Here is a 144,179-nt window from a genome sequence, read left to right on the forward strand (position 1 = left end):
TGTAGCTCAAGATATCTTCCATTGAAGAGGACATGGTCAGGCTGCCTTGTTGGAGTTGTTGTGGATAACGCCCTTATATTCCAAGTTAGCAACGTGCTCGATGCTCTTTCCTAGCTCAAGACATTGCTTCCCACGTTGCCATTGAACACGCCCATAGAAGCTGGCGTTGGCAACGTGCTCGAGCCTTCTTCAAGGCTCTAAACATTGCTTCCCACGTTGGCAACGTGGCTGGCAAGGCTTCCTGGCGTTGGCAACGTGGTTGGCAAGGCTTCCTGACGTTGGCAACGTGGTTGGCACCAAGACTTGGCGTTGGCAACTTGATTGGCACCAAGACTTGGCTGGCAGCACATCCTGGCGTTGGCAACTTGGCTGGCAGCACATTCTGGCGTTGGCAACTTGGCTGGCAGCACATCCTGGCGTTGGCAACTTGGCTGGCAGCACATCCTGGCGTTGGCAACTTGGCTGGCACCCAAGACTTGGTGCCTAGCCAAGCAACCATTTCTGGCGTTGCCAAGGAACACGCCAATGATAGTGGCGTTGGCAACGTGCTCGAGGTTGTTTCCTATGGTGCCAAAGTTGCTTGGCGTTGCCTTGAATAACGCCTATGGTTCTTGGCGTTGGCAACGCCCTCGAGCTCCTCTTCAAAGCTTCATTCATGTGCTTGGCGTTGCCTTGAATAACGCCAGTGAAGTAGCACGTTGGCAACGTGCTCGAGCTTCCTGGCTGGGCAAAGTTCCTTGTTTGTGTGGCGTTGCCTAGGAACACGCCTATGGTTCCTGGCGTTGGCAACGCCCTCGAAGCTCCTTCATGGCCCAAGTTCCTTGCTTGTGTGCGTTGTCCATAATAACTCACTCCTTTCTCCAAGTTGGCAACGCCAACTTCTCTTCCAAGGCTGCCTGGCGTTACCTTTAACAACGCAGCCTATTCTTCAAGTTGGCAACGCCAACTTTGCTTCTCCAGGGCTGCCTGGCGTTGCCATGAACAACGCCCACTATCTCCAAGTTGGCAACGCCAACTTCTTCTTGCAAGGCTGCCTGGCGTTGTCATGAACAACGCCCACTATCTCCAAGTTGGCAACGCCAACTTCTTCTTGCCCAGCTTGCATCATTCTTGCTTCCATGCTTCCTTGTTTCATTACCTATCATCAACAAGGGAAGTAGCTTCAAAGTCTTACCAATTCATGCAATAAATTTCATGAGATTCACTCATACTCATTCATATATGCATTCCTTAAATCATTTGCATGAATTTGGCTAGAATCACATGTTCCTTGGTATTCTCATGCATGGAGACAAAACTCATAAAAGGACTTGTTTATTTAGAGAAAATGAGTGAAAGTAAGCTAAAACCAACTAAACTAACTAACTAATATAGCAAATATGCACTTGCATCAAGAGAGGGAACCAAACGTGTATTTATAAGGTGGGGAGGGGAGTTTTTCGAAAAATTGAAAGGAGATTTGAGAAGATATGGAGTGAAATTGAGAAAAGGGTGATTTTTTTTTGAACAAAATTTGGGAATGATTTGAAAGATTTGAAGAGTGATTTTAGATATTTGAAAATTTGAAAGTGAATGATGAGAGATTGAAATGTATTTTTGTAGAGAAATATGGGTGAAAAGAGGAAAGTTTGAAAAAATCTGATTTGAAAACAAAACTGTGGTCCCCCCACCTTTCTGGCGTTAAACGCCCAGAATGGCACCCATTCTGGCGTTTAACGCCCACTTGGTGCCCTTTTTGGGCGTTTAACGCCCAGCCAGGTGCCCTGGCTGGTGTTAAACGCCAGAAATCCTTTATTACTGGGCGTTTTTCCAAAACGCCCAGGATGCTGCACACCTGGCGTTAAACACCCAGAATGGTGCCCATTCTGGCGTTTAACGCCCAAAATGGTACCATTACTGGCGTTAAACGCCCAGAATGGTACCCATTCTGGCGTTTAACGCCCAAAATGCCCTTTACTGGCGTTTTTTCGCCAGTAAGCTCATTTTCTCTGCTTTTTGAGCTGAATCCTTCTGTAACTCTGTGAATTCCTTCGTTTTTGATACTTGCCTCTGTAAGAACAATTCATACAACCTCCTAATGACTGGGTTGCCTCCCAGCAAGCGCTTCTTTACTGTCTTTAGCTGGACTTTCACTGAGAATCACTCAAGTCTCAGTTTTGAGCATTCCTGCTCAAAATTTCCTTCAAGATAGTGCTTGATTCTCTGTCCATTTACAATGAACTTTTTGTCAGAACCAGTATCCTGAAGCTCAACATATCCATATGGTGACACTCCTGTTATCACATACAGACCCCTCCACCGGGATTTGAGTTTTCCTGGAAACAGTCTCAGCCTAGAGTTGAAGAGCAGAACTTTTTGTCCTGGCTCAAAGACTCTGGTTGACAACTTCTTGTCATGCCATTTCTTTGCCTTTTCCTTATAAATTTTTGCATTTTCAAAGGCATTGAGTCTAAACTCCTCTAGCTCATTTAGCTGGAGTAATCTCTTTTCACCAGCTAACTGTGCATCCATGTTTAGGAACCTGGTTGCCCAATAGGCTTTATGTTCCAGTTCCACGGGCAGATGACAGGCCTTCCCATACACCAATTGGTATGGAGAGGTTCCTATAGGAGTCTTGAATGCTGTTCTGTATGCCCACAGAGCATCATCCAAGCTCTTTGCCCAATCCTTTCTCCGGGCTATCACAGTTCGTTCTAGGATTCTTTTTAGCTCTCTGTTGGAGACTTCAGCTTGCCCATTTGTCTGTGGATGATACGGAGTTGCCACTTTATGGCTGATTCCATATCTAACCATAGCAGAGTATAGCTGTTTATTGCAGAAATGAGTGCCCCCATCACTGATTAGCACTCTGGGGACGCCAAACCTGCTGAAAATGTTTTTCTGGAGGAATTTCAGTACAGTCTTGGTATCATTAGTGGGTGTAGCAATTGCTTCCACCCACTTAGATACATAGTCCACTGCCACCAGAATGTAAGTGTTTGAGTATGATGGTGGGAGTGGCCCCATGAAATCAATTCCCCATACATCAAACAATTCTATCTCTAATATCCCTTGTTGAGGCATGGCATATCCATGAGGCAGGTTACCAGCTCTTTGGCAACTGTCACAGTTACGCACAAACTCTCGGGAATCTTTATAGAGAGTAGGCCAGTAGAAGCCACATTGGAGGACTTTAGTGGCTGTTCGCTCACTTCCAAAATGTCCTCCATACTGTGATCCATGGCAGTGCCATAGGATCATTTGTGCTTCTTCTCTGGGTACACATCTGCGGATCACTCCGTCAGCACATCTCTTAAAGAGATATGGTTCATCCCAGAGGTAGTACTTGGCATCTGAAATTAATTTCTTTCTTTGCACACTACTGTACTCCTTGGGTATGAACCTCACAGCTTTAAAATTTGCAATATCTGCAAACCATGGGGCTTCCTGAATGGCAAAGAGTTGCTCATCTGGGAAAGTCTCAGAGATCTCAGTAGAAGGGAGGGACGCCCCAGCTACTGGTTCTATCCGGGACAGATGATCAGCTACTTGGTTCTCTGTCCCTTTTCTGTCTCTTATTTCTATATCAAACTCTTGCAGCAGCAACACCCATCTTATAAGCCTGGGTTTTGAATCCTGCTTTGTGAGTAAGTATTTAAGAGCAGCATGGTCAGTGTACACAATCACCTTTGATCCCACTAGGTAGGATCTAAACTTGTCAATGGCATAGACCACTGCAAGTAATTCTTTTTCTGTGGTTGTGTAGTTCTTCTGTGCATCATTTAGAACACGGCTAGCATAATAAATGACATGCAGAAGTTTGTTATGCCTCTGTCCCAACACTGCACCAATGGCATGATCACTGGCATCACACATTAATTCAAATGGTAATGCCCAATCTGGTGCAGAGATGACTGGTGCTGTGACCAGCTTAGCTTTCAGGGTCTCAAATGCCTGCAGACACTGTGTGTCAAACACAAATGGTGTGTCAGCAGCTAGCAGGTTACTTAAAGATTTTGCAATTTTCGAAAAATCCTTTATAAACCTTCTGTAGAATCCTGCATGCCCCAGAAAGCTTCTGATTGCCTTAACATTGGCAGGTGGTGGTAATTTTTCAATTACCTCTACCTTTGCCTTATCCACCTCTATTCCTTTGCTTGAAATTTTGTGCCCAAGGACAATTCCTTCAGTCACCATAAAGTGACATTTCTCCCAGTTTAAAACCAGGTTAGTCTCTTGGCACCTTTTCAAGACAAGTGCTAGGTGATTAAGACAGGAGCTAAATGAGTCTCCATATACTGAGAAGTCATCCATGAAGACTTCCAGAAATTTCTCTACCATATCTGAGAAGATAGAGAGTATGCACCTCTGAAAGGTTGCAGGTGCATTGCACAGACCAAAAGGCATCCTCTTGTAGGCAAACACGCCAGATGGGCAAGTGAATGCTGTTTTCTCTTGGTCCTGAGGATCTACTACAATTTGGTTGTAGCCTGAATAGCCATCCAAAAAGCAGTAATAATCATGGCCAGCTAGTCTTTCTAGCATTTGGTCTATGAATGGTAAAGGAAAATGATCCTTTCTGGTGGCTGTGTTGAGCCTTCTGTAATCAATACACATGCGCCACCCTGTGACTGTCCTTGTAGGAACCAGTTCATTTTTTTCATTATGAACCACTGTCATGCCTCCCTTTTTGGGAACAACTTGGACAGGGCTCACCCAGGGGCTATCAGAAATAGGATAAATAATCCCAGCCTCTAGTAATTTAGTGACCTCTTTCTGCACTACTTCCTTCATGGCAGGATTTAGCCTCCTCTGTGGTTGGACCACTGGTTTGGCATTATCCTCCAACAGGATCTTGTGCATGCATCTAGTTGGGCTAATACCCTTGAGATCACTTATGGACCACCCAAGAGCTGTCTTGTGTGTCCTTAGCACTTTAATCAGTGCTTCCTCTTCCTGTGGATTTAAAGCAGAGCTTATAATCACTGGAAAAGCGTCACCCTCTCCCAAAAATGCGTATTTCAGGGATGATGGTAGTGGTTTGAGTTCAGGTTTGGGAGGTTTATCCTCCTCCTGAGGAATTTTCGAAAATTCCTTTGCTTCCTCTGGTTCTTCCTGATCAGTTTGAGCATCTTTGAAGATGTCCTCAAGCTCTGATTCTAGGCTTTCAGCCATATTGATCTCTTCTACCAGAGAGTCAATAATGTCAGCGCCCATGCAGTCATTTGGTGTGTCTGGATGCTGCATAGCTTTTACAGCATTCAATTTGAACTCATCCTCATTGACTCTCAAGGTTACTTCCCCCTTTTGTACATCAATGAGAGTTCGTCCAGTTGCTAGGAAAGGTCTTCCTAGAATGAGAGTTGCACTCTTGTGCTCCTCCATTTCCAGCACCACAAAGTCAGTTGGAAAGGCAAATGGCCCAACCTTGACAATCATATCCTCTATTATGCCTGATGGATGCTTAATGGACCCATCAGCAAGTTGGAGGCATATCCTGGTTGGTTTGACTTCTCCAGTCAACCCAAGCTTTCTGATAGTGGATGCAGGTATTAAATTGATGCTTGCTCCAAGATCACATAGGGCTGTCTTGGTGCAAGTGTCTTCTAATGTGCATGGTATCAGAAAGCTTCCAGGATCTTGAAACTTTTCTGGTAAGCTTTTTAGAATGACTGCACTGTATTCTTCAGTGAGAAACACTTTTTCAGTTTCTCTCCAATCCTTCTTATGACTTAAGATTTCCTTCATGAACTTAGCATGAGAAGGTATTTGCTCAAGTGCCTCTGCAAACGGAATCTTTATTTCAAGAGTCCTTAAATAGTCTGCAAAGCGGGCAAATTGCTTATCCTGTTCCGCTTTGCGGAGTTTCTGAGGATAAGGCATCTTGGCTTGATATTCTTCAACCTTAGATGCTGCAGGTTTATTCCTTACAGAAGTGGTTGAAGAAGCCTTTTTAGAGGGATTACTGTCAGCACTCTCAGGTGTCTGATCTTCCCTTGGCGTTTGAACGCCAGGATTGGGTGGAAATTGGGCGTTTAACGCCAACTTTTCCCCCTTTTCTGGCGTTTGAACTCCAGAACTGGGCAAGGAATGGGCGTTTAACGCCAGCTTTCCTTCCCTTTCTGGCGTTTGAACGCCAATGACATTCCTCTCTGGGCTCTTACTGTCCTCAGAGGGATTTTAAACAGTAGTTTGTTTGTCCTCTGTCAATTGTTCCTTGTTTGGCATTTTACTCTTTTGAGCAGTGTTATTCTAGGTCTTCCCACTCCTCAATTGAACTGCTTGACACTCCTCTGTTATCTGTTTAGATATTTGCTGTTTTGCCTGATTCAACTGTAGTTCTATGCTCTTGTTAGCAACTTTAGTTTCATAGAGCATCTCTTTAAATTCTGCTAACTGTTCTGTCATCAGGAGTAATTGTTGATTAAGCTCAATTATCTGTTCTTGAGGATTAGAGTCAGTGACTACTGTCATGACTTCCTCTTCTGGAGAGGACTCATTGCTAGAATACAAATATTGGTTTCTAGCAACAGTGTCTATAAGCTCTTGAGCTTCTTCAATTGTCTTCCTCATGTGTATAGATCCACCAGCTGAGTGGTCTAAAGACATCTGAGCTTTTTCTGTAAGCCCATAGTAGAAGATATCTAACTGTACCCACTCTGAAAACATTTCAGAGGGGCATTTTCTTAGCATACCTCTATACCTCTCCCAGGCATTGTAAAGGGATTCATTATCCTCTTGTTTAAAGCCTTGGATGTCCAGCCTTAGCTGTGTCATCCTCTTTGGAGGGTAAAAATGATTCAGGAATTTGTCTGATAACTGTTTCCATGTCTTTATGCTTGCTGTAGGTTGGTTATTCAACCACCTTTTAGCTTGATCTTTTACAGCAAATGGAAATAGTAATAATCTGTAGACATCCTGATCCACCTCTTTATCATGCACTGTGTTAGCAATTTGTAAAAACTGTGCCAGAAACTCAGTAGGTTCTTCCTGTGGAAGACCGGAATACTGGCAATTTTGCTGCACTATGATAATGAGTTGAGGATTTAGCTCAAAGCTGCTTGCTTTGATGGGAGGTGTACAGATGCTACTCCCATATGCAGCTGTAATGGGGTTAGCATATGACCCCAGAGTCCTTTTGGACTGATCAATCCCACTTATGTCCATAATGGACAAAAGGGAAATGATAATGATTGCAAACAGATAAATTTTGTTTTTTTTTTTTGAGTTAAACGAAAAAAATAAAATAAAACAAAAGAAAATTAAAATAAAAATTCGAAAATCAAAAAGAAAATAAGATCAAAGCAAATTGAGAACTGAATCAATTAAGTAATTAAAAGGATTTTGAAAATAGCAACTAAAAAGATATGATTGAAAAAATTTTTATGAAAAAGATTTGATTTTTGAAAAGAGGAAAGAGAAAAACACAAAAAGACACCAAACTTAAAATTTTTAGAAAATCAAACACTAATTTTCGAAAATTTTAAGAGAAAAACACAAAGAGGACACCAAACTTAGAATTTTTGCGGATCAAAAAGGGACTAAGAACATGCAAAAACGAAAATTTAAAAGAAAAGTAAAAGCATGCAATTGACACCAAACTTAAAATATGAAACTAGACTCAACTAAAAGACTCTAAACCAATAAAAACAAAACAGTCCTAATCTAAGCAACAAGATAAGCCGTCAGTTGTCCAAACTCGAACAATCCCCGGCAACGGCGCCAAAAACTTGGTGCACAAAATTGCAATCACACTTTTTGCAATCCCGCACAACTAACCAGCAAGTGCACTGGGTCGTCCAAGTAATACCTTGCGTGAGCAAGGGTCGATCCCACGGAGATTGTCGGCTTGAAGCAAGCTATGGTTATCTTGTAAATCTTAGTCAGGATATCAGAAATTATCAGGATTGATTGTAAAAAGCAAAAGAACATGAAATGGTTACTTGTATTGCAGTAATGGAGAATAGGTTGAGGTTTGGAGATGCTCCATCTTCTGAATCTCTGCTTTCCTACTGTCTCCTTCTTCAAGCACGCAAGGCTCCTTCCATGGCAAGCTGTATGTAGGGTTTCACCGTTGTCAGTGGCTACCTCCCATCCTCTCAGTAAAAATGTTCCTATGCTCTGTCACAGCATGGCTAATCATCTGTCGGTTCTCGGTCAGGCCGGAATAGAATCCATTGATTCTTTTGCGTCTGTCACTAACGCCCCACCTGCTAGGAGTTTGAAGCACGTCACAGTCATTCAGTCATTGAATCCTACTCAGAATACCACAGACAAGGTTTAGACCTTCCGGATTCTCTTGAATGCCGCCATCAGTTCTAGCTTATACCACGAAGATTCCGATTAAAGAATCCAAGAGATAACTACTCAATCTAAGGTAGAACGGAGGTGGTTGTCAGGCACACGTTCATAGTTGAGAATGATGATGATTGTCACGGATCATCACATTCATCCAGATTAAGAACAAGTATTATCTTAGAATGGAAGCAAGCATGATTGAATGAGAAACAGTAGTAATTGCATTAATCCATCAAGACACAGCAGAGCTCCTCACCCCAACCATGGGGTTTAGAGACTCATACTGTGGAAGGTACACAAAGAAACGTGTAAAGTGTCATGAGGTACTGATACAATGTCAAAAGATCCTATTAATAGTAAACTAGTAACCTAAGGTATTATAGAAATGAGTAAATGACAGAAAAATCCACTTCCGGGCCCACTTGGTGTGTGCTTGGGCTGAGCAATGAATCATTTTCGTGTAGAGACCTTTTCTGGAGTTAAACGCCAGCTTTCATGCCAGTTTGGGCGTTTAACTCCAAGTTTTATGCCAGTTCCAGCGTTTAACGCTGGAATTTCTGAGGCCGAATTGCTACGCCGGTTTGGGCCATCAAATCTTGGACAAAGTATGGACTATCATATATTGCTGGAAAGCCCAGGATGTCTACTTTCCAATGCCGTTGAGAGCGCGCCAATTGGGCTTCTGTAGCTCCAGAAAATCCACTTCGAGTGCAGGGAGGTCAGAATCCAACAGCATCTGCAGTCCTTTTTGGTCTCTGGATCAGATTTTTGCTCAGGACCCTCAATTTCAGTCAGAAAATACCTGAAATCACAGAAAAACACACAAACTCATAGTAAAGTCCAGAAAAGTGAATTTTAGCTAAAAACTAATAAAAATATACTAAAAACTAACTAAAAGATACTAAAAACATACTAAAAACAATGCCAAAAAGCATACAAATTATCCGCTCATCACATGCATTGTTTATTTGATCTTGGTTCTACTTTCAAGTCAATAGTACAGGGAACTGAAGATTCAGAACATGCAGCAAAGGAATTACACAGAAAAAGCTGGGCGTTCAAAACGCCCAGTGAAGAAGGACAGACTGGCATTTAAACGCCAGCCAGGGTGCCTGGTTGGGCGTTTAACGCCCAAAAAGGTAGTGCATTGGGCGTTAAACACCAGAATGTGCACCATTCTGGGCGTTTAACGCCAGGATGGCACAAGGGGGAGGATTTTGTTTTCAAATCAATTTTTTTCAAGTTTTCAAAGTTTTTCAAAATCAAATCTTTTTCAAATCATATCTTTTCAATCAAATGTTTTCAAAATCAATTTCTTTCCTTTTTCAAAGATACTTGCTAACAATTAATGATTTGATTGAACATTTCAAGTGTGTTGCCTTTTCTGTTGAGAAAGGTTTAATGTTTGAATCATATCTTTTCTTGTTAGGCAAGTCATTAATTTTTAAAATCAAATCTTTTTAAAATTGTTTTCAAATCATATCATTTCAATCATATCTTTTTTTTTAAAAAAACCATAACTTTTCAATCATATCTTTTAAATCACATCTTTTTCAAAGAAGTTTTCAATCATATCTTTTTAAACTCTAATTTCAAAATCTTTTTCAAAAATCACTTGATTTCTTTCCCACTCTTGGTTTTCGAAAATCAAATTAAAGTTTTTCAAAATGTTTTTAAAATCTTTTTAATTAATTTTCGAAAATTTCTTCCTCTCTTCTCACATCCTTCTATTTATGGACTAACATTATTCCTCAATGCACAATGCGAACTCCATCTTTCTTGATAAGTTCGAATTTTCTACCTCTGTCTTCTATTTTTCTTTTCTTCTGACACCTCAAGGAATCTCTATACTGTGACATAGAGGATTCCATATTTTCTTGTTCTCTTCTCTTTCATATGAGCAGGAACAAAGACAAAGGCATTCTTGTTGAAGCTGACCCTGAACCTGAAAGGACCTTGAAGCGAAAGCTAAGAGAAGCTAAGGCACAACTCTCTGTAGAGGAGCTAACAGAAATCTTCAAAGAAGAAGACATGGCAGCCGAAAACAACAACAATGCAAACAATACAAGGAAGGTGCTGGGTGACTTTACTGCACCTACTCCCGACTTCTATGGGAGAAGCATCTCTATCCCTGCCATTGGAGCAAACAACTTTGAGCTTAAGCCTCAATTAGTTTCTCTAATGCAACAGAATTGCAAGTTCCTTGGACTTCCATTGGAAGATCCTCATCAGTTCTTAGCTGAATTCTTGCAAATCTGTGACACTGTCAAGACTAATGGGGTTGATCCTGAGGTCTACAGACTTATGCTATTCCTTTTTGCTGTAAGAGACAGAGCTAGGACATGGTTGGACTCACAACCTAAAGAAAGCCTGGACTCATGGGAAAAGCTAGTCAATGCCTTCTTGGCAAAGTTCTTTCCACCTCAAAAATTGAGTAAGCTTAGAGTGGAAGTCCAAACCTTCAGACAGAAGGATGGAGAATCCCTCTATGAAGCTTGGGAAAGATACAAACAATTGATCATAAAATGTCCTTCTGACATGCTTTCTGAATGGAGCATCATAGGTATTTTCTATGATGGTCTCTCTGAACTATCCAAGATGTCTTTGGATAGCTCTGCTAGAGGATCTCTTCATCTGAAGAAGACGCCTGCAGAAGCTCAAGAGCTAATTGAAATGGTTGCAAATAACCAATTCATGTACACTTCTGAAAGGAATCCTGTGAACAATGGGACAAATCAGAAGAAAGGAGTTCTTGAGATTGATACTCTGAATGCCATATTGGCTCAGAATAAAATATTGACTCAACAAGTCAATTTGATTTCTCAAAGTCTGTCTGGAATGCAAAATGCACCAAGCAGTACTAAGGATGCTTCATCTGAAGAAGAAGCGTATGATCCTGAGAACCCTTCAATGGAAGAGGTGAATTACCTAGGAGAACCCTATGGAAACACCTATAATTCTTCATGGAGGAATCATCCAAATTTCTCATGGAAGGATCAACAGAGACCTCAACAAGGTTTCAATAACAATAATGGTGGAAGAAATAGGTTTAGCAATAGCAAGCCTTTTCCATCATCTTCTCAGCAACAGACAGAGAGTTCTAAGCAGAACACCTCTGACTTAGCAACCGTGGTCTCTGATCTAATCAAAACCACTCAAAGTTTCATGACTGAAACAAGGTCCTCCATTAGAAACTTGGAGGCACAAGTGGGACAGCTGAGCAAGAAAATTACTGAACTCCCTCCTAGTACTCTTCCATGCAATACAGAAGAAAATCCAAAAGGAGAGTGCAAGGCCATCAACATGGCCGAATTTGGAGAGGAAGAAGAGGAAGTGAACGCCACTGAGGAAGACCTCAATGGGCGTGCACTGACCTCCACTGAGTTCCCCAATGAGGAACCATGGGAATCTGAGGCTCAAAATGAGACCATAGAGATTCCATTGGACTTACTTCTGCCATTCATGAGCTCTGATGAGTATTCCTTGATGAGCGGATAATTTATACACTTTTTGGCATTGTTTTTAGTATGTTTTTAGTATGATTTAGTTAGTTTTTAGTATATTTTTATTAGTTTTTAATTAAAATTCACTTTTCTGGACTTTACTATGAGTTTGTGTGTTTTTCTGTGATTTCAGGTATTTTCTGACTGAAATTGAGGGTCCTGAGCAAAAACCTGATCCAGAGACCAAAAAGGACTGCTGATGCTGTTGGATTCTGACCTCCCTGCACTCGAAGTGGATTTTCTGGAGCTACAGAAGCCCAATTGGCGCGCTCTCAACGGCATTGGAAATTAGACATCCTGGGCTTTCCAGCAATATATGATAGTCCATACTTTGCCCAAGATTTGATGGCCCAAACCGGCGTAGCAATTCGGCCTCAGGAATTCCAGCGTTAAACGCCGGAACTGGCATAAAACTTGGAGTTAAACGCCCAAACTGGCATAAAAGCTGGCGTTTAACTCCAGAAAAGGTCTCTACACGAAAATACTTCATTGCTCAGCCCAAGCACACACCAAGTGGGCCCGGAAGTGGATTTTTCTGTCATTTACTCATTTCTGTAATACCTTAGGTTACTAGTTTACTATTAATAGGATCTTTTGACATTGTATCAGTACCTCATGACACTTTACACGTTTTCTTTGTGTACCTTCCACAGCATGAGTCTCTAAACCCCATGGTTGGGGGTGAGGAGCTCTGCTGTGTCTTGATGGATTAATGCAATTACTACTGTTTCTCATCAATCATGCTTGCTTCCATTCTAAGATAATACTTGTTCTTAATCCGGATGAATGTGATGATCCGTGACAATCATCATCATTCTCAACCATGAACGTGTGCCTGACAACCACCTCTGTTCTACCTTAGATTGAGTAATTATCTCTTGGATTCTTTAATCGGAATCTTCGTGGTATAAGCTAGAACTGATGGCGGCATTCAAGAGAATCCGGAAGGTCTAAACCTTGTCTGTGGTATTCTGAGTAGGATTCAATGACTGAATGACTGTGACGTGCTTCAAACTCCTAGCAGGCGGGGCGTTAGTGACAGACGCAAAAGTATCGATGGATATTATTCCAGCCTGACCGAGAACCGACAGCTGAATTCCGCTATGCTGTGACAGAGCATATGCAATCGCTTTCACTGAGAGGATGGGAGGTAGCCATTGACAACGGTGAAACCCTACATACAGCTTGCCATGGAAGGAGCCTTGCGTGCTTGAAGAAGGAGACAGTAGGAAAGCAGAGATCAGAGGATGGAGCATCTCCAAACCCAACCTATTCTCCATTACTGCAATACAAGTAACCATTTCATGTTCTTTTGCTTTTTACAATCAATCCTGATAATTTCTGATATCCTGACTAAGATTTACAAGATAACCATAGCTTGCTTCAAGCCGACAATCTCCGTGGGATCGACCCTTGCTCACGCAAGGTATTACTTGGACGACCCAGTGCACTTGCTGGTTAGTTGTGCGGGATTGCAAAAGTGTGATTGCAATTTCGTGCACCAAGTTTTTGGCGCCGTTGCCGGGGATTGTTCGAGTTTGGACAACTGACGGCTTATCTTGTTGCTTAGATTAGGACTGTTTTATTTTTGTTGGTTTAGAGTCTTTTAGTTGAGTCTAGTCTCATATTTTAAGTTTGGTGTCAATTGCATGCTTTTGTTTTTCTTTTAATTTTCGTTTTTGCATGTTCTTAGTCCCTTTTTGATTCATAAAAATTCTAAGTTTGGTGTCCTCTTTGTGTTTTCCTTTAAAATTTTCGAAAATTAGTGCTTGATTTTCTAAAAATTTTAAGTTTGGTGTCTTTTTGTGTTTTTCTCTTTCCTCTTTTCAAAAATCAAATCTTTTTCATAAACATTTTTCAATCATATCTTTTTAATTGCTATTTTCAAAATCTTTCCAATTAACTAATTGATTCAGTTCTCAATATGCTTTGATCTTATTTTCTTTTTTATTTTCGAATTTTTATTATTTTCTTTTGTTTTATTTTAATTTTTTTCGTTAATTCAAAAAAAAAAAACAAAATTTATCTCTTTGCAATCATTATCATTTCCCTTTTGTCCATTATGGACTTAAGTGGGATTAATCAGTCCAAAAGGACTCTGGGGTCATATGCTAACCCCATTACAGCTGCATATGGGAGTAGCATCTGCACACCTCCCATCAAAGCAAGCAGCTTTGAGCTAAATCCTCAACTCATTATCATAGTGCAGCAAAATTGCCAGTATTCCGGTCTTCCACAGGAAGAACCTACTGAGTTTCTGGCACAGTTCTTACAAATTGCTGACACAGTACATGATAAAAAGGTAGATCAGGATGTCTACAGACTATTACTGTTTCCATTTACTGTAAAAGATCAAGCAAAAAGGTGGTTAAATAACCAACCTACAGCAAGCATAAAGACATGGAAACAGTTGTCAGACAAATTCCTGAATCATTTTTACCCTCCAAAGAGGATGACACAGTTAAGGCTGGACATCCAAGGCTTTAAACAAGAGGATAATGAATCCCTTTATAATGCCTGGGAGAGGTATAGAGGTATGCTTAGAAAATGCCCCTCTGAAATGTTTTCAGAGTGGGTACAGTTAGACATCTTTTACTATGGGCTCACAGAAAAAGCTCAGATGTCTTTAGACCACTCAGCTGGTGGATCTATACACATGAGGAAGACAATTGAAGAAGCTCAAGAGCTTATAGACACTGTTGCTAGAAACCAATATTTGTATTCTAGCAATGAGCTCTCTTCAGAAGAGGAAGTCATGACAGTAGTCACTGATCCTAATCCTCAAGAACAGATGATTGAGCTTACTCAACAATTGCTCCTAATGACAGAACAGTTAGCAGAATTTAAAGAAATGCTCCATGATACTAAGGTTGCTAACAAGAACATAGAAATGCAGTTGAATCAAGCAAAACAACAAATATCTAAACAGATAACAGAGGAGTGTCAAGCAGTTCAACTAAGGAGTGGGAAGACACTGAATACCACTGCTCAAAAGAATAAAAAGCCAAACAGGGAACAATTGACAGAGGATAACCAAACCACTGTTCAAAATCCCTCTGAGGACAGTAAGAGCCCAGAGAGGAATGTTATTGGCGTTCAAACGCCAGAAAGGGAAGGAAAGCTGGCGTTAAACGCCCATTCCCTGCCCAGTTCTGGCGTTCAAACGCCAGAAAAGAGGGAAAAGCTGGCGTTTAACGCCCTTTCTCCACCCAATCCTGGCGTTCAAACGCCAAGGGAGAATCAGACACCTGAGAGTGCTGATAATAATCCCTCTAAAAAGGCTTCTTCAACCACTTCTGTAAGGAATAAACCTGCAGCATCTAAGGTTGAAGAATATCAAGCCAAGATGCCTTATCCTCAGAAACTCCGCAAAGCGGAACAGGATAAGCAATTTGCCCGTTTTGCAGACTATCTAAGGACTCTTGAAATAAAGATTCCGTTTGCAGAGGCACTTGAGCAAATACCCTCTTATGCTAAGTTCATGAAAGAGATCTTAAGTCATAAGAAGGATTGGAGAGAAACTGAAAAAGTGTTTCTCACTGAAGAATGCAGTGCAGTCATTCTAAAAAGTTTACCAGAAAAGCTTCAAGATCCTGGAAGCTTTCTGATACCATGCACATTAGAAGGCACTTGCACCAAGACAGCTCTATGTGATCTTGGAGCAAGCATCAATTTAATACCTGCATCCACTATCAGAAAGCTTGGGTTGACTGGAGAAGTCAAACCAACCAGGATATGCCTCCAACTTGCTGATGGCTCCATTAAACATCCATCAGGCATAATAGAGGACATAATTGTCAAGGTTGGGCCATTTGCCTTTCCAACTGACTTTGTGGTGCTGGAAATGGAGGAGCACAAGAGTGCAACTCTCATTCTAGGAAGACCATTCCTAGCAACTGGACGAACTCTCATTGATGTACAAAAAGGGGAAGTAACCTTGAGAGTCAATGAGGATGAGTTCAAGTTAAATGCTGTAAAAGCTATGCAGCATCCAGACACACCACATGACTGCATGGGCGCTGACATCATTGACTCTCTGGTAGAAGAGATTAATATGGCTGAAAGCCTAGAATCAGAGCTTGAGGACATCTTCAAAGATGCTCAACCTGATAAAGAAGAACCAGAGGAGGCAAAGGAATTTTCGAAAATTCCTCAGGAGGAGGATAAGCCTCCTAAGCCTGAACTCAAACCACTACCACCATCCCTGAAATATGCATTTCTGGGAGAGGGTGACACTTTTCCAGTGATTATAAGCTCTGCTTTAAATTCACAGGAAGAGGAAGCACTGATTAAAGTGCTAAGGACACATAAGACAGCTCTTGGGTGGTCCATAAGTGATCTCAAGGGCATAAGCCCAGCTAGATGCATGCACAAGATCCTATTGGAGGATAATGCCAAACCAGTGGTCCAACCACAGAGGAGGCTAAATCCTACCATGAAGGAGGTGGTGCAGAAAGAGGTCACTAAATTACTAGAGGCTGGGATTATTTATCCTATTTCTGATAGCCCCTGGGTAAGCCCTGTCCAAGTTGTTCCCAAAAAGGGAGGCATGACAGTGGTTCATAATGAAAAAAATGAACTGGTTCCTACAAGAACAGTCACAGGGTGGCGTATGTGTATTGACTACAGAAGACTCAATACAGCCACCAGAAAGGATCATTTTCCTTTACCATTCATAGACCAAATGCTAGAAAGACTAGCTGGTCATGACTATTACTGCTTTTTGGATGGCTATTCAGGTTACAACCAAATTGCAGTAGATCCTCAGGACCAAGAGAAAACAGCATTCACTTGCCCTTCTGGCGTGTTTGCCTACAGAAGGATGCCTTTTGGTCTGTGCAATGCACCTGCAACCTTTCAGAGGTGCATGCTCTCTATCTTCTCAGATATGGTAGAGAAATTTCTGGAAGTCTTCATGGATGACTTTTCAGTATATGGAGACTCATTTAGCTCCTGTCTTAATCACCTAGCACTTGTCTTGAAAAGGTGCCAAGAGACTAACCTGGTTTTAAACTGGGAGAAATGTCACTTTATGGTGACTGAAGGAATTGTCCTTGGGCACAAAATTTCAAGCAGGGGGATAGAGGTGGATAAGGTGGATAAGGCAAAGGTAGAGGTAATTGAGAAATTACCACCACCTGCCAATGTTAAGGCAATCAGAAGCTTTCTGGGGCATGCAGGATTCTACAGAAGGTTCATAAAGGATTTTTTGAAAATTGCAAAACCTTTAAGTAACCTGCTAGCTGCTGATACACCATTTGTGTTTGACACACAGTGTCTGCAGGCATTTGAGACCCTGAAAGCTAAGTTGGTCACAGCACCAGTTATCTCTGCACCAGATTAGACATTGCCATTTGAACTAATGTGTGATGCCAGTGACCATGCCATTGGTGCAGTGTTGGGACAGAGGCATAACAAGCTTCTGCACGTCATTTACTATGCCAGCCGTGTTCTGAATGACGCACAGAAGAACTACACAACCACAGAAAAAGAGTTACTTGCAGTGGTCTATGCCATTGACAAGTTTAGATCCTATCTAGTGGGATCCAAAGTGGTTGTGTACACTGACCATGCTGCTCTTAAATACTTACTCACAAAGCAGGATTCAAAACCCAAGCTTATAAGATGGGTGTTGCTTCTGCAAGAGTTTGATATAGAAATAAGAGACAGAAAAGGGACAGAGAACCAAGTGGCTGATCATCTGTCCCGAATAGAACCAGTAGTAGGGGCGTCCCTCCCTTCTACTGAGATTTCTGAGACTTTCCCAGATGAGCAACTCTTTGCCATTCAGGAAGCTCCATGGTTTGCAGATATTGCAAATTTTAAAGCTGTAAGGTTCATTCCCAAAGAGTACAGCTACGTGCAGAGAAAGAAACTAATTTCAGATGCCAAGTACTACCTCTGGGATGAACCATATCTCTTTAAGAGATGTGCTGACGGAGTGATCCGCAGATGTGTACCCAGAGAAGAAGCACAAAGGATCCTATGGCACTGCCATGGATCACAGTATGGAGGGCATTTTGGAAGTGAGCGAACAGCCACTAAAGTCCTCCAATGTGGCTTCTACTAGCCTACTCTCTATAAAGATTCCCGAGAGTTTGTGCGTAACTGACAGTTGCCAAAGAGCTGGTAACCTGCCTCACGGATATGCCATGCCTCAACAAGGGATATTAGAGATTGAATTGTTTGATGTATGGGGAATTGACTTCATGGGGCCATTCCCACCATCATACTCAAACACTTACATTCTGGTGGCAGTGGACTACGTATCTAAGTGGGTAGAAGCAATTGCTACACCCACTAATGATACCAAGACTGTACTGAAATTCCTCCAGAAAAACATCTTCAGCAGGTTTGGTGTTCCCAGAGTACTAATCAGTGATGGGGGCACTCATTTCTGCAATAAACAGCTATACTCTGCTATGGTTAGATATGGAATCAGCCATAAAGTGGCGACTCCGTATCATCCACAGACAAATGGGCAAGCTGAAGTCTCTAACAGAGAGCTAAAAAGAATCCTAGAACGGACTGTGATAGCCCGGAGAAAGGATTGGGCAAAGAGCTTGGATGATGCTCTGTGGGCATACAGAACAGCATTCAAGACTCCTATAGGAACCTCTCCATACCAACTGGTGTATGGGAAGGCCTGTCATTTACCTGTGGAACTGGAACATAAAGCCTACTGGGCAACCAGATTCCTAAACATGGATGCACAGTTAGCTGGTGAAAAAAGATTGCTCCAGTTAAATGAGCTAGAGGAGTTCAGACTCAATGCCTTTGAAAATGCAAAAATTTATAAGGAAAAGGCAAAGAAATGGCATGACAAGAAGTTGTCAACCAGAGTCTTTGAGCCAGGACAAAAGGTTCTGCTCTTTAACTCTAGGCTTAAACTGTTTCCAGGAAAACTCAAATCCCGGTGGAGGGGTCCGTATGTGATTACAGGAGTCTCACCATATGGGTATGTTGAGCTTCAGGATATTGATTCTGACAAAAAGTTCATTGTTAATGGACAGAGAATCAAGCATTATCTTGAAGGAAATTTTGAGCAGGAATGCTCAAAACTGAGACTTGAGTGATTTTCAGTGAAGGTCCAGCTAAAGACAGTAAAGAAGCGCTTGCTGGGAGGCAACCCAGTCATTAAGAGGTTGTATGAATTGTTCTTACAGAGGCAAGTATCAAAAATGAAGGAATTCACAGTGTTACAGAAGGATTCAGCTCAAAAAGCAGAGAAAATGAGCTTACAGGCGAAAAAACGCCAGTAAGGGGCATTTTGGGCGTTAAACGCCAGAATGGGCACCATTCTGGGCGTTTAACGCCAGTAATGGTACCATTTTGGGCGTTAAACGCCAGAATGGGCACCATTCTGGGCGTTTAACGCCAGGTGTGCAGCATCCTGGGTGTTTTGGAAAAACGCCCAGTGATAAAGGATTTCTGGCGTTTAACGCCAGCCAGGGCACCTGGCTGGGCGTTAAACGCCCAAAAGGGGCACCAAGTGGGCGTTAAACGCCAGAATGGGTGCCATTCTGGGCGTTTAACGCCAGAAAGGTGGGGGGACCACAATTTTGTTTTCAAATCAGATTTTTTCAAACTTTCCTTTTCTCACCCATATTTTTCTACAAAAATACATTTCAATCTCCCATCATTCACTTTCAAAATTTCAAATATTCAAAATCACTCTTCAAATCTCTCAAATCAATTCCAAATTTTGTTTAAAAAAATTCACCCTTTTCTCAATTTCTTTCCATATCTTCTCAAATCTCCTATCAATTTTTCGAAAAACTCCCCTCCCCACCTTATAAATTCACGTTTGGTTCCCTCATTCCATCACACCATTCGAATTTCCTCTTCCTCCCCCTCTCTTCTCTCTTCTCTTTTGCTTGAGGACAAGCAAACCTCTAAGTTTGGTGTGCTTTTCCGTGATCACTAAGCCAAGATTTATCAAGATCATGGCTCCTAAGGGAAAACAAACCAATTTAAGAGGCAAGAAAGAGAATAATCCAAATAATCTTTGGAATCAAGAGAAGTTCTTAACTAAAGAACATGAAGACCATTATCACAAAATAATGGGTCTGAGGTCAGTGATCCCGGAAGTTAAATTTGATCTGAAAGAAGATGAATATCCGGGGATCCAAGAGCAAATTCGAAACAGAGGATGGGAAGTTCTAACCAATCCTGAGACAAAGGTTGGAAGGAACATGGTTCAGGAATTCTACTCAAATCTGTGGCTGACAGATAAGCAGAGAATGACTGGAACCGCTTACCATACCTACAGAACCATGGTCAGAGGGAAAGTTATGTACTTTCATCTGGACAAAATAAGAGAAATCTTCAAGTTGCCCCAACTACAAGATGATCCTGACTCCTTCAATAGGAGGATGGTGAGAGTAGATAAGGGGTTGGATCAAGTTCTAGAGGACATATGCCTCCCTGGAACTAAGTGGATAACCAATTCTAAGGGTGTCCCAAACCAACTCAAGAGGGGAGACCTCAAACCAATTGCAAGAGGTTGGCTAGACTTTATTGGGCGTTCCATATTGCCCACTAGCAACCGTTCTAAGGTCACCATCAAGAGGGCAGTGATGATTCATTGCATTATGCTTGGAAAAGAAGTGGAGGTTCATCATGTGATTGTCTGTGAGATCTACACAATAGCAAATAGGAATTCTACTGTAACCAAATTGGCTTACCCAAGCTTGATCTCCTTGCTCTGTAAAGAGGCTGGAGTGAAGATGGAAGCAGATGAATTCATACCCATTGAACATCCAATCACCAAGAAGTCAATGGAAGGAGCAAGAGGAGCAGAGGCGTGAAATCCAAGAGATGAAACGCCAAAAGCTCTCCTCTCAAGCTGAGAGAGCATCCACTTCTCAAAATCAAGGTTGTTGAGTCCTAACTCTGTGAAAACCTCTATCATTAGGAGCCTATTTTTTTTTTCGTTTTTGTTTTGTTTTTCTATTTTTAGTTTCATCTTATATTTATTTTCTGAGTCTTTGTCTTAATTCATAATTAATAAAATTTAAAGTTTATGCCTTAAAGCTATGAATGTCCTATGAATCCATCACCTCTCTTAAGTGAAAAATGCTTTAATCACAAAAGAACAAGAAGTACAGGATTTCGAAATTTATCTCTGAAACTAGTTGAATTAGTTTGATGTGGTGACAATACTTTTTGTTTTCTGAATGAATGCTTGAACAGTGCATATGTCTTTTGAATTTGTTGTTTTAAGAATGTTAAAATTGTTGGCTCTTGAAAGAATGATGGAAAAGGAGAACTGTTATTGAGGATCTGAAAAATCATCAAAGTGATTCTTGAAGCAAGAAAAAGCAGTGAATACAAAAAAATATATATATATTTTCGAAAAAAAAAAGAGAAGAAAAAGAAAAAGAAAGAAATAAAGTTGTGAACCAAAGCAAAAAGAGTGTGCTTAAGAACCCTGGACACCTCTAATTGGGGACTTTAGCAAAGCTGAGTCACAATCTAAAAAGGTTCACCCAATTATGTGTCTGTGGCATGTATGTATCCGGTGGTAATACTGGAAGACAGAGTGCTTTGGGCCACAGCCAAGACTCATACACTAGCTATGTTCAAGAATCATTATACTTAACTAAGAGAATCAATAACACTATCTGAGTTCTGAGTTCTCATAGATGCCAATCATTCTGAACTTCAAAGGATAGAGTGAGATGCCAAAACTGTTTGGAGGCAAAAAGTTACTAGTCCTGCTCATCTAATTTAAAACTATGTTTCTTTGATATTTTGGAGTCTATAGTATATTCTCTTCTTTTTATCCTATTTTGATTTTCAGTTGCTTGGGGACAAGCAACAATTTAAGTTTGGTGTTGTGATGAGCGGATAATTTATACACTTTTTGGCATTGTTTTTAGTATGTTTTTAGTATGATTTAGTTAGTTTTTAGTATATTTTTATTAGTTTTTAATTAAAATTCACTTTTCTGGACTTTACTATGAGTTTGTGTGTTTTTCTGTGATTTCAGGTATTTTCTGACTGAAATTGAGGGTCCTGAGCAAAAACCTGATCCAGAGACCAAAAAGGACTGCTGATGCTGTTGGATTCTGACCTCCCTGCACTCGAAGTAGATTTTCTGGAGCTACAGAAGCCCAATTGGCGCGCTCTCAACGGCATTGGAAAGTAGACATCCTGGGCTTTCCAGCAATATATGATAGTCCATATTTTGCCCAAGATTTGATGGCCCAAACCGGCGTAGCAATTCGGCCTCAGGAATTCCAGCGTTAAACGCCGGAACTAGCATAAAACTTGGAGTTAAACGCCCAAACTGGCATAAAAGCTGGCGTTTAACTCCAGAAAAGGTCTCTACACGAAAATACTTCATTGCTCAGCCCAAGCACACACCAAGTGGGCCCGGAAGTGGATTTTTCTGTCATTTACTCATTTCTGTAATACCTTAGGTTACTAGTTTACTATTAATAGGATCTTTTGACATTGTATCAGTACCTCATGACACTTTACACGTTTTCTTTGTGTACCTTCCACAGCATGAGTCTCTAAACCCCATGGTTGGGGGTGAGGAGCTCTGCTGTGTCTTGATGGATTAATGCAATTACTACTGTTTCTCATTCAATCATGCTTGCTTCCATTCTAAGATAATACTTGTTCTTAATCCGGATGAATGTGATGATCCGTGACAATCATCATCATTCTCAACCATGAACGTGTGCCTGACAACCACCTCCGTTCTACCTTAGATTGAGTAGTTATCTCTTGGATTCTTTAATCGGAATCTTCGTGGTATAAGCTAGAACTGATGGCAGCATTCAAGAGAATCCGGAAGGTCTAAACCTTGTCTGTGGTATTCTGAGTAGGATTCAATGACTGAATGACTGTGACGTGCTTCAAACTCCTAGCAGGCGGGGCGTTAGTGACAGACGCAAAAGTATCGATGGATATTATTCCGGCCTGACCGAGAACCGACAGCTGAATTCCGCTATGCTGTGACAGAGCATATGCAATCGCTTTCACTGAGAGGATGGGAGGTAGCCATTGACAACGGTGAAACCCTACATACAGCTTGCCATGGAAGGAGCCTTGCGTGCTTGAAGAAGGAGACAGTAGGAAAGCAGAGATTCAGAGGATGGAGCATCTCCAAACCCCAACCTATTCTCCATTACTGCAATACAAGTAACCATTTCATGTTCTTTTGCTTTTTACAATCAATCCTGATAATTTCTGATATCCTGACTAAGATTTACAAGATAACCATAGCTTGCTTCAAGCCGACAATCTCCGTGGGATCGACCCTTGCTCACGCAAGGTATTACTTGGACGACCCAGTACACTTGCTGGTTAGTTGTGCGGGATTGCAAAAGTGTGATTGCAATTTCGTGCACCATTCCTCCTCTGAAGAGGATGAGGATGTCACTGAAGAGCAAGTTGCTAAATACCTTGGAGCAATCATGAAGCTAAATGACAAGTTATTTGGAAATGAGACTTGGGAGGATGAACCCCCTTTGCTCACCAAAGAATTGGATGACTTGTCTAGGCAGAAATTACCTCAAAAGAGGCAGGACCCTGGGAAGTTCTCCATACCTTGTACCATAGGCACCATGACCTTCAACAAGGCTCTGTGTGACTTAGGGTCAAGTGTAAACCTCATGCCTCTCTCTGTAATGGAGGAACTAGGGATCTTTGAGGTGCAAGCTGCAAGAATCTCACTGGAGATGGCAGACAACTCAAGAAAACAAGCTCATGGACTTGTAGAGGATGTTTTGGTGAAGATTGAAGACCATTACATCCCTGCTGATTTCATAGTCCTAGAGACTGGGAAGTGCATGGATGAATCCATCATCCTTGGCAGACCCTTCCTAGCCACAGCAAAGGCTGTGATTGATGTTGATAGAGGTGAACTGATCATTCAAGTGAATGAAGAATCCTTTGTGTTTAAGGCTCAAGGATATCCCTCTGTCACCATGGAGAGGAAGCATGAAGAGCTTCTCTCAAATCAGAGTCAAGCAGAGTCCCCACAGTCAAACTCTAAGTTTGGTGTTGGGAGGCCACAACCAAACTCTAAGTTTGGTGTTGAACCCCCACATTCAAACTCTAAGTTTGGTGTTGGGAGGTTCCAACATTGCTCTGAGAAAATGTGAGGCTCCATGAGAGCCATCTGTCAAGCTAATGACACTAAAGAAGCGCTTGTTGGGAGGCAACCCAATGTTATATTTTATATATTTTTCTTTGTTATTCTATTTTATTTTGTAGGTTTATGATCATGAGAAGTCACAAAATCAATTGAAGAAGCAAAAACAGAATGAAAAACAGGAAGAAAAACAGCACACCCTGGAGGAAGAACCTACTGGCGTTTAAACGCCAGTAAGGTTAGCAGATGGGCGTTTAACCTACTGGCTTACTATGGTTCGGGGAAAATACTTGGATTTTAGTTCGGAAAATGTAAGGTTGGCATTCAACTTGCCTATGATGCAAGGAGATGAACATCCTTACACTAGAAGGGTCAACTTTGATCAAAGGTTGGACCAAGTCCTCACTGACATTTTTGAAGAGGGCGCCCAATGAAAGAGAGATTCAAGAGGAAAGCCAGTTCAATTGAGAAGGCATGACCTCAAGCCCGTGGCTAGAGGATGGTTGGAGTTTATCCAACGCTCAATCATTCCCACTAGCAACCGGTCCGAAGTTACTCTAGACCGAGCCATCATGATCCATAGCATCATGGTTGGAGAAGAAGTGGAAGTTCATGAGGTTATAGCCCAAGAACTCTATAAGGTGGCGGACAAGTCCTCTACCTTGGCAAGGTTAGCCTTTTCTCATCTCATTTGTCACCTCTGTTATTCAGTTGGAGTTGACATAGAGGGAGACACCCCCATTGATGAGGATAAGCCCATCACTAAGAAAAGGATGGAGCAAACAAGAGACCCCTCTCATCATGAGATCCCTGAGATGCCTCAAGGGATGCACTTTCCTCCACAAAACTATTGGGAGCAACTAAACACCTCCCTAGGAGAATTGAGTTCCAACATGGGACAACTAAGGGTGGAGCACCAAGAACATTCCATTCTCCTCCATGAAATTAGAAAAGATCAAAGAATCATGAGAGAGGAGCAACAAAGACAAGGAAGAGACATTGAGGAGCTCAAGCACTCCATAAGATCTTCAAGAGAAAGAACAAGCCGCCATCACTAAGGTGGACCCGTTCTTTAATCTCCTTGTTCTTTATTTTCTTGTTTTTCGAATTTTCATGCTTATGTTTATCTATGTTTGTGTCTTGTGATCATTAGTGTCTTAGTGTCTATGCCTTAAAGTTATGAATTTCCTATGAATCCATCACCTTTCTTAAATAAACAATGTTCTTAATTGAAAAAAAAAAGAAAGAATTGCATGAATTTTGAATTTTATAACTGTTTAATTATTTTGATGTGGTGGCAATATTTTTGTTTTCTGAATGTATGCTTAAACAGTGCATATGTCTTTTGAATTTGTGGTTCATGAATATTGGCTCTTGAAAGAATGATGAAAAAGGAGACATGTTACTGAGGATCTGAAAAATCACCAAAATGATTCTTGAAGCAAGAAAAAGCAGTGAATACAAAAAAAAACGAAAAAAAAGAAAGAAAAGAGACGAAAAAAAAAAAGAGAAATAAAGTTGTGATCCAAGGCAAAAAGAGTGTGCTTAAGAACCCTGGACACCTCTAATTGGGGACTCTAGCAAAGCTGAGTCACAATCTGAAAAGGTTCACCCAATTATGTGTCTGTGGCATGTATGTATCCGGTGGTAATACTGGAAGACAGAATGCTTTGGGCCACGGCCAAGACTCAATAAGTAGCTGTGTTCAAGAATCATCATACTTAACTAGGAGAATCAATAACACTATCTGGATTCTGAGTTCCTAAAGAAGCCAATCATTCCGAATTTCAAAGGATAAAGTGAGATGGCAAAACTGTTCAGAGGCAAAAAGCTAAAAGCCCCGCTCATCTAATTAATACTGATCTTCATAGATGTTTTTGGAGTTCATTGCATATTCTCTTCTTTTTATCTTATTTGATTTTCAGTTGCTTGGGGACAAGCAACAATTTAAGTTTGGTGTTGTGATGAGCGGATAATTTGTACGCTTTTTGGTATTGTTTTTAGTATGTTTTTAGTATATTTGGTTTAGTTTTTAGTATATTTTTATTAGTTTTTAGTTAAAATTCACTTTTCTGGACTTTACTATGAGTTTGCGTGTTTTTCTGTGATTTCAGGTATTTTCTGGCTGAAATTGAGGGACCTGAGCAAAAATCTGATTCAGAGACTGAAAAGGACTGCAGATGCTGTTGGATTCTGACCTCCCTGCACTCAAAGTGGATTTTCTGGAGATACAGAAGCCCAATTGGCGCGCTCTCAACGGCGTTGGAAAGTAGACATCCTGGGCTTTCCAGCAATATATGATAGTCCATACTTTGCCCAAGATTTGATGGCCCAAACCGGCATTCAAAGTCACCTTTAGATTTCCCAGCGTTAAACGCCGGAACTGGCACCAAAATGGGAGTTAAACACCCAAACTGGCATAAAAGCTGGCGTTTAACTCCAAGAAGAGTCTCTACACGAAAATGCTTCATTGCTCAGCCCAAGCACACACCAAGTGGGCCCGGAAGTGGATTTTTATGTCATTTACTCATCTCTGTACACCCTAGGCTACTAGTTCTCTATATATAGGACCTTTTTCTATTGTATTTTCATCTTCTGATCTTTGGAATCTCTTGTTCTTTAGATCTTTTGATCACTTTGGGAGGCTGGCCTCACGGCCATGCCTAGACCTTGTTCTTATGTATTTTCAATGGTAGAGTTTCTACACACCATAGATTAAGGTGTGGAGCTCTGCTGTACCTCGAGTATTAATGCAATTACTATTGTTCTTCTATTCAATTCCGCTTGTTCTTTGTCCAAGATATCACTTGTTCTTCAACTTGATGAATGTGATGATCCGTGACACTCATCATCATTCTCACCTATGAACGTGTGACTGACAACCACCTCCGTTCTACCTTAGATTGGGTGAATATCTCTTGGATTCCTGATACACGATGCATGGTTGATCGCCTGACAACCGAGTGCTCGCCTGACAAACGAGCCAGCCATTCCGTGAGATCAGAGTCTTCGTGGTATAGGCAAGAACTGATGGCGGCATTCAAGAGAATCCGGAAGGTCTAACCTTGTCTGTGGTATTCTGAGTAGGATTCAATGATTGAATGACTGTGACGTGCTTCAAACTCCTGAAGGCGGGGCGTTAGTGACAGACGCAAAAGAATCACTGGATTCTATTCCGGCCTGATCGAGAACCGACAGATGGATAGCCGTGCCGTGACAGGGTGCGTTGAACATTTCCACTGAGAGGATGGGAGGTAGCCACTGACAACGGTGAAACCCTTGCATAAGCTTGCCATGGAAAGGAGTAAGAAGGATTGGATGAAGACAGTAGGAAAGCAGAGAGACGGAAGGGACCAAGCATCTTCATACGCTTATCTGAAATTCCTACCAATGAATTACATAAGTACCTCTATCTTTATCTTTATGTTTTATTCGTATATCACTATACCCATTTGAGTCTGCCTGACTAAGATTTACAAGGTGACCATAGCTTGCTTCATACCAACAATCTCCGTGGGATCGACCCTTACTCGCGTAAGGTTTATTACTTGGACGACCCAGTGCACTTGCTGGTTAGTTGTGCGAAGTTGTGTTTATGCCATGGTATTGAACACCAAGTTTTTGGATTCATTACCGGGGATTATTTGAGTTGTGAAAAGTATTGATCACAATTTCGTGCACCACCGATGCTCGCATGATAACTATTATTGTATGCAAACTCCACCAATGGCATATACCGATCCCAACTCGCCGGTTGGTCCAAAACACAAGCTCTCAACATATCCTCTAGTGTTTGGATCGTCCTCTCAGATTGACCATCTGTTTGAGGATGGTAAGCCGTGCTCAAGCTTAATCGGGTTCCAAAAGCCTTCTGAAATGCACCCCAAAACCTTGAAGTGAAACGAGGATCTCTATCAGAGATTATAGTAGCAGGTACACCATGAAGTCTCACAATCTCCTTTATGTATAACCGTGCTAGCTCCTCAAGGGTGTAAGTCATACGAATGGGCAAAAAGTGAGCTGACTTCGTCAGTCGGTCCACAATCACCCAAACAGCATCAAAACCAGCCCTAGTCCTTGGCAATCCTGACACAAAGTCCATTGCAATACTTTCCCACTTCCATTATGGAATCTCTAAAGGTTGCAACATACCGGCAGGCTTTTGATGTTCAATCTTTACCTTTTGACAAGTTAAGCACTTTGAAACATATTCCGCCACATCGTTCTTCATACCCGGCCACCAAAACATCGCCTTCAAATCATGGTACATCTTAGTACTTCCCGGGTGAATGGAGAATCCGCTTTTGTGTGCCTCCTTTAAGATATCTTGCCTCAAAGTGCCAACATCCGACACAATGATCCTACCCTTGAATCTCCATAACCCATCTTTTTCTTCCGACACTCTCCACTGTTTTCCTTGCTCAATGGCCGGTAACACTTTCCATAACGCTTCATCATTTTGATGAGCCTTTAGGAGTTCGGACTTAAAGTCACTTGAGATTTCTAATCGGCTCAAACATAAAGTTCCGGATACTTCTCGAGCACCAATTTTAAGACTCTCGAATCCCTTGAGCAACTTCTCCTCTTGAAGCATCATCCAAGCCGCATATAATGACTTCCGACTCAACGCATCCGCCACTACGTTTGCCTTTCCCGGATGGTAATGCAACTCGAAGTCGTAGTCCTTCAACAATTCCATCCACCTTCTCTGCCTCATATTAAGCTCTTTCTGATCAAAGAGGTACTTCAAGCTCTTATGATCAGAGAAAACTTGGAACTTAACCCCATAGAGATAATGCCTCCACACCTTCAAGGCAAACATAATCGCAGCGAGTTCCAAATCGTGCGTAGGGTAACTAACTTCATGAGGTCTCAACTGTCGTGAGGCATACGCCACCACATTACGATGCTGCATCAGCACGCACCCTAAACCCTTTAATGAGGCATCACAATACACCTCAAAAGGCTCGTTCGGCTCGGGTAACACTAACACAGGTGCAGTGGTCAACTTTTTCTTCAATGTTTGAAAGCTCTCCTCGCACTCAGGAGTCCAAACAAACGGAGTGTCTTTGCGGGTTAACTTTGTCATTGGCAAAGCTATCTGTGAAAAGCCCTTGATAAACCTTCGATAATAGCCAGCTAAACCCAGAAAACTCTTTATCTCTATTACGGTGGTTGGTTGTTTCCAATCCATCACAGCCTCCACCTTAGTTGGATCTACGGCTATTCCCTTCTTACTCACCACATGCCCCAAAAACTTCACCTCACTCTTCCAAAATTCACACTTAGACAGTTTTGCATAAAGTTTCTTCTCCTTTAAAATCTGCAACACGGTCCTCAAGTGTTCCGCATGCTCTTCTTCAGTCTTGGAATAAATTAGTATGTCATCAATGAAGACAACAACGAATTTATCCAGAAACGAACGGAAAACTCTATTCATGTAATCCATGAATACCGCAGGAGCGTTCGTCAACCCAAAGGACATCACAGTGTACTCGTAATGACCATAACGAGTTCTGAAAGCGGACTTAGGGATATCCTCACCCCTCACCCTTATCTGGTGATAACCGGATCGCAAATCAATCTTGGAGAAAACTTCAGCTCCTTGTAACTGATCCATGAGATCATCAATTCTTGGCAGTGGGTACTTATTCTTTATTGTAACCTTGTTCAACTGCCTGTAATCCACACAGAGCCGCATACTCCCATCTTTCTTCTTTACTAGTAGCACTGGAGCACCCCACGGAGAGACACTTGGCCGTATAAAATTCTTTCCCAACAAATCCTCTAACTGAGACTTTAGCTCGTTCATCTCTAACGGTGACATCCTATAAGGAGCACTTGAGATTGGTCCCGCCCCGGGCACCAATTCAATAGCAAACTCAACCTCTCGGTTAGGTGGAAACTCATCAATATCATCGGGAAACACTTCCAGAAACTCACACACAACCGGGATCTGCTCCAACCTTTGATCATCACCTGAAACGCCCGCGGTTAACAACATGATACCCTGACATTCGATTCCAGAACAGTTCACCATCATCGAATTCAAGTAATAATTATTCACCACGACCGGCCCTTCTGTATCTTCCGGCATAAAGTACACCGACTTTGTAGAACAATCAAGCAGGACATGGTTCTTAGATAACCAATCCAATCCCAAGATAAGATCAAGACCGATTATCGGCAAGTAGACTAAATTATGAACAAAATCACGCTGCTTGAACCTAAAGGAAACTTCCGGGCATCCTAGCCTAGTTACCGTGGCTTCATGGGTAGCATTGTACACTCTTAGATCATAACCTAAGGTTACAATCTTCAATCCTAACTCATGGGCTTTCTCAAATGCAATGAATGAATGCGATGCTCCCGAATCAAATAAAGCATTTAAAGTTTGACCAGCCATTTCACAGTTACCTCTAATAAGTGTCTCGGATCCCTCAGCTCCTACAGCTGAAGTGGTGAACACCCGACCAGTCTGTTGTGCTTTCCCAGCACCTTGTTTTTGCCTCTCAGGACAACTTGCGGCTTTATGCCCCGCCTTTCCACAATTGTAGCACAAACCCCATCCGGCCTTGCATGGTACTCCCGGATGGTGACTTCCACACCTAGCACAAGCTTGTTCATTCTGAGGTTGCTTCCCAAACTTCTTCCCTTGGAAATTGTTGTTGTTGTTGGGCCTCCTGAAAGAGCTTCCCCTCTTGAAAGACGGACCTCTAGGTGCAAAGCTCTTCCCTCGGTTCTGTGGGAATGAACCTTTGTGACTCCCTTTCTCAGCGGCTGCCCTTTTTACACACTCCTCAGCAACCCTACACTTGTTTACCAACTCGGAGAAAGTCCTAATCTCCATTGGCCCTACTGAACTGAGGATATCACTCCGGAGTCCTCCTTCATACTTAACACACTTCCATTCCTCATATTCCACCGGAGTCCCTTGGCACATACGAGAGAACCTGAACAGCTCCTCAAACTTGTCAGTATACTCTGATATGGACATAGTACCCTGCTTCAGCTGTAACAATTCAAGTTCCTTAGCCGTCCTAGCAGAAGTCGGAAAGTACTTCTTATAGAACTCTTCTTGAAAGACATTCCAAGTGATATAGTCATCACCCTGCTGCAGAAGACGTCGGATGCCTTGCCACCAATGCGACGCTTCACCTGTGAGCATATAGGTAGCAAACTCGACACGCTGCCCTTCAGGTACCACTTGTGCTTGCAGTGCTCGCTCTATAGCCTGAAACCATGTATCAGCCTCAGTCGGGCTAGTAGTTTCCTTGAACTTAGGCGGATTAACCTTCAAAAAGTTTTTGCCAGTGTCATTGGGCCCTGAACTCCACCTCCATCATTACCATGGTTGTTCATCTGTTGACCAAGAGCCTCAGCAGTGGCTTGCATAGCAGCAGCCATGTTCTCCAATGCAGCCATAAAGTTCACCGGGTCATTAGGGTTATTCTCCGGTGCACGAGCATTCGTACGACCTCTCACACTACTTCTACCGCGTCCACGAGGCGCCATCTGGTTCCTATACATACCAAACAATCGATATTAAGTTGATCAGTCTCAATATCGGAAGTCTAGTACTTCAAAGTCCCAAATGCATGCTCATGAACTTTTATGCCAATTATATCAAGCAGATATACTAATAGCACATAACACACACACAGAGAATGCACAGAAGCATAGTCAGTCCATCCCTCAGGCTCTACAGGAACGAACTGCTCTGATACCATAATGTAACACCCTACCATACAGAGTCTTATGCTTAAGTCATAATTCAGAGATGGCAAGGTATTACGACCTCTAAAATAAAAATTTAGTACGTATAGTAATATGAATGATTGATTATAACTAGGAGCCTTTGTAGAAAAAGGGGTAAACAAAAACCGCAACTCAAAAGCGCAACACTCCGATCGTTAACGTAACGAACAGGGATAACCCAACGCGAGATTATGTATATACAAAGGAGTGTCAAAAACAGGAATATCAAGACTCAAGATCCGGCTGCGAAGATAACCGGTCCGAGCATAGCAATATATACATATAATAAAATAATGGAAACCCCAAAGGAAACCCAAAGGGACACAAATACATAAAACCTATTCTCCAAAATCTCCCATAAGAGGAGTCATCACAGTTTGTATTATTTAATGGAGATAAAAGTATCTAGGCAAAACATGTAAACCAAAACATAGTCCCGAGAATAAAGGATCTTCGCAAATCTAGAAGTCTCCAGCATGCCTCAGCGGGAAACCTCACGTCCTGCATCTGAAAACCACAAAATCCGCATGGGTGAGAACCAGAGGTCCCCAGCATGGTAACAGCTTCCACATATATAATACATAATAATAGAGGAAAGCCAAAGGCAATCCTAGAACTTCCTCCAGATAATTTCAAAGCTTATAAACAAGCTAACCATATAAGGGCATCTGACTAAAGATTCTTCAGTCTAACTAATACTTCCCTTTCCAATTCCTTCAAACCTCCCAACCACCAGCAGGAGTATAATGTAGCAAACACAATTATATCAGACAAAGAATATACAAATAGGAGCAGTTAAGACATTTAGACAATTAGCAAGTAATATGCAATCAAATAGGCAATCTCAAATAATTCACATAATATGCATATGATGAATGCCTGTCCCTAGTGGCTGATGATATCATCTTGTCGGTTATAGAGCCAACCCGACAAGTCCTGGTCGCTAACCATTGGACTGTCCCTCTGTCGCGCATCCCCAACTCGAGTTATACTCGTTATAAACTTGATCATAAACATGATCCATATCCATCACCCTCACTGGTGAATATTTCGGGGGCGAGCTCATCCGGGTCTTTCACAGTGCCCGGCCACACTTATGACATAGGGTCAACAGAGTCTCGAGCCTCCACCTGGAGCACGTGGTGGCTAGCCACTGCTTCCTCCCAGGGATCTCGTGCCCCTGATAGTGGAAGTGCAAATCTCAATTATCAATAATTCAGCATAAACATGCATGAATTCTCATTCATGGATCAACATCCATATCAGCCATCTGGCTCACGGTTCAGTCCAGAACCAGCCAATATTCATATCATACACAGCCTTTTCGGCTCACGGTTAAATCCATAACCAGCCATCCGGCTCACGGTTAAATCCATAACCAGCCGTTTCATTAACAATTATAGCCTTTCGGCCCATGGCACAACAAGCACTTCCACCACCATCATCCGCATCTCACATAATCATCTTTGATCCTCATTAATCATTCATTTTTCCCTTGCTTCACTCGCAAGTTACCTCATTCACTAGCCCCTTTTTAATAGCTAGGCATGTCATAATGATTTAAGACATAAATGGTGAGATCGGAGGCTTAGAAGTATGAGATTTGGCTTTTAAAACTCAAAAATCAACTTTGGGATGAAAACAGGGCCACGCATACGCGCACTCCACGCGCACGCGTGGATGGCCTCAAAAACTCATCGACGCGCAAGCATCATGCACGCTAACACGTGGACTACAAATTTGCCAATCGACGCGCACGCGTCAACCACGCGTACGCGCGGGTGTTCTCGTGCCCCAGGCACAACACTGGCACAATTCTGGCATAACTCTCTGGAAAATGGCGGGGCATTGGGTGCAGCACCATCGGCGCGCCCGCGCACACCACGCGCACGCGTGGATGGCGTTTTCTGGAAGATCGGCGCGTACGCGCCAAGTGCGCCCACGCGCAAGGGGTCATTCTGCTAAAAATTTTCTAAGTTAAAAGCTGCAGAATTCACAGATTTAAACCCCAATCTTCCAACGGACATAACTTCCTCATTTTAAATCGTTTTTCACCCGTTCTTCGAACGGCATGGACATTCCGGATCCAATTTCATTTCTAAACAGATTTGGTACAAAACGGAGATCCGTAGTCCAAGTTATGTCCCGCCAAAGTGTGCCCAAAAACCATATTTTCATACAAAACCACAAAGTGCCATTTTCAAAACAAGCCATTTCCAACTCTTTTCAAAACCAATCAAAACATGCCAAGTTCATCCCTTTTCTTTGAAATCAATCAAAATATATCAAATTCAACATTAAGCCTCCTCAACTCACACATTGACACATTACCACAATTTACCAAAATCACTATCTCATCATTTTACTCCACTTCAACCAAGTGGCTCAAACTCAAACACATTGACATATCATATACTATCCCTCATGCCAATTCTCAACAACACCAATTCCAATAAATCATTATTGTACACAATCAACATCATACTCACCATCAACATGGTTCAACCCACAATTCAACCATAACCAATCATCAAGCACATATCACAACATGCATATTTCTCATACATCATACCACCAAGGCATCAATAATCATCATCACATATATGACCACATCATATATCTCAATCATTCAACAACGTCAACAATTCCATGCCTATCTTAGGGCCTCTAGCCTAAGTATTTCCTACCACATTACATATTAGATACGGGAAACCGAAACCATACCTTAGCCGATTTTCCCAAGCTCCCCTGGAGCACTTCCAAACCACTTATCCACAAGCTCTCAAGGCCTCAACACCTCCAAGAACAGATTTTTCACCACCAAACCCTCTCCAAGCTTTTCAAAATCACCAATCAAGCTCCAATATCCACACATATACAACCTAAGCCACAACCATCATACCCATACACAATATCTCAAAACCCAAACATCATAGAACAACAAAATTACACTAGAGTTGAGAATCTTACCACACCCAAGGTCTAATGAGACAAGATTAACCTTCTCCTTCAAGAGAGTTGGGTCCTATAACATCAAAGAACCCAAAATCTCAACATTTTACCCATGAAACTCAAAAATAAGGGCTGGAATTTCGAATAGAAACACGTGGCTTACCTCAAGATTAATTGTATGGGTTTTGTAGAGCTCTCCGCGGTGAACGCGTGGCCGCAAACGGAGCGGCAATCGGAGCTCTAGATCAAAAGTTATGGTGGTTTGAAGATCAAGTGAGAGAAAGAACTTGAGAGAGAGTTCTTTCCTCCATGGCCTCCATTTTCAGCATGTGAGTGTGTTTAGTGAGGAGAGAGAATACTGAAAACTAGGGTTTTGGTCTAGTTATGTTGGGCCAAGGGCCCACTTTGGGTCCAATTGGCCCGGTTTGGCCCGTTCGGTCCAATCTTGGTCCGAATTCTATAAAATTGGTACCGAAATTCTCGTCTCAGTCTCCTCTATCATATTTAGCCATAAAAATCACATTTTAGGCTTTCTAGAATAAATTCTCATTTATGGGTTAATTAGCCGTTAATTAATCGGGTTTTACATCTTGTCAAAATTAATTTTTTTTTTCAAAAATATCATTTCTTTCATTATGATTTTCTTATAAATAACGACAAAAATAATAATTATTCATAGGCCTATTATAGTGATCTAAGAGGAAAAATGAGAGAAAAATAAGAAGAAAAGCGCTAAAAATAGTGGTGAAAAGGATATTCTTGGAACAAAAAAATTTTAATTTTGACCAGAAGATTAAAATAAGACGAAATAAAACGTTTGGGGATAAAAATAGAACGTTACATTAGAAAGTAAAATAATATTTTACTCTTGTTTGGATTATATTTTATTTTAAAGTTAAATACATTTATTTTTAGAGAGTTTGATTTTGTATTTTAAATATAAGAGAGAGAAAATATGAGACATTAAATTTAAAGATATATTTCTTATATTTATTTAAATAGATTTTAAATTTTGTTGGTTGAATAAAGATTGAATTTTATTACTTACCCAATTGTATTGTTTCCGTCTTGCAAAGAAATTTTACTTTCTCTTATGTTCTTGATAAAATAAAAAATAAAAAAATAACTAATCAAATATACTCTTTTTTAGAGTGGATTCTCTCAATTTTTTTTAATTTTTTAGTAAAATGTTATTTATTTTTTATCATTTAATATTTTTTTCGTATTTTTGCTTTATTTTATTTAAAAAGTATAATGATAATTTATACTTTGTTAAATAATTAAAACAAAAAAGTTGAGATAATCTATTTTTTTTCCTCTATATAAGAGGAAGATTGAAGATATAAAAATGCTAATATATTTTCTAAAAAGAATATTTCTCACTTAAATTTTGTATTATAGAATTTTTAACCTCTGATTTTATCATCATATATTAGTATATGATATTTTGTACGTAGATCTTATTAAAAAGTCAAAGATCAAACGATAATAAATTATCTAAGAGAAACAAATAATAAAAAAATGAAAAATACTTATTTGATAATTTAGTATATTTTAGTTATACAAATATTTATATGATAATTTATTTTTGTTTGTATGAAAAATTCTAAAATTTACTCATCTTATTATCTTTTATGAATTTAATTCTTTATGATTTAATGTTTAGTGTTTAGAGTTTAGAATTTAAAATTTGTTATTTTATTCAAATTGTGTTTTGTTTTTAATTTAAATATTTCGATTGTTAACGTTTAGGATTTAATATTTATATTTTGGAATTTATAGTTTGTTATTTTTGTTTAAAGAGTAAAGTATTGTTTTAGTCTTTAACGTTTGTGTTAAGTCTTAATTTTGTCTTTATGTTTGAAGCGTTCTATTTTTATATCTCAACAGTTTTATTTCGTCTTCTTTTAATCCTCTGGTCAAAATTAAATTTTTTTCTTTAAAAAATATCCATTCTTTCATTATGATTTTCTTCTAAATAACGACAAAAATCATAATTGTTCATTGTAGTTGTCATGGTGATCTAAGAGCAAAAATGACAGAATTACAAAAAAAATGAGAGCTAAAACTAGAGGTGAAAAGGGTATACTTGGAAGAAAAATTTTAATTTTCCCTAGAAGATTAACATAAGACGAAATAAAACGTTTGAGGATAAAAATAGAACTTTATATTAAAAAATAAAACAGTATTTTACTCCTGTTTGGATTATATTTTATTTTAAATTTAAATACATTTATTTTTAGAGAATTCGGTTTTGTATTTTAAATGTAAGAGAGAGAAAATATGAGACACTAAATTTAAAGATATATTTCATACATTTATTTAAATGGATTTTAAATTTTATTGGTTGAATAAAGATTGAATTTTATTACTTACCTAATTGTATTGTTTCTGTCTTGCAAAGAAATTTCAATTTCTCTTATATTCTTGTCAAAATAAAAAATAAAAAATAACTAATCAAATATACTTTTTTTATAGAGTGAATTTTCTCAAATTTTTCCTTAATTATTTAGTAAAATGTCATTAAATTTTTATCATATAGTGTTTTTTCTCATATAGTTTTTCTTGATTTTATTTAAAAAGTATAAGATAATAATTTACACATTATTTAACAAATAAAAAAAATAATTGAGAGAATCTATTTTTTTTCCTCTAGAGGAAGATTGATGATATAAAAATATTAATATATTTTCTAAAAGAATATTTTTCACTTAACTTTTGTATTATAAAATTTTTAACATTTGATTTTATCACCATATTTTTGTCTCTGATATATGTGTACGAAGTTCTTATTAGAAAGTCAAAGATCAAACAATAATAAATTATTTGAGAGAAATAAATAATGAAAAAAATGAGAAATATTTATTTGATAATTTAGTATATTTCAGTTATTCAAATACTTATTTGATAATTTATTTTTGTCCGTATGAAAAATTATAGAATTTACTCATCTTATTATCTTTTATGAATTTAATTTTTTATGATTTAATGTTTAGTGTTTAGAGTTTAGAATTTGTTATTTTATTCAAATTGTGTTTTGTTTTTAATTTAAATATTTTGATTGTTAAGTTTTAGTATTTAATATTTATATTTTAGAATTTAGAGTTTGTTATTTTTGTTGAGAGAGTAAAGTATTGTTTTAGTCGCTAAAGTTTGTGTTAAGTCTTAATTTTGTCTTTATATTTGAAACGTTTTATTTTTTATCTCAATAGTTTTATTTCATCTTCTTTTAATCGTTTGGTCAAAATTAAAATTTTTTCTTTCAAAATATCATTTCTTTCATTATGATTTTCTTATAAATAACGACAAAAATAATAATTAGGGCAATTCACCTAAATAAATTGTTTCACCTTCAAAATTACGTAAATGCATTGTTTCCAAAATGAAGACACAAATACATTGTTTCACATATCTATGGAAACCGCTACTGGCAGTAGCGGTTTACACAAACACAGAATCCGCTGCTGCCAGTCGCGGATTACGTTGAGTTGTGGTAGCACGGAAACTGCTGTTGCCTGCCGCGATTTCTGCATGATTATGATTGGTCATAAACCGCTACTACCAGTAGCGGTTTATGTGCATTGGTTTACGTATGTAAACCGCTAGAGTCAGCAGCGGTTTACGTTGAGTATGAAAATAAATAGTAAAACTAATTTTTATCTAAAAAATAATTACAAAACAAATAATTAATGGTATATACTATTTAAATAATATCATAAAAAAATTTAATTTGTCATTTTCTTTTATTTATATCAACCATACAAAGGAGATTCGAACAGTTTGAAATATGGGTTGTGTTCTTTGCTGCTGATTTGCATTTAAGGTTCTAGATAGCTAAACGAATTTTTTTTATTTGTGCAACTTTATTGTTTTATGCCAAAAAATAAAAACTATTTGTATTTTATAGTTGATTGATTGGATAAATAATAGTGATAACATCATAATTTTGATGAATAAAATAAAAAATATAAATATGCATGTAATAATTTTTTATTTGTATTTCTTATTAAAATAAGACTAAATAGCAAATCAAAGAGTGAGTATTGACAGAGTACTAAAATATATAAACTAAGACTAATTTTTTTATATTCATCCCTTCTAAAACTTATGAATGATAAAATAATTTATTTTTAGTAAAAAATAGTGAATTTTTTTCACTAAAAATAGTAAATCAAATAAAAAAATTCACTATTTTTTTACTAAAAAAATCATTTTATCATTCATGAATTCTAGAAGGGATGAAGATAAAAAAAATTAGTCTTAGTTTATATATTTTAGTACTCTGTGAATACTCCCTCTTTGATTTGCTATTTAGTCTCATTTTAATAATAAATACAAATAAAAAATTATTACATGTATATTTATATTTTTTATTTTATTCATCAAAATTATGATGCTATCACTATTATTTATCCAATCAATCAACTATAAAATACAAATAGTTTTTATTTTTTGGCATACAACAACAAAGTTGCACAAATAAAAAAAATTCATTTAGCTAGAATCTCAAATGCAAATCAACAGTAAAGAACACAACCCATGTTTCAAACTCTCCTAGTCTCTCTTATATGGTTGATATAAATAAAAGAGAATGAAGTGATTTTTAAAGAGAAAAATATATGATTTAGTGAACTTTTGGCTAAAAATAAATTATTTTATTATTTATAAATTTCAAAAGAGATGAGAATAAAAAAATAGTCTTGATTTATATAATTTAATACTTTGAGTATTGTATTTTTTTAATACTATCATCCCCATCCATTTGTGAATAAAACTCTACCTCTCTACATTTGGCCTAAATGTAAACCGCTATAGGCACCAGCGGTTTACGCACGCACACCAACCTACATAAACCGCTGCTGGCAGCAGCGGTTTATGACCAACCCAGCATACATGTAAATCGCGACTGGTACTAGCGATTTCTGTTCTCTTGTAAACCGCTACTGCCAATAACGGTTTATATAGATATGTGAATCAATGTATTTATGTATCTGTTTTTGAAACAATGTATTTGCGTAATATTGAGAGTGGAACAAAGCTATTATAGTGATCTAAGAGAAAAAAGAACAGAAAAATAAGAAAAAAAAGAGCTAAAAATAGTGGTGAAAAGGGTATTCTTGGAACAAAAAATTTTTAATTTTTACTAGAAGATTAAAATAAGACGAAATAAAACTTTTGGAGATAAAAATAAGACGTTACATTAGAAAGTAAAACAATATTTTACTCTAGTTTGGATTATATTTTGTTTTAAATTTAAATACATTTATTTTTAGAGAGTTTGGTTTTGTATTTTAAATATAAGAGAGAAAATATGAGACATTAAATTTAAAGATATATTTTTTATATTTATTTAAACAGATTTTAAATGTTGTTGGTTGAATAAAGATTGAATTTTATTACTTATCTAATTGTATTATTTCCGCCTTATAAAGAAATTTTACTTTCTCTTATGTTCTTGTCAAAACAAAAAATAAAAAATAACTAATCAAATATGCTCTTTTTTTAGAGTGGATTCTATCAAATTTTTTTCTTAATTATCTAGTAAAATATTATTTAATTTTTATCATTTAATATTTTTTCTCATATTTTTTTTTGATTCTTAATTTACACTTTATTAAATAATTAAAAAATAATTGAGAGAATCTATTTTTTTTCTTTAGATAAAAGGAAGATTGAAGATATAGAAATGCTAATATATTTTTTAAAATAATATTTCTCACTTAAATTTTGTATTTTAGAATTTTTAACCTCTAATTTTATCACCATGTATTAGTATATGATACTTGTGTACGTAAATATTATTAAAAAGTCAAAGATCAAACGATAATAAATTATCTAAGAAAAACAAATAATGAAAAAATGAGAAATACTTATTTGATAATTTATTTTTGTTCGTATGAAAATTTTTAAAATTTTCTCATCTTATTATCTTTTATGAATTTAGTTCTTTATGATTTAATATTTAGTGTGTAGAGTTTAGAATTTAAAATTTGTTATTTTATTCAAATTGTGTTTTGTTTTTAATTTAAATATTTCGATTGTTAATGTTTAGGATTTAATATTTATATTTTGGAATTTAGAGTTTGTTATTTTTGTTTAAAGAGTAAAGTATTGTTTTAGTTGCTCACGTTTGTGTTAAGTCTTAATTTTGTATTTATGTTTGAAACGTTCTATTTTTTTTTTATCTCAACAGTTTTATTTCGTCTTCTTTTAAACCTCTGGTCAAAATTAAAATTTTTTCTTTTAAAAATATCCATTCTTTCATTATGATTTTTTTCTAAATAATGACAAAATCATAATTGTTCATAGTAGCTGTTATAGTGATCTAAGAGCAAAAATAACAGAACAATAAATAAAGAAAGAGAGCTAAAAATAGAGGTGAAAATGGTACACTTGGAAGAAAACAATTTTAATTTTGACCAAAAAATTAACATAAGACGAAATAAAACGTTTGGGGATAAAAATAGAAAGTTACATTAGAAAGTAAAAAGTATTTTACTCTTGTTTGAATTATATTTTATTTTAAATTTAAATACGTTTATTTTTAGAGAGTTTGATTTGTATTTTAAATGTAAGAGTGAGAAAATATGAGACACTAATTTTAAAGATATATTTCTTACATTTATTTAAATGGATTTTAAATTTTGTTGGTTGAATAAATATTGAATTTTATTACTTACCTAATTGTAATGTTTCTATCTTGCAAAGAAATTTTCCTTTCTCTTATGTTCTTGTCAAAATAAAAAAATAACTAATCAAATACACTCTTCTTTTAGTGTAGATTCTCTCAAATTTTTTTTAATTGTTTAGTAAAATGTTATTTAATTTTTATTATTTAATATTTTTTCATATGTTTTTTTATTCTATTTAAAAAGTATAAGATGATAATTTACACTTTATTAAACAATTAAAAAACATTGAGAGAATCTATTTTTTTCTCTATATAAGAGGAAGATTGAAGATATAGAAATGTTAATATATTTTCTAAAAGAATATTTCTCACTTAAATTTTGTATTGTAGAATTTTCAACCTATGATTTTATCACGATATTTTAGTATCTGATATTTGTGTACATAGTTGTTATTAGAAAGTCAAAGATCAAACGATAATAAATTATCTGTAATACCCTACCACACAGAGCTTTACACTTATGATGTAAAACAGAGGTGGCGAGGGACAATGACCTCTAAAATAAAAATGTATATATATAATATTGAAAAGGATACAATATACAAAGATCCTGGAAGAATAGGTAAAACAAAAATCTCAAAAATAAAAGCGCAACGCTCAGGAAACGTGATTTCTTGCGTGTGAAGAAACTAAGGTTCAAAGGCATAAATAAACAGAAAGTAGGAATAGAGGATCAAGAATACAAAATAACAAGCTCCTAACTCAGTCTGCAAAGTTAAGGCTAGCCGGGGAATATTTATATACACAATATACAGCCCATAGCCCAAAATACATGTTTAAAAGCCTTAGTTCTCCATAAAACCTCTGAGAGGTACATACATGTTTAAAAGCCCTAGTTCTCCATAAAACCTCTGAGAGGTACCAAAGATAAAGTGTTCATAGACATATAAGGGGAGTCTAACACACACACACATACACACACACACACACATCAAAATAACGAAAGTAGGGCCTCAAAATGAACCACTTCGCCGTAGAACTCCAGACGCCTAGTGAGGTGCCGCTCGACCTGCATCTGAAAAATAACAACAGAGTATAGGGTGAGAACTGAAGGTTCTCAGCATGGTAAAGGTGCCACGCACATAAGATATAAGGTCTTGGAAATGCCAGAGGCAATCCTAGAATGCCGACACTCAGATTACAAGGCTTAAATTACTAAACAGAAACCATAAAAAGGTGGTCTTCTAAGGATATCTAAGCCTAATTTAAACTTAACCTTAACACTAAGTCTTTCCACCTTTCCTTTGTTCCTCCATCACCGGTGAGTTTGCAAAGACAAACAAACAGATAATTATAAGCACAAGTAGGAGACAAGTAGTGCAATTAGCAAATATAACAATTAACATAATATAATCAATTAGGCATTCCCAAATAATGCATAGCAAGCAAAACAAACAATATGCACATGATGTATGCCTTTTCTACTGGCCGTGAGCTCACGCGTCAATTAACTTCCAAAATCCGACACACCCGGTAGCTAATTCGGATACCGTCTCTCAACTGCGCATCTCCAGGAGGCACAAGATTGGGATTAGTGCCCTACCACCTTCTCCTAGAGGCATACACTAGGGGAAAATAAATCGGAAGATTAGTGCCCTACCGCCTTCTCCTAGTAAGGTCGTGCCATACCGATCGGGGGATTAGTGCCCTACTACCTTGCAGACAGAGAGAGACAAAATGTGAGGGAATATGTCGGGGATTAATGCCCTACCACCTTCCTCACATCCCACAAAACAATATCATCATCATGCTCATTCATTCGCAAGTTCAACGTTATAACCTCTTTACATTATTCATAATCATCGCATAATCATATCATTAAAGTCATGGTCCCATATACACTTCAAGTATACACGTTTCCATATATAATTCATCACTTTCTCAGCTTACTTCGCCCCCAAGATACCTCCATTTCCTAGCTTCATCTAATTACTAGGCTTACTACTATGATTTATGACTGCACGCTGAAAAATAGAGGTTTAGAAGTTTGAAATTAGGTTTAAAAGTCAAAAACCAGATTTGTTGAAACAGGGGCCACGCGTACGCGTGGGTGTGAAAAATCCTTACTCGCGTAGTCACGTACGCGTGAATCCTAACCCGAAAAGGTTGGTCGTGTTGCGAGAAAGTGGTCGTGTACGCAAATCTCAGATCACGCGTACGCGTGGGTCACGCATACGCGTGAGCGTACGTTTTTTCAAAAATTTTACTGAGTCTGAAAAAAGCAGCAGAATTTCAAATTTCAAACCCAAACTTTCGACGCGCTACCTTTTTTGTTTTAAATCATTTTCTTTCCGTTCTTCGAACGGCATAAACTATTTCACAAACCCAATTTTCATATAAAACAAGTTTAAAATCATTCAAGGGTTCAGAAAGCCAAGTTATGGCTCGCTGAAGTTCGTCCAAAAACTAATTTTTCACAAAAGACTTCAAATCTCAATTTTCTTGGAACCTAAACTCATATCCATAATTTTATACCTAGATTCGGCACAATATGATATCATAGCACTTCAACACAACACTACATTCTTTACATCACACCACCTTCAACCAAACTTCATATTTACACAATTTCAAATCCCAATTCCTCATTTTGCATCAACAATATTATCAATAACTCACTCAATACATATATAATCATATCATCACATCATCCATCACCAATTCATCAATTAGCACACTATCATTAGCATAAGCAGCAACCATCCAACATACACTCAATTCATATCATCATATTTATCACAGGAGCTAAGTATTGAACATTTTCTTACCTTCCAACATATCCTAAGGTTATCTAACCTAAGGTTTCATACAACATTATATATTAAATACGCAAAACCTAAACCATACCTTGGCCGATTTCCACGTATTGACCAAGGCAAATCACCAAAGCCACACAAGTCCGAAAAATCACCAAAGCATTGACGCTAATCCTCCACAAGCTTTCCAATGCCCAAAATCAAGTTCCAAAATGTGTATATACACCTAAATTCATATGACCACACATACATATATCTAAAACTCAATACCCGATAACAAAATTCAAGGAATTAACTTAGGTTAGTGATCCTTACCGTATCCATGGACCAAGTGAACCAAATCCAACAAGTTCTGCAAGCTAATTCGAACCTAGAGAACCAAAATCAACAAATTCTCAACTTGAATTCTCCTAAATTTCGAAAATTAAGGGATAGAGAGGCTGGGGTAATAGAGTGGCTTACCTATGAAATTGTTCTGGTAGATTCGTAGAGCTCGACGCGGTGGTCACGTGACCGTAAATGGTGCGGCGATTAGAACTCGAAAGTTACGGCAACTTGAATGGAGGACAAGGGTTTTGTTTTGTTTCCCCTTTCCTTGAATTACTTCAGCTCATTCCTGCTGAATGAGGAGCAAGAAGGGATCTTCCTTAAGTGTGGGTGGTTTCGTGGGTTGGGCCATGGGCCCAATACGGGCCTACTTCAACCGATTCGGTCTGTTGTCCAATCTTGGGCCAAATTCTTTAAAATTAGTGTCAAGATTCTCGTTTTAATGAGCTTTTTCCTATTTTAATATAAAATTCATATTTCTAATTTCTTTTATTAAAAATTAATTTATTAGTTAATTATTCACTAATTTTGCGGGGTTTACATCCTACCCACTTAAATAAGAATTTTGTCCTCAAAATTCAGATTCAGTTACCTGAAAAGAGGTGTGAGTAGTGGTCTCATTTCGGATTCAATACTTCTCAATGTTAATCACTTGGTCTCAACTGCTCACCGTTCCTAATCTTATCGAGATAATTTCCAAGAAAGCGCAACTTCCCCTTTCCAACTATCTAGGTCTTCACTTCCAACAAAAGGGATCGCGCAGTTATAATCTTAGTTTGAATTTCACTAACCTATTCTCTATTGTTTCAGTCATCAATTTGGAACTTAGGATATCAAATCTTTCGGGGTTAGATCGATACCAGAGTGACTAACGTACCGCACTGCCTTATAATTTTCAAATGTATAGTCTTGTCATTCATTTTTTTATGGTTAGTTTTTCTCTGATAGGCGAAAATATGAGACATTAAATTTAAACATATATTTCTTATATTTATTTAAATAGATTTTAATTTTTTTTGTTGAATAAAGATTGAATTTTATTACCTATCTAATTGTATTATTTCTGTCTTGCAAAGAAATTTTACTTTCTCTTATGTTCTTGTCAAAATAAAAAAATTAAAAAAACTAATTAAATATACTCTTTTTTTAGAGCGGGTTCTCTCAATTTTTTTCTTAATTGTTTAGCAAAATGTCATTTAATTTTTATCATTTAATATTTTTCTCATATTTTTTTTCTTGATTCCATTTAAAAAGTATAAGATGATAATTTACTCTTTATTAAACAATTAAAAAAAGTTGAGAGAATCTATTTTTTTCCCTCTATATAAGAGGAAGATAATGTTAATATATTTTCTAAAAGAAAATTTCTCACTTAAATTTTCTATTATAGAATTTTTAACACAACTAGAAAATGAATAAATACAGACAGATTTACAGACAGATTTAGTCTTTATTACAGATGAATTTTTGGTTACCGACGAAATTACCGACGGATTTTGTCCCTCTGTAACAGCCCCGTCGGATATTATTTACCGACGGATTTTTTTCCGTCGGAAAATTACCGATAGATTTTTACTATTTACCGACGGATTTTTCCTCTGTAAATTCTCCCTACATTTCCTGAAGGCGACAAACTTACAGACAAATTTTCCGTCTGTAATTATAGACAGATTTTCAGACAGATTTTCGGTCTGTAATTACAGACGGATTTTTCGTCTATAATTACAGACAAATTTTCAGACGGATTTTCTGTCTGTAATTACAGACGGATTTTTCGACAGATTTTTTGTCTATAATTTAAACTTTGGAAAATCATGATTACAGACAGAAAATTCGTCTGTAAGGTAAAATAATTTTTTTTACTTTTTCTAATTACAAAATAAACTTATTTTTATATAAAATAAATATAAATTTAATACAAATTTTTATCTAATTTATATTCGAATATTTATAATATTTCAAAAAATAAACAAATCCATGGTATTATCAAACTAAAAGAAAAGTACTATAAACAAACAAGTCAATATAATTCAAAATATAAACAAAATGTATTGATCATCAACTATAATTCCTAGTATATTGTTCAACCATGCTAAAACTATCAGCTATAGTCTTCAGTGTCATCTTCATCTTCATCATCATCATAGTCCTCATCCGAAGACATTGAGGGTGGCGATGGTGGCAGTGGTAGTGGAACTACACTAGAACTATTTGACGCTCTAACCTTCTCATAATAGCTAACATAAGTCTCATTCCATATCTTTTGTTTCAGCTTTTCCTTCTTGGCCTTTCCAATTACCCGTTCCAACTTTTCTAACTTCTTTTGAGTCTTTTCCAAAGGAGCCAAGCGTGTATCTAATAACTTACTAATACGCTCATCTGTTTGTTGAGTAACACACCGAAAAAACTCTTCATTGAGATTATGAATCTGTTCTCACAAATCAGGAACAGAATTTTAATTTCTTGGTGCTCTTCCAGATACAGAATTGGCAGAAGTGGTTCCAGACTTGATAGAACTAGAAAAAAATGACCCTTTTATGTAAACTCGATTCTTCTTTTGCCCACCACACACTTTCTCCCAAATCAAATCTTCATCAATTGGTTGTAGCTCCATTCCTTGTGCTTGAGCCTCGGCATGTTGGGCCTGAACTTCTGCTAATTTTTTTATAAACTTCTCCTGTTGCACAATGGTTATATCAATTATATTATTATTATTAAGACAAATAATCATGCGTATCACAGTGCAACAAATATATATATAAGAGATACCAAAATAGAGTTGGTGAGTTGATCAACAAATCAAGCCTAACCAACATAACAGATTAGATCCTAACTGCACTAACCCTTTTCTTTAATACAATCTTGATTTTTCAGATGGGTCCAAAACACAAAAATTATTATATTCTCTGACACACTATCTACTACTAATTAACACATTACTTTCCTTTTCCTCTCTATAAGTTAGAACTGAAAACGAGTGTGTTAGTTAGTTTCCTATCAGTTTCACCGAACCATGCACTATCACTGTCATATTCTTGATTATTCCCTCAAAAGCTGATGGATGAATCACGCATACATTACTTGTTCACATTGAATGATGACAACAAAAACCAAAAACCGCATAGCAGCGATTATTATTACCCAATATACTACTAATTAATTAACTAGTACATTGTTAGTACTTACCATATACACATGACTAATAATTCATATTTATTATTAAATAAACAGAAAGAGCAAAATGAAACAAGAAAGGAAAGAAGATAAAGACACTATAAAAAGAAAGGAAAACATGACCAGGTAAATATAAATCAGGTAATTAGCTTCTCCTTTGTAACCTAATTAAATTAAGCAATTGTGAGAGAAAAGTATAAACCTCTGATTTTATCACCATAAATTAGTATCTGATATTTATTTACGTAGATCTTATTAAAAAGTCAAAGATCAAATGATAATAAATTATCAGAGAGAAACAAAGAATGCAAAAATGAGAATTACTTATTTGATCATTTATTTTTGTTCGTATAAAAAATTCTAAAATTTACTCATCTTATTATCTGTTATGAATTTAATTCTTTATGATTTATTTTTTATTTTTTAGAGTTCAGAATTTAAAATTTGTTATTTTATTCAAATTGTGTTTTGTTTTTAATTTAAATATTTCGATTGTTAAGTTTTAGGATTTAATATTTATGTTTCGGAATTTAGAGTTTGTTATTTTTTGTTTAAAGAGTAAAGTATTGTTTTAGTCGCTAACATTTGTGTTAAGTCTTAATTTTGTCTTTATGATTGAAACATTCTATTTTTTTTATCCCAATGGTTTTATTTCATCTTCTTTTAAACCTCTGGTCAAAATAAAAATTCTTCCTTTCAAAAATATCATTTCTTTCATTGTGATTTTTTTCTAAAAAATGATAAAAATCATAATTATTCATAGTAGCTGTTATAGTGATATAAGAGCAAAAATGACAGAACTATAACAAAAAGCTAAGAGAGAGCTAAAAATAGAGGTGAAAAGAGTATTTTTAGAAGAAAAAATTTTAATTTTGACCAGAAAATTAAAATAAGAGAAAATAAAATATTTGGGGATAAAATAGAACGTTACGTTAAAAAGTAAAACAGTATTTTACGCTTGTTTGGATTATATTTTGTTTTAAATTTAAATACATTTAGTTTTAGAGAGTTTGATTTTGCATTTTAAATGTAAGAGAGAAAAAATATTAGACACTAATTTTAAAAATATGTTTCTTACATTTACTTAAATGGATTTTAAATTTTGTTGGTTGAATAAAGATTGAATTTCATTACTTACATAATTGTAATGTTTTCGTCTTGCAAAAAAATTTCACTTTCTCTTATGTTCTTGTCAAAATAAAAAATAAAAAAATAACTAATCAAATATACTTTTTTTTAGAGTGGATTCTCTCAAATTTTTTTCTTAATTGTTAGGAAAATGTCCTTTACTTTTTATCATTTAATATTTTTTGTCAAATGTTTTTTTCCTGATTCCATTTAAAAAGTATAAGATGATAATTTACACTTTATTAAACAATTAAAAAAATTAAGAGAATCTTTTTTTTGTCTATATAAGAAGAAGCTTGAAGATATAGAAATGTTAATATATTTTCTAAAAGAATATTTCTCACTTAAATTTTGTATTGTAAAATTTTTAATATTTGATTTTATCACCATATTTTAGTATTTAATATTTGTGTACGTAGTTCTTATTAGAAAGTCAAAGATCAAAAGATAACAAATTATCTGAGAGAAACAAATAATGCAAAAAATGAGAAATACTTATTTGATAATTTAGTATGTTTTAGTTATACAAATACTTATGTGATAATTTATTTTTGTTCTTATGAAAAATTTTAAATTTACTCATCTTATTATCTTTTATGAATTTAATTCTTTATGATTTAATGTTTAGTGTTTAGAGTTTAACTAGAATTTGAAATTTATGATTTTATTCAAATTGTGTTTTGTTTTTAATTTAAATATTTCGATTGTTAAGTTTTAGGAATTAATATTTATATTTTGGAATTTAGAGTTTGTTATTTTTGTTTATAGAGTAAAGTATTGTTTTAGTCACTAACATTTGTGTTAAGTCTTAATTTTGTCTTTATGTTTGAAACGTTCTATTTTTTTATCTCAACAGTTTTATTTCGAATTCTTTTAATCCGTTGGTCAAAATTAAAATTTTTCCTTTCAAAAAGATCATTTCTTTTATTATGATTTTCTTCTAAATAACAATAAAAATCATAATTATTCATAGTTGCTGTTATAGTTATCTAAGAACAAAAATGACAGAACTATAAGAAAAAAAGAGAGCAAAAAATAGAGGTGAAAAGGGTAATCTTAGAAGAAAAGAATTTTAATATTGACCAGAATATTAAAATAAGACGAAATAAAATATTGGAAAATAAAAATAGAACGTTATATTAAAAAGTAAAATAGTATTTTACTCTTGTTTGAATTATATTTTTTTAATTTAAATATATTTATTTTTAGAGAGTTTGGTTTTGTATTTTAAATGTAAGAGAGAAAAAATATGAGACACTAATTTTTAAAGATATGTTTCTTACATTTATTTAGATGAATTTTAAAGATATGTTTCTTACATTTATTTAGATGAATTTTAAATTTTATTGGTTGAATAAAGATTGCATTTTATTACTTACCTAATTGTATTATTTTTTTCTTGCAAAAAAATTTTACTTTCTCTTATATTTTTGTCAAAATAAAAAATAAAAAATAACTAATCAAATATATTTTTCTTTTAGAGTGGATTCTCTCAAATTTTTTCCTTAATTGTTTAGTAAAATGTCATTTAATTTTTATCATTTAATATTTTTTCTCATATATTTTTTTATTCCATTTAAAATGTATAAAATGATAATTTACACTTTATGAAACAATTAAAAAAAAGTTTGAGAGAATCTATTTTTTTCCTCTATATAAGAGGAAGATTGAAGATATAGAAATGTTAATATATTTTCTAAAAGAATATTTTCACTTAAATTTTGTATTGTAGAACTTTTAACCTATGGTTTTATCACCATATTTTAGTATCTGATATTTGTGTACGCAGTTTGTACTAGAAAGTCAAAGATCAAATGATAATAAATTATCTGAGAGAAACAAATAATGCAAAAAATGGAAAATACTAATTTGATAATTTAGTATATTTTAGTTATTCAAATACTTATTTGATAATTTATTTTTGTTTGTATGAAAAATTATAAAATTTACTCATTTTATTATCTTTTATGAATTTAATTTTTTATGATTTAGTGTTTACAATTTAGAATTTAAGATTTGTTATTTTATTCAAATTGTGTTTTGTTTTCAATTTGAATATTTCGATTGTTAAGTTTTAGGATTTAATATTTATATTTTAAAATTTAGAGTTTGTTATTTTTGTTGAAAGAGTAAAGTATTGTTTTAGCCACTAATATTTGTGTTAAGTCTTAATTTTGTCTTTATGTTTGAAATGTTCTATTTTTTATCTCAACAGTTTTATTTCATCTTCTTTTAATCGTCTGGTCAAAATTAAAATTTTTTCTTTCAAAAATATCATTTCTTTCGTTATGATTTTCTTCTAAATAACAACAAAAATAATAATTGTTCATAGTAGCTGTTATAGTGATCTAAGAAAAAAAATAACAGAACAATAAAAAAAAAAGAGAGTTAAAAATAATGGTGAAAATGGTATTCTTGAAAGAAAAATATTTTAATTTTTATCAGAAGATTAAAATAAGACGAAATAAAATGTTTGGGGATAAAAATAGAACGTTGTATTAGAAAGTAAAATAATATTTTACACTTGTTTTAAATTTAAACACATTTTTTTAGAGAGTTTGGTTTTGTATTTTAAATGTAAGATGTAACAGTCTACCACATAGAACCTTACGCTCGAGTCGTAAAGCAGAGGTGGCGTGGTATTACAACCTCTAAAAATAAAATATATACATAATATAGTTGAAAAAATTTTATATCTAGGAGTCTTTGAAGGAAAGTTTAAAACAAAAGTCGTTACGCTCCCATGGACGATAAACTTAAATCGGATAGGGTAAGAGTAAAACGGCAAGGATATATATACATACTAGAAGATTTTCAAGGATATAGATAACAAAGTTCTTGACTCGGCTCACGAAGTTTAAACCGGCCAGAGCATATATATACATATATACAAATAAACCCGAAAGTAAGCCAAAATAGTAAACTAACAACATGTTTTTTCGAGCCAACCTCTAAAAAGGACAAATATAAAATATAAGGTGGAGAATCTAAATACATATATAAATATAAGTAAAAATACAACCCTGAACCCCAAGAGTTCTTCGCTTCATCAGAGTCTCCAGAATACAAAGTGGTGCTTCTCAACCTGTATCTGAAAAAACAACAATATTGTATGGGATGAGAATCGGGGGTTCTCAGTATGGTTAAGGTGCCCACATATATAATAAATAAGGTCCCGGAAAAGTCAGAGGCAATCCTAGAACGCCGACACTCAAATTATAAAACCTAAAAGAATAAACTGAACTATAAATTTGGTAAAACTCTCTAAGGTACCCAAATAACGATATATCTCTAACTCTGTAGTTTACTTCTTGTCTCATTTAACTCTAACCCTTACCACTGACCCAACCAGTCATGGCCTATGGCCCAAATCAATCCAGTTCAGCCTCTGACCCAATTAAACTCAACTCGACCTCTGGCCCATTTTAAATCAAATAAGCATTATCACCTGTCCATCACCAAAGTACTCAAAATAAAAAGACAATCACAAACACAAACAAATGTAAGGCAAAGACATTTAAAGAACAGTTACAGTAAGTATCACAGTTATCAGTTAAACAGAATGTATCACAGTTATCAGTTAAACAGAATTTATCAGATAGACAAACCAAAATAATTATGCACACCCAGACAAAGCAAACAAATGCAACATGATACATGTTTGGCTTACTGGTGATAAACCCCATTTTTAGGGTTTATCTTGCATTAAATTTAGAGTATTTTGATGACCTTTTCTCGCATTTGGCCTATGAATTAGCATGGTTTTGTAATCTCTCCCGTATTTGTGCTTAAGTGTAAAAACATGCTTTTTAAGCCTTTAATTTGATAATTTTAATTCATCCTTGATTCCATAAGATGCCTTGATGTGTTTGCTAGTAATCTCAGGTTGAAATAGGCTAGGCATGGATCAAAGGAGCAAGGAAGGAAGCATGCAAGTGGAGAGAAGCACAAAAAAGCCAAAGAATTGATCTCGGCCATGCACGCGCACGCGCACAAGGCGCTCGCGCGCACATTGTGGAATAAGCCAGGGATGCGCACGCATACCGTGCGCGCACGCGTCATAGTCCGTAAATGATTCTGTTATTGCAACATGTGCCTGGCGATTTTGGAATGTTTCAGCAACCAACTTTGGCGCCAAATTGCATATAAGAACCAAGGATTGAAGGGGATTGAGATACATTCACATCCAGAGACTCATTTTACAAGTTTTTTTAGATATTTTTAGTTAGTTACATTTGTAGAGAGAGACTCCAACCTCTCTCTAGGATTCATCTTTATTTTCTCCATTCTCAACCATTCCTTGGTGAGATATATTACAACACTCAATTTACTTTGTTCATGTTGTAGATCCTCTTCTCTAATCTCAATTAGTGTTTGTAATTGTTCAATTCTTATAGATCTTAGGTTTAACTTTGTTGTTTTAGATTCTATTAATTCATTGAGGATCTCATTTTCATTGTTGTTCATTGTTGATTGTTGTTAATCTCTTGTGTTGAATCACTTTGATTCTAAACCTCTTCTCAATTTTACTATGTCTTTCATTCTTGCTCTCCAAATATTTGAGAAAATGCCAACTTTAGATATGGAGTAGCATTCCCTCACTTGGCCTAGTGGTTGAGTCATTGGAGACACTTGAATAATGGATGTCAATTGTTGATTGAGAATTGAGAATTGCTAATTGACTTAGAGTGCACTAAAGCTAGACTTCCCTAGGGTAAGACTAGGACTTGTGACTTGAGTTAATTACTTTTACTTGACTTTCCTCTATGATTAGGGGTTAACTAAGTGAAGCAACACTCCTTTGTTATCACAATTGAAGGAAGCTATAGTGATGGAACTTCCAATGTTCAACCTTGGCCAAGGCTTTCAATATTGATTGATTGTTGTTTTCTTTTATTAGCACTTTTATGCCACACTCTTCAAGCCCCAAAAGACCACTTAACCAATAGCATGCATCCTTGTAGCATTCCTAGGTAAGAACGACTCGGGAGATTAATACTCTCGGTTATAGATTGTAGAATTGTTTGATGATGGATTTTGCGTCGGTTTAGACTATACTACGATTGATTACTTGATAATTTCTATACCGGCAAAAAAAAATTCACTCATCAACTGGTCGTGAACCCATGGCAATTACTAAACCCTCACACCTTCCGGAACCTTCTCAAAATATGCATATCAGAAAGAAACCTTTTAGCAGGGAAAGCCCTTCACGCACTCTTCTTCAAATCCCACAGCAACAACAATGATAACATTACCATATACCTCTCTAACCATTTCACTATTCTCTATTCCAAATGCGGCACTCTCCGCAATGCCCGAAGTGCCTTTGACCTCACTGAGCACCCTAATGTGTTCTCCTACAATGCCATCATCAATGCCTATGGCAAACACTTCCTTCCCCACATTTCCCGCCAGCTGTTCGACCAAATTCCCCAACCAAACCTTGTTTCCTACAACACCCTTATTAGTGCTTACGCTGAGTGTGGCGACTGTGAGGAGGCACTGAGCTTGCTCAGGGAGGTCAGAGAGAAGTGTCTTGCTATCGACGGGTTCACGCTCTCCAGCATCATAGATGCCTGCTGCGGCCATGGTGTGGGGTTGATCAGGCAGCTTCATTGCTTCGTGGTGATGGGTGGGTTTGATTTTTATGCTTCTGTTAACAATGCCATGCTCACGAGTTATAGCAAGGAGGGATTCTTGTGTGAGGCGAAAAGGCTGTTTCATGAGATGGGACTTGGTGGGAGGGATGAGGTTTCTTGGAACTCGATGATTGTGGTGTGCGGCCATGCGGGCAACACCGCAAGGGATCAGAAGCACTGGCACTGTTCTGTGAGATGGTTAGGATGGGATTGGAGGTTGACATGTTCACTATGGCTAGTGTTTTGACTGCCTTTACTTCCCTCAAGGATTTGACAGGGGGGATGCAGTTTTATGCTAAGATGATTAAGAGTGGGTTCCATAGGAATTCTCATGTAGGAAGTGGTTTGATTGACTTCTACTCGAAGTGTGCAGGGGGCATGTTAGAGTGCAGGAAGGTGTTTGAAGAGATTACTGCACCAAATTGGGTTGTATGGAACACAATGATTTTTGGATATTCCTAGAATGAGGACTTATCTGAGGATGCTGATGAGCGGATAATTTATACGCTTTTTGGCATTGTTTTTAGTATGTTTTTAGTATGTTTTAGTTAGTTTTTAGTATATTTTTATTAGTTTTTAGTTAAAATTCACTTTTCTGGACTTTACTATGAGTTTGTGTGTTTTTCTGGGATTTCAGGTATTTTCTGGCTGAAATTGAGGGACCTGAGCAAAAATCTGATTCAGAGGCTGAAAAGGACTGCAGATGCTGTTGGATTCTGACCTCCCTGCACTCAAAGTGGATTTTCTGGAGCTACAGAAGCCCAATTGGTGCGCTCTCAACGGCGTTGGAAAGTAGACATCCTGGGCTTTCCAGCAATGTATAATAGTCCATACTTTGCCCGAGATTTGATGGCCCAAACCGGCGTTCCAAATCAGCTCAAAACTGCCCGGCGTTAAACGCCGGAACTGGCACAAGAATGGGAGTTAAAGGCCCAAACTGGCACAAAAGCTGGCATTTAACTCCAGGAGAAGTCTCTACACGAAAATGCTTCAATGCTCAGCCCAAGCACACACCAAGTGGGTACGAAAGTGGATTTTTATGTCATTTACTCATTTCTGTAAATCCTAGGCTACTAGTTCTCTACATATAGGACCTTTTGCTATTGTATTTTCATCTTTTGATCACTTTGAATCTTTTGATCACTTTAGATCTTTTGATCACTTTAGATCTTTTGATCACGTTTTGGGAGGCTGGCCATTCGGCCATGCCTAGACCTTGTTCTTATGTATTTTCAACGGTGGAGTTTCTACACACCATAGATTAAAGTGTGGAGCTCTGCTGTACCTTGAGTATTAATGCAATTACTATTGTTCTTCTATTCAATTCAGCTTGTTCTTATTCCAAGATATTCATTCGCACTCAAGAACTTGATGAATGTGATGATTATGTGACGTTCATCATCATTCTCACTTATGAACGCGTGCCTGACAACCACCTCCGTTCTACAAGCAAACAAGGCTTGAATGTTTATCTCTTGGATTCCTTAATCGGAATCTTCGTGGTATAAGCTAGAATTGATGGCGGCATTCAAGAGAATCCGGAAGGTCTAAACCTTGTCTGTGGTATTCTGAGTAGGATTCAATGATTGAATGACTGTGACGAGCTTCAAACTCCTGAAGGCTGGGCGTTAGTGACAGACGCAAAAGAATCAATGGATTCTATTCCAACCTGATTGAGAACCGATAGATGATTAGCCGTGCCGTGACAGGGTGCGTTGAACATTTTCACTGAGAGGACGGGACTGTAGCCATTGACAACGGTGATGCCCAACATACAGCTTGCCATGGAAAGGAGTAAGAAGGATTGGATGAAGACAGTAGGAAAGCAGAGAGACGGAAGGGACAAAGCATCTCCATTCGCTTATCTGAAGTTCTCACCAATGAATTACATAAGTATCTCTATCTTTATGCTTTATTCATATATCATTCATAACCATTTGAATCTGCCTGACTAAGATTTACAAGATGACCATAGCTTGCTTCATACCAACAATCTCCGTGGGATCGACCCTTACTCGCGTAAGGTTTATTACTTGGACGACCCAGTGCACTTGCTGGTTAGTTGTGCAAAGTTGTGATAAAGAGTTGAGATTTCAATTGAGCGTACCATGTTGATGGCGCCATTGATGATCACAATTTCGTGCACCAAGTTTTTGGCGCCGTTGCCGGGGATTGTTTCGAGTATGGACAACTGACGGTTCATCTTGTTGCTTAGATTAGGTATTTTTCAGAGTTCTTAAGAATGAATTCTAGTGTTTCAAGGTGATGTTCTTATCATCACCAAAGCTGATTGATTCTCATAAATTTAGCTCTTGAATGTAATGTCCTGCTGAAGCTTGGCTAGCCATGCCTAATTTCTTTATACTGAAGCTTTAGACTAACATTGCATGATTCCTGGAATTCTCATTAAGAATTTTGATACCTTTATTTTCTTTTCCACTTAGTTTTCGAAAAAATCCAAAAAAATTTACAAAATCATAAAAACCAAAAATATTGTATGTTTCTTGTTGAGTCTAGAGTCTCATTTTAAGTTTGGTGTCAATTGCATGTTTCTGTTCTTCTTGCATTCATTCATGTGTCTTCATTAATCTTCAAGTTGTTCTTGATGATTTCATTGCTCTGATCTTTAAATTCTCTTGACTTGAGTGTTTTGTTGTTTCTCATATGCATTCTCATTTTGTTAGTGTCAGTAGTATACAAACTGCTAAGTTTGGTGTCTTGCATGCATTGTTATTTGATTTTAGTTGCATTTTGATTATTCCTCATTATTAAAAATCCAAAAATATTTTTAATTTGTGTCTTTTCAAGTCAATAATACAGAGAATTGAAGATTCAGAACATACAGCAGAGGAATTACACAGAAAAAACTGGGCGTTCAAAACGCCCAGTGAAGAAGAAAAACTGGCGTTTAAACGCCAGCCAGGGTGCCTGGTTGGGCGTTTAACGCCCAAAAGGGTAGTGCTTTGGGCATTAAACGCCAGAATGTGCACCATTCTGGGCATTTAACGCCAGGATGGCACAAGAGGGAAGATTCTGTTTTCAATTCAAACTTTTTTTTCAAGTTTTCAAAATTTTTCAAAATCAAATCTTTTTCAAATCATATCTTTTCAATCAAATCTTTTTCAAAATCAATTTCTTCCCATTTTCAAAAATACTTGCTATCAATTAATGATTTGATTCAACATTTCAAGTATGTTGCCTTTTCTGTTGAGAAAGGTTTAATGTTTGAATCATATCTTTTCTTGTTAGCCAAGTCATTAATTTTTAAAATCAAATCTTTTTAAATTGTTTTTCAAATCATATCTTCTCAATCACATCTTTTTAAAACCATAACTTTTCAATCATATCTTCTTAATCATATCTTTTTCAAAATAGTTTTCAATCATATCTTTTTTATTTCTAATTTCAAAATCTTTTTCAAAAATCACTTAATTTCTTTTCCACTCTTAGTTTTCGAAAATCAATTAAAGTTTTTCAAAATATTTTTAAAATCTTTTACATCATTTTCGAAAATTTCTTCCCATCTTCTCACATCCTTCTATTTATTGACTAACACTATTCCTCAATGAACAATTCGAACTCCATCTCTTTTGATAAGTTCGAATTCTTCTACTTCTTCCTTCTATTTTTCTTTTTCCTCTGACACCTCAAGGAATCTCTATACTGTGACATAGAGGATTTCATATTTTCTTGTTCTCTTCTCTTTCATATGAGCAGGAGCAAAGACAAAAGCATTCTTGTTGAGGCTGACCCTGAACCTAAAAGGACCTTGAAGCGAAAGCTAAGAGAAGCTAAGGCACAACTCTCTGTAGAGGACCTAACAGAAATTTTCAAAGAAGAAGAACCCATGGCAGCCGAAAACAACAACAATGCCAACAATGCAAGGAAGGTGCTGGGAGACTTTACTGCACCTACTCCCGACTTCTATGGAGAAGTATCTCTATCCCTGCCATTGGAGCAAACAACTTTGAGCTTAAGCCTCAATTAGTTTCTCTAATGCAACAGAATTGCAAGTTCCATGGACTTCCATTGGAAGATCCTCATCAGTTTTTAGCTGAATTCTTACAAATCTGTGACACTGTCAAGACTAATGGGGTTGACCCTGAGGTCTACAGACTTATGCTATTCCCTTTTGCTGTAAGAGACAGAGCTAGGATATGGTTGGACTCACAACCTAAAGAAAGCCTGAACTCTTGGGAAAAGCTAGTCAATGCCTTCTTGGCAAAGTTCTTTCCACCTCAAAAATTGAGTAAGCTTAGAGTGGAAGTCCAAACCTTCAGACAGAAGGAAGGAGAATTCCTCTATGAAGCTTGGGAAAGATACAAACAATTAACCAGAAAGTGTCCCTCTGATATGCTTTCTGAATGGAGCATTATAGGTATTTTCTATGATGGTCTGTCTGAACTGTTCAAGATGTCATTGGATAGCTCTGCTGGAAGATCTCTTCATCTAAAGAAGACACCTACAGAAGCTCAAGAACTAATTGAAATGGTTGCAAATAACCAATTCATGTACACTTCTGAAAGGAATCCTGTGAACAGTGGGACAAATCAGAAGAAAGGAGTTCTTGAGATTGATACTCTGAATGCCATATTGGCTCAGAATAAAATATTGACTCAGCAAGTCAATTTGATTTCTCAAAGTCTGTCTGGAATGCAAGATGCACCTGGCAGTACTAAGGATGCTTCATCTGAAGAAGAAGCTTATGATCCTGAGAACCCTTCAATGGAAGAGGTGAATTACATGGGAGAACTCTATGGAAACACCTATAATTCTTCATGGAGAAATCATCCAAATCTCTCATGGAAGGATCAACAGAGACCTCAACAAGGTTTCAACAATAATAATGGCGGAAGAAACAGGTTTAGCAATGGCAAGCCTTTTCCATCATCTTCTCAGCAACAGATAGAGAATTCTAAGCAGAGCCACTCTAACTTAGCAACCATGGTCTCTGATCTAATCAAAACCACTCAAAGTTTTATGACTGAAACAAGGTCCTCCATTAGAAACTTTGAGGCACAAGTGGGTCAGCTAGTAAGAAAGTTACTGAACTCCCTCCTAGTACTCTTCCAAGCAATACAGAAGAGAATCCAAAAGGAGAATGCAAGGCCATTAACATGACCCACATGACCGAATTTGGAGAGGAGAAAGAGGCAGTGAACACCACTGAGGAAGACCTCAATGGACGTCCACTGACCTCCAATGAGTTCCCTAATGAGGAACCCTGGGAATCTGAGGCTCACACTGAGACCATAGAGATTCCATTGGATTTACTTCTGCCATTCATGAGCTCTGATGAGTATTCTTCCTCTGAAGAGGATGAGTATGTCACTGAAGAGCAAGTTGCTAAATACCTTGGAGCAATCATGAAGCTAAATGACAAGTTATTTGGTAATGAGACTTGGGAGAACGAAACTCCTTTGCTCACCAAAGAACTGGATGACTTGTCTAGGCAGAAATTACCTCAAAAGAGACAAGATCCTGGGAAGTTTTCAATACCTTGTACCATAGGCACCATGACCTTTCAGAAGGCTCTGTGTGACTTAGGGTCAAGTGTAAACCTCATGCCTCTCTCTGTAATGGAGAAGCTAGGGATCTTTGAGGTGCAAGCTGCAAGAATCTCACTAGAGATGGCAGACAATTCAAGAAAACAAGCTTATGGACTTGTAGAGGATGTTTTGGTAAAGATTGAAGACCATTACATCCCTGCTGATTTCATAGTCCTAGAGACTGGGAAGTGCATGGATGAATCCATCATCCTTGGCAGACCCTTCCTAGCCACAGCAAAGGCTGTGATTGATGTTGACATAGGTGAACTAATCATTCAAGTGAATAAAGAGTCCTTTGTGTTTAAGGATCAAGGATATCTCTCTGTCACTATGGAGAGGAAGCATGAAGAGCTTCTCTCAAAACAGAGTCAAACAGAGCCCCCACAGTCAAACTCTAAGTTTGGTGTTGGGAGGCCACAACCAACTTCTAAGTTTGGTGTTGAACCCCCACATTCAAACTCTAAGTTTAGAGTTGGGAGGTTCCAACATTGCTCTGAGTATCTGTGAGGCTCCATGAGAGCCCACTGTCAAGCTACTGACATTAAAGAAGCGCTTGTTGGGAGGCAACCCAATGTTATATTTAATCTATTTCCCTTTGTTATTTTATGTTTTCTGTAGGTTGATGATCATGAGAAGTCACAAAATCAATTGAAAAAGCAAAAATAGAATGAAAAATTGAAAGAAAAATAGCACACCCTGGAGAAAGACCTTGCTGGCGTTTAAACGCCAGTAAGGGCAGCAAATGGGCGTTTAACGCCCAGTCTGGCACCATTCTGGGCGTTTAACGCCAAAAAGGGGCACCAGACTGGCGTTAAACGCCAGGAAAGGGTAAGAAGTTGGCGTTAAACGCCAGAAATGGGCACCAGCCCGGTGTTTAACGCCAGAATTGGCACAGAGAGCAATTTTGCTCGCCACTTGGTGCAGGGATGACTTTTTCTTGACACCTCAGGATCTGTGGACCCCACAAGATCCCCACCTACCCCACCACTCTCTCTCTTCTTCACCCATTCACCAATCACCTCAACACCTCTTCCCCAAAAACCTTTCACCTATCAAATCCCATCTTTCTCTTCACCACTCACATCCATCCTTCATAAAACCTCACCTACCTCACCATTCAAATTTAAACCACTTTCCCTCCCAAACCCACCCTCCCATAACCGAACCCTACCCCTCTCTCCACCCCTATATAAACCCATCTTCACTCCCTCATTTTCACACACCCTAAACACTACTTCTCCCCCTTTGGCCGAACCACAAAGCCACCTCCATCTCCTCTATTTCTTCTTCTTCTACTCTCTTCTTTCTTCTTTTGCTCGAGGACGAGCAAACCTTTTAAGTTTGGTGTGGTAAAAGCATTGCTTTTTGTTTTTCCATAACCATTTATGGCATCCAAGGCCGGAGAAACCTCTAGAAAGAGGAAAGGGAAGGCAAAAGCTTTCACCTCCGAGTCATGGGAGATGGAGAGATTCATCTCAAGGGTGCATCAAGACCACTTCTATGAAGTTGTGGCCTTGAAGAAGGTGATCCTCGAGGTCCCTTTCAAACTCAAAAAGAGTGAATATCCGGAGATCCGACATGAGATTCGAAGAAGAGGTTGGGAAGTTCTTACCAACCCTATTCAACAAGTTGGAATCTTAATGGTTCAAGAGTTCTATGCCAATGCATGGATCACCAAGAACCATGATCAAAGTGTGAACCCGGACCCAAAGAATTGGCTTACAATGGTTCGGGGGAAATACTTAGATTTTAGTCCGGAAAATGTAAGGTTGGCATTCAACTTGCCCATGATGCAAGGAGATGAACACCCTTACACTAGAAGGGTCAACTTTGATCAAAGGTTGGACCAAGTCCTCACAGTCATTTGTGAAGAGGGCGCCCAATGGAAGAGAGATTCAAGAGGGAAGCCAGTTCAATTGAGAAGGCATGACCTCAAGCCCGTAGCTAGGGGATGGTTGGAATTTATCCAACGCTCAATCATTCCCACTAGCAACCGGTCCGAAGTTACTATAGACCGGGCCATCATGATTCATAGCATTATGATTGGAGAGGAAGTAGAAGTTCATGAGGTTATAGCCCAAGAACTTTATAAGGTGGCAGACAAGTCCTCTACCTTGGCAAGGTTAGCCTTTCCTCATCTCATTTGTCACCTCTGTTATTCAGTTGGAATTGACATAGAGAGAGACATCCCCATTGATGAGGACAAGTCCATTACTAAGAAAAGGATGGAGCAAACAAGAGATCCCACTCATCATGAAATCCCTGAGATGCCTCAAGGGATGCACTTTCCTCTACAAAACTATTGGGATCAAATCAACACCTCCATAGGAGAATTGAGTTCCAACATGGGACAACTAAGGGTGGAGCACCAAGAACATTCCATCCTCCTCCATGAAATTAGAGAAGATCAAAGAATCATGAGAGAGGAGCAACAAAGACAAGGAAGAGACATTGAGGAGCTCAAACACTCCATAAGATCTTCAAGAGGAAGAACAAGCCGCCATCACTAAGGTGGACCCGTTCTTTAATTTTCTTGTTCTTTATTTTTCTGTTTTTCGAAAAAAAATCATGCTTATGTTTATCTATGTTTGTGTCTTGTGATCATTAGTGTCTTAGTGTCTATGCCTTAAAGTTATGAATGTCCTATGAATCCATCACCTTTCTTAAATGAAAAATGTTCTTAATTGAAAAAGAGAAGAATTGCATGAATTTTGCATTTTATAGCGGATTAATTATTTTGATGTGGTGGCAACACTTTTGTTTTCTGAATGTATGCTTAAACAGTGCATATGTCTTTTGAATTTGTGGTTCATGAATGTTGGCTCTTGAAAGAATGATGAAAAAGGAGACATGTCATTGAGGATCTGAAAAATCATAAAAATAATTCTTGAAGCAAGAAAAGCAATGAATACAAAAAAAAGAGAGAAAAACGAAAAAAATAAAAGAAAAAGAAAAAGAAAAAGAAAAAAAATAATAAAGTTGTGATCCAAGGCAAAAAGAGTGTGCTTAAGAACCCTGGACACCTCTAATTGGGGACTCTAGCAAAGCTGAGTCACAATCTGAAAAGGTTCACCCAATTATGTGTTTGTGGCATGTATGTATCCGGTGGTAATACTGGAAGACAGAGTGCTTTGGGCCACGGCCAAGACTCATAAAGTAGCTGTGTTCAAGAATCATCATACTTAACTAGGAGAATCAATAACACTATCTGGATTCTGAGTTCCTATAGAAGCCAATCATTCTGAATTTCAAAGGATAGAGTGAGATGCCAAAACTATTCAGAGGCAAAAAGCTAAAAGCCCCGCTCATCTAATTAATACTGATCTTCATAGATATTTTTGGAATTCATTGCATATTCTCTTCTTTTTATCTTATTTGATTTTCAGTTGCTTGAGGACAAGCAACAATTTAAGTTTGGTGTTGTGATGAGCGGATAATTTATATGCTTTTTGGCATTATTTTTAGTATGTTTTAGTTAGTTTTTAGTATATTTTTATTAGTTTTTAGTTAAAATTCACTTTTCTGGACTTTACTATGAGTTTGTGTATTTTTCTGTGATTTCAGGTATTTTCTGGCTGAAATTGAGGGACCTGAGCAAAAATCTGATTCAGAGGCTGAAAAGAACTGCAGATGCTGTTGGATTCTGACCTCCCTGCACTCGAAGTGGATTTTCTGGAGCTACAGAAGCCCAATTGGCGCGCTCTCAACGGTGTTGGAAAGTAGACATCCTGGGCTTTCCAGCAATGTATAATAGTTCATACTTTGCCCGAGATTTGATGGCCCAAATTGGCGTTCCAAATCAGCTCAAAACTGCCCGGCGTTAAACGCCGGAACTGGCACAAGAATGGGAGTTAAAGGCCCAAACTGGCACAAAAGCTGGCGTTTAACTCCAAGAGAAGTCTCTACACGAAAATGCTTCAATGCTCAGCCCAAGCACACACCAAGTGGGTCCGGAAGTGGATTTTTATGTCATTTACTCATTTCTGTAAATCCTAGGCTACTAGTTCTCTACATATAGGACCTTTTGCTATTGTATTTTCATCTTTTGATCACTTTGAATCTTTTGATCACTTTAGATCTTTTGATCACTTTAGATCTTTTGATCACGTTTTGGGAGGCTGGCCATTCGGCCATGCCTAGACCTTGTTCTTATGTATTTTCAACGGTGGAGTTTCTACACACCATAGATTAAAGTGTGGAGCTCTGCTGTACCTCGAGTATTAATGCAATTACTATTGTTCTTCTATTCAATTCAGCTTGTTCTTATTCCAAGATATTCATTCGCACTCAAGAACTTGATGAATGTGATGATTATGTGACGTTCATCATCATTCTCACTTATGAACGCGTGCCTGACAACCACCTCCGTTCTACAAGCAAACAAGGCTTGAATGTTTATCTCTTGGATTCCTTAATCGGAATCTTCGTGGTATAAGCTAGAATTGATGGCGGCATTCAAGAGAATCCGGAAGGTCTAAACCTTGTCTGTGGTATTCTGAGTAGGATTCAATGATTGAATGACTGTGACGAGCTTCAAACTCCTGAAGGCTGGGCGTTAGTGACAGTCGCAAAAGAATCAATGGATTCTATTCCAACCTAATTGAGAACCGACAGATGATTAGCCGTGCCGTGACAGGGTGCGTTGAACATTTTCACTGAGAGGACGGGACTGTAGCCACTGACAATGGTGATGCCCAACATACAGCTTGCCATGGAAAGGAGTAAGAAGGATTGGATGAAGACAGTAGGAAAGCAGAGAGATGGAAGGGACAAAGCATCTCCATTCGCTTATCTGAAGTTCTCACCAATGAATTACATAAGTATCTCTATCTTTATGCTTTATTCATATATCATTCATAACCATTTGAATCTGCCTGACTAAGATTTACAAGATGACCATAGCTTGCTTCATACCAACAATCTCCGTGGGATCGACCCTTACTCGCGTAAGGTTTATTACTTGGACGACCCAGTGCACTTGCTGGTTAGTTGTGCGAAGTTGTGATAAAGAGTTGAGATTTCAATTGAGCGTACCATGTTGATGGTGTCATTGATGATCACAATTTCGTGCACCAGATGCCCTCTGTTGTTTTCGCAAGATGCAATGTGGTGGCTTTCGTCCAGATGATTGTAGTTTCGTGTGTGTCGTTAGTGCTTGCTCTAATTTATCTTCCTCCTTGGGAAATCAAGTTTGATGAGTTTGGAAAACTCTAAATTAATATTTGTGATGACTAAACATTATTAATTATATTAATTACAAAATTATTAATTTGATTTTCATTTAACATATGTTAATTAATAATTTTGTGATGCAAGTTTATTATTGGGCCGAAAAATAAAACAAATATTGCAAGCCCAAATCAAAATTTACATTCAGCCTTGTTGAATGTTTCTATATTATATGGCTGAATTGATTATTATGTTACTTGGGCCAAATTGATCCATTATTGCTACAAGCCCAAGTTAAACATATTTTGCTATACACTCCAATGCATGATCCGAAAATAATCCAGCAGGAAAGCAAATGTTGTTATTTGCCTTATGCCTTCCAACGGATCTCAACTTTTGCCATATGATGGATTTCAAATTCACTCAATTTTCATTAATTGTATGGGAACTATGAGAGAGAAACTGTCATTGATTAGATGGCTTGACTTGATGAGACATGCTACCTAAAAGCTAAGTGAAGTAAAAGCAAATCACTTTTCTTAATCAATGTATCAATATCCATTGTTTGCTTTTCTTTTCTTCTCTCTCTCTCTCACTTTCTTCATCTTGTTTCGGTCATTACCAGCAACCATGGAAGCTACACCTACCTACCGAAAAGAAGATGGAGCAAGCAACAAGACCATCTCAATGATGGCAAGAAAAAAAACATAAAGTATGTTGTGGCTAAGATTCTCATTCACTTGTGGTAAGATATTGTGATGAGATCTTGGCTCTTCCATACCAAAAATGGCAGTAAAGATCTCGGCTAGCAAGGAGAAGATCCTTGGAGGTATGGCTTGTCTCTGACTCTGCTCAACCACCACAGGAAGTAGCTAGGGTGGCTACGTGATAGAAGAGGCAGAGATTGGAGCAGATGAAGCTATCATCATCATGAAGCATAAAGGGCCATAAGTTCATCTTAGAGAGCAAGCCAAGGATGGAGTGCTCGTATTGATGAAAAGTGATGACCAAGGAAGAACTAGAGGTATTTGCATGTTGGGTTTTGCATGGGTTACCTCTTCTCTCTTTCTCTGGCCGAACCGGTTATGTGTGAAGGAAAAGAAGTTAAGCTTGGTTTTTGTTTCAACTGTGGAGGCTTTCCCCTTCTATAAAAAAGGTGAACAACCACGGTTTGATTCAAGAAAGAAGAGTGAGAGTGCAAGGCACAGAATTCTCAGAGCTACCTAAGCTAACCGATTTTCTTCTCCTTCAATATATTCTGTTTTGTATTTTTTCTGTTTAATTTTGTCATGTCTTGAGTCTCATGAAAAAAGATAAACAGTGAGGTTTGTATGAAAAAGTCATAGAGCGAAAAAAGGCAGAGAGTGCAAAATTAAAAGAAAAAGCCATAGATGTCCTTAGAGTTCCTTTGTACATCTGTGTTGTGTTTCATGATTCTGTGGGAATCCCTTTGTAAGTTGGGTTAGCACTTTACAGTCTGTAATCAAGAAGATTATAGTGAAATTCTATCATAGTTATGATAGAGATTGGATGTAGGCTGCACTGCACTTAGCAGTTGAACCAGGATATATCTGGGTGTAATTTTCTCTCTCTTATACTCCATTTCTGTTTCTACTGCATAGAAGATAAAACAAAAAATATCTCGTGCCAAGTGACGAGACAAAAAGAAAAGTCTTGTGGCTAGGGACGAGACAAAAATCAAAAAGTCTCCTCAAAGACCAGCAAGTGTAATCAAGTGAAAAGGGGGCTAAGATTCAACCCCCTTTCTCTTAGCCACTGAAAACCATCAATTGGTATCAGAGTTTGGTCTCAAAGAGATCAAGCTTTGCAGCTTGGAGAAAAGATCAGCAGTGGCTCAAATCTAGTGTCCTACAACCTTACAGAATGACAGTCAAGTAACAGACCGCCTCTTTTCAATGGAAAAAACTATACCTATTGGAATGAGAGAATGAAAATCTTTGTGCAAGCAGTAGACTACAGGCTTTGGAAGATCATCCTAGAGGGTCCTCAGTTTTCAACTAACACAAGTGCTGAAGGAGTAGTCACTCTTAAACCAGAAGCAAGCTGGACTATGAAAGATAGAAAGAAGGTGGAGCTCAATGCCAAGACTGTAAATCTACTCAACTGTGCTATCAGCTTCGAGAAATACCGACGGGTATCACGATACACAATGGCAAAGAAAATCTGGGACAAATTGTAAATCATTCATGAAGGAACCACCATTGTGAAGAAGACTCGGATAGACATGTTAAACAGAGAGTATGAAATGTTTGCAATGAAGGAAGAAGAATCCATTGATGGACTGTTTGAACGGTTCAACACCATCGTTGTTGGCTTGGATGCTATGAGAATAACACATTCTTCTTCTGTGCTTGTGAGAAGAGTGTTGAGATGTCTCACTAAAGAGTGGAAAACAAAAGCTTTAATTATTTCTGAGAACAGTAGCCTTGATTCCATGACATGTGATGATTTGAGAGGAAACCTTCTTGCTTTTGAAAACACTTACTTGAAAAAAGAGTCAAAAAAGAAAGGAATTGCTTTTTCTTCTGTAACTAACCCCCTGGATGATGAATCCAGTGATAACTCCTCTGAAAATGAATTTGTGTTGTTTGCCAAAAAATTCAGAAAAATGGTGAAATTCAAAGGCAAAGGCAGCAGCTCAAGGAAAATGAAGAAAGACCTTAGCAAAATAATTTGTTACAACTGCAAGAAAATGGGGCACTTCAAATCTGAATGTCCCAAGTTAAAGAAGGAGGAGAAGCCAATAAGAGGAAAGAAGAAGGGACTAATAGCTTCATGGAAAGATTTGGAAAATGACTCAAATGATGATGATGAGAAATCCGAGACCAAGTCACAACCATGTCTCATGGCAGATCACATAGATCAGGTAGTCTTTCACAACCCTAACACTGAAGATATTCATCTTATGATAGACCACCTTTCTGGAAAAATAAGATGTTTTCTACTTGATAACCATGACCTTAAACAACAAATTATCATTCTTAAAACTGAAAATGGTTTTCTCAAGAAAAAGCTAAGAGAGGCCGAAACTGCCTGTGATCTTATTGAAGAAAATAAGCAGTTAAAAGCCCAACTTAGAAGTTGTGAAAGTAACCATTCTGTTGTTGCATATGTAAATTATTTTAAGAAAAATGAAGAGTTGCTGAAAAAGATTAAAAATCTGAAAAATGACTTAGCCAAGTTTACTCAAAGTTCTGAAAATTTAAATCAAATATTGGCTAGTCAAAAACCACTTTTGATAAAGCTGGTTTGGGGTTTTACAAATCTGATGAGAAACCTTCTTTTGAAAATAAAGCTTCATCTTCTAATGATACAAGGTTTCAAGATCCAACCTACTTTAACAAAACAACAACTCCAAGGTTTTGTAGGCTATGCAACCGAAACAGTCATTTTCCCATTCAATATTTTTTTGGTGAAAGAATGATTGGTGATAAAGTTTACAAAGTTGTTTTTAATTACAATGGTTTGGGACATAGGAGATGGTTTAACGTGAAAGGATCCAAGAAGATTTGGATACCTAAGGTCACTTGAGCTCATTTTGTAGGTATGCCTAGCGTCCAAGAGGAAGAAAAATATGTGGTACATGGACAGCGGATGCTCTAGGCACATGACCGGAAAGACAACCTTCTTCATAAAGCTTGATGAATATGATGGAGGACTTGTCACTTTTGGTAATGATGGTAAAGGAAAGATAGTGGCCGTTGAAAAAGTTGGTAAAAGCTTTTCATCTTGTATAAATGATGTTCTTCTTGTAAATGGTTTGAAACATAATTTACTTAGTGTAAGCCAATTGTGTGATTTAGTATTTGAAGTTATTTTTAGAAAGTTTGTGTGTTTGGTTGTTTGTGAGAAAACTGGGGATATTCTTTTTGAAGCTAAAAGATGCAACAATGTGTATGGATTAACTCTTGAGGACTTGAAAGAACAAAATGTAACATGCTTTACCTCTTTTGAATCTGAAAAATGGCTATGGCATAGAAAGTTGGGTCATGCTAGCATGTACCAAATTTCTAAGCTAGTAAAGAAAAATCTGGTTAGAGGAATTACCAAAATCAATTTTGATAAGGATCTTACTTGTGAGGCTTGTCAATTAGGCAAACAAGTTAAATCTTCTTTTAAACCAAAAGATGGAATTTCAACCAAAAGGCCATTAGAGATGTTACACATTGATCTTTTTGGTCCAACAAGAACTCAAAGTTTAGGAGAAAAATACTATGGTTTGGTAGTGGTGGATGATTACTCTAGATTCAGTTGGGTATTTTTTCTTGCTCATAAAAATGATACTTTTCATGCTTTTTCAAACCTTTGCAAGAAAATTCAAAATGAAAAAGATTTAAAAGTGGCACATTTGAGAAGTGATCACGGAAAAGAATTTAAAAACCAACACTTTGAAAAATTTTGTGATGACTTTGGAATTACTCATAATTTTTCATGCCCTAGAACACCTCAACAAAATGGGGTTGTTGAAAGAAGGAATAGAAGCCTTCAAGAGATGACTAGGGCTATGTTATGTGAGAATGAGGTTCCTAAATTTCTATGGGCTGAAGCTATAAACACAGCATGTTATATTTTGAATAGGACCATTATTAGAAAAGGGTTAAAGAAAACTCCTTATGAGCTATGGAAAGGAACCCCTCCAAATCTTAAGTATTTCCATGTTTTTCGATGCAAGTGTTTTGTGCTTAATAACAAAGAAAATCTTGGCAAATTTGATCCAAAATCATATGAGGGCATGTTTGTTGGATACTCCACTACTAGCAAAGCCTATAGAATTTACCTCAAAGATCATAGAACTATAGAGAAATCCATACATGTTACTTTTTGTGATTCTAATTTAATTTTCAGTGCTGTGATAGATAATAATTCAGATTGTGAAGAAGCTGGAACAAGCAAAGAAAATCCCAAGTCTGCCCAAAATGAAGAATTTGCCAGTCCAGTTTTGTCTCGTCAGAATGTAGGAGACATTTCCATTTTGTCTCCTGAGCCAGCAAGAGAAACCGAAACAGTGAGACCCACAAAAGTTCATCAAAGCTCAACACCACAAAGGAAGCCTAGAGAATGAAAGTCTATAAGGGGCTATCCTTATGACTTTATCATTGGAGACCCTTCTCAAGGTGTGACCACAAGGTCCTCAACCAAAAGGCAATCCGAACCAAACAATTTTGCACTCTTATCACAATTGGAGCCCAACAATGTCAAACAAGCTCTTGAAAATCCATCATGGGTGAAAGCCATGCAAGAGGAGCTTGCACAATTTGACAAGAATGAGGTTTGGACACTAGTACCTCATCCGGATGGTAAGAAAGTTACGGGTACTAAGTGGGTGCTTAAAAATAAACTTGGTGAGAATGGACAAGTTGTTCGTAACAAGGCTAGATTAGTGACCCAAGGTTACTATCAAGAAGAGGGTATAGATTTTGATGAATCTTTTGCTCCGGTAGCTAAAATGGAAGCAATTAGGTTGCTTCTTGCCTATGCTGCCCATAAGGGTTTTAAAATATTTCAAATGGATGTTAAATGTGCTTTCCTTAATGGCTTTATTGATAGAGAAGTGTATGTGGCTCAACCTCCCGATTTTGAACATAAGGATTTTCCAAATCATATTTTCAAACTCTCTAAGGCTCTTTATGGTCTTAGACAAGCTCCAAGAGCTTGGTATGAAAGGCTTAGTGCCTTCCTATTAGAAAATCATTTTCAAAGGGGTGCCACGGACACAACTTTATTCATTAAAGCATCTAATGATGATATTCTCCTAGTTCAAGTTTATGTGGATGACATTGTGTTTGGATCGGCCAATGAGTCCTTGTGTGAAGAATTTGAAAAACTCATGACTAGTGAGTTTGAGATGAGTTTAATGGGAGAGCTTACTTTCTTTCTTGGCCTCCAAATTAAACAAACTCCTAGTAGTACCTTTATTCACCAAGGAAAGTATGCAAAAGAACTTATCAAAAAGTTTGGCCTAGAAAACTCTAAACCAATGGAAACACCAATACATCCAAACACTAAACTTGAAAAGGATGATGATGGCAAAGATGTGGATGAAACACGGTATAGAAGAATGATTGGTTCACTAATGTATCTTACCTCCTCTAGACTGGATATTGTTCAAAGTGTGGGTGTATGTTCAAGGTTTCAATCTCACTCAAAAGAATTCCACCTTTCGGCTGTTAAGCGTATCATTAGATACATTAAGGGAACTAGTGATTATGGATTATGGTATCCAAAATCTAATGATTTTTGTGTAGTAGAATTTTGTGATGCAGATTATGCGGGAGATAGAGTGGATAGACGAAGTACATCCGGCATGTGTTGCTTCCTTGGAAGCTCACTTAACATGTGGTCAAGCAAAAAACAAGCAACCGTAGCCCTATCCACAGCTGAAGCTGAATATATCTCTGCATCTGCATGTTGCTCACAATTAATTTGGTTAAAAACGCAGTTGGAAGATTACAAATCAATAGTATACCATTATTTTGTGATAACATAAGTGCTATAAATATTTCAAAAAATTCTGTTTTGCACTCAAGAACAAAGCACATTGAGATCAAATATCATTTTATTAGAGAACATGTGCAAAAGGGTACTATTGATATTCAATTTGTGAAATCTGAAGACTAACTTGCTGACATTTTTACAAAACCCCTCTGAGAAGACAGATTTTGTTCATTAAGAAAAAGTTTGGGAATGGTTGATCTTGTTTTTGTTGATAATTTGTGAAATTCTGATTCTGTTCAGTTCTGTCTCGTAGGAATGGACGAGATAAAAATAAAAGTGTTGGAAGGGATGTGATCAAGGGGGAGGCTACGCAGAATTTAAGTTCTGTGGGCCCTACCAAATATCTTCAACCCCATCATGACCGTTTTGTTAGTTTCTCATTTTTTTTGAAAATCACAATCTCCTTGTGGTCTTATCAAATCTTGTTGAAAGAAGCATAGTGTCAAATCAAATCTTTCCTTTCAACTAATCCCTTGATTTAAGGAAATCACTTTTTTAAATTCTCGGAAACCACTCTGGTTGATAACCGCGCCCTTGATGGTCATTAACTTCCTCCACTATCTCTTTCAAATCAGTATTTAATGCCTCTCTAACCTCCCTCCACTCACCTCACCCTTCGGCCTACTCTTCAACTTACATATCCACTCCACTTCTTCATCTTCTCTTTCACTTCCAACCAAACAGACCAAAATCATGCACATTAAGGTGATTGCTCAAAAAAGTTCAAGAAAAAGTGGGAAGAACAAAGAGCCAAGCATTGAAGTAGGAGAAAATCACTCACTTCCACCAGTCCATCACCGTCGCACTCACCACCAAAAAGAACCACACCCGGAAGCAGTGCTCAGAAGTCTAAACGGTTTGCCTTGAATGACACCAAGGAGCCAGCGAACTTGGAGACATGGGATTTCAAGAAAAAGCTCCAAAAATCACATTCTCACTATGATCCATCTAGGTTCGACTCTTGTGCATCCTATGAATTCCACAATGAAGTTATGAAAAAGCGTCATCTCTGCGCTACTTAACTCGTCAATCTTAACTCACTCACCAACAAAGGAATCCATGTCTCTTCTCTGTTTGACAACCTTCGATGGACACCACTGCTTCACATCCAAAAACCAGTTTACCCCGGTTTGGTCCGTGAGTTCTATGCCAACATGCGACTTATGAATGGCATCATTCACTCCTATGTGAAGGGAGTTCACATAATTCTTGATGCTGCAATCTTTGGGATGGCTCTAGGCTACAAAGAAAAGGGACCAAGGGCATACATGACCAAAAAATGGGATTTACAGATTGAGATCACTTACCAGATGGCTTTAAATCAAACCTGCAAAAGTCTCTCTAGAATGGATAGCATGAATCCAACTCTCAAAGAACTTGGTCCAGATAAGACAATTCTCCTTTACAAACTCATATCTCATGTTCTCATACCACAAAGTGGTTCACGCCACCGGATAACAGTTTCTGATTTTCTTGTTCTTTTTGCTCTTGTTACTTCTTCTCAAATTTTCTTTGCATACCTTATGATAAGGCATATGTGGAAATCTGTAAAGGATACCAAAAAGGCTAGTCTTCCATATGGCATGTTTCTCACCAGTATTTTTGAGTATTTTGAAGTTGATTTAACAAATGAAGCTGTTGAGAATAAGGTTTCAGTCATTAAGGGAGGATGAGTTACAAGGAGGATAACGCTGGAAAATCTTGAGGACAAGTTGGGTGTTGCCAGTGAAAAAGGCGCTGAAGAATCTGATCTCTCTGATGATTAATTACTATTTTCTTTATTTTGATATTGGCATACTTAGGCTCAATTTGATACTTTGTTTTGTTGGGATGGATATTGTTAGTACTATAACTCTGTGATACTTTGTGGATACTCTTTGGGTTATATTTTGCATACTCTGTTTTCTATGTCACAATCTTTTTGCAGGTGCCCCTTTGATGACAAAAAGGGGAGAATAAATATTGAAAATTGAAACTGAAAAATAGGGGATGAAATTCTCTTTTGAGAATTCATGATCATCCGTGTTAAAAGGACTCACCTAATGCTTGATAATGCATACTAATAATGCTTGGTTGATTATAATTGTGATGCATTTGTTTTGATATTATGGCTGCCTGGTTGTTAATTGGTTCTTGTGATAGTTTTATCTTGATGAATATGCTTGCTACTAGTGGAATAGGAATATTCTGATTCATCTTGGTAAACATGTTTACTGAATACTTTATTTTTGGCAATTCCTTTAAGCATTAGGTATGAAAATAAATGTTGAAAATTGCTGTGATCATGCTGTGGCTAAAAATATTTTTTTACCATAAGTATGTTGCTCTGATTTGAATGGAAAATATTTTAAACAGTAATTTATTTTCAAAGAATTTTTTTGTTGATCATAGTTTGAGCAGAAAATCAATTTATGATAACAAATGAGTTTTGATTATCAATCCAACTCTGCTCATAAATCAAGCATTCAAGATTTCAAAATTAATATGTTGAATAACATTGTTACTTTAAGCTTGATTAAAACTGTTACAAGTTAGTGCTTTCCTTGGTAAAAATGGCCTATATTAAGGGGGAGTCATGTGACAATTTGAAAGGAGGAGAAATTCAAAAATTCAAAGGGAGTATTCTTTACTCAATCTTAAATTTCTTTCCATTTCAATTTTAATAATGTTTGTCATCAAGGGAAAGATTGATGAGTTTGGAAAACTCTAAATTAATATTTGTGATGACTAAACATTATTAATTATATTAATTACAAAATAATTAATTTGATTTTCATTTAACATATGTTAATTAATAATTTTGTGATGCAGGTTTATTATTGGGCCGAAAAATAAAACAAATGTTGCAAGCCCAAATCAAAATTTACATTCAGCCTTGTTGAATGTTTCTATATTATATGGCTGAATTGATTGTTATGTTACTTGGGCCAAATTGATCAATTATTGCTACAAGCCCAAGTTAAACATATTTTGCTATACACTCCAATGCATGATCCGAAAATAATTCATCAGAAAAGCAAATTTTGTTATTTGCCTTATGCCTTCCAACGGATCTCAACTTTTGCCATATGATGGATTTCAAATTTACTCAATTTTCATTAATTGCATGAGAACTATGAAAGAGAAACTGTCATTGATTAGATGGCTTGACTTGATGAGGCATGCTACCTAAAAGTTAAGGGAAGTAAAAGCAAATCACTTTTCTTAATCAATGTATCAATATCCATTGTTTGCTTTTCTTTTCTTCTCTCTCTCTCTCTCTCACTTTCTTCATCTTGTTTCGGTCATTATTCAGCAACCATGGAAGCTACACACCTACCCACCAAAAAGAAGATGGAGCAAGCAACAAGACCATCTCAATGATGGCAAGAAAAAAAAAATATAAAGTATGCTGTGGCTAAGATTCTCATTCACTTGTGGTAAGATATTGTGAAGAGATCTTGGCTCCTCCATACCAAAAAACGGAAGTAAAGATCTCGGCCAGCAAGGAGAAGATCCTTGGAGGGATGGCTTGTCTCTGACTCTGCTCAACCACCACAGGAAGTAGCTATGGTGGCTACGTGATGGAAGAGGCAGAGATTGGAGCAGATGAAGCTATCATCATCATGAAGCATCAAGGGCCAGAAGTTCATCTTGGAGAGCAAGCTAAGGATGGAGCGCTCGGATTGATGAAAAGTGATGACAAAGGAAGAACTAGAGGTATTTGCATGTTTGATTTTGCATGGGTTACCTCTTCTCTCTCTCTGGCCGAACCGGTTATGTGTGAAGGAAAAGAAGTTAAGCTTGGTTTTTGTTTCAACTGTGGAGGCTTCCCCCTTCTATAAAAAGGGTGAACAGCCACGGTTTGATTCAAGAAAAAAGAGTGAGAGTGCAAGGCACAGAATTCTCAAAGCTACATAAACTAACAGATTTTATTCTCCTTCAATGTATTCTATTTTGTATTTTTTCTGTTTAATTTTGTCATGTCTTGAGTCTCATGGAAAAAGGCAAACAGTGAGGTTTGTATGAAAAAGCCATAGAGCGGAAAAAGAGAGAGAGTGCAAAATTAAAAGAAAAAGCCATAGATGTCCTTAGAGTTCCTTTATACATCTGTGTTGTGTTTCATGATTATGTGGAAATCTCCTTGTAAGTTGGGTTAGCACTTTACAGTCTGTAATCAAAAAGATTATAGTGAAATTCCATCATAGTTGTGATGGAGACTGGATGTAGGCTGCACTGCACTTAACAGCTGAACCAGGATATATCTGGGTGTAATTTTCTCTCTTTTCTACTCCATTTCTATTTCTACTGCATAGGAGATAAAACAAAAAATATCTCGTGCCAAGTGATGAGACAAAAAGAAAAGTCTCGTGGCTAAGGACGAGACAAAAATAAAAAAGTCTCCTCAAAGACCAGCAAGTGTAATCAAGTGAAAATGGGGCTAAGATTCAACCCCCTTCTCTTAGCTACTGAAAACCATCAAGGTTCATGCATTAACAATCAAATCCGATATCCTTTATAATCGTGTTTCGATGAATACTGTTCTTGTTGCAATGTACTCTAAATGTGGGAATCTTCAGGATGCGAGAAAGATATTTGATACTATGCCAGAACACAACACAGTATCACTGAATTCAATGATAGCAGGTTATGCACAACATGGTCTTGAGGCTGAGTCACTACGGCTTGTTGAACTGATGCTGCAAAAGGATATTGCCCCAAATAACATAACCTTCATATCTGTTCTTTCTGCATGCGCACACACAGGGAAAGTTGAGGAAGGTCAGAAATATTTCAATATGATGAAGGAGAAGTTTGGGTTTGAACCAGAGGCAGAACATTATTCTTGCATGATAGATCTTTTGGGGCGTGCTGGCAAACTCAAGGAAGCCGAGAAGATTATTGAGACGATGCCATTTAATGCTGGCTCTATTGAATGGGCTGCTTTACTCGGAGAATGTAAGAAACATGGAAATGTGGATCTAGCAGTGAAAGCAGCCAGTGAGTTCCTCCGGATTGAACCTTATAGTGCTGTTCCATATGTCGTACTTTCTAATATGTATGCCAGTGCTGGCAGATGGGAAGAGGCTGCGACACTTAAGAAGCTGATGCGTGAAAGAGGAGTGAAGAAGACACCGGGTTGTAGTTGGATTGAGATAGATAAGAAAGTGCATGTCTTTGTGGCTGAAGATACTTCACATCCAATGATAAAAAAGATTCATGAGTATTTGGGAGAGATGTTAAAGAAGATGAAACAAGCAGGTTATGTTCCTGATATAAGATGGGCATTGATGAAAGATGAAGCAGCAGTAGCAACAGAAGAGAAGGAAAGAAAGTTATTGTATCACAGCAAGAAACTGGCTGTTGCATTTGGCTTGATCAATACTGAAGAAGGGGTGCCAATACTGGTTGTGAAGAACCTAAGAATTTGTGATGATTGCCACAATGCCATAAAAATTATTTCCGCCATTTCTGGTAGGGAAATCATCGTTAGAGACACTCACAGGTTTCATTGCTTTAAAGAAGGACAATGTTCGTGCAGAGATTATTGGTGATAATATTTCAAAGGTGCTAGACTGCTACTTCACTGGGAATTTGAGTTGCGCTACCATGACTTATAGATCTACTAAGCAACCAAGGCTAAACTGAATGTCTGCAGAGCCTACTTGCAGAATCCTACTAAAGAGTTAGTTTGAACTGATTTCTCTTGTGAATTCAGAGCTATGTAGATCTTGCTAAGTGAGAATCCTGAAGATTTGATGATCATTACATGTTCTATCAGCCCACTTGGGAGTCAATCTAGCTCTGGCTGCAGGAAGCCAATGCATCATAAGACATAACACTGCATGAAACATTATAAGGTTTTGAACTCTTGCTTTGTTATATCAGTTATTGTCTTAAATATTTCACCCCCTTTGTTGTTTCAGATACTGTATGCACCCTACATATAGAGTCTTCAAATACAAATTCTGCCATAAGAATATAAGTTAAAAAAAAACACATTGCCTTGGTTTAACAAATTCATCTTAAAGCTTGGTCACTGAATTTGATAATTGCAGGTTGGACACAAGATGGTCTTGAAGCTGAACTACGACAGCTTCTCAAACTGATGCTGCAAAAGGATAGTCTCCCAAAACAAAACCTTCATATATGTTCATGCATGCTTGATTTTCGCTACTTTTGCATGTCATGTTCCTTTTTGGCATTTCTGTTTGTTTTAGGTGTTTTTCCTTTTTGGAATTGGTCCACAATTTTTATGAGTCAGCACTTTTCCATTTTTTTAATTAATTTGACAAAGATAGCATAGTTAGGACTTGATTATAGCATGAGTTTTAGATTTGATTTATATCTTGTGTTTGATTATAGTTGGGGTTTCATTTTTATTTTCTGTTTCTTTTTTATTTTTATTTTTAGAAGGGATGGTGATCACTGGTCATCTAAACCTACATAACTTGTGTGTTTTTGTTTGCTGCTGAATTTATGTAGTTGCTTTAAATTGCTTGATGAGCTGGGTTACTAATGCCATTTTTTATTGATTCGTATTTTTCTTCCTCTTAAACAAATGTTGTTTTGGTTTATTGTTGCATTGGACTCCATCTTTTTGTTATATATTATTGGAGTATTTTGTTTGTTTAATCAGGCTTGTCCAAATCCTTGTTTAGTTCTAAATGTGGGTGTGCTACAATATTTTGGTTATATATTGTTGGATTATAGTATGAGTTCTGCAAGATCAAGAAAAAGTTGTTGTTGTTATTATTGTTTTTTACCTTGAGGAAGAATATGAAGATTAATTGGTGAGTAAACTACCATTTGTACCTATGAAAGTTGAAAACGCTAACAAATCTACCCACAAGAGACGAAAACTACCAAATGTATCCATCAATCATGAGTTTCGCGGACGAAACTAACCAATCTATATTCCGGCGTTGACTCCGTCAGTAACACTCCCTACGTGGCACTTCACGGCGTGACATGGCTTGGGGGCTGCTCACGTGGATATTATAATTACAATTAGTTAAAAAAAAATTTCATTTTGAATTTTTTTTTGAAATAGAAAGGGATATTAGAAATGAACAGTATGCAAAGGTTTTCCATCTTCGCGCGTTTCAGAAAACAAAGGGTAGAGACCTAGGAAGAAACTGTTCATCTTCACCACTCATAGAAAACCTCCCAGGCCGACGATAATCTCCATATTGAAGAGAGGGTGCTTGTTGGTGTGGATCGTTTCAGCGGGTGGAGTTGCGTGGTGTCATCCATAGGTAAGTAGTAACTGTTGATCTCTATGTCATGGTTTTCTTGTTTTCGATGCATGGTTGTGGAAACTGGGTTTTCATTAGGGTGTGCTTGTAGTTGCTATGATTTGGTTGTTAATTAGGGTTTGTCTGTTTGCAGATGGCAACTATCCACATTACGTTAGTCATTAGTCACAGAGGAAAATTTGAAAAGGGTGATGATGGCAGACTGGCTTACGTTGGGGGTGAGAAAACAGAGATTGAACGAGTGAATGTCGATACCCTAAATAGCTTCTTTGTGAATGACTTAGTAAAGGATATAGGGTATACTGATGTGCGCGAGCTTTACTGGCTTCAACCTGGGATGGAGTTGGATGGTGGGTTGAGGTTGCTTAGACGTGACATGGATGTGGTGACTATGTACGAAGCAGCAATTGCTAATGGGAGGAGAATTGAGGTGTTCACTGAGCATCCAGTTAACCTCCCTGAGTTTGCAGAAGAAACCAATGAACCTGAACCGGAGCTTGAGAATTTAAATGTTACGAAAACCCAAGTCAAGCGCAGAACGAAAGTGTGTGTTAGGAGACCCCCAACCCCAAAGAAGAAGCACAAGAGAGTGGTGAAGATTAAGGATCAAACCGGAGGAATGCCTGGACCAGATACCCAAACAAAGGATGATGCGGTGGACAAAGATGTTCATCCTACCACAACAAAGACACAACAACCAAAAGTAGGCAGTGAGGAACCAACTCTCCCCACACACTCACCAAAGGTAACCTTTGAAGAGCCACCAAGGATCATTCAGACCCCAGATGCACCCACCGAACCCAATTTGCCTCCACATGAGCCATTGGACAAGACTTCTCCAGAGACTCAACAACCACGTGTGTCAGTTGGAAGTGAAGAAACAGGGCACCCAAATCCAGTTTCTGCGGAGTCAGTGGCACCCACAGTTGATAAAGGGCCTGCGGATTCTAATGAGGTTTTCACACAATATATTCCACAACCTTGCAACGAACCAGAGTCTCAGGAGCAGAGCTTTCAACCTGAAAATGAAACACCTTGCGAAGATTCTCAACCTAGCAGTTCACAGCCTGAACCGTCTACAAACCCAGATGTGGGTGGTGGTAGTTCAAAGAAGCGGAAGAGACGATCAACAGTCAGGCCTCCTCCATCAGGGCAAACCTTCATCCCTAACCAGGATCCAAACAAGCATCCTTCAATCTTTATACCTGTGGAGGGTGATGATATGGCTGAGCCAAGTGCAGGGATGCATTGTTATGAGTCTGAAGAGCTGGATTCTGTTGCAAGTGATGATGAAGACAGTCAGCAAGCAGCATTTCCTCAAGCTAATCCCGATGCTCCAGTGAGGGACGTAAGGCTAGAGGTTGGGATGGAATTTGAGAATCTAGAGCATTTCAAGAAGGCAGTTAGGAAGTTCAACATCAACCTAGGGCGCAGCATATTCTTTCCTAGAGTTGATTCAAATAGGTGCAAAGCCATATGTTATGAGGAGGATTGCCCATGGCAGATATATTGTGCAAAACGGTCATTTCCATTAAGCTTCCAGGTGAAGACCTTTGTCAACGAACATACCTGCAGCAGAGTTAGTAAGAACAAATCTGCGGATGGTAAATGGGTTGTAGAAGAGCTTGAGGACAAGATCCGTGACCATCCAGACATGAGTCAAAGGCAGGCACAGGATTTTTTCAAGAAGGAGTTTGATGTGATTGTGAATGAGAGGAAGATATACCGTGCAATGGTGAAGGCGAAAGAACTAATAGAAGGATCGGAGATAGCTCAGTATGCACTTCTTCGGGATTATGCTAATGAAATAATAAGGACCAATCCTGGCTCAACCGTGAGGATTAGCACTGATTATGTCGAAGGGACCGGGTATAAATTCAAACGGATTTACATATGCTTGCAAGGTTGTAAGAAGGGCTTTACCAATGGCTGCAGGCCTTTTATCGGGTTAGATGGTACCTTTCTAAAGGGATACTACCCTGGACAGTTGTTGACTGCGATCGGTCACAATGCCAATAACCATATATACCCAATAGCCTATGCTGTGGTGGAGTGCGAATGCAAGGATAGTTGGAAGTGGTTTCTCGAACTGCTCCAAGAAGACTTAGGGGACGCAGCAATCAATGGAATCAACTTTATGTCAGACATGCAGAAGGTAATGGTATCAATTCTTATTATTCCTGTATGTGTTGATAATTACTGGTTTACATTATTTGTCAAACTGCTACTACTATCATACCATGAATGGAATTTCATTGGGGATAACATTTTTGTTGCTTTACTTTTTCCCCACTAGGGCCTCATCCCTGCTATGCGTGAAGTAAACCCAGGAGCTCATCATAGATATTGTGCTATGCACATATGGCGGAACTTCAGAAAACAGTGGGGTGATACAGAGTTGAAGATGGCAATGTGGAGGTGTGCCAAGGCCACAACCACCCAAGAATTCAAAGCTGTATTGGATCGGATCAGACGGGTTAATCCACATGCTTGGGAGTATCTGAACAGGATCCCTCCAAGTCAATGGAGTAGGTCTGGATTTAGCGAATACCCAAAGTCGGACAATTATACAAACAACAACTGTGAATCCTTCAATTCTAGGATCAAGAAGATGAGAGGGAAGCCTATTATAACTATGCTGGAAGAGATAAGGGTTTACATGATGAGCATAATTGCTAGAAATAAGAAGGCATTGGTGGGATATAACGGAGTCCTCACTCCGGTGCAGCAGAGTAGGCTGGAAAAAGAAAAAAGGGAGAGCAATAAGTGGCAGCCGTTTCCCACTGGTGATGATCCTGGAAATGTGTATGAAGTTCAGTGCTTGCCACATAAGGTTATGGTGGACATAAGAAAGAGGACTTGCAGTTGCAGATTCTGGCAACTGACTGGCTTGCCATGCAGGCATGCATGTGCTGCCCTTGCATACCAGAATAGGCGACCAGAGGAGCATGCACACAACTGGCTTTCCATGGGGGCATATAACAGCACATACCAGTTCGTCATCCAACCTGTTCCAAGTCAAGAATACTGGGAGCATGTTGATCTACCCCTTGTACTGCCACCAGTATACAAGAAGCAGATTGGGAGGCCAAAATCGAAGAGAGACAAAAAGAATGACGCCCCAAAGGCACCCACCCCTGATCCACATAGGGCCCCCAGAAAGTATGGCCCCATCACCTGCAAGTATTGCCTAAAGGTAAATATTTCCTCATATGTTACATGACTTATGAATTCATGCCCCATGTTTTGATTCATGCCATATGTTACTGCAGACTGGACATAACAGTCGCAGCTGTTCCAAGAAAAAAGAGGCAATGGCTGGGAGTGCTGGTGGACAAACTTCAAGTGAACAGCCAGCTGCTGAGGATGACGAAGAGGAAACTCTTGAAGCTGTTGAAGCAGCTGAAGCAGCAGCAACTCAGCCCCCGCCTGTAAGTCTATTGATTTATTTTGCTATCCCATTATACAAGTTACAATTTATATGTCATTATGTCACTCATACGTTTGTATCTGAACAGGAGACCACCCCAGTTAGGCCACCCATTGCAAAAAGGCCACCAAAGAAGAGGAAGAATGTGAGGAGACCGCCACCAACTACTCAGCAACCACGACCTCCTCCACTTATTGTCAGCCCAACAAGACCAACTACTACTAGTCCACCACCTCCAGCCTCTGATGTGCCACCCACCGTGACACCTCAAACTATGCAAGCTGCCTCCCAGGGAACTACATCAAGGTTCATGGAGTTCATGCCAACTCCCACAGTTCGAGTATCAACCTCAAGGAGGTGGCCGCAGCCAGCCTTCCGTCCACCAGCCAAAAAGGGGTCAACAACTGCACACTTGAAGGAGGGGTCAAGCGGAAGCAGCAACTCCACTCCAATTCCGTGAAGCAATAGTTTTATAAGTTATGTTTTTTGTGTAATCCTATTAGCAGTTTATCGCACAATTGTTGGACATGTCATAGTCTATGCCTTATTTTGTTTACGCTTTGATAACTCTTAGCAGTATCTTGCACATTTGTGTAAGCCAGTTACTACATACTTATCAGGATATTATGCATGTCTTTGATGTTATTTTGGACCAGAAAGTAAACAACAATTGCAATTAGTACCAGCTAATTTTTGCATCTTACATAACTTATAAGGCTACCTCTGACATTACTTGGAAAACAATTGTGTACAAATGACATATTTAGAATCGATCATGGGTAGATTTGTCATGATCTTACACTAACAACTAAGAAGGATCAAACCCTCCTAAGAATCAGATACACAGTGCACACAGCATTACAAACAACAGCCATTGATATCATCATAAGCCAAAACCTAATTTTGCTAAACTCAGCTTCGAAGCTCCCTAATCTGGTGAGCATCTTCACTTGAGCCTCAGCCTCATCAACATCTTCCTGCATCCTTCTTTCCGACAGTGCTCTCCTCAAACCCTCACCCTCCCATTGCCCTTCGATTTCGTCTACCCATGCAAAGAAGTTGCAGTCCGAGTTCTATCCATGGCAAAAAACTAAAATCAGATGCACATTCAACTCCCACAGAATAGGGTGTACAACGGGTTACCTTCCAATTGGGACAACGGACGAACCACCTCCCAGGATTCATCGCCGTCCCGGACTGTAACATCGTCACCCCCAACCCACAGAAACATCTGCCATTGAACTTCCTGTCCTGCGCCCGTTTTGAAATTGAGCTTCCAGACACACTACCGCTGCCATTCGAAGGTGGAGTAAAGAGTCTTCGCCTCGACATTGGTATAATTTCGAAGATTATTATGAATCTAGGGTTCGTGCTTTGGATGAAATAATGTTTGAATTTGGGAAATTTGGGAATTGAGGGTACATTATAACGGTCAGACATGTCAGCAATCCACGTGAGCAGCCCCCAAGCCATGTCACGCCGTGAAGTGCCACGTAGGGAGTGTTACTGACGGAGTCAACGCCGGAATATGGATTGGTTAGTTTCGTCCCGCGAAACTCATGATTGATGGATACATTTGGTAGTTTCCGTCTCTTGTGGGTAGATTTGTCAGCGTTTTCAACTTCCATGGGTACAATGGTAGTTTACTCTTAATTGGTAGTAGCAACTTGTTTTGTGTGCGAGTCTGATAATTAGTTCCTGTTTGGTTATAATTTAACAGAATGAGAAATAATCAAAATGAAATTCCGACCTAAATCAAATAAAATTCTATTAAACAGGTAGGAATTCATTTTGATTATTTCTCATTCAGAAATCAAAAAAGGAGGAGTAGAAGTTCACTTTCATGCAGAGCTGAAAATGCAGAATTAAACAAGGAAAAGGAGAAAAGAGTATATCGATTTGGGGAAGCCTTGCCTCCACGATATCCCAGCTCGCATCCGTGCATGGAGAAGACCCGGAGACCTCCGTTGTATCCTCTCAAGTATCCATAGCCGTTCTTATAGAAGAAGAGTGTTTGAGTATGAGAATCGCGCTTGAGAGAGAGGGAAAGAGGAGAGAATTGTGCGAGAGGAAGTGGTTTTAGCACGTGTGACTGAAATTGGTGAGAGTGGGGAGTGACGCGTGTAATGACTTATGAGTGAGAGTGGTTTTTTTTTTTTTTTAGTTTTTGAATTTGTATTTGTGTATGTATTTGTATACGATGACTGAAATTGGTGTATACGTAGCATACTAAAACTATCGAGTTGTCCTAAAAATAAAATGACTATAATTTTGTCCTTCTAGTTTTTATATAAATTGTGGTAATGCACAAGTTTTAAAACGATGTAAAACCTGAAAATAAACTACAATTTATATTTATACAAGGGTGACCAATGCATAAATTGCTAGTTTAAAGGGAATTTTCAATGATTTATGAAAATATAGCAATACTAAAGGAGTAACCACAATTTAATGATTTATGACCAAAATTTACTGCAGGCTAAAACCATTGAAGAACTAGCTATTTAAGTGGTTATTACAGCATTTCTTTTATGTCAGTTTTTTTGACACTTGTCCCAAAAATATTAATAATAATCAAGTACAATATTTTTAGCAATAAAAAACATTAACTATGATAAACTTTTAGTAACAAAAAAATTTAGTTAAATGATTATTTCAACAAGACAATAACAAATTTGATGATAATGGAAACAAAATAGGCGCTATCAGTAGTTGGTTCCTGGGCTCATCACGTCGTGTTCTTGCTCTGCGGCCTCTCCGTCGCTTCCTTCTCACCGGTCTCACCGGTTTCGTCAATTGTAGTAGCTGGTGAGTTCGTGCATTCCCCTTTTTTTTATCTTTTTTAATTTTTCTTTTTCCTTTGTCTTTTGTCAATTTTATTGTTGTAAATCATGACTGAACCGTTTTTTGTTATTGTGTAAGTTAAATTTATTGCTGTATTGAGCTAAATTTATTGTTACTGTTGAATTTAATTTATTGTTAAAAATGATCTTTTGAGCTATAATTTTTGTTGCTAAAAATTATTATTGAATTGAATTTGTTGCAAAACTAAATTTTCTGTTGCTGAAAATGATCAATGAGTTGAATAAAAATCATCGTTGTGATAAATTTATTAATGTAAGAATAGATAGTTTTTGTGTAGAGACTCATAGTCTTAGTCTTAGCCTTTAATTGTATTATTGTAATAATAAGAGATAATTTAATATTGAGCATTGGCTATGTAGACAATATTGGATTATTGGTATAATGGTATTTGATGAATTGATTTGTAAATTAGTTGAATTTATGTTTTTGATTAGTTTGTTAATTATTAATTTATTAATTATGTTATATTTGGTTCTTTTGTTCATTTAAATTACAAAATATTTTGTATTAGTGACTAATTTATTATTTATATTTGTATCATTAATTATATGACTTATGTCTACAAGTTAATATTTAATTATAATTAATATATTTGTAAAGATATACATTTTAATTTTTGATTTTATTTTTTTAATAATTTTATATTTTTATTTAATTATAATCGAATCAACAAAATAAATCAGTGACTCCACCAATTAAACTAATAATTCGATAACCCAATCATATGATCAGGTCAATTGTCGGTTACATTCTAATAACTATGCTAATAGTATGTGCCTTTAGATTATATATTAACATTACAATTAGCAAAAAAATTTAAAATTTTTATATTGAAATATATAATAAATACATTACAAGTTAATTTATCTTTGCTATAAAACATTTTTATTTTTTTAATAAGTAAAGAAGATTCATTTAGAAATTTATCTTTGGCCAATCTTCAAAATTTATTTAAGTGAACTAATGAACAAACAACTCTAAAACATTTTTAATATTTAATTTTTGGAGATCATTTATTAACATACAAATATCCATAAAGATCTTAATTAAAACAAAGAATAAAGTATTATTTTTGTCCCTAATATTTGGAATAAGTTTTAGTTGTATTTCTGTTAGGATTTGGTTGAATTAGTCCCACATTGCTTAGAATAACAAATAGAGTGGGTGGCCTAGGCTATAAATATGAGGCTAAGTTCTCCATTTGTTTTTGCACCAGTCGGAAATACTTTAAACTTGTATCTGATTTTTCTTTTCCTCTATACTCTTTGATTAGAGAGTGTTGTGAGGTGTAGTTAGATATTTGCTTTGAGAGAGTGTGGGTGTACTGGGGTGCCGGTGTTAGAGAGAAAGAAGTCTATGTGTTGTAACAATTTTCACATAGTGATATTCTCTGGTTGTCATTTGACAACGGCCGTGGTTTTTTCTCCGATAATTGGAATTTTCACGTTAAATTCTTGTGTTGTGATTGTGTCTATTTTATTTCCAATAAGTGGTATCAGAGCTTCGGTTTGGTGGGATTTATTCTTAGTATGCTCTGTGGTTGCAGCCTAGTCTGACCTTCCACATCAGAAAAGAATTTTGTCCTGTGACTTGAGGTTGATCTTTGGTTGCTATTGTTGTTGCTGGAAGGCAGTGTGACACTGTGAGAGTGCAGTTTGGAAAGGTTCTGGCTAAGGAAAGACCTAGTATTTAAGTGTGTCCATTGTGACCCACCTCTCTTTCCTGGGGACCTTCCTAGTGCACGGTCTACAATTGAGTTATATTATTCCAGTATACAGTTGCAACAATGTCAGGATATTCAAGTGCTGTGAAACTTGAAATAGAGAAATTTGATGGAAGAATTAATTTTGGCTTGTGGCAAATACAAGTCAAGGATGTGTTGATACAATCAGGTTTGCACAAGGCGTAGAAGACAAAAAGTATCCTCATAGTATTACCGCACTGCCATGGATAAGGATAAGTTGTGGCAATCGGGTCCACAATTGCACACGGACATTGGTTGGCGTTGAGATGCAAGGTGTATGGCGGAGTTAGGTCGATGGCTGAAAAACTTCCAGGAAAAGCCAATTTGAAAGTTGCACCATGAATTTTCAGCAAGGTTTCGATCTGTACCAAGGCGAAATGCTTGGAGTGGTCTAATTCCAAGTGAGTATACTTTCATAGTGGAGTATGATAGTTCTCTGAACTATGATTGTCGGTATAGACAATGACAGCAAAGAATTGTCGGTGTTGACAATGGAAGCTGAAGATGTGTGACTATTTCAATCAAGGTGGAGATTGTTAGGTTTTGGTTGAATTAGTCCCACATTGCTTAGGATAACAAATGGAGTGGGTGGCTTAGGCTATAAATATGAGGCTAAGTTCTCCATTTGTTTTTGCACCAGTCGGAAACACTTTAAGTTTGTATCTGATTTTTCTTTTCCTCTATACTCTTTGATTAGAGAGTGTTGTGAGGTGTAGTTAGATATTTGCTTTGAGAGAGTGTGGGTGTACTGGGGTGCCGGTGTTAGAGAGAAAGAAGTCTATGTGTTGTAACAATTTTCACATAGTGATATTCTCTGGTTGTCATTTGACAACGGCCGTAATTTTTTCTCCGGTAATTGGAGTTTCCATGTTAAATTCTTATGTTGTGATCGTGTCTATTTTATTTCTCTGTCAAAGATGTTTTCTCAAGGGTGAATGGTGTCTTATTTCCAACATTTTCTAACATTTAAATTGTTTTATTTGTATTCCTAACGTTTATAAAAATAATTCAATGTTATCTTGATGTCAATTATACTAACAAATCAGATTGTATTTTTTAATTATTCTCACTTAAATTTATTTATTCTCGATTAAGTCTTATTTAAATGTGTTTAATTTTAATATTATACTCATTATTTATGTTTAAAATTTAATTATGTTATTAAAAAGTGAATTATATAATATTACGGAAATAATTTTAATTTTTAATGAATTATTTTTTATAATAGATTATTAGTTCTATTCTAAACATTTATATTCTAATTTTAAGAAAAAAATTTTAACATTCAAATCAAAATTGATGATGTATAATTATGATAATATTAAATTACTTTTATAAATATTAAAAACATTAGAAGAACGCAAATAAAACTTATCTATTTGGAGAGACAAAAACCATATTTTCCTCAACGAAAAAATTATCTCTGCTTCTCTGTCCGTAAAGTGGGTTTCTGGCGCTGGTCGCTGCAGAGACTCTTCAAATCTCCATATTCAGTTTTCTGCTTTCAGAGTTCAAAACAAAAACAGATCACAAACGGAGTGAGAGATACGAATCCATTCATTAATTCATTCACTCATTCACTCGTTAGCTCGTCAGAAGAAATGTTCCCTCAATTCGGAGCGACGGCGGAATCACTGAGCAAGGCGTCCACGGCGGTGTTCCGGATCGGCACCGATGCTCACCTCTACGACGACCCCGATGACGTCAACATTGCCCCTCTTCTCGAAAGCAAGTTCGACTCCGAGAAAACCGAAGCCCTCAAGCGCTTACTCGCTCTCATCGCTCAAGGCTTCGACGTCTCGAACTTCTTCCCTCAGGTTTCAGATCCATCTCTTCCTAAATACCACCAATTCAATAAGATTTTGTTGACCGTTATTTGGGAGCGGAAATATTCGAGTTTAATTTGCTTGTTTTGGTTATTTCTCTGTAATTTGCATGTGAATGGATTAGAATTATGCCTAAAATTTTTGCATATATTTGGAGCTTGTCACACTCAGTTACATGCATCTCGGTTTGTATGGGAGCAACTATGAGTTTGGTTGAATTTCGTTAAGAGATGTTCTGGTCTATTTTGTTTCTTTATCCACTTGCAAGTGTGCACTCCAAAGTGTTTGCGCGCGAATTAATGTGTAGATTGTTTGCATAGATATTGTGCTTGTTGAACTCAGTTATATCTCTATTTTTATCAGAATAACTAGGGAATTTGATTTGGTTTAGTTGATGATAATTTACGAAGCAAAATTTGTTTTTGGTTGCCTTTCTGTTCACTTGTAAGCGTTGATTTCTCCATCGGTCTCTCTTCATTGTGCACTCAGTTACATCTTGATTTTCATCTTGAACCATAGCAAATTTCATTTATTTTTGGGCCTCAATTGATAAGGAGAAATTTATTTTAGTGTTTTGCTGTTGATTAATTGATTTCTTTGCGTTTTGCTTGGGAAATTATTAGAGTATGCATATATATGATGTGTAGCTTTAGAAAATGATATGCTGCTCATTTACTCTTTCTCACTTTCTGTTCTCCCTCCATTTACTCATTGAACGAAAAATTGCAGGTTGTTAAAAATGTTGCTTCTCAGTCATTGGAAGTGAAGAAGCTCGTGTACTTGTACCTCCTTCATTATGCTGAAAAGTATGTACATGTAATCAGCCTATAACTCTGATGTTTATAGCATATTCGGATGGTCGCTTACCTTTTTGTCATTCTATTTCTTCTCAGGGTTTATTTAGTGAGGGCTGTATTTGTTGTTTTATGTCTTATGAATCGTTTAAATGTAATTATTAGTCGTCTGCACATTTGAAACATGAGTTAGGTGTTAGTTTTCAGGTTGTAATTTGATGATTATACTAGAAATATGTCCTATTGCCCCTCAAGTAGTTATACCCCAGTTTCATGAGCTGTAGTATTATAGATGTTAAATTTTGTTAGATAATGAATTGTTGTTATGAGGCCATCATTCTCTTGCTTTTTCTGTTTCATTCTTTAGGCGTCCAAATGAAGCATTGCTATCAATTAATTGTTTCCAGAAGGACCTGGGGGACACAAATCCATTGGTCCGTGCATGGGCACTTCGTGCCATGGCAGGAATTCGCCTTCATGTAATTGCACCTCTTGTTCTTGTTGCAGTGGGAAAATGTGCTAGAGATCCTTCTGTCTATGTTAGAAAATGTGCAGCTAATGCTCTTCCTAAGCTTCATGATTTGCGGATGGAGGAACATACTTCTGCAATTGAAGAGGTTTGGTTAACATGTGTGCTCCTTGTCACAGTAATTAAGAATTTCCTTCAGTATGACTTAGACGACATACTAAGTCGAAGAAAAATGTCATTCCATGGTTTCTTTGGGTATAGAGTAGACTCTTTTACCCAAGAATCCTTAAAGGATTTTTTTTTTCTTCCAAGATAGTTGATTTCATCAGTTAATAGTTTTAAGGCCTTACTTGCTGAGTTCATAAATTTTATACTCAATGTGCTGCAGATTGTTGGAATGTTGTTAAATGACAATTCCCCTGGAGTTGTTGGAGCTGCTGCTTCTGCATTTGCTTCTGTCTGTCCAAACAATTTTTCATTGATTGGAAGAAACTACAAAAAGTTGTGTGAAATCCTTCCTGATGTGGAAGAATGGGGTCAAATAATTCTAATTGGGATCCTTCTGCGGTATGTGATAGCTAGTTATGGGCTTGTCAAAGAATCTATCATGTTTTCTTTGTATGGTAAAGATGATAATTTGGAGGTAGATGATCAAGATTTTATTTTAAAAGAAGATACTGGTTATGCCTCTGAGAAGACTTTATCTGAATTAGCAAATATGATCTTGCAATGTTACATTGAAGGACCAGATGAGTACTTATCACGGTCAAGTTCTGCAAATATGGTTCCTCCTAAATTAGATGTATCACAGTTTACATCTTGCAGTAATGATATTGTGAAGATCCTGCTGAAGTGTACATCACCATTGCTATGGAGTAATAACAGTGCAGTTGTTCTTGCAGCTGCTGGTGTACATTGGATAATGGCTTCTAAGGGCGATCTTAAAAGAATTGTTAAACCACTCTTGTTTCTAATGAGATCATCATATGCCTCCAGATATGTGGTATACTACATTTTATGAATTGTCTATTATATCTTTTCTTGGTTTGTTGTTTGCTTGTCTTGTCTGTTTGGCTGTATTTGCTTCTACATTCTCTATTACATTCTGTTGATTGCTATTTGATGTAATTTTTATGATTCTTTCTTGGAGAAGCTTGCATTAATTGTAGTGTCTTATGACTTTATACACGATATTACTTTGACTCTAGTAAATTACTACTTTATGAATAAAAAGAATTATTAGATGATGTTTCTATATAGAGAAAAGATTGAACATCGAAGCATCAGAAGGAAAATAATTTCTTCTATATATTTGATAACTGATATATTTTAAACTAGTTTTAGAGAATGGGCAATGAAAATTTGTGTAGAGGGTCATTGAAGTGATCCTAATTACTGACCTTGAAAAGAACTATCTATTGTCTAAGGTTTAACTCCTGTAGTATTCCATACTTTCCTGTTATTACATGCCTAAGTAAAAAAGTTAAAATTTTCTATTATATACTATCTTTTGGTTGTGCCAAAATTTCACTTAAACATTTAAACACCATCAGTAGGATAAAAATTAGTGAATGCTAGTGAGACTGGCGCTGCAGATGTTAAGTAGGATAAGGCATACAACATACCTACTGTATCCCTTGGATGTTGGTTCTGATCATATCAGTAATTGGCTTTATCATTCAGTTTTCACATGTTAATGAGTTCTTGACACATTGTGTACTAGCTAGGTTGAAACCATGATCTATACATGGGTGCTGTGGATGGTGAGTTCAAAGATAGAAACTTCCAGGGAGTGGCTAGGAATTGTAACATGTAGGATCATGTTAGTTTCCTTTAAAAATGCATGATTTTTTACATGAATTAAAATGTTAACATGTTTTTCAAAATTGGATTCACTTCTAGTCATTTTTTGGTCAGTTGTGGTGGTAGTTAACAGAGTATGCATCGATAAACAAGATTTTGCTCAGACATCTAAATGAGAACGTTCTGTTTTGGAATGAATAACAATTAATGGTTGGTTCATTTGATTTTGAGACTAGCATAGATAAAATCACAAATTTCTTTACTTGATGCTACGAGAGGAGCATTCTATTGGTTAAAATATGGCATGGGAGATTTATATGTGCATGAGAGATATTTTTAGAAGATATTTGGGTATAAATTAATTTTTAACACAAACATTTTCTATAGCATTGCATGATCTATGTAGCTAACCCCTTGGGTACTGCATTTCATAGATACTTCTCAATTTATTTCACATTTGAATCTGATATTGTCATATTAATTATTGTTTGTTCACTGACTTTATGCAGGTATTATGCAATATTCAAGTGTTTGTTAAAGCCATGCCATCTCTCTTTGCTCCACACTATGAAGACTTCTTCGTATGTTCTTCAGATTCCTATCAGATAAAAGCGCTTAAGCTGGAAATACTTTCTTCTGTAGCTGTGGAGTCATCTGTTTCATTTATTCTTAAAGAATTTCAGGTATCTTATATCAAATCAATCGTTTATGGTTGTTCACATTTTATCTTATTGCCACAACACTGCTTTCATGGAATTTGGTGCATAAATTGACACTTCTCTTAGTGTGTTGCTAGGATTATATTAGAGATCCGGATAGGAAATTTGCTGCTGACACAGTTGCTGCCATTGGGTTATGTGCTCAGAAACTCCCAAAAATGGCAACTACATGTGTAGAAGGGTTGTTGACTCTAATTAGACAGGGTATGTGATCTTTTCATTAAGCTTATCTATTGAAGAAAATATCATGCTTCTTATGGAACAGTTGTTTGGCATCTTTGATGAATGTTGGCTGTGTCCTGTAACCCTAGACCAATTTCTATTGGAGTTTGGGGTTTGGTAGTAGAAAGAGGCAAAAGTTGTGACACTTTGCAGTGTTTGCCACTATCTGGACTCTTTTGTTGGAGCGTAACACACCTTCAATGACAGATTTTCTAACAAACAAGTCTTATGGGATAGGATTAAACGCCTAACATCTATTTGCTGTAAAACTCATGATCTGTATAGAGGACTTCCCTCTTAGATATGTTGAGAGTTTGGAAAGCTATGCTTTATAGATAAATCTAGTTTTTTGTTTGCTTTTGTATAGAGGGCCCCTTGTCCCCATTTTGTATTATCCTTCTCATCTTAATGAAATTATTTTTTATCTAAAAAAAACTATTTGCAGAATACTTTTGCGGGGAAATTAGATCCATGGATGGAGAAGATGGTGTGCTAATTCAGGCAATAATATCCATCAAATCAATCATAAAATTAGACCCACCCAGTTATGAGAAGGTAATCCTTTCTTGCTGTCTGACACTTTGATCTGTTGTTCTTGTAATTGGTTTTAGTATATGTATTACATTAAAGTAATGTTCCATAAGACAATACGGAGATATGGGGAACAAACTAACAGGAGAATGGGAGATGGAATTTAATATCTCGTATGTAATATTGCAATTCGCAATATTTAAGTTAGTACTTTCAGTGGTTGGTACGTTGCTTGTATCAAGACTGACCTGTAGTCTTTTCACTTGTTAAAAGGTCATAATTCAATTGGTCCGTAGTTTAGATGCAATCAAGATTCCTTCTGCCCGTGCAATGATTATTTGGCTGGTGGGGGAGTATTGCTCTTTGGGTGAGATAATTCCAAGAATGGTGAGCACAGTACTCAAGTATCTTGCTCGGTGTTTTACTTCAGAAGCACTGGAAACGAAGCTTCAGATTCTTAATACAACTGCAAAGGTATGTCACTGAGTGATTTTTACACTTTCACATACAAAAATTCATTTTTATACATTTTACTTATTGATTATTATAGTGTTTTACTTCTACTCTTCCCCTTCCCCTCTTTTATCTATTAATTGAATTTAAAGACTTCATTCATTTGTTGACCATATGCATGTGGTGTCATTGATTTGTTCAAAGATAAATATAAACAAAAGCAGACTCGTATGCCATTTATTTATTTATTTATTTTTATGGTTATTTTTTGCTGGGCATATGGAAGGAAAGTTATTTTTTCTGGTTGAATAATTTATTTCTAAGTCTGTTTTAGTAAGTTAAGTATGTGTGTATTATTGGATTTCTACAGGTACAAAGATTCCAGCCTCTTTTGGTTTTGGCACATTTATTTTTTGTTTAGAAGAAAGATTTCTATCCAAAGCAATGAGTTTATGTTTTGGAACGACTTTTGCTTACAGGTCCTGATTTGTAATACTGGAGAAGATATTTGGACCCTGCAAAAAGTTTGGAGCTATGTAATTGAATTGGCTGAGTGTGACATGAATTATGACGTCCGTGATCGATCACGTTTCTTGAAGAAACTTTTCTCATGCAATGTGGATTCACAAAATCATGTTGAAGAACAAAATAGTGAATCACAAAAAAGAGATCAGTCATATGTATTTGCGGAATGCATATTTGGTAGACAGACAACAGCTGTGACTGTGCCAACTGAACCCATCAATGATCGATTTTATCTTCCGGGATCTCTGTCTCAGTTAGTATTCCATGCAGCTCCAGGCTATGAGCCTCTCCCCAAACCTTGTAGTCTTCCATACATTGATTTTGATCAGAATGATGGAACTGCTAACAGTGATTCAGATGAAGATGGTGATCCTAGTACATCTGGATCTGTGGATGAGGGAAGTGCTTCAGATTATAGTTCTGAACAGTCGGTTACTGCTTCAAGTGAAGCTGATGGCAGTGATGAAATTGATTCTGGAAATGAAGGCAACAACAATGTTGATCTGTTGATTCAGATTTCAGACACGGGTAATATATCTGAAGAACAAAATGGTGGGGTTCACTCCAGATTTGGGGACTTGATGTCCACAAAGTCTCTTGAATCTTGGTTGGACGAGCCAGCCAAGTCATCTAAAGAAAATGAAACAAATCAAAGCCGAGCCCGTAGATCTTCAGCCAGAATAACAATTGGAAATATTAGAAGCCGAATTAAACCCAAATATTACACGCTCTTAGATCCAGCAAATGGAAATGGGTTAAAAGTTAATTATTCATTTTCAACTGAGACTTCTAGTGTATCCTCTCATCTTGTCTCCCTAGAAGTATTCTTTGAGAATTGTTCTTCAGAGGCCATGTCTGATATAGTCTTAATAGATGAGAGTTCTAACAGAAGCTCAGATTCTAGTACAAACCAGACGCCATCTACAACAGAAAAGTACGTTTCAACATGCCCTTGGCATCGTTTATTTAGTTCTTTTATAATTAGGCATTTTACAGATTTTTCTGTTTGTTTGTTCCAGTACTATGAAAATCCATACTGAAAATCCAGCTATGGTTTCCATGGAGGACATCCCTTCTTTGGAGCCTGGTCAGACAGAAAACCGCACTCTACTAGTTCGCTTTCATCACCATCTTTTGCCTCTAAAACTGGCTTTATTTTGCAATGACACAAAATTCCCTGTTAAGTTAAAGCCCGACATTGGGTACTTTGTAAAACCACTTCCAATCAGCATTGAAGCTTTCAGGGATAAGGAATCCCACCTTCCAGGGATGTTTGAATACATAAGGAGGTATGTTAGCGTGTTGTTTGTTTATTTTCCATTGGATACAAATAGTTCAAGACACTCATTCCCATTGCCTGGAATTATGTACCATTTATCTGATCAAATTCCTTTGGTGGTTCTTCATACTTATCATCCCTACTTTATACTCAGAAATTGTTTGATAATGCACAAGACGACTCGTTATTTTCTACACCTCATGTAATGTAATAAAGCATCAGGGTATCCGTGTTTGGATTCTTATGACAACCTATATGCAAGAGTCTGTAAAGCTGACATAGATAAAAATGATGGAAACTTAAATTCAAAATTGAACTTCCAAGAATGGGACACTTTTCATATTCTAAATTTAAATGAAAATCTTGTTTTGAGCTGCTGCTTACTTTGTATAAAATTATGAAATTCGTTTTTTTATGCCAATAATGACTGGACCTGCTGCTTAATTTTGAATTGTGTTTTTATGTTTTACTGAATTTATTGGAAACATCACTTTTTAGTTTGATCTTATTTTTCGAGAACCTAGAATGATTATATTTTTCCTGTAAGAGATAATGCAGCACATCATAGAATTGTCCTCCTAGTTTTTTACCTTTGTGGGGAAGATATTAGTATTTATTCTTGTACATCGTTCCTTTTGTTATTCCCATTTCATCTGTGGATGTTCTAAATTTGTTTTTTGTGCATTAATTTGCTCCCAGTTGTACCTTCACTGATCACCTTGTAGAGTTGAACAAGGGCAGCAATTCTCTGACAGAGGACAAATTTCTTGTGATATGTGAAGCCTTGGCACTAAAGATGATGAGCAATGCAAATCTTTCTCTTGTATCTGTAGATATGCCTGTTGCTTCCAACCTTGATGATGCATCTGGTTTGTGCCTGCGTTTCAGCAGTGAGATCTTGAGCAATTCCATGCCATGCTTAATTACAGTCACTGTTGAAGGTAAATGCTCTGATCCATTGACAGTTTCTGTAAAAGTCAATTGTGAAGAGACTGTATTTGGCTTAAATTTCTTAAATAGGGTTGTCAATTTCTTAGCTGAGCCATCTGTTACCCGCTCATAAGTCAAATATCTGATGGGAAATTCACAAATATTGATCTGTGGAAAGTACTTAGAGAAACCTGAGGAATATGACACTCGTGTGGCGTTTTTGTCTTTGGTGAGTTATTTCGCTTTTGGGGATCGGAGTGGTTGTAATTTAACATTGTATTGTTAGTCTTTTACTTTCTACAGAATTTGATGTCATATTCTTAATTCTTTTTAGTGCTTCCATTGTCTTCCCATAAAGTAACTAGACTGCTGCACTTTAATACATTGCACCATTAAGTTTTGCTAGCAGTAAGTTTTCTGGTTTATGATTGGCTTTGCAAGCAAAGATCAAGCATCTTGCATAACCAATTCTGCCCAATTGTTATTGACACATACTCTGTACTAAACTGCAATCCTAAAGTTCAATGTAAATCATATTTTTCGAGTAATTTAGACGTCTCTACCGTAGTTTAAAGACCCTCTAATTTTAGGTGTTTTATAACAAATGTTCTATTACAAAAAAAAAGGAAAAAAATTGTCATTAAATCAATCACTTTGTATTTCTTTTTGATATCTATACCATTGATTTATATATTTTTCTAATTAATAATTAGTCATCAGAATAATTAAACATGTCATAGTAAAATAATTAAATTTATAATAGACAAATAATCAAATTTGTTCATTTAATTAAAAAATTAAGAGATGTTGAATATGTATTTTTTTATACATGGTGGTTGATTAGTGCTTAATTTTTGTGTACCCGATGTTATAAGTAAGGCGTAATGGCCAAAACAAACTTAGAAAACTTCCTTAAAATTTACGAGATAAACTCTTGTAATACAAACTTTATGCGAAAATGCGTAGTTGAATAGCGTGTTTTCAAATAATGCCTCTGATTTATTATTATTATTATAGGGATGAAAAAATGTCTCTTTGATTTTTATCAAGCATTTTATGTTTTTTTTTTTCCAATTAAAATGTTCCTACTATAGTATTTTTATGTAATATTGTCAGTAATTCACAGAAGTCGTAGCCATCGTTTTACCTAGCAGTGCTTAATCTTAATCTTAAAATGATAATGCTAAAGAGACCTTGAGTAGTTGATGCTCCCAGCAATGCAAACTAATAATAGACATACTAAGAAAAGATATTCTTAGTGTAACTTGTAAAACGTGGATGGTACGCATTGGAAATAATAAATTAATCAAACAATGGATCATATAAAAATTTGGTGTTTTTTTTAAATAAAAGTAATTTAATATTTTGATGTAAATTTTTTTATCTATTAAAAATAAAATTAATTTAATAAAAATATTTTTTATTTATTAATAATGTTTAGAAATAACAATATAAAAATATTTTGTTTATTTATTATTTTAAAAAATGTCAAACAAACTAAAATTTTTAAAACATTTTTTCCCCTTAGAAATAACACAAAAAAATTAACACACGATGTTTTATAATGTATGCACATGGTTCTCCATATAACTCAAATTAAGTCGAGCTGGGGGCTTAATGACTTGATTTAACGTCTGAAAATAAATAAATAAAATATAGTTGGCATGCAAACGAGTTTTTGATTTGCATAAGGTTAGTTATTGGTTGTAGTTAAGCGATATGATACATTACATTAAATGGGTAGGAGATATCGGAATTGAGATTCATATGATTGGACTTCTACCATTTTAGAAATGGGGTACTTTGTTTCTCTTATTAGACACTCCATCATGGCTCTCTTCAATGATCCTGAACGTGGCAATTGGCTGTATATCCATTCTATTAGTGACTCCATGTCATCCGCAAAATCTTCCATATGCCACTGCAATAGCTTTGGCACTATTATCTTCCTCTTGCTTGTTATTCCCACTGCAGCTTCCAAGTATTCCACTTTTGCCCTCCCCAGTTCGTTCACCACTTCCTCTGCTGTGTACACCCTTAGCTGCAACAAACATCACATTTTTCTTTCATTCAATCTTATTCAAATAATCGACGGGGACAACCATAATCTTACCGCCGGTGACGACCAAGTGCCGCGACAAAGAGCAAAAGTTATGTTGGGCTCCGGATACCCCAGACCATAAGCATGTCGCAATAACACTTCCTTCTCGTCCACGGGACCCTGCTAATCTTTCTGTTAACTATAGAGACCAATATCTTAAATCCTAATAGTTTAAAAGTAAGATTAACTACAAATTCGGTGTCCGAAAAATTCAGCAACTTACAACAAATTTTTAAGGTTGTGTTTGTTTATATGTACGGAACATTGAGATATAGATACACAGAGATACAAAATTGTATTTAGTAGATGAGACATTCACAGAGATATTGTATTTAGAAATACTTGAAATATACAAAGATACTAACAAGAGATACAATTTATTTTTTTATTTTTTAATAATTTTTGTTAATTTTTTATAATTATATATTTATTATTATATTTTTCTTTTCAAATTTTTTAAATAAAAAATAAAAATAAATTAGACTTTCATCATTTGTTCTAATTTATTATCAAATAAAATATAAAAATACTAATTTTTATTTCTCTGTCTTTTTGTGTCTTGTTATTAATATTTTATTTTATCTTATTCTCAAAACTAAACACAGCTTTACATCCTAATAGTTTAAAATTAAAGTGTTGGTTGCTACTTGCTACTGTGTTGTTGGAGTAATGTTATTTTTTCTATATAATAGTGTTTAATTTTCTTGTATTGATCTTATTTTATGAAAATGACATTCTTTAAAATGAGGTGGGGGAGGGGGTTGGCTTGTTAATTTAAAATCTATTACACACTTTCTCTGTTTCTCCTTTCATTATTATTTGCATATTCCATTAGTAAAGTACTTAGTGACCAGAAAAATTGATTCTAGGATTTAGAATCTAGGGTTTATAAACTTACCTGTTTTGATTCATACGGATGTCGAAGAATAAAGTGTTCAATAGCCAGAGCATTGAGTACTATCCCACTTACATTCATTGCTGCCTGAATCAACATGTAGCTAGATAATTAATATTTGCTTGATAACTTGCCAAAAAAAAAACAGAAAAGAAAATTCTCAATTACCATTTATTATTATTACTATTTGTTGTGTACCTTATTCATAAGAGACAACAGTTTATCATTTGTAGAAGGAAGGCCATGATCCAAAAATGCCTGAAATTATATCATAAGCAGAAAGATTCTAAGATTTACCACAAAGATGTTAAGAAAAGTTTAAGTTCAATATAGGCTTGAAATGCCTTACAGTACATTCATTATGCAGGCATTGTATATGTTTATCCAGAATGCCAATTTCTGCTTGTAGGTCAAGAAACTTAAATCCACATCACATAACTTATGCATCAAGGTCCTGAAAGAGGAAGGATAGATTAGAAGGAAAAAGAAAAAACAGAGAAAGTGAAGTACCAAAATAGCCCTTGAAAACTCAAAACCAACCTCAATTTTTTGAATGCTGGTAAGCAGTGAGAGAAACGTTCAATATCCAATGAAGTGGTAGTGATTTGAATCAAGTGCTTGTAAGGTCCAACATCCCTTGCAGTGCAATCTAAATCTGAAGAAGTTCCATAAGGATCATAATAAGAAGCATTGCCATTTGAATGGAATGAAGGTGTCTTGCAGCTGAATGAGGTCTTTGAAATGAACCCTGTGGATTTCATACATGAAAGAGTAATGAGTCTTGGCACAGTTTCAGATTCTTCTATTCTGTTTCTGTCCAATGATGGTGCCCGGTTCAATTCAAGAAAAATTCCTATGAGACATTTCACAAGTTCTTCTGACAATTCATTTGGTTTCTCAATGGATGTTTCTATTTGTATAGGGTATTGTCTTGGAATCTTTTGAGTGCTCCTTCTTGCTGCTTCATATTCTATTTACAGCACCACCATATCCCAAACAATATGGTCAGAAAATTGATCAAAAAAAGTAAAGATAGTATAACAAATTTTGGGCTATAAAGTCTTACATCAATAGTAAAGATATTTTTTTTTTTTTTACCATTTGACCTTCTTGGCATGGAAAGTAGGCTATGTATATCCCATGATGAACTTAGAGAGGCTCTTGTATCTCTTGATTTTCTCCCTTTGGTGAAGACTTCATAATTATGTGAACTGCATCTATGCTCAGTAATCATTGGTCCATGTTCTGATGACTCTTGAAACTGCTTCTTATATATTTTATTATTAAGCTTCCTTCTATGTTGCATTGTTTCCAATTCTCTCTCTTGGTACAATCTTAGTTTTAGTTCCTTAACTTTTCTTTCAAGCAAAACTATCTCCTCCTCAACCATTGCCAATTCTTCAAGAAGCTCATGAACCTGCATATAATATTTGTTTTCTCTCCAAAATAAATCTTTAAAAAAATAAATTAAAACAATATTTCTATTAATTAGTATACATTAATTAATATATATTGATTTTTTTTAATTACCTGAGGTGGAAAAACAGAGGGAATGAGTGGAAGAGAGAAAACAGGTCCTTGAAGAGCACAACGTAAGACCCTATTCATTGCTTGTTCTCCCTTCAACTGAGCTTGCAATATCACAACCTAGAAGGGTATGAATGTAATTATCAATTAATTGATCAAAGAAAAAAAAATGTTCAAATGAATTTCAAACATTAGCCTTAATTAGCTATATATACATTAATATCTTTGTTTTTTATTTGTTCTTTTCTTTTTCATGCATTTTATTAAAAGGTTTTACTAAGGATACTAGTTAATTAACAAATTTTCCCTTGCTAGAATTCTTAATCACTTTGGTTAGCGAAATCCTTTTATTAATAATAAATAAAGAGATGCTACATATTGAAGAACTTGCTAACCTCTTTCTCAAGCTCTTTTCTTTTCTGGGGCTCTTGGCTTTTCTCCATTAGATAGTCTTCGAATTTCATTTGCTAACATCAATAAAGGGGGAAAAAGTCAACGCAGATAGCTTTGACTTTTACTTTAGGTGGGTATTCTTTGGTGTAATGTTGGTCACTATCAAGAAGGTTTTATATAAATGAAATGGGTGCTAAGTGATTTATAAATTTCTTTAGTTGTTGCCATTAAAGTATTGGTTGTTAGGTATAAAATTGGAGAGGATATACTTGCTTCAAAGTGGTTGAAAAAATAAATAAATAAATAAGAGAGAAAGAAAATAAAAAAGAATATTGTAATAAGATTGTTCGGTGGATTGGAACAGTTGGGAATAATAACAAGCATATTGGGGTTTAAGATTTTGCATTGCATGGCAATCCCATGAACACTTTTTGCAATTTTGGTTTGAATTCAAAGTTGGAGGTAGTGACATGAAAGCCATGAATGAAATGGTGGTGATATGAACATGAATTCCATTAATGTAAGAGCCAGTTTTGAATAAATAAAATATTATTTATATTAATCGCCGTCTGTGGGGATCGAACCCACGACCACGTGGTTAAAAGCCACGCGCTCTACCGCTGAGCTAAGACGGCTTGTATTTGTAAATCTAAAATAATATTTAGTATAATTAGGCTCTGATAATTAATTTGAAAAAGGAAAACAACTATTACCATATGTTTTCATTTTAATGTGTTTTTTTTCAGTATTTCGTTAAAAAAAATAAAAATAAGATGTAAAAACGAAAAATAAAATTTTATTATTATTATTTTTTAAATCTTAAAAATAAAAATAAAAACACAAATTAAATGCACCATAATATTTTTTATTTCCTACTAACGATAATTAGACAAAAAAAAATTACATAATTTCATTTATTTGAGGAAATATTTGTTTATCCATACAAACTTTACTAAAACTCATTTGTTTCATTTTTTATGCGAATATTTTTTTTTCTTAAAATATGTGCTTTTAAAAAACTTTGACAATTGTTTTAAAAATAAAGAAATATATAATAATAATAATACATTAAGGTTTGTCGCTAATTGAGAGAGTCTTGAATAGGTAGTTAAAAATAATACCAAAAAAAAACAAAATGACAAATGACAAGAATAAACTAATTAGAGGAATGATACATACACAAACAGTTTAATCTATCTATCATGCCCGTACTTGTCAAAAAGAATGAAAACATGATGGCATTAGAAAGTGAACGATCTTATATTATTACATAAATAACCATTCTAGAAGTAAGAACATCTAAGTTAGGTTGTATATTATATACTAATATGAATATGCTAGCCTTGCTATTTGCTAATAGCAACTTTCTTTCCATCCTCCAATGTCTTCACCAATAAATTTCTCTTCCACCTATGCCAAAAGATCACAAAAAAAAAAAGTCAAACTAATAGGAAAATACCATCAATTCCATTACCATAAAATAATAAAAATAACTAATATTTCTTTTTAAATTTGATTATTTCAAGTGAATTTGAGGTTTAATTTACCTTTGGGGTAAAAGATATGGCAACATCAACTTCACCACAATATGAGTTGTTTTCATCAATTACTCTATACTTGAGAGCTTGTAGCTTAGCACCTCCATTCTCTATCCCTTGGGCCAATAAATCTTTAACATAGATTCTGCATATAGAGTAACAAATTTTTCTTTTAAATAATGAATACTATAGCATAAGTAGGGTATTCCTAATGTAAAATTTTTTACACAAACATAAAAAGTTTAGAATATCACGTCATAATAAATTTTTTTCTTTTCTTAATAGTTAAAGATTCACAAACTACACTTAAAAAAGTCAGGTTAGTAGAAATTGTCAAAACAAACATAAGATTTTAAATATAGGTATATATAGACCACAATAAACACAATTAAGATAAAAACACCCTCCCAAAGCAAGAAATTAATATAATTAACTCCTAAAACAACTTAACTGTGAGCCTTATCATGCTATTTTGTTGTTGTATCGAATAAGAAGCATTTGACAAAATTATCGCTAATTAACTATAAAAATATAACTGAATAACAATGTAAAAATTGATACGTAAGAAATAAAGCGATAGAAATGAAAGTTTTCCAATTAAGTGATAGAAATATTACATGGCTTGGCCAAGAGAATCATCCTTAGAAAAAGTGTCCTTATCCATGATTTTGAGAATAAGCTTGTATTGATCTCCAGATCCAGTTGGGTACTCTGCTCTGAACATAAATTTCTCATTCCATGTTGGATTTCTTCCTTGCCCTGTTCCAAACAAACCATTATTAGAAATTGCACATAGAATTATAAAACATTCATATCACAAAATTAGAATATACTTTCACCATTTGAAATAGCAATTGTTTAAGATTTTTAGGCATCAAGTTAAAATGAACTTGATTTGCTATCTAACTAACCATTAGCAACTGTGCTCCTTTGCTCTTGCCCTCTGTATTGTATCACAACATATGGATCTATCTTCCCTATTGAACACAAAAAATAAATAAATAAAAAACTCGTTAGAAATTGCACAACTTGAACATAGTTAGAATGTTTATTAAAAAATACCATCCATTTGAGTATTAAAAGGGAAATAGAGATGAAGAAAACACAGAAGCAATTAAAGCAGATATATTGAAGCAATTAAAGTAGGAAAATAAAGGAACTAGCAATCAATCATATACCAAAAAAATCTGTGACTTTGAGGTCATTTGCTTTGAGAAGCTGCACCTCCATGAACCCAATTGCCATGACCTTTAAAGTTCAAATTCTTCAATAATCTATTTGTCTCTCTCTTTCTGAAGATTCTAATTCAGCAAGTGTCTATGTCAAGATGGAGTTGTAACTTGTTTAATTGGTTTATATAAATGTCTCAACAAGCTAAGAGAATATAATATATTGTATATTAATTAATGAATTTAACAAATCAAAAGAATGAAAATTATACATATACGCGCTTAGTCCAAAGCACCCCATGTCAATTGGTATTAATAAAATACTTAGATGACTTGGTAAACCCTAGTTTGCCAAAAGATTCAAATTAGACCTGTCAAATCACCACTTTTTAATTTTGGTGATGGAGCACAAATCTAAGGGTAAGATTTGCGACTTTTAATTTTTTTTTTTAATTATTCTTTTGTTTAACATGTAAATTTGAGAGTTGGACTTATTTTTTTTTTAAATTTATTTTAAACATACAAATCTAACTCTTAGATTTGTATTTTAGTATTAAAAAAATTTTAAATATACAAATCAGAATCTCCGATTTGTTTTATAATAAAAAAATATTTTAACACAAATAGGACTTTTTAATTTGTGAACTTAAAACATTTGACTCTCAAATATCTCTACAAAATTTATTTTTCTATAAACTAAGAATTCGATTTATTATTTAAAATAAAAGAACTAAAATTCATATCAAAGAAAAACACACTAATTAACCATTACCATAAATTACACGCAATCCTTCTTTATATCTAAAAAATTTGCCTCAAATCACGTGATAATTTTTCTTTGGTTATAAATACTTAAATATACTCTTTCTTTTTCTAATAAAAAGGGCATAATGCTAGTTCATTAAAAATAATTGATTCAACTAATATTTAGCTGGGTTGTAGACATTACAATGCGTGAGAAAACTACTGTTCCAAAATTTTAAAATTTGTCTATACCTAAAAGGAGGATGAAACCTTCAATTGATTCGACTTTAATTTAAGTTTAGTCATTTAAGTACCACTGAAATAAATAAATAAATCAATTGGTTTTTAATTAAGATGGCTTTCTTATGAGAACCTTACTTTTCAATGGTCAATCTATCAAGAGGCTTTCTAGTGGAGTTCGATTGACCAAGTTTGGTCGAATATTCATCACAACCAAATAAATAAAATGGCTTGAGAATTGAGATTAGGAAATAGGAAATCGGGATTAGAGTTTACAGTTGGTTTTTTTTTTTTTTAAGAAACTCATTTAAGGGAGAGTAACAATTTAACTTATCAAACTTTTTTAAAATGAAAAGAGTTGATAAAAAAATTAAAAAAAAAAACCAAAAGGTATATGCACTCTTGACACAAGGTAGTTAGACTAAAAAATAATGAGTCTTGTTCAATTGTTTGTTGGTCCGGTAGAGTAAGGGTAGTTGAAGGTGAGGATTGGAACCTGAGCACAAGAGCTGAAGAGAGGTGGAGATCTAAAAGTCATTGGCGGGTAGGATCACCTGCAAGGACACTCTGATACTAAAATAAGTGTTAGTACGAATAGGCGATTAATTAGGATAAAATATGACGTACATATAGGAAAAAGGTAGGTACCTCTCTTTTATTTTTTATTCTCGGGTAGATTTTTTTATTTGGACCTTTTTGTCTAAAAGCTTCTGTCAACTGTCCAAACTTCGACGGAAGGTATTGTATCACGCGAAAAACGTGATAGTTCAGATAGGTCCCTCGAACGGACCTCCAATCTTTGTTGAACTGGACCGAAACAAATCTAAAGCTATAGCTGATCTAAAAGCACTCTTCTTGGGATATACCAGTAATAAAAAATATAACTTAAATCATATCTATGTAAGATTCTACATATGTCTTGTACAAATTCATTTGTATTCTCCTTAAGTTTGTCTTCTAATATAAATACTCTAAATAGATGACTTAATCTATAACCAAATATGTTATCTACTATAATTTTTATACTTCTTAAATTATTATATATTTGAGCATTAGAATTTTTTACAGATACGATCTCCACCAACAGGTTTGAGGAAGTAAGACCCAATAGAAGTCTTTGTCCCTCTAACCGTGTTACTATACCCGCTGAACAGTTATCATCAACTAACGTCCAATTTTTCTTAATTCACGTTCTCTAAAAGCAACCAAAATATTATTTCTACTTTCAACTTTTGTCATCCAAACTTTATACACTGGTCAAGTCTTATATACCTTATAATTTTTCAGCTCTTTGTTTCACCACTTGTAAATGGCCATTTTTAAAATTAACTAAATAGCTGATAATTAACTATTTTGGATTAGTGTTTGTTAGGTTTTTTAGTTCCAAAAGTCTGGTTTTACTTTTTTATTATATAGTTTGACTTATAAATATTTATGTAATTTTTTACTTTTTTATTTATGTAGTTTCATGAATAATTACATTTTGAGAAGAAATATATATAATTTTTTCCGTATTATTTATTTTATTTAAAAATAAAAAATAATATCAAATTCACACCATATTCCACCATTTTTTCACAGTATTGACAATTAGGTGCAGTCTAGTTTAAAAGAAATTTCATGTTCAAAATTTGTGTAATTCATTTGTAATAAACTACTGAAATTAACAACAGCATTCATGTTCAGTGGCACATTAATTACAAACTGACACTCATTTATAATGTAGTTTTTGCATTCCAACACCTCCTTATGAAAAATTGCAAATGAACAATGAGTAGCATTTTCAGCACAATCTACTTCATAGATTAGATGATTCGTTACATTTAAATAAACAATATATGTGCAATAATCTCTTAATAATTCAAAGTTTTAAACAATCATAAAACAAAAAACACTCGTTTATCTATTTCAGTAAAATTATGTCATGATTTTGATGCTTTAGATTGCTTTATTTTCTAGCAGGTCAAAAGGAATAAAAATGAAAATAGCTTTATTATATCCTTTAGAAGTGCAAAAGAATATCTTTTTTCAATTAAATTTTCCATTTAGAAAATGTTAACAATGATCTAGAGAAAATTGGCCCAGGAAAATGTTCAAGTTCTTTGAAAAATTAAAAGAGATATTCGATTCCCCTTATCTTTCTCCTTGACCACAAATTATAAAACAGACAATATATGAAGAACTAACATGATTTGAGAAATATATTGTAGCTCTCCAAATTGTTTTCTTATAATCTTTGTGGGAAATTTGATAGTCTTTGAATTATTTTACTTGTGGAATTATAACTAATAAAAAACAAAAGTCCTGCTAATCAAGAACTAATTGGCCAATCATATATGAAACCAGAAATAAAAGCATAAAGCTAACCGTTGATTTGTTATGACTTAAGAGTAATTAACAAGTCATGATAGTTAATTAATTAAATCAAATTTGAACGTGTAAGAAAACGAGAGGAATTATTTTGGGGTGATTAATGGTGGGATGAAATTGTTATCATAGTTCAAATGAGTGACGGATATAAAACAAAGTTTCATGTGAGAAGAGGCTGTGAAACTTAACCAACTTGTTTGCAAAATAATTTATAGTTAGATACAACTTGCTATACCCAAAAGGGCAAGAGTACTCTTTGCTCTCCTTACACCTTACCTTTGTTTTAATAAATTTTAATGTAATTTTTTTATTTGTATGAAAGTAATAAAGTTTTTTAAATAATAAAATTTATCAAAGTAATAATATTTTACTTTTTAAATTTTACTTCTCTCCTTACACCTTAGCTTCTGCCATTTATTAATATTTTAAAATTAATTTTAGTGTGTTAAAAAAATCATTTTAATAATTCAATTAAATTAGCGAATAAAACATATTTTTATTTTAAATTGAAAGTTTGAAACTACATTTTAAAAATAAATCAACCAAAAACATTTTTATTATTTCCTCCATTAGAAATAGAATCTAATTTGACAAACTGATTACTTTAATTTTTGAAAATTTATAAATAAAATTATTTTTAAAAATTAAATATAAAAAATGAAAATAAAAAAAATTTGCAAGCCAATTAGTCCCTAATATGCCTAAGATTGAACTCCTCTATATTTTAGATGCTTTCAAGAGACATATTCAATGGATGCAGCCATCTCCATGCAACCAAATTCCTCCAATAACGTATTTGATACTAAAAAATTTAATAAATGTAAAACCAAAGATCAAATAGCCCGTCTAGCTCAGTCGGTAGAGCGCAAGGCTCTTAACCTTGTGGTCGTGGGTTCGAGCCCCACGGTGGGCGGAGTTTTTTCCACTTTTCAATCTTAAACAGCCCGTCGGTAGAGAGCCCCACGGTGGGCGCATTGTGATTATACCATAATTTTTTAAATTGATCAAAATATAAAAACTATATTATACTAATAAGAGGTCATTTGTCAAATTGTTGTGTTACGCTTCCTACTTTTGCTGAAGCATTCCACTCTACTTTTCTGGAAAGCATTAGAAATTCGTCAATTTTAGAGTCAACTTATTTAAATTAAAGTTAATAAAAATACTGTAGATTCAATCATTTGCAAAAGAAAACAACCTTGGGGTAAGAAAGCAATAGTAATATAGCATTAGAGGTAAATGCTATATATAAACCACCGAAATTTTACACTCAAATTCCATTACGATAGTAAATAATAAAGAAGTTTCAAAAGTGAAGATAAAGAGTAATACCCCAAATAGGTCCCCAAGAAATTTACCATCCGACAGTTTTGTCCCCCACAAAATTTAACTAAGATTTTGACCCTGAGGTTCTCAGATATCCCCCAAATACGTCCCCAAAACCGTTTGATCCGGTTAAAGTGGTGACGTGTCAGGTTAATTGTGACATGTCACCTTTAGGACATTTTGGTCCCCATCCACGCTGGACAAAACGACGTCGTATTGGAACCAGTGGCAAAACGACGTCGTTTCGGGGAGGACAAATTCGTCCCCACTTAGACAGAGAATGCAAACGGCGTCGTTTTCATGTTGGGGACCTATTTGTCTTATAATAGTATCTTAGGGGACCTATTTGACCTATAATTCGTGATGTTAAAAAAAGTTATATTTACTTCAATGCAAACCCCTTAAAAACACATTGACATTGGTCTGTTCATTTATCAAAATAGTAACATAAACCTGAGAACTCAAACATGTTAACCACACAAATATTTGGCTTCAATAGCAACACAAACCAAATCAAGTTAAAAGAAGGTTTATTTTCTTCAACACAAACTAAACGAAACCATTTTAAATAACATAACGTCTTTTTCCTCCAACATAACAAAAGGTGGTAACATAACTAAGACAACAACTTTCACACTAATTCTTAGAAGCATTGTAAGGTCCCATATCGGTTGGGGAGGGGAACGAAGCATGCCTTATAAGGGTGTGGATACCTCTCCCTAGCATGACGCGTTTTGACGAGTGAGTGTGGGGGCCTTCGGCTAGCATCCCTATCGTCAAAGGCAAAACCGTGAGGCCTTGTGTGCCAAAGCGGACAATATCGTGCTAGCGAGTGGTTTGGGCTGTTACAGATGGTATCAGAGCCAGAGCCCGAATCGATGTGCCTGCGAGGGCGCTGGGCTCCCTTAGGGGGGTGGATTGTAAGGTCCCACATCGGTTGGGGAGGGGAATGAAGCATGCCTTATAAGGATGCGGATACCTCTCCCTAGCATGACGCGTTTTGACGAGTGAGTGTGGGGGGGTTTCGACTAGCATCCCTATCGTCAAAGGTAAAATCGTGAGGCCTTGTGTGAGAAAGCGGACAATATCATGCTAGCGGGTGGTCTGGGCTGTTACAAGCATCATTTCTTGAAAGACTGGTTCAACCCTCGTATTGGAATGAATTTGAACAACTTAGATACTGTGCCACTTGTTGCATACGAGGGTTGAACCAGTCTTTCAAGAAATGATACTTCTAAGAATTAGTGTGAAAGTTGTTGTCTTAGTTATGTTACCACCTTTTGTTATGTTGGAGGAAGAAGACGTTGTGTTATTTAGAATGGTTTTGTTTAGTTTGTGTTAAAGAAAATAAACCTTCTTTGACTTGATTTGGCTTGTGTTGCTATTGAAGCCAAATATTTGTGTGGTTAACATGTTTGAGTTCTCAGGTTTATGTTACCATTTTGATAAATGAACAGACCAATGTCAATGTGTTTTTAAAGTTTGCGTTGAAGTAAATATAGCTTCTTTTAACATCACAAATTATAGGTCAAATAGATCCCCTAAGATACTATTATAAGACAAATAGGTCCCCAACATGAAAACGACGCCGTTTGCATTCTCTGTCTAAGTGGGGACGAATTTGTCCTCCCCGAAACGACGTCGTTTTGCCACTGGTTCCAATACAACGTCGTTTTGTCCAGCGTGGATGGGGACCAAAATGTCCTAAAAGTGACATGTCACAATTGACCTGACACGTCACCACTTTAACCGGATCAAACGATTTTGGGAACGTATTTGGGAGATATCTGAGAACCTCAGGGTCAAAATCTTAGTTAAATTTTGTGGGGGACAAAACTGTCGGATGGTAAATTTCTTGGGACCTATTTGGGATATTACTCGAAAATAAAATTAGGAATCGAGTTACAGAGTTTATGGCTTTCTTTATTTCGAAAATTTGAATGGAAGAGTAACCATTATTTCAACGAGTTACAAGTAGACTAAAAAGAAAGATTTTGAAATAATTTGAATCAAATTGTCACTTGCCACACATATAATCTTATTGTGATTTTCACTGAATACATGCCAAGTCTTTTTCCATAAAGAGGTATGATTTTCGGATTTTGAGCTTCGCCTGCGCATAGGGCGGGTAATACACTAGTTTATCCAAACAGGGAAAAATGGGGGTAGCCATTTAAACAAGTAATTTAATACCAAGATAAACGCAGTTTTGATGTGAAAAATTGTTCAAGAGGGTACTTGACAAATCAAACAAGCTCCAAACATTTCATCTAGACTATCAAGACTCTAAGTTAAGTTTTACCACAGAATTTCACAATATCCAAAATGCTGCACAACAGTAATATCTTAACACTACAAACACATTCAATACATTATGCAATTTTGTAAAATGTCCTGATAAAGATACTGAATTGGTACAGAATCAGCAGAATGCAGCACATTGCCAAAGACCTGCAACATGTATAAATATGCATTATGAAAATCATCGAAGCTAATTTTAAAAAAAGCTGAACCAAATCTAACATATGGAATCCCTAGTCTTAACTAGTACATTTTACCTCGTCTTCAATGTCTAGGAGACAAATCAGGAGACCTTGACCTAGATCTGGATCCAGGTGGTGACCTCGATGGTCTACGTCCAGATGACTTCCACTGGCCTTCATCTGCCTCAGACTTGTATGTAGATTTCCTTAGTACAAGATAGTATATAGTGTAAGAACACGAGAGAAGAGGGGAAAATAATTTCAATAGAAAAACTTCGTGTTCAGAAGGTAATTATTAAATTTCAACTCACTCAGGATACCCATTGCTTTGATTCTGATCAACACCATTGCCAAAATCTGGAGTATATGATCTGCGCTTCTGATCAGCATCTCGCTCTCTAGGGGGGCCTCTTGGTGATCGAGGTGATCTAGAGTGTTCTGCTTGCCTTCTAGGGGAAATAGAGTAATCACTTTGCCTTCTTGGAGCAGGAGAATATGATCTGGTACACGTCAATTCAAATCATGAGTACATGCTTTAGTGGAAGTACAAAATTAAGATACTAAGGATATCTAAAACTTACCTTGAGCGATATCTACTTCTAGAACCAGAATGATAAGGCGGAGAGCGTGATACTGAGCGAGAGCGCGAGCGACCTAATAGAATCAATATTATGATACACACAAGTCAGTAATCTTAACAAGCAGTGAACTATGTAAGCATTTCAAAAAACATAATGCAATTTTGAGTTTTTAAATGATGATACCATAATAAGACCTTCTCCCCCCATAGTTCGCTGGTCCTCTGCAAAATTCCAAAAACTTTAGCTATACATTTATAAAGCAATGCTTCAGATACAAGACAACCTTTACATTTTTATCATCCGCTACATTATAGTGGAATATATAGGGGGGAAATAAGAGATACCTCCTAGTCCTTTGGCGCATTTCCTCTGGTCTTTTTCTTGTTTCAGCAGCAACAACGACGGATATTTCCCTTCCGGCAAAGATTTGTCTGTTCATATGGTACTGTGCCTCTGAAGCATCATAAGAATCCACAAATTGCACAAACGCAAAGCCTCGAGGTTCTCTGTATGGGGAAAAAAGCGGAGCTTCATTCTAACACTACTAGAAAAACATGGGCAGACACAGATTGTAGCATACGTAGACTAGGCAGAGTATATCTTTCTTTAGACAACTTAGCTAAGGCTTTCTGAGACATGAACACAGCCTGTGGAAGCTGGATTGCCTAAAGCAGCTAAAATCCAAAAACTTCAAAGCGGGCCCTTTTTCTTTACATTGACAAGTAGTAAAGTATCTTGAAAATTCTTCAACATTCTTGTATTTATAAGAACTTGAATTCAACGCTCCCCAAGAAACAAAAAAAATCTTGTAAGCACGAAGCCTTCACTTCAGTTTGTACAAGGAACCAACCAACCTTCCATCATACTTGTATTCATTGTGTAATTAAATAGTTTCTCTTCGTATGAAGATTAACACACTTGGGGGGAAAAACTTGGTCAAATGTGGGGCTTGATCTTGTTTTAACTTCCAATTTCAAATAAACATAACCCCCTGACAAACCAGTCCAAAATCAATCCACAATCAAATAATTAATACCAATCACCTTCAAACAAGAGAAAAGAAAAAAGAAGAAAACTCAAAAGTACAGAATCACCCCAACCCATCTCTCACAATTCACGCTCAGACACACTCAATCAACTTAACTACTTACATTTCTCCAACTAATTTTACAAAAGGAAACCTAAAGACCAACAAGTTATTTGTATAATTTCACAAAAACAAGGAAGTACATCTAACACGGCGACAAAATTGATGATTCTGATTCCACAACAATCAAACTTTAAAATTTTCTTTTTCTTCTCCAAATATAAATCATAAGAAATGCACCAACTAACCCTGAGTAATAATCCTTGGGAATGTAGACATCACGAACGGGTCCGAACCGCTCGAAGGGGACTCGAAGCTCCTCGGGTCGGCAATCGAGGGGAATGTTGCGAACAAGAAGGCTTCCATTGTTGTTGTTATCCCTGCCGCGCCTCCCGCCGCCGCCGCCACCACCACCGTAGCCCCTCCTCGACGGAGGAGGTGGCGGCGGAGGAGATCTTCCCCTGCCGCCGTACCCTCTCCTAGGCGGACTGTAGTATCCTGGACTGTGCCTCCGCATCTTCTTCGCCCCTTTTTTGTGCCCTAAAATTCAAAATTACAAACAATAAATCATATTTTCCGGCTTTGATCTTAGGAATTGTGCAACAAATGAAGATTTCGTTTACCTTTGAATGCAGAGGAAGGTGCGAAACTTGTACGAGGAAGAAGGGAGAGAGCGCGTGCTTTTGATTTGTCTGACTTTGATGCTTTACTTGGAAAATGAGAGTGGGGGAACAAACTGGGTTTAAAAACCCTAGCGACTTGACTTGAGAGAAAGAGACCACACTCTTATTCCTCAAATGAAGCGCACCGTTTTGATGGTCCAATTCACTTTTTAGATTTTAATGTTCTAAAAATCGAACCGGCCGGTTCAACAGGATTAATAAAAAATCGATCATCTAACCAATTCGGTTGATGTATAAAATTGTTTTAAAAAAGTCAGACTAAAAATCAGTCGAACCGATGGTTAATCGATAAACTGCCAGAATTGGCCGGACATTTTTAATTACAAGTTCGGTGATATATATATATATATATATATATATATATAAAATTTCAGAAAACCCAGTAATCCACCCACCGCTTTCTATCTCTCGGTCTCTCACCCATCTCACCCAAAAAAACCCTAGTAGCCACTCAACCCACGCTTCACCTTCTTCATCGTCGAGCTACTCTCCGTCAGTCGAGGGTGTCGTCGCCGTCATCCTAGCCTCCACCTCCTGTTAGCGTCGCTCACATGGATAAACCCAGGGGTCCTTCGTTTTCTCCCGTCTCTCACATCGCTCCCGTCGTCCGCCGGCGCTCTTCGTTTCTTCGTCGCGGTCCTTTTCTTGGCGTAGCGGTGGTTAGTTCTTTCCTCAGAAGCTCTCTCTCTTCAAGCGCTCTCTCTCACTGCGAATGTCTCTACTTGCACTCAATCGTTTTCTCCTCCTCGTCACCTTCGAGTCTCTCCAAGCTCACTCTCTCTCGCCATTTGTATGCCTCCACTACTTCTTAGTTAATGTTAATTTTGTTTCGACTTCTGAATTATTGTTAATTTTGTGGTTTAATGTTGATTGTTAATTTTGTTTTAAGTTATTGTTAATTTTCTGAGATAGTTATTATTGATTATTGTTAATTTTCTTAATTTAGTGTGTTTTCTGAGTTAATAAGGGTTTAAATCCTTTTTCTAAATTGTTATGGCTGGCTTAGGTTTATAGGAATCATGGTTCATGGAAAGTGATGCTTTGCCAAGTCTTAGTTTATTTATCTTCATATTTATTTATTCTTTTCGAAATTTGAAATTTGATATTGGATTTAAGTTTATGTGAAGTTATAGGAATAGAATTTTCAAACACAATGAAGATTACGAATTTTTTATTTTAATAAATAAACAATGTAATAATTATCAAAATAAATAATTTAAAAATTATTTATCGATTTAAATTCTTTTCTCTTATCTCGTTTACACTGTAAACGAGTAAGGCTTATCGACGTCTATAAGTATATGTCATTCACAGTGTCATTCTGGACCCCAGTTTGACCTAGTTAACTATTTTCTCCTCTCTATTATCCTTTTTTGACCCTATTTTTGATTGATACTGCGATGGCGCAGCAGACAGAAAATGACGGAGACATCAACAGGCTGAACAAGACGTCGTATTACACCGGGGTGGCCGACTTTGAGGTTAGTTTTGTTTTGTTTGTTTAATCTAAATATGTGGCCATGGTTAGGGTAATCCCGAAGAACCGAAACGTAGTTGGCAGGTTTAGTAGTAGGTCTCTATGAGGAATTTAGAACTCTATTTGCTTGTGCAAGGTTGTTATGATATAATTATTAGTTTGGAACTTTATTTGCTTGTGCAAGTTTGTTATGACATAATTATTAGTTTGGAACTCTATTTTTCTTGTGCTAGGTTGTTATATATAACATTCTTGTTAGGGTTTGTTTAATATGCACTATGTAAAAAAGAAATATGTGTAAGTTAGAAACATAGAAATATGTTCTTAAGTAGAAGTAGATGTAAGTAAGATAGAAATATTTATTTTACTTTAAGGTTTTGTATATCATGTTACTTCAAGCGTGATTGAATGAAAAACAGTAGTAATTGCATTAATCCATTGAGACACAGCAGAGCTCCTCACCCCCAACCATGGGGTTTAGAGACTCATATTGTAGAAGATACAAATTCAGATGTAAAATGTCATGAGGTACAAAATAAATCTCTGAAAGTAGTTTTTATACTCAACTAGTAACCTAGGTTTACAGAAAATGAGTAAACTAAGATAGATAGTGCAGAAATCCACTTTCGGGACCCACTTGGTGTGTGTTTGGGCTGAACATTGAAGCTTTCACGTGCATAGGCTATTCCTAGAGTTAAACGCCAGGTTGTAACCTGTTTTTGGCGTTTAACTATAGCTTGTAACCTGTTTCTGGCATTTAACGCCAGAATAGGGCAAGAAGTTGGCGTTTAAACGCCATTTTGCGTCGTCAAAACTCGAGCAAAGTATTGACTATTATATATTTCTGGAAAGCCCTGGATGTCTACTTTTCAACGCAATTTATAACGCGCCAATCGAACTTCTGTAGCTCCAAAAATTTAATTTCGAGTGCAGGGAGGTCAGAATCCAACAACATCTGTAGTCCTTTTTCAGCCTCTGAATCAGATTTTCGCTCAGGTCCCTCAATTTCAGCCAGAAAATACCTGAAATCATAGAAAAATACACAAACTCATAGCAAAGTCTAGAAATGTGATTTTTGCATAAAAACTAATAAAAATATACTAAAAAGTAATTAAAACATATTAAAAATTACCTAAGAACAATGCCAAAAAGCATATAAATTATCCGCTCATCACAACACCAAACTTAAATTATTGCTTGTCCCCAAGAAACTGAAAATCAAATAGGATAAAAAGAAGAGAATATATTATAAATTCCAAAATATCAATAAAACTTAGCTCCAATTAGATGAGCGGGACTAGTAGCTTTTTGCTTCTGAATAGTTTTGGCATCTCACTTTATCCCTTGAAGTTCAAAATGATTGGCATCTATAGGAACTCAAAATTCAAATAGTGTTATTGATTCTCCTAGTTCAGTATGTTGATTCTTGAACACAACTACTTTATGAGTCTTGGTCGTGGCCCTAAGCACTTTGTTTTCCAGTATTACCACTGGATACATAAATGCCACAGACACATGACTGGGTGAACCTTTTCAGATTGTGACTCAACTTTGCTAAAGTCCCCAGTTAGAGGTGTCCAGAGCTCTTAAGCACACTCTTTTTGCTTTGGATCACGACTTTAACCACTCAGTCTTAAGCTTTTCACTTGGACCTGCATGTCACAAGCACATGGTTAAGGACAGCTTAATTTAGCCGCTTAGGCCAGGATTTTATTCCTTTAGGCCCTCCTATCCATTGATACTCAACGCCTTGGATCATTTTTACCCTTGCCTTTTAGTTTAAGGGCTATTGACTTTTTCTACTTGCTTTTTATTTTTCTTTTTCTTTTCTTTTTCACCATTTTTCCGCAAGCTTTGTTCTTCACTGCTTTTTCTTGCTTCAAGAATCAATCTTATGATTTTTCAGATTATCAATAATATCTCTCTTTTTTCATCATTCTTTCAAGAGCCAACAATTTTAACATTCATAAACTTCACTATAAAAAATATGCACTATTCAAGCATTCATTTAGAAAACAGAAAGTATTGTCACCACATCAAAATAATTAAACTAATTTCAAGGATGAATTCGAAATTCATGTATTTCTTGTTCTTTTGTATTTAGAACATTTTTCATTTAAGAAAGGTGAAGGATTCATAGGACATTCATAGCTTTAAGACATAGACACTAGACACTAATGATCATGCAGTAAAGACACAAAACATAGTCAAACATAAAGCTAAAAAATTCGAAAAACAGAAAAATAAGAACAAGAAAATTAAAGAACGGGTCCACCTTAGTGATGGCGGCTAGTTCTCCTTCTTGAAGATCCTATGGAGTGCTTGAGCTCCTCAATGTATCTTCCTTGTCTTTGTTGCTCTTCCTTCATGGCTCCTTGATGTGTAGTCAAATGCTCTACTACTGAGCTATGGACCTTTGAGATGAATCTCTCCATCTCCCATGACTCGGAGGTGGAAGCTTTTGCCTTTTCTTTCCTCTTTCTAGAGGTTTCTCTGGCCTTAGGTGCCATAAATGGTTATGAAAAAACAAAAAGCAAAGCTTTTACCACACCAAACTTAAAAGGTTTGCTCGTCCCTAAGCAAAAGAAGAAAGAAAGGAGGGGAAAAATAAGAAATAGAGGAGATGGAGGGGGAAGGTTGTTATGGAAAGGTGTGAAGAAGAGAAAGAGTGAGTTGAGGTAGGCGGGGATCCTGAGGGGTCAAGGACTTCTCATCCCTGCTCCATTTAGGCATGCAGAAATGCCCATAGAATGCAAGTCTGGCGTTAAACGCAGGTTACTGCCTGTTTCTAGCGTTTAACGCCAGCTTTTATACCTTTCCTGGCATTTAACGCCAAGCTGTTGCTTGTTTCTGGCGTTTAATGCCAGCTTGTTGCTTCTTTCTGGCGTTAAACGCCAGTTTGGTGCTTCTTTCTCAACATTGCCTTCAAGATAATGCTTGACTCTCTGTCCATTAACAATGAACTTTTTGTCAGAGTCAATATCATGAAGCTCTACATATCCATATGGTGACACACCTGTAATCACATATGGGCCTTTTCACCGGGATTTCAATTTCCCAAGGAACAATCTGAGCCTAGAGTTGAACAGCAGAACCTTTTATCCTAGCTCAAAGTCTCTGGATGACAGTTTTTTTGTCATGCCACCTTTTTGCTTTCTCCTTGTAAATTTTTGCATTTTTGAAAGCATTGAGTCTGAATTCCTCTAGCTCATTCAGCTTGAGCAATCTTTTCTCTCCAGCTAATTTGGCATCAAAGTTTAGGAATCTGGTTGCTCAGTAGGCTTTATGCTCCAGTTCCACTGGCAGGTGACAGGCCTTCCCATATACAAGCTGGTATGGAGAAGTTCCTATAGGAGTCTTGAATGCTGTTCTGTATGCCCATAGAGCATCATTCAAGCTCTTTGCCCAATCCTTCCTACGGGCAATTACAGTCCATTCCAGGATTCTTTTTAGTTCTCTATTAGAGACTTCAGCTTGTCCATTTGTCTATGGATGATATGGAGTTGCCACCTTGTGGCTAATTCCATATCAGACCATAGCAGAGTAAAGCTATTTATTACAGAAATGAGTGCCTCCATCTCTGATTAGTGCTCTAGGGACACCAAATCTGCTAAAGATATATTTCTGGAGGAACTTTAGCATTGTCTTAGTATCATTACTGGGTGTTGCAATTGCCTCCACCCATTTAGATACATAGTCTACTGCCACCAGAATATAAGTGTTTGAGTATGATGGTGGAAAAGGCCCCATAAAGTCAATACCCCATATGTCAAACAACTCAATCTCTAAGATCCCTTGTTGAGGCATGGCGTAACCATGGGGCAGATTACCAGCTCTCTGGCAACTGTCACAGTTACGTACAAACTCTCGGGAGTCTCTATAGAGTGTAGGCCAGTAGAAGCCACATTGGAGGACTTTTGTGGCTGTTCGCTCACCTCCGAAATATCCTCCCTATTGTGATCCATGGCAATGCCATAGGATCTTCTGTGCCCCTTCTCTAGGCACGCATCTACGGATTATTCCGTCTGCGCATCTCTTAAAGAGATATGGCTCATCCCACAAGTAGTACTTTGCATCAGAAATTAATTTTTTCGTCTGCTGTCTACTGTACTCCTTGGGTATAAATCTCGCAGCTTTATAGTTTGCAATGTCTGCAAACCATGGTACTTCCTGAATGGCAAAGAGTTGCTCATCCGGAAAGGTTTCAGAGATCTCAGTAAGGGGGAGGGACGCCCCTTCTACTGGTTCTATCCGGGACAGGTGATCTGCTACTTGATTTTCTGTCCCTTTTCTGTCTCTTATTTCTATATCAAACTCTTGCAGAAGCAACACCCATCTTATGAGCCTGGGTTTTGAATCTTACTTTATGAGTAGGTATTTAAAAGCAGCATGGTCAGTGTACACAATCACTTTTGATCCTACTAAATAGGATCTGAACTTGTCAATGGCATAAACCACTGCAAGCAATTCTTTTTCTGTTGTTGTGTAGTTCTTTTGTGCGTCATTTAAAACACGACTGACATAATAAATGACATGCAGAAGTTTGTCATGCCTCTGTCCTAATACTGCACCAATGGCATGGTCACTGGCATCACACATTAGTTCGAATGGTAATGTCCAGTCTAGTGCAGAGATGACTGGTGCTGTGATCAGTTTAGCTTTTAGAGTCTCAAATGCCTGCAGACATTCCATATTAAAGATAAATGGCGTGTTAGCAGCTAGCAGATTGCTCAGAGGTTTTGCAATTTTTGAAAAATCCTTTATAAACCTCCTATAGAATCCTGCATGCCCCAGAAAACTTTTGATTGCTTTAACATTGGCAGGTGGTGGTAATTTTTCAATTATCTCTACCTTAGCTTTATCCACCTCTATTCCTTTGTTTGAAATTTTGTGCCCAAGGACAATTCCTTTAGTCACCATAAAGTGATATTCTTCCCAGTTTAAAACCAGGTTAGTCTCCTAGCACCTTTTCAGAACAAGTGCTAGATGGTCAAGACAGGAACTGAATGAGTCTCCAAATACTGAGAAGTTATCCATGAAGACTTCCAAGAATTTTTTCACCATATCAGAAAAAATAGAGAGCATGCATCTCTAAAAGGTTGTAGGTGCATTGCACAGACCAAATGGCATCTTTCTGTAGGCAAATACTCCAGATGGACATGTGAATACTGTCTTTTCTTGATATTGGGGATCTACTATAATTTGGTTGTAACCTGAATAGCCATCCAAAAAGTAGTAATCGTCATGACCTGCTAGTCTTTCTAGCATCTGGTCTATGAATGATAAAGGAAAATGATCCTTCCTAGTGGCTGTATTGAGTCTTCTATAATCAATACACATACGCCACCCTGTAACTGTTCTTGTAGGGACCAGTTCATTCTTTTCATTATGAACCACTATCATGCCTCCCTTTTTGGGTACAACTTGGACATGGCTCATCCAGGGGGCTATCAGAAATGGGATAAATAATCCCAGCCTCTAGTAATTTAGTGACCTCTTTCTGCACCACCTCCTTCATGGCTAGATTCAGCCGCCTTTGTGGTTAAACCACTAGCTTGGCATTATCTTCCAGTAGGATCTTGTGCATGCATCTAGCTGGGCTAATGCCCTTGAGATCACTAATGGACCACCCAAGAGCTGTCTTGTGTGTCTTTAGCACCTGTATTAGTGCTTTCTCTTCCTGTGGCTCTAAGGCAGAGCTTATGATTACAGGAAAAGTTTCACCTTCTTCCAGAAATGCATATTTCAGGGATGGTGGTAGTGGTTTGAGCTCGGGTTTAGGAGGTTTCTCCTCTTCCTGAGGAATTTTTAGAGGTTCTTTTATTTTCTCTGGTTCCTTCATATCAGGCTGAACATCTTTAAATATGTCCTCTAGCTCTGATTCGAGACTCTCAGCCATACTGATCTTCTTTACTAGGGAGTCAATAATATCAATGCGCATGCAGTCTTTTGATGTGTCTGGGTGCTTCATTGCTTCAACAGCATTCAGCCTAAATTCATCCTCATTGACTCTCAGGATTACTTCTCCTTTTTGGACGTCAATGAGGGTTCGTCCAGTTGCTAGGAAAGGTCTTCCTAGAATGAGAGTTGCACTCTTGTGCTCCTCCATTTCCAGCACTGCAAAGTCAGTAAGAAAGGTAAATTGCCCAACTGTGACAATCATGTCTTCAATCACGCCTGATGGGTATTTAATGGAGCCATCATCAAGTTGAAGAAATATCCTGGTTGGTTTGACCTCTTTAGTCAAGCCAAGCTTTTTAATTGTGGATGCAGAGATTAGGTTGATACTTGCCCCAAGATCACATAGAGCTGTCTTGGTACAGGTACCCTCTAATGTGCATAGTATCATAAAGCTTCCAGGATCTTTAAGCTTCTCTGGTAAGCTCTTTAAAATGACTGCACTGCATTCTTCAGTGAGAAAAACCTTTTCAGTTTCTCTCCAATCCTTCTTATGACTTAAGATCTCTTTCATGAACTTAGGATAAGAGGGTATTTGCTCAAGTGCCTCTGCAAACAGAATCTTGATTTCAAGAGTCCTGAGATAGTCTGCAAAGCGGACAAATTGTTTATCCTGTTCTGCTTGGCGGAGTTTCTGATGATAAGGTATTTTGGCTTTATATTCTTCAACCTTGGTTGCTGTAGGTTTATTTCCTATAGAGGTAGGTGGAGAAGCCTTCTTGAGGGAATTATTATCAGCACTTGCAGGTGTCTGACCCCTCATTGGCGGTTGAACACCAGAACTGGGAGATGGGTTGGCGTTTAACGCTAGATTCTCACCCTTTTCTGGCGTTTGAACGCCAGAACTGAACATGGTTTGGGCGTTTAACACCAATTTTTCCCTTTTTTTGGCGTTTGAACGCCAGAACTGGGCGTCCACTCGGCGTTTAACGCCAGTTTTCACCCTTTCCTGGTGTTTGAATACCAGAAGCATTCCTCTCTGGGCTCTTACTGTCCTCAGAGGGATTTTGGGTAGCAGTTCGCTCATCCTCTGCTAAATGTTCTTTTCTTGGCTTTCTGCTACTTTGAGTTGAGGTATTCAATATTTTTCCACTCCTTAATTGAACAGCTTGATATTCTTTTGTTATTTGTTTAGATAACTGTTGTCTTGTCTGGTCAAGTTGTGCTTCCATGTTCTTGTTTGCATCCTTAGTGTCTTGTAACATCTCTTTAAATTCTGCCAACTGTTCTGTTAGATGACATAATTACTGATTGATTTTCGTAACCTGTTCTGGAGGACTAAGTTCAGTGGATACTGCCTTAGCCTTTTTTTTCATGGAGGATTCACTACTTAAGTACAGATGCTAATTTCTAGCAACTGTATCAATGAGCTCTTGAGCCTCTTCAATTGTCTTTCTCATGTGTATAGATCCACCAGCTGAGTGGTCTAGAGATATCTGAGCTTTTGCTGTAAGCCCGAAGTAGAAGATGTCTAACTGCACCCATTCTGAAAACATTTCAGAGGGGCATTTTCTTAGCATCTCTCTGTACCTCTCCCAGGCGTTGTAAAGGGATTCATCATCCTCTTGTTTAAAGGCTTGAATGTCCAGCATTAGCTGTGTCATCCTCTTAGGAGAAAAATATTGATTCAGGAATTTGTCTGACAACTGTTTCCATGTTCTTATGCTAGCTTTAGGTTGGTTGTTTAACCACCTCTTAGCTTGGTCTTTTACAGTAAATGGAAACAGTAATAATCTGTAGACATCATGATCTACTTCTTTATCATGTACTATGTCAGCAATTTGTAAGAACTGTGCCAGAAACTCAGTAGGTTCTTCCTATGCAAGACTGGAATACTGGCAATTTTGCTGCACCATGATAATGAGCTGAGGATTCAACTCAAAATTACTGACTCCGATGGAGGGTATACAGATACTACTCCCATATAAAGCAGTAGTGGGGTTAGCATATGACCCCAGAGTCCTTCTGGACTGTTCATTTCCATTTAGGTCCATGATGGAGAAAGGGAGATGATATGGATTGGAGATGAAAATATTATTTACTTATTTTATTTATTTTATTATATTTATTATATTTTTTTCAAAAAAATAAGAATAAGAAAATGGATATTAAAATAATAAAATAAAATAAAAAATTGAAAATATTTTATGAGGATTTTCAAAAAAGAATGAGAGAGAGAAAGTGGTTAAGAGTTTTTTTTTTGAAAAAGATATGATTTTAAAAATTTTGACCAAATCAACCTAATGAATTCGAAAATTATGAGCAATTAAAGGAAAAGATATTTTTTTGATTTTTGAATTTTATGATGAAAGAAAAAAATACACAAAAGACACAAGACTTAAAATTTTTAGATCTAATACTCCTTGTTTTCAAAAATTTTGGAGGAAAAACACCAAGAAACACCAAACTAAAAAATTTTAAGATCAAAACACCAAGAAAACTCAAGAACACTTTGAATGACTCACAAGAACAACAAGAACACGATTCAAAGACTCAAAGAACTCAAGAACATAAAGAAAGAACACCAAACTTAAAATTTGACACAATATTTAATCAAAGAAAAATTATTTTTAAAAAGAAGATACCAAAAACATAAGCCAACGCTCTAACCAACTGAGTTATGAAAGAAAAAGTATTTTCTTGAAAAATCTTTTTGGAATTTTCGAAAATCACAAGAAAAACACGGAAAGACACAAAATAAGAAAAATTAAAGATCAAACAAGGAAAGTTTTTTCGAAAAGATTTTAGAAAGAAAGACTCAAATGAGCAACTATTCACAAGAACATAGACACATTCAATAAATGCAAGGATTAAACAAGAGAGAAATATTTTTGAAAAATTGAAGGAAAACGAAAAGCATGCAATTGACACCAAACTTAATTCATGAAACTGAACTCAAATAAAAATAGAAAATTAATGAGGAAAAATAAGATTTTTGAAAATTTTTGAAAAGAAAAATAAAGAGACTCTAAACTTAACAAAAGACAATTTTTCCTAATCTAAGCAACAAGATGAACCGTCAGTTGTCCAAACTCGAACAATCCCCGGCAATGGCGCCAAAAACTTGGTGCACGAAATTGCAATCACACTTTTGTAATCCCGCGCAACTAACCAGCAAGTGCACTGGGTCGTCCAAGTAATACCTTACGTGAGTAAGGGTCGATCCCACGGAGATTGTTGACTTGAAGCAAGTTATGGTTATCTTGTAAATCTTAGTCAGGATATCAATAATGGTTCTTAGTTTTAATTGCGAAAAATAAAAGAGTATGAAATAAATACTTGTTATGCAGTAATGGAGAATGGGTTGGAGTTTTGGAAATGCTCTGTCTTTTGAATCTCTGCTTTCCTATTGTCTTCTTCTTCACGCACGCAAGGCTCCTTCCATGGCAAGCTGTATGTTGGTGGATCACCGTTGTCAATGGCTACCATCCATTCTCTCAGTGAAAAAGGTCCACGTACATGGCTAATCATCTGAAGGTTCTCACTTGTGTTGGAATAGGATCCAGTGATCCTTTTGCGTCTGTCACTACGCCCAACAGTCGTGAGTTTGAAGTTCGTCATAGTCCTCCCTTCCCAGATCCTACTCAGAATACCACAGACAAGGTTTAGACTTTTCAGATCTCAGAAATGCTGCCAATCGATTCTAGCTTATACCATGAAGACTCTGGCCTCACGGATTTGAGTGCTCTATTGTCAGGAGAGGCAATCAAACTCATAAACCAAAAGCCCAAGAGATACACACTCAATCTAAGATAGAATGGAAGTGGTTGTCAGGCACGCGTTCATAGGTTGAGAATGGTGATGAGTGTCATGGATCATCACATTCATCTTGTTGAAGTGCAAATGAATATCTTAGAATAGAAACAAGCGTGATTGAATGAAAAACAGTAGTAATTGCATTAATCCATTGAGACACAGTAGAGCTTATCACCCCCAACCATGGGGTTTAGAGACTCATGCTGTAGAAGATACAAATTCAGATGTAAAATGTCATGAGGTACAAAATAAATCTCTAAAAGTAGTTTTTATACTCAACTAGTAACCTAGGTTTACAGAAAATGAGTAAACTAAGATAGATAGTGCAGAAATCCACTTCCGGGCCCCACTTAGTGTGTGTTTGGACTGAGCATTGAAGCTTTTACGTGCATAGTCTATTCCTGGAGTTAAACGCCAGGTTGTAACCTGTTTCTGGCGTTTAACTCTAGCTTGTAACTTGTTTTTGGCATTTAACGCCAGAATAGGATAAGAAGTTGGCGTTTAAACGCCAGTTTGCGTCATCAAAACTCGAGCAAAGTGTGAACTATTATATATTACTAGAAAGCCCTGGATGTCTACTTTCCAACGCAATTGATAAAGCGCCAATTGGACATCTGTAGCTCCAAATATTCTATTTCGAGTGCAGGGAGGTCAGAATCCAACAGCATCTGCAGTCCTTTTTCAGCCTCTGAATCAGATTTTTGCTCAGGTCCCTCAATTTCAGCCAGAAAATACCTGAAATCACAGAAAAACACACAAACTCATAGCAAAGTCCATAACATAAAAACTAATAAAAATATACTAAAAAGTAATTAAAACATATTAAAAACTACCTAAGAACAATGCCAAAAAGCGTATAAATTATCCGCTCATCAGTCTTCATCCTGGTACCTAGTATTCGACCCCGCCATCCTACGACTATGGTATGTACCTGAAGTCATCACAGCCTCAAGCGACCCCTCCATCAGCTCCACTGTCTCAACCTTAGCTTCACATCCATCAGTATGCCACATATCCATCCTCTGGAGGGCTCCAGCCATATCATCCGCAGCCACTCTAGGACACCGCTGTCCCTCTAATGCCTCAGAAAGATCCTCGTCCTTCTCGACCTCAGTGCCAGGCTCAACCTCCACCATGTGGTACCGGGCACAGGTGCCACTACTAGGATCCTCGCCACCGATGATGTTATATGTTTGGGTTGTAGTTCTTTTTATTGTTTTATATTTTGGTTGTCTTGTTTATTCACTTTTTTAGCTAGTATGTGAAGCTCTGTATTGTAAACAGTTGTTGTTTATTATGTTGTAATTTCTTATGACTATTACCCTCTGCCTTATAAAAGTAAAATATGAAACTAAATTATTACATCTCTGAAGTCTATAAAATGTCAAAACCAAAGTATTCCACTTTAAACAAAAATAAAAATAACACCAACATATTACATCATCAATAAAACTAAAATGTAAAACTAAGGATTGACATTTCTGATAAATCAAAAAGGCTACAGCTTCATTTAACTGGTACAATCAAATGATAAAAAAACTTCAACAGGAATAAACTACATCCATACTAAAAGAACTGTAGGTCCTAGGCATCTCTCGTGGGTTGATTAGAACAACCCCTTCTAATATGACCGGATTGCCTACAGAGGCCACACCGCTTCTCATGTTGCTCGACCTCATCCATATCATTCAAGAATCTGGTGGAAACGGGTCGTCCAGTCGCCTTCGAACGCATGATAGGGTTAGGACACAGCATCGTCCCATAGCACTCCGGCCAAAGGGACTCGTCAAGAATCGGTGGAAACTCCACCTCGTACACCTTGAACATAGCTTCCTGCCTGTAAATCGGATGCACATACGGGTACCACTCAATGCTAGCGGCGACACACCCGGCAAGTACGTGGCGGCACGGATAGTGGAGAGAATGAAATAGTCCACAATAACACGTACTTTTCGATATACGAAGACGGAAGGAACCTTGCGACCAACCCTCGAACGGCTCTAGCTCCTTCACAACAAACACAGAGGCCCGCCTATCACAATGAATGACACGCATCTTCGGGATTCTTCTCTATTCTTTTTAATGGTGGCTAAGAGTCTTTGGGAGAAACGGTTTCCATTCGCCATCTGTAACTGCGCCTCCCTGCCCTTCGTCACAAACAACTTCTGCAGTCTTTCGTACATGATGCGCACAATGGCTGAAATCGGAGTGTATCGTGTCCCCTTCAGAACTACATTGATGCACTCTGACAGATTTGTGGTCATGTATCCAAACCGCCGCCCACTGTCGAAATATTGCAGCCAAATCTCCTGTTGAACCGACCAGCCCAATCTGCCATCGCCGAGGAGAATCCTTTCAAGGCATCCATGTACCACTCATACCCAGCCTTGCTTGGACTGTAAGCAGCAATTATGAGGTATCTCTTGCCCTTAGCTGACTTGAACCGAGTCATGAAATTTGCAGCTATGTGTCTGATACAGTAAGCATGAAATGCTCTTGGGGGATGCCATCCACTATCGTCGGCGCTTAGCGCGGTCTTGATGGCCTGAGATCAGTCGGAGATAACCAGCAGACCATCTTGTGGGGTGGCATGGTGTCTCAGATTAGTAAGGAAGAACGACCATGACTCGATGCTCTCGGACTCGACAACGGCAAAAGCAATAGGCAGGATGTTGCTGTTGCCGTCTTGCGCCACCGCAATAAGCAACACTCCACCGTATCTGCCATACAGATGCGTTCCGTCGACAGATACAAACGGCTTGCAATGCTTGAATACCTCGACACATGAGGGGAAAGCCCAAAATACTTCGTCGAACATGGTACAACCGCGTACCAAGAGGTGCCCATCGTAGAACGGTTTGACACGTAGGTCACAAATGGTTCCAGGAAAATAGTTCTACAGTGCCTGAAGCAGCTTCGGCACCTTGTTGTAGGACTTTTTCCAATTCCCGTAGATCTGTGCAATTGCCTTCTACTTTGTCATCCATACCTTTCTGTAGGAGGGTTTGAAATGATAGCTCACCTGGACCGCACCTTGTAACACCAGAATACTCACAGAGGGGTTGGACTGTATCAACGGCAATATGACCATGCAAATAAAACTGCTGTTTAATTGGCGATGGTCTTGAGACATGGTGGGTGCTAGACAACTGTGCACTCCACCAACCCTCCAAACCTCCCTAACCACAACAAAACAATATTGCTTCAGCCATATCTCAAACCTCTTTAATATATTACACAGAAGTACTCAAAAGCACAATTAAAGTTGAACTTACCAGTATCTGAGGTTCTGCCAAAGGGCCACACGTAGGCTCTATAAACACCCATTGTCAGCTTGACAGAACTGCACATGTTACTTTAATCGGTCCGATTCGAGCACCCGGTACTCAGCACTCCTCGAATACTATAGTTCTTCACACTTTGCAGCATTGCCTATCGGCATTTGAACCTGTGGCCGACCCGAAACTCTACCCCACCGTCTAAGTTGTAATCCTCTTCACCCATGTCCAAAAACGGAGTCCTCTCATGCATGGCGTCCAGATCCAAACTGTGATAGTGACTTGGCACCGTCGATAGCGCCGAAATTGGGTGAAGTAGAGGCAAGACATGGCATGCCACAGTCTGGGCAGACATCTCTGGCACAAACTCTTCCTCATTGCCACCTTTGGAAGAATCACTGTTCGCACTATCCACCACGTAATCTTCGTCCAACTCCTCCTCGCCCTCCTCCGCCTCATCCAATGGAATGGCGACATGAATGGGTGGTGGTGCGAGAGGTCGGTCGTTCGGTACATAGGTCGAGTGCACAAAACCATCACGACAACTATCTCCCACCTCAACGGAAAGCTCCATTACCTGTTCCGCCATGATCCTCCCATGGATGTTGAACATCAGTCGCACATGCTCGTCCCCTTGAAGTCGGAATACCGGAAAACTCCGTTATCCATGGGTGCCAGCAACCTATACCCCACCCTTCCGATCTCCCTCACTTCTGTACCACCGAACTTGCTCAATATCAAACTTTTCAACTCTGACAACGTATTTACACGTTGAGTGCGCAATAATATCGGATTCTCATACTCAAATGTCACCCCGTTATTGCCATTTTTCATACAACAATTGGGATAAACACACACACTATATATACACTATTACTGGCCATTGTTGCCTTGTTTCCGTGAGAAAAAATGTGACAGAGAAAGGATTTGAAATGTGTGTGGAGATTGGAGAATACCAAGGGTTACACATCCTTTTATAGCAGCTGCAAATTTGTCTTTTCTTATCTCGTTTACAGTGTAAACGAGATATACACGTGGCAGTGTGACGTGTCTTATCTCGTTTACACTGTAAACGAGATAAAAGAGGGGAATTTAAATCGGTAAATAATTTTTAAATTAATTATTTTAGTAATTATTACATTTATTTTATTTATTAAAATAAAAAATCCTGAAGATTACTCATAGTTTTCAAAGAATAAATGATCATTTGTACCCATGAAAGATAAAAATGCTGACATATGTACCTACACTAAATCGAAACTAAACTTGTACCCACGTAAGATGTCCTCCGTGTGACAAAAGTACCCTGTCTTTAGAGGGTTGGAGTGCTACGTATGGTACTTTTGTCATACAGAAAGCATCTTGTGTGGGTACAAGTTTAATTTCGATCTAGTATGGATACATATGTCAGTATTTTCATCTTTTATAAATACAAATGGTCATTTATTCTTTCAATGTTTGTTTTCCAAAATTCAAAAACAAGGATTATAAGCATCATGATTCATGGGCTAGTTTAGTGTGTTTACTGTTAAAGTTAATTAGTGTGTTTGTCACTATGTTTGAATCATTTATAAGCTTTTAATAATAAATTTTAGATGAATTATAAAATAAAATTGTAAATTTTTAAATTTTATTAGTATAGCGAATTCACATATTTGAAATTATATATTATATTTTTAATAATATTATTATATTTAATTAGATCGGTTGGATTCTAATTGGACTCTGGTTGGACTAGTAATTCATTGAATCGGCCACTTAAACAATTTATTGACCGATTTGGTTCTCGAACCTTGCTTTTTATTTTTGAGGAACCCAATTTTAGGCTTTAGTTTAGCCGTACTCATTGACTCTAGAGTCTCATCAACTATTTATTACAAATATAAACAAACAATTTATGGTAAAATACTAAAAATGCACTCAAATAATTTTGTCTGTTAATAAAAATACACTTGAATTTTGTTATCGACAAAAATACGTAAACATTAACTGCTCCATTCAAGGTTAATGAAAAAGAATGATATGGCAATCGGAGGTTCCTTACGTGGACAGTGACACACTGACATGGCCAAAAAGAGTGTATTAGTTGTCTTTAATTTAATTTATCCCATATTAAAACCTTAATTGGCCCCAAATTGTCAATTGAAACTCTAAGTATGGTAAAGTTAAAACGTAATACTTTTCTATCTAAGTAAAAGTGAGAGTGAAGTCCACAGGAAAAGAGAGACTCGTGGAGAGAACGTCGCTTGCTCACGGGAGAGTAGGGGTGGTAAAATGAGTCAAACCTGTTAAAAATGCGGGTCGGGTTAGAATTTGGAGCATGCCAATTTTGCGGGTTTTGGTAGGGCGAGGCGACCCGCCGGGTCAAAGATTTTTATTTTTTCTTTTTTTGTTAAATAATTATTAGAGTAAAGTATCATTTTTGTCCTCAACGTTTTGGGTAAGTCCTATTTGTGTCCCTAACGTTTAAATCGTCCTATTTGTATCCCTAACGTTTATAAAAGTGATTCAATGTTATCCTACTATCAATTATACTAACAAATCAGATTATATTTTTCAATTATTCTCACTTGGATGTATTCATTCTCAATTAGGTCTCACTTGGATGTGTTCGATTTTAATATACCCACTATTTGTGTTTAGATTCAATTATGTTCCTAGAAAAGTGAATTATGTAAATGTTGTAAGAATTAATTTCAATTTTTGATGAACTATTTTTCAGAATGGATCATTAATTCTATCTCAGACATTTGTATTCTAACTTCAAGAATAGATTTTTAAAACTCAAACTAAAGCGTTCATGATGTGTGATTGACGGCAGGATAACATTGAATCACTTTTACAAACGTTAGGGATACAAATATGACGATTTAAACGTTAGGGACAAAAATAGGATTTACCCAAAACGTTGGGGATAAAAACGATACTTTACTCTAATTACTATTACAAAATTAATAATTATATAATTTTTAAACATTTTTTCCATTTTTTTTTGTTTTTATTCTTCTTTTAGTTATTAATTTTATTTATTTTATTTTACAATTTCGTATATATGCTCAAATTATGTGACTTATTTTTTAAAATAAAAATGGCTCTATTGACAAATATTATTTTGAACAATTTTATTGAAATTAAAAATTAAAAAAAATAATAAAAAAAGAATTATAAGGAATTCTTAATTTTGAGGTCAATAATTTTCTTTCTGCTAGAAGATTTGATTTCATTAAAGGAAAAATAAAAAACAAAACAAAGATATATAATATACCGAGAACAACATGACATGCACGTATTCTTTTTTTTTTTTTTTAGTTAGATGGATTGAACAACTTTCAATTCTAGATATTATATCACACATAACACACTCACATACATTATTTGGCCATTATTAAGATTCAAACCCGAATGCAATATATTTAGCCACTCAACCAACCGCCTCGGGGATAATAGTTGTGGGGCAGAAATAGTCCATTTTGGTCGGAAAATTTTTTTTGAGCAAGATGAGTGAATGGATTTGTGAAGGTTATCATTGATATAAATATAATGGAGCAAATGGAACCGAAACATAAATAGAAGATAAAACAATAGTTAGGTTCAAAATGGGACTTTAACATCAGTCTAAAATTTTTACAATGGACCAATTGCTGCTATCTATATATATCAACCAAAGAATTGAGGGAAGAAAAAGAAAAGACATAGATGGGGGGAAAAAAAATCTCTCTCACTAACAACATCACAATTATCTCCTAATCACACTACCTTTTGTGCCTAAACCTTTAGTTGTTGTAGATGAAAAATGGATACCATGATTGCATAGATGTGTGTCCACATTTCTCATTGTGTATCAGCATCATATGATCATATAAAGAAGGTTGACACATTTTCAAATGATGCAACATAGCAAACTCCTCTATGACTTCATTATTAGCAATAGAGACTCAGCTAATCTTCTGTTCATACCTTGTTCATCACACCTCTCTGTCTCTCATCATAAAAGAACTTGTTTGTGTCACGGCATATAGCGATTTACCGAGGCAAAAGTGTTGAAAACATAACTGCTAAGAGCGTTGTGAAATCAACCAGCTACTGCAAGCTCCATGTTTGGGAGCTCTGTTTCCAGATTTTCGGCGTCGGTAACCAAAGGATTTTTCTGGAAATTGTTTCGCAACTGACCACACGCTGCATTTGCGTCAAGTCCTCTGGTTTGACGTACACTAACAGTTATTTTATTGGACTCCAAAGCAGCCGCGAATGCTTGCACCTATTCCAAGATTATCAAATAACTCAGTTGATAAGGCAAATCATGTAGAATGGACAAACAAATAATGAAATCAGCATACTGCTTTCTTGTAAGGACGGCGGTACTCAGAGCCTTCTACCGGATTGAAAGGTATCAAGTTCACATGATAACCAGGCCCCCATTCATGGAGTAGTTTGGCGAGTTCTATCGCATTATCTACCGAGTCATTGACTCCAGCTGTTCAAACATAATGCCAATAGAATACTCCTTAAATTATGTAAATTCATCAACATTTAACATATGGACAAGGAACAAGTCAGCATTGAATTGGAAATTAAATTTCTTACCTAAAAGTGCATATTCAAAGGAAACCCGCCTATTTGTTTCCCGGTAGTATTCCCGACAATCTTTCATAAGTGCACTCAATGGATACGATTTTGCACTAGGAACAATTTTCTCCCTAAGTTTCTGGTTAGGAGCGTGCAGGCTGTTGCAAGATATAAAATAAAAATCATATGCACACATGCTAGAAAGAAAATTATATATACATATATCAGAAATTAGGGAGTAATGTCATTTTATAGAGTTATATATGGACAACTGGCTCAACAGAAAGTAAACTTGCAGCGCTCTCAATATTTGCAGTCAAGCCGGTGACTCTAAAGTTGCTCTGGGGGTATCAAAAGATGATGGAACGAATATATTTCCTAACAAATTTTATGATAAAACTTTCCTAATTTCTGGCTCAATATTATGAATTTACTGCTAGACGCTGATATTAAATAAGTTCATGATGCAGTAATGGATATCTCTTCACTGAGGACATCAGAAAATTTAATTGCCATTGCCACCATGAAATTAACGCATTAAAGAATACTTACCAAGCAAAAGAAAGAACTTTGGAATAGAATAAAGACTCTCAAACAGATTATAAATGATGCCAGCAACTGTGGCAAACCCAAGGCCTAAACTCTAAATACCCATGCAAATGGCATCAAATATCAATCTTAGAATCAAGGGACAAAGTAAGGACATTAATTCTTGAATCAAGACTTCATTTTGTAACAAGAGAAATTACCTCACAGCTAATGTAGATTGAAGTTTGTGAGAAGCCAGCTTCTTTAATGTATTTGGAACACCCACAGTGGAGATGGTCATCATTCTTTGCCCAATTTGGATATCCTAAAAGGAAAATACATTGAACAAAAGCACACTTAGAAACAAAACTTATGTACTCTCTCTTACAATATATCAAAACATACAAAGATGAATTGAGAAAACACGTATCACATGTTCAAATGATAATGTAAACGAGGTTAAGAGGAAAGGGATAAAACAAGGGTTTGTCTACTCTTTATCATACAATAAAATGTTGCTAAGAATTTGACAAGAAAATAACTTCACATATCATTGTCGTTGATTTACCTTATTCAAGCAATGATGAGCTTCAAGCACTGCCTTCAGATTTAACATTGGTTCACCCATTCCCATAAACACTACGTTTGTCACCCTGCGGTTGAAGACCTCCTCAATTGCCATTACCTGTGTCCATAATATGCGCATTGTAGAAACTTCTTGTCTTATGGTAAACAAAGCCAACGAGAATGAACAATGTCATGTTATATTTACTCCTTTCTCATTTCTTCTCTTATGTCCATTGTGTTTCTCTAAAATGGATAAATTAATCTAAATGGCCCCAAGCTATCTATTTTGCAAACGATCTTACATCGAATTAACTACTCTATGAATGAATATGAATAAGCGATGACAAAAACCTGCTCGACGATTTCATGGCTGCGAAGATTCCTTGAAAAACCTCCTTTGCCAGTGGCACAGAAAGAGCAACGTAATGGACAACCAACCTAAATACGCAAAAAGCAAAACATAGTCAAAATAATGGTGAACATTGACAAGAAATCTTCATTAACATAAACAGAGAATTGGTCTCCAAATAAAGTATACAAATACTCCAGAAAAGAAGCGAACAATAATTAATCAATAGACTATTCAAGATCCAACACCTGTGATGAAACACATGCTGTGAGGCGAGCTGAACCTTTATCCTCGTCAACTGGAATACCAACGGTTTCAACCAATCTGTTGTCTTCCAACTTCAACAACAACTGCAAAATCAAATGCCAACCAAAAAAGTGTAAGAAATCATGGAATCATCAACGACCACGTTCTCTGCAAAATCATGGAATCATTCCGGTTAACCTTCCATGTATAGCAAACAGTAGGGCCAAATTAAAAAACTTGAAGCATTGATGCTGAAACAAATAAGAATATGGTTCATGCAACAGATATTGTGCGTAACATCTAAACTCTCAACACATAAGATTTAGATGGTGACTAGAACAGCAAGAAATCATTCAAAAAGTTCAAAAACTAGTAAACTACCATGTATATCAATAAATTGAGGACCAAAAATTATAAATTTTAGGATTTCATAATTCACCTTAACAGTCCCATCAGCTGCTGTAACTGTTTGAAAAGTTGGAGACCGCCCTACCTTCCATCCAGCTTCCTCAAGTTCATTCCTAAATGCCTGAGGCACTGAAATGCAATACAATGTCAACTAAAACATTTTTTTTATTTTTTTATTTCAAAAAGGAAGGGGTGCAGAAATACTCACACTGAATGAACTCCTGAATTTCTCTGACCTTCCTCTTGTATATAAGATGATAAAGCTGCTTCCCCCTAAAGCTTTGCTAACAAATTCCACAAAAACAAATAAATAAATAAATAAAAATCAACAGTATATAGAAGATGTAAGTAATAGTTTGTTAGTTAGTTAGTTTTGAATCACAACCTTTCATAATATATCTCATATCATAGTTAATGAGTCCCCAATTCACACACTTGTTAACATCATTTTCTTTATAGTAGTTAACAAAAAGTTATGTTCTTTGTGGGATTAAATGGTGTGGGAACGAATCAAATTGGAAAAAGATATGAGATTTACCTGACCCAAGTTGAGAGCAAGTTGTTGGAGGTCGTTCTCGGACATGCCAAGAAGAACCTGCTGCTGCGGCTGCGATTTGCGAGGTGCAGTGGCCATGGCCATGGCCACCGTGGAGCAAGCACGTGCACGATCACGTGCTGGAGTGCTGACCGCACGTGCTAGAGGTGTGGAACAGTGGTGAAGCAGCGCCATTGAAACGGCCAGCATAGTGGCTCTTAGCTCAGAAAGAAGATAACGAAAACGATCAAGTAAATAACAAAATATCCAAATCTCCCAAACCCCTTGTAATGGCTTATAGTCTTAAACCCTCCTCTCATTTCTTTTTTATTATTTTGAATAATATTCAAATTTAAGTTAATCTCTCCATTATAATTTTTATAAAGTTAAAAATTAATTTATTATTTTTTTTAAAAATATTAGAAATTAATTTGTATAATTTTTTTTAAATTCAGAAAATAGCCTTTTTCTTAAAAAATAAAGATAAAGTATACTTTTTATCTCTAACGGTTTGCGATTTTTTCAAAAATACCCCTAACGTTTAATTTTATTCAATTTTGTAACTAACGTTTTTGATTAATTCAATTTTGTACCTAACATTTTCGATTTGTGTCAAAACTATTTGTCCCTAACATTTTATATGAAATTAACATTCAGATATAATTTTGACACAAATAAAAAACGTTAGAAATAAAAAATATATTTTATTCAAAAAAATAATTTATTCAAAATAAAAAATGCTCTTATTTCTCTTTTCTTTTTCTCAGATTTTTTTAATTATTTTTTAAGTCACATAATGATTGTTATTCACTCTGTTAATGTTTTAACATGTATGGATGTCAATATTCTTCATTGAATAGAGATTTTTAGAGAACACTTTGAATGAGACTCTAAATACTAAAAATAATACCGGTTGAAATGGAAATGAAACAAAGTTTTACTAAAATATATTCAGAAACTCAAGTGAAGATTTTACCGAAAAAAAAAACTCAAGTGAAGATTTCACCCAAAAAAAAACTCAAATGAAAATAGCCAGCTCGTTTGTTAAAATTGTCAAAATACATAAAATGATTAAATTATCCTTAGGTATAATTACTAATTTAGGTTTATTGACTTTCACATCTCATATATAACCATAAATCTAACCCTAAACTACTAGCATCAGCCTCTAACCCTAACTTGAAACTAAATTTGTGTTAAAACTTAAATTAGCAAAAAATATGACGTGCTAACTGCGGCTCAGTTTTTTGTATATTATAAACTAATGTGTGTTATTCAATGATATTTTATTGGTATTGTATATTATTTTGCTATGGGCCTATTTCAATTTTTTAAAAGAAACAAAACGTCTTTAACGTTTTGTGTGAGAGTGATTTTTTTTTAATAAACAAAGCAAAATAGCATCGCTGGATTGAATCAATTTTTTTTAAAATTTTGCATGAAGAAAATGTCAACGACGTCTTGTGTGAAATTTTTTATTTTATTTTATTATAGGCAAAATGTCAGCGACGTACTGTATATGTATTTATTTTTTAATTGTCACAAAGGAAAACGTCAGTAACGTTTTGCTTGAAGACAGATTTTTAAATTATTTTTTGGTGAAAACGTCGTTGACGTATTGCTAAAAAAATAAAAACGTTAGTGACGTTTTGTGAAAACGTCAGCCAAGTTTTGTGCTGGAGGAATAAAAAAATATAAAAGTAACTATGAAAGAAGTTCTGGATTGTGTTAAAACGTAAAAATGGAGTATGAGACTAAAGTTTAAGTGAAGTAATGAGAGTTTGTTCTACAAAATATTCTCAGTTTGAGCGAGTGAAAAAAATTCGTGAGTGAGTGTGATGAGTGTATAAAAAAGAGGGTTATATTAGTTTAAAAATATATTACAATGGTCAGATTTTATCTCATACACATGAAGGTGTGAGTCTTTTATGTGAGAATCTATGTATTATTGTTGTTCCTCTTTCAATAACATATGAAGGACTTAAGAGTTTACTTTCTCAAAGTGTGGATCATCAAGTGCAAAAAAAGAGTCATAAATATTCTGTATAGGCTGCTAGTATTTTGTGGTTTCGGCCAATTTCAAATAATGCATGTGACTGATGAAGCTAGTATGCAAAGAATGTTTTTTACCTATCATCAAACTAGAGTACAGGCCTCACTTATTGAGTTGTATGTTGAGTTCAAAGAAATCGATGATGTTGACTTTCCAGAACCCAACATAGACTGAGTAGGTTATAATACTAAAAGCGATGAAGATCTTGAAGGTAATTATGAAGTTGTTGGTCCAACTGAAGATGTAGAGGAAGATGAGATAATGATTGAAAGAGATGTGACCAATGTTGCAAATGCACTAACCGGACAACATCCATATAGAGAGTCATCTTTTATGCATGTTTTGAATCTTGATGCCATACATGCACAAGAATTTTCTGAATACGTCAATACAGGTAATTTTGTTGTTGTTGTTGTTCACTTTTTTAATATTAGTAATATTATTATTTGTGTTTGCTTTTATGTTAGTATTATTTTTATTTTTTAAATTGTTATTACTATTTATTGTTGTCATCATTATTATTAATAATAGAATATTATCTAGATTTATTTTTGTTTTATTATTGGTGTAGCCCCAGCTGTTGTAGCTGCCGGTGAATTTGCCATTGGAATGGAGTTTAACTCTAGAGAGGCTGTTATTGCATCAGTTAAAGAGCATACCATTCGAAGAGGAGTTGATTATAGGGTATATGAATCAGAACCAACAACATTCTATGCTAAATGCGTACAGTATGGAACAAGTTGTGATTGACTTATCAGAGTTTGTCTTATGAAAAGACAGTATTGTTGGGTGATAAGGAGGTACAATGGTAGTCACACGTGCACCAGAAGTATCATATCTCAGGATCATACTAAACTGGACTCTGATACAATTGCAGAAGCGATAAAGCCATTAGTTGAAGCTGACCCACCCATAAAGGTGAAATCTGTCATTGTTGAAGTGCAATCGAAGTTCAACTACACGATAAGTTATTGCAAAGCATGGTTGGCCAAGCAAAAGGCAGTGAAGAAAATATTTTGTGGGTGGGAATCTTCATATGAATCTTTGCCCACATGGTTTGAAGCAATGGTTGCAAAAGAACCATAAGCAACTGTTGAGTATGAAACTGCATATGGCTATCGAGGGGATGAGTTAGTTAAAGATCTCTGGATTCTGACATGAGTCTTCTGGGCTTTCTACCCATGCATTAAAGCATTCAGAAGTTGCAAGCCAGTGGTTCAGATTGACGGCACACATTTGTATGGAAAGTATAAATGAGCTCTTTTAGTTGCAGTATCACAAGATGGCAATGGAAATATCGTGCCTCTTGCATTTGCCATAGTCAAAGGTGAGACTGCCGATGCCTGGCACTTTTTTCTTAGCCATTTGCGAACACATGTAGTTAATCGAGATGGTGTTGCCCTTATCTCTGATCGACATGAGTCAATCATCTCAGCTGTGGGTCGTAGTAATGCAGCATGGGAATATCCGAGAGCTATTCATATGTTTTACATCCGACATATAGCATCCAACTTTTTGAGGAGTTTCAAAGCACCACTCCTGCAGAGGCTAATTGTCAACATTGGCTATTCTAGAACAATGCGTGAATTTGATACGCGTTACCAGAGATTATGTGAGCGAGGGGAGGCTTACAAGCAGTGGTTAGATCGGATCCCTCGACAGCAGTATGCCTTGGCATATGATGGTGGACATCGTTGGGCCATATGACAACTAACCTAGTGGAGTGCATTAATGGAGTATTGAAATGGGCACGCAATCTTCCGATCATAGCCCTTGTTAAGGAAACTTTTTACAGACTAAATGCGTTGTTCACAAGAAAGAGAGCTGAGGCTGAGGCTCGTATAAGTGCAAGACAACTATTCTCTGAATATGCAACTCAAAAAATTCTGTCAAATCAGCACTCAGCAGGGAACATCCAAGTTAACCTACTTGATAGGCAGAACGAGGTCTTTGAAGTGCGTGAGATGCCAAGTGGGTTGGAGTTTGCAGTAAACTTGCGCCTTCAACATTGTGATTGTGGTGAGTTTCAGATGAATCGAATTCCATGTCGTGCATGTATTTGCCTGCTGTGCAAACCAGCGCCTGGATTGGAAACAGTATGTGCACGAGGGTTATACGATGGGTGAGATCCGAAAGATATACAAGACCCGATTCAGGCCACTAGAAAACCCAACAACATGGCCTATGCACCAAGGACCAAGATTGGTACCCAATCTCCACCAACAAAGGTCATCCTAAGAAAACTCGCTTCTTGAATGAGATCGATATTCGTGATCTACGTGGTCCTATGCGTTGTAGGCTTTGTGGCGGTGAAGGTCATAGCCGAAGCAGATGCCCGCGCCGTGGTGAAACGAGTGCTAGTGGATCGGCTCCAAATTCCTAGTCTGTGACCTTAGTTGTTTCCAACATCTTATTTAGTATGATATTCAGTTGTAGTTTGTGATCTCAGTCATTTCTGTCATTATATATAGTATTATGTTCAATTGTAGTTTATCATTTGAGGTGCATCCAACACTTTATCTAGCCTTATGTTTGTATTGAGTCATGTGACACTTACTTTGCTTAAGTTAATTTACAAGTTTGCTTTGATTAGAGAATTAAATAAAACAACACAATGGGTGCAGAATTAAAACAATAACATAAAATTACCTTCCCGGACCCTAAACCATAAACAACCGAGCTAACTCATTTAAATATACTTTTCTTAACGGTTTCGACCACCTTAGTGCATCCCTTTTTTTACCCTCTTCTTGATCAATGACGGGCTCCATCTAGATCGACTCTTACGAGCCGGATCAACCCTAAGGTTGTTACCTTTACTTTTACCTTGGACATTTGTAGGATAACATACACAAATATAGTCATGCTCAATACACCCAACACAAATACCGATATAGATCAATGATAAATACAATTCTAGTCAACAATAACAATTAAATTACCTGAACCAGAATCGTCACCCACAACATCATCACCTGTACCAGGTTGATCAACCTCATCCTCATTTGCAAGAGTCTCATCAACCATATCCTCACCTCTAAGAGTCTCATCAACTGCATTCTCATTCTCCGTCTCGTCACCCTCAGGCATAGCGACATCCAATTCCTCTGTGGACACTCCTAACTGAACCAATAGAAGTTCTTGCCCTGGAATGCTCAGAATAGGCTCGCGGTTGATGCCTCGCATCTAAAGACAATCCTGGAAACAACGTCAGCCACTGGCACCTGTAGAGGATCTTAGATAGAGTATAAATCATTAACCCACTGAGATGACTCGGGACCCTGGACCCAATCAATAATGTGTCTATATTGATCCTCATCTTGTGTCACTGCACTTATTAACTGTGTCAATGAACCTTGCGGTGCCTATGTCGGCCTGTATGCCTCACACATGGTAGATAGCTGACCATATAGTGGATGGATGAAAGATTGTGTATATTCCTGTGTATATGGTGGGGGTGGATAATATGGATATGGTTGTGAATATGGTGGTTGTATGAAAGGTTGGGTGGAAAAGTTTGCATATTCCTGTAAGTACTGTGAATATGGATGTTGTGCTGGGTATGGATATGGTTGTTGATATGGTAGGTATGGGTATGGTGCGTATGCATACGATTGTGAAACCAGTAGTTGTTCTTGTCGAGGTGGTCCTTGTTGTTGAGGTGGTTGTTCTTGCTGATATAGTTGCTCTTGTTGACCTTCTTCCTCTTGCTCAGCAACCTCGGATACCCGTAAGTGATCACCGAATTTACCAATATACCAGTCCATGTACTGGTTCGATGGTTGATAGTTGTCGACATGTTCACCTGTCAAGACACACATAGAACTATTTAACCATTGTGAGATCCATACTACGTGTTCTATGCCCCAGTTCTTATTCTTTGGACCTGCTAGCACTATGTTATGGGACGCTCCAAGTTTCATAGCTTCGACTGAGGGGTCTTGATGAAAGCCAAACTATCTTCTAATCCTGTTAGTCGGATGCCACTCCACAGCCTCAAAACATATTAAAGGTATAGTTGCACTCCAAAGATTTGCACCATTGTTAATGTCAAATGGAATAACATGAGACACAACCCGATTAGGACTATATGCGTCCCACACAAACTGAAAAAACATATTAAATAGTCGAGGTATAAGTGCACCAATAATCAATTTAATTCAACATAACAAAAGGTCTTAGCAACAAAACACTTACCCCATCCAGAGGAAGATCATCCAACCTTCTCCTGACATTAGAGGTTGTCCAATTTTCATAGTGCTCAGTGATGGGTTGATAATCATTCTACCTGCCATATCATGTTCATATTAGAAACTAATTAATACAGAAAATAAAAACCAAAATCGACAACTTAGTTAAATATTACCTACGAGCGAGTGGAAAGCTGGTATCCACCGACAAAGGCCCTATTGTCGGCATTCGTATCCAGGCCCACACAAGGAGCAACGCCAGAGGATCATCCATGTCCTTGCAATCATATCTCGATGCCCGATATAATGATCGATACATATGCGCAAGGCAAGCAGAACCCCAACTAAACTTATGAATTTGAGAAAAGTCACGAAGCAACGATCCTATGAGACACGATCCTCCCAATTTGAGAAATATAATAGAACCCGCTCGCTCTCAGTTGTTCTTCCACTTTATTATCATATGAGTCTATTTGGTGTAAGTGTCTTATGTGCAAATTTCTTGAACCCTGAAACAAAAATTAATCATTAATAGTAAATTACTATAACCAGTTCATGACTACTATTATATTCAACACTTACTAAAATACTACATATTCTAATAATTGATGACTACTAAATAAACTACTAATTATTAACTATTACTGTAAACATAAAAATTACTTACATATATAGGATGTCAAAAATATTTTACAATATGATCTTCAGCACGTATGATGTTACGTTTTCCGATCTTCCTCTTTTTTAAATTCTGCATTAGAAAGAACATATTTAAATAATTAAAATATTTTTTAAAAAAATATTTAAAATGAATGAAAATTTATTATTAAATATCTTTAATAATTCTATTTTTTTTTATTAAAAACACATTCCAAAATAAATCAAGATTAAATCTATCCTAAAAATTAATAGTAATAAAAGTAACGTAACTATAATTAATTCTGTTTTCTAATAATAGTTCAAATTTAACTAAAAGATATTTTAACCAAACCTAACATCACTAAAAACATGAATTAATAATAATTGAAACTAATATTTTATGTAAATTAAAAAAATTAAAATAATTTTTAAATAATTCTACTTTTAATACTTTTTATAATAATTCAGATTTAAATAAATATTTCAAGCAAAACTAAAATATAAATTAATACTAAAATATAAATTAATAATTATTGAAACTAATATTTTACGTAAGTTAAAAAAATTTCTAAAAATTATTAACTAATTCTTTTTTAATTCTGTTTTTTAAATTAATAAAGTTATAAATCAATTATAAAGTAAAAAAATTTCTTAAAAAAAAGACCAAACATATATTATATTAATAATAATCAATTATTAATACATAAATAATTCTGTTTTTTAAAATAGCTATTTTAAATTTTAAATAACACTAACCTAACCTAACGCTAATAGTAACTATAAGTCACTAACAATAATTAATTTACTAAAATTAACCCTAACACTAACTAACACCTATACTAACGCCGGTACTACTACTAACAATTAATTAACTTACTATTAATTAATAGTAAAATAACCTAAAAAATTACAAAATCTTAGTCTATTTTTTAAAAATTCTTGTTCATATTTTCAGTTCAAAAAAAAAATGCAATCATTAAAGCATACAAGTATTTACCTAAATGACTTTGGTTTAGTTGTGGTGATTGGTGAGTATGGGTGCTATCGGTTTGTTTTGTGGATTTTCTTGTTTTTGGTAGGTTAAGATTGATAAGGATGGAAGAGAGCCGTTTTGTGGTGGAACTGAGAAGAGAAGACGAAGAAATGGGAAAGAGAAGAGGTTATTAAGGTTAAAAATTTCCACGCTGAAACGAGAAAGAACTTTTTATCCACGTGTTAACCATGCACACAAACGTCGCCGACGTTTTGTTGAAGAAGAAAGTGACGTAGATGAGAAAACGGCGGTGACATTTTCCTGTAACAGTCAGTGATCCCCACAACGGTGTTAAACATACTTTTTTGGGGATTTCAGTGGATTATACCCACCTAGGCCCAATATTAAAAATAAAAAAAACTCTTGCTAACTGCTAAGTGCTATTTTGTTTTTCACTTTATGATGTCGAATTTTAATTAATTTCTGATTCCAGACATTTGGAAATTTTCATAAAAAGTGAAAAGGCGAAAAAAAAATGAGACAATATTCTTCAATATCAGATATGAGGACGGGAATAAAAAAGAATTCAGAATTCGAAAGGGAGAGCAAAGAGGCATCCGCAGCCTCCCCCTACTAACATCCTAGTCACAAGTTAGTGAAACTATTTAAAATGTAGTTACATTTTTTAATGTTTACAATCCTCCGATCTATAAGTAAATATGACTTCATTTTACATAGTTGATCTCAGTAAAAAGAGAAAGAAATGTGGGAATTAATAATATTACTGAATCAAAACCTGTACAGCGATCAGATTCCTCATATACGCTTAAGTTCATCATCATATACAATAATTAATTAATTAATTAATGATATACCAAACTCAACAGCATAAGTAGTGGTAACTAATCTCATTCTTTTTGCATGGTGGTTGTAATTGTTTCATGTTTTCTTCTATGTTGTTTAGTACCACTGCTTCCTGAGCTATGTCTATGACCATTCCTTTTCAAATCTTGATCTCTAGAGCATCCCTCTCCGTCGGAATCATTCAGGTGCTCCAATGTCCTCACCACCTCATCCATCTTCGGCCGAAACCTCGGCTCGACCGATAGGCATTTGATGGCGAGGTTAGCTAGTTTC

The 144,179-nt window shown here is 36.5% G+C and overlaps 8 protein-coding genes, 4 non-coding genes and 1 pseudogene across 12 annotated transcripts in view; 3 read left to right on the plus strand and 10 right to left on the minus strand.

The window, feature by feature from the left end:
* Positions 1-10,713: 10,713 nt before the first annotated feature.
* LOC130942857 (small nucleolar RNA R71) lies at positions 10,714-10,821 on the minus strand. Its single transcript, XR_009071404.1, has one exon. It is a non-coding gene; the product is annotated as a small nucleolar RNA R71 (small nucleolar RNA).
* A 43,002-nt stretch (positions 10,822-53,823) lies between these two features.
* On the plus strand, positions 53,824-77,088 carry LOC130939484 (pentatricopeptide repeat-containing protein At3g49710-like; annotated as a pseudogene).
* On the minus strand, positions 58,572-58,679 carry LOC130942379 (small nucleolar RNA R71). Its single transcript, XR_009070951.1, has one exon. It is a non-coding gene; the product is annotated as a small nucleolar RNA R71 (small nucleolar RNA).
* Positions 77,089-83,040: 5,952 nt separating the features above from the next.
* Positions 83,041-83,554, minus strand: LOC130939485 (uncharacterized). Its single transcript, XM_057867587.1, has 2 exons — positions 83,366-83,554; positions 83,041-83,295 (listed from the first exon to the last, which is right to left on the minus strand). Exons 1-2 carry the CDS (start codon positions 83,552-83,554, stop codon positions 83,041-83,043), a joined length of 444 nt encoding a protein of 147 aa, XP_057723570.1.
* A 4,671-nt stretch (positions 83,555-88,225) lies between these two features.
* On the plus strand, positions 88,226-96,951 carry LOC130940955 (AP3-complex subunit beta-A). The gene is made up of 11 exons (XM_057869261.1): positions 88,226-88,648; positions 89,387-89,463; positions 89,819-90,068; positions 90,309-90,923; positions 92,233-92,406; positions 92,520-92,646; positions 93,110-93,219; positions 93,469-93,669; positions 94,128-95,107; positions 95,193-95,462; positions 96,152-96,951. The coding sequence occupies exons 1-11, from the start codon at positions 88,433-88,435 to the stop codon at positions 96,513-96,515; spliced, it is 3,384 nt and encodes a 1,127-aa protein (XP_057725244.1). The 5' UTR covers positions 88,226-88,432; the 3' UTR covers positions 96,516-96,951.
* Positions 96,952-98,014: 1,063 nt separating this feature from the next.
* On the minus strand, positions 98,015-101,435 carry LOC130941964 (uncharacterized). Its single transcript, XM_057870621.1, has 9 exons — positions 101,301-101,435; positions 100,909-101,025; positions 100,477-100,795; positions 99,919-100,348; positions 99,733-99,832; positions 99,577-99,636; positions 99,382-99,465; positions 98,496-98,603; positions 98,015-98,423 (listed from the first exon to the last, which is right to left on the minus strand). The coding sequence occupies exons 1-9, from the start codon at positions 101,367-101,369 to the stop codon at positions 98,115-98,117; spliced, it is 1,596 nt and encodes a 531-aa protein (XP_057726604.1). The 5' UTR covers positions 101,370-101,435; the 3' UTR covers positions 98,015-98,114.
* A 426-nt stretch (positions 101,436-101,861) lies between these two features.
* TRNAK-UUU (transfer RNA lysine (anticodon UUU)) lies at positions 101,862-101,933 on the minus strand. The gene has a single exon. It is a non-coding gene; the product is annotated as a tRNA-Lys (tRNA).
* Positions 101,934-102,510: 577 nt separating this feature from the next.
* LOC130941875 (16 kDa phloem protein 1) lies at positions 102,511-104,248 on the minus strand. Its single transcript, XM_057870502.1, has 5 exons — positions 104,015-104,248; positions 103,748-103,813; positions 103,454-103,595; positions 102,846-102,981; positions 102,511-102,708 (listed from the first exon to the last, which is right to left on the minus strand). The coding sequence occupies exons 1-5, from the start codon at positions 104,079-104,081 to the stop codon at positions 102,652-102,654; spliced, it is 468 nt and encodes a 155-aa protein (XP_057726485.1). The 5' UTR covers positions 104,082-104,248; the 3' UTR covers positions 102,511-102,651.
* Positions 104,249-108,199: 3,951 nt separating this feature from the next.
* On the plus strand, positions 108,200-108,272 carry TRNAK-CUU (transfer RNA lysine (anticodon CUU)). Its single transcript has one exon. It is a non-coding gene; the product is annotated as a tRNA-Lys (tRNA).
* A 2,651-nt stretch (positions 108,273-110,923) lies between these two features.
* LOC130942242 (serine/arginine-rich SC35-like splicing factor SCL30) lies at positions 110,924-113,620 on the minus strand. Its single transcript, XM_057870959.1, has 8 exons — positions 113,460-113,620; positions 113,085-113,376; positions 112,094-112,255; positions 111,933-111,970; positions 111,750-111,822; positions 111,480-111,668; positions 111,244-111,374; positions 110,924-111,136 (listed from the first exon to the last, which is right to left on the minus strand). The coding sequence occupies exons 2-7, from the start codon at positions 113,351-113,353 to the stop codon at positions 111,251-111,253; spliced, it is 855 nt and encodes a 284-aa protein (XP_057726942.1). The 5' UTR covers positions 113,354-113,376; positions 113,460-113,620; the 3' UTR covers positions 110,924-111,136; positions 111,244-111,250.
* Positions 113,621-131,536: 17,916 nt separating this feature from the next.
* LOC130940627 (uncharacterized) lies at positions 131,537-135,457 on the minus strand. The gene is made up of 10 exons (XM_057868828.1): positions 135,191-135,457; positions 134,861-134,936; positions 134,684-134,781; positions 134,247-134,348; positions 134,001-134,087; positions 133,651-133,767; positions 133,304-133,407; positions 132,573-132,712; positions 132,326-132,462; positions 131,537-132,246 (listed from the first exon to the last, which is right to left on the minus strand). Exons 1-10 carry the CDS (start codon positions 135,395-135,397, stop codon positions 132,061-132,063), a joined length of 1,254 nt encoding a protein of 417 aa, XP_057724811.1. The 5' UTR covers positions 135,398-135,457; the 3' UTR covers positions 131,537-132,060.
* Positions 135,458-140,605: 5,148 nt separating this feature from the next.
* LOC130939486 (alpha/beta-gliadin A-II-like) lies at positions 140,606-141,163 on the minus strand. The gene has a single exon (XM_057867588.1). It carries the CDS (start codon positions 141,161-141,163, stop codon positions 140,606-140,608), a length of 558 nt encoding a protein of 185 aa, XP_057723571.1.
* A 2,643-nt stretch (positions 141,164-143,806) lies between these two features.
* The window catches only part of LOC130941038 (receptor-like cytoplasmic kinase 176), a 3,063-nt gene continuing 2,690 nt past the window's right edge, over positions 143,807-144,179 (minus strand). The window contains exon 6 of the mRNA XM_057869394.1: positions 143,807-144,179. This exon is cut by the window's right edge and continues 205 nt beyond it. Within this exon, the coding sequence (XP_057725377.1) occupies positions 143,951-144,179 (229 nt within the window). The 3' untranslated portion in view covers positions 143,807-143,950.

Source organism: Arachis stenosperma, chromosome 7 (assembly GCF_014773155.1).
Source record: "Arachis stenosperma cultivar V10309 chromosome 7, arast.V10309.gnm1.PFL2, whole genome shotgun sequence".
NCBI lineage: Eukaryota > Viridiplantae > Streptophyta > Magnoliopsida > Fabales > Fabaceae > Arachis > Arachis stenosperma.

Coding starts and splice junctions, on each gene's coding strand:
- LOC130941964 (XM_057870621.1), bottom strand. CDS start 101,369: ATGAAATTCGAAGACTATCTAATGGAGAAAAGCCAAGAGCCCCAGAAA. Junction 100,349..100,476: donor CATGCCAAGAAGGTCAAATG/GTAAAAAAAAAA, acceptor TGCTGTAAATAG/AATATGAAGCAGCAAGAAGG. Junction 99,637..99,732: donor ACAATGCCTGCATAATGAAT/GTACTGTAAGGC, acceptor ATATAATTTCAG/GCATTTTTGGATCATGGCCT.
- LOC130941875 (XM_057870502.1), bottom strand. CDS start 104,081: ATGGCAATTGGGTTCATGGAGGTGCAGCTTCTCAAAGCAAATGACCTC. Junction 103,814..104,014: donor CAAAGTCACAGATTTTTTTG/GTATATGATTGA, acceptor TGTGTTCAATAG/GGAAGATAGATCCATATGTT. Junction 102,709..102,845: donor CCATATCTTTTACCCCAAAG/GTAAATTAAACC, acceptor CTTTTGGCATAG/GTGGAAGAGAAATTTATTGG.
- LOC130939485 (XM_057867587.1), bottom strand. CDS start 83,554: ATGTCGAGGCGAAGACTCTTTACTCCACCTTCGAATGGCAGCGGTAGT. Junction 83,296..83,365: donor TCCGTTGTCCCAATTGGAAG/GTAACCCGTTGT, acceptor TGCCATGGATAG/AACTCGGACTGCAACTTCTT.
- LOC130942242 (XM_057870959.1), bottom strand. CDS start 113,353: ATGCGGAGGCACAGTCCAGGATACTACAGTCCGCCTAGGAGAGGGTAC. Junction 112,256..113,084: donor CCCAAGGATTATTACTCAGG/GTTAGTTGGTGC, acceptor TTCCCCATACAG/AGAACCTCGAGGCTTTGCGT. Junction 111,971..112,093: donor ATGCGCCAAAGGACTAGGAG/GTATCTCTTATT, acceptor GGAATTTTGCAG/AGGACCAGCGAACTATGGGG.
- LOC130940955 (XM_057869261.1), top strand. CDS start 88,433: ATGTTCCCTCAATTCGGAGCGACGGCGGAATCACTGAGCAAGGCGTCC. Junction 89,464..89,818: donor CTCCTTCATTATGCTGAAAA/GTATGTACATGT, acceptor TTCATTCTTTAG/GCGTCCAAATGAAGCATTGC. Junction 92,647..93,109: donor GTTGACTCTAATTAGACAGG/GTATGTGATCTT, acceptor AACTATTTGCAG/AATACTTTTGCGGGGAAATT.
- LOC130939486 (XM_057867588.1), bottom strand. CDS start 141,163: ATGAAACTTGGAGCGTCCCATAACATAGTGCTAGCAGGTCCAAAGAAT.
- LOC130940627 (XM_057868828.1), bottom strand. CDS start 135,397: ATGCTGGCCGTTTCAATGGCGCTGCTTCACCACTGTTCCACACCTCTA. Junction 133,768..134,000: donor GCCATGAAATCGTCGAGCAG/GTTTTTGTCATC, acceptor TTATGGACACAG/GTAATGGCAATTGAGGAGGT. Junction 133,408..133,650: donor CTCATCATTGCTTGAATAAG/GTAAATCAACGA, acceptor TTTTCCTTTTAG/GATATCCAAATTGGGCAAAG.